The sequence below is a fragment of the Rhinolophus ferrumequinum genome, chromosome 10 (genome assembly GCF_004115265.2).
Source record: "Rhinolophus ferrumequinum isolate MPI-CBG mRhiFer1 chromosome 10, mRhiFer1_v1.p, whole genome shotgun sequence".
In the NCBI taxonomy this organism is placed as follows: Eukaryota; Metazoa; Chordata; class Mammalia; order Chiroptera; family Rhinolophidae; genus Rhinolophus; species Rhinolophus ferrumequinum.
In genome coordinates this window covers 91,629,159-91,773,337 of record NC_046293.1, presented here as the reverse complement: position 1 = coordinate 91,773,337, position 144,179 = coordinate 91,629,159, and the positions used below count along the sequence as shown (strand labels likewise).

General features: G+C 42.8%; 4 protein-coding genes, 1 non-coding gene and 1 pseudogene across 12 annotated transcripts; 3 read left to right on the top strand and 3 right to left on the bottom strand.

Annotated features, from left to right (window-relative positions):
- Positions 1-3,720: 3,720 nt before the first annotated feature.
- On the bottom strand, positions 3,721-19,608 carry PTPN18 (protein tyrosine phosphatase non-receptor type 18). Of its 6 annotated transcripts, none has more exons than XM_033118568.1 (15): positions 19,173-19,608; positions 15,969-16,095; positions 15,637-15,713; positions 15,464-15,559; positions 15,325-15,363; positions 7,666-7,734; positions 6,970-7,053; positions 6,628-6,770; positions 6,207-6,273; positions 6,039-6,116; positions 5,856-5,945; positions 5,518-5,606; positions 4,587-4,789; positions 4,140-4,214; positions 3,721-3,916 (listed from the first exon to the last, which is right to left on the bottom strand). In XM_033118568.1, exons 2-15 carry the CDS (start codon positions 16,054-16,056, stop codon positions 3,849-3,851), a joined length of 1,266 nt encoding a protein of 421 aa, XP_032974459.1. In that variant the 5' UTR covers positions 16,057-16,095; positions 19,173-19,608; the 3' UTR covers positions 3,721-3,848. The 6 variants fall into 6 exon arrangements, with proteins under 6 accessions (XP_032974459.1, XP_032974455.1, XP_032974458.1 ...); XM_033118564.1 differs by having other exon boundaries at positions 6,643-6,770; positions 19,173-19,299; XM_033118567.1 differs by having other exon boundaries at positions 6,991-7,053; positions 19,173-19,299.
- A 6,934-nt stretch (positions 19,609-26,542) lies between these two features.
- IMP4 (IMP U3 small nucleolar ribonucleoprotein 4) lies at positions 26,543-32,992 on the bottom strand. The gene is made up of 9 exons (XM_033117379.1): positions 32,414-32,992; positions 32,165-32,273; positions 30,508-30,591; positions 29,700-29,809; positions 29,497-29,629; positions 29,255-29,409; positions 29,075-29,169; positions 28,883-28,956; positions 26,543-28,799 (listed from the first exon to the last, which is right to left on the bottom strand). The coding sequence occupies exons 1-9, from the start codon at positions 32,414-32,416 to the stop codon at positions 28,687-28,689; spliced, it is 876 nt and encodes a 291-aa protein (XP_032973270.1). The 5' UTR covers positions 32,417-32,992; the 3' UTR covers positions 26,543-28,686.
- A 123-nt stretch (positions 32,993-33,115) lies between these two features.
- Positions 33,116-36,679, top strand: CCDC115 (coiled-coil domain containing 115). Of its 2 annotated transcripts, none has more exons than XM_033117381.1 (5): positions 33,116-33,303; positions 33,389-33,492; positions 33,582-33,664; positions 34,309-34,440; positions 36,150-36,679. In XM_033117381.1, exons 1-5 carry the CDS (start codon positions 33,202-33,204, stop codon positions 36,260-36,262), a joined length of 534 nt encoding a protein of 177 aa, XP_032973272.1. In that variant the 5' UTR covers positions 33,116-33,201; the 3' UTR covers positions 36,263-36,679. The 2 variants fall into 2 exon arrangements, with proteins under 2 accessions (XP_032973272.1, XP_032973271.1); XM_033117380.1 differs by having other exon boundaries at positions 33,147-33,312.
- Positions 36,680-38,312: 1,633 nt separating this feature from the next.
- TRNAE-UUC (transfer RNA glutamic acid (anticodon UUC)) lies at positions 38,313-38,384 on the top strand. The gene has a single exon. It is a non-coding gene; the product is annotated as a tRNA-Glu (tRNA).
- A 41,575-nt stretch (positions 38,385-79,959) lies between these two features.
- LOC117028877 (60 kDa heat shock protein, mitochondrial-like) lies at positions 79,960-81,714 on the top strand (annotated as a pseudogene).
- A 1,462-nt stretch (positions 81,715-83,176) lies between these two features.
- USP18 (ubiquitin specific peptidase 18) lies at positions 83,177-142,454 on the bottom strand. Of its 2 annotated transcripts, XM_033116125.1 has the most exons (11): positions 142,428-142,454; positions 128,434-128,539; positions 127,143-127,239; positions 126,017-126,162; positions 92,579-92,658; positions 92,137-92,286; positions 91,667-91,762; positions 91,025-91,192; positions 87,537-87,668; positions 86,905-86,954; positions 83,177-84,760 (listed from the first exon to the last, which is right to left on the bottom strand). In XM_033116125.1, the coding sequence occupies exons 2-11, from the start codon at positions 128,435-128,437 to the stop codon at positions 84,715-84,717; spliced, it is 969 nt and encodes a 322-aa protein (XP_032972016.1). In that variant the 5' UTR covers positions 128,438-128,539; positions 142,428-142,454; the 3' UTR covers positions 83,177-84,714. The 2 variants fall into 2 exon arrangements, with proteins under 2 accessions (XP_032972016.1, XP_032972015.1); XM_033116124.1 differs by lacking the exon at positions 142,428-142,454 and having other exon boundaries at positions 128,277-128,535.
- Between the last annotated feature and the right edge of the window lie 1,725 nt (positions 142,455-144,179).

The following is a 144,179-nucleotide window of genomic DNA, read 5'->3' as shown; positions in this document are numbered from 1 at the left end:
ATATTTATGTATGTTCATATAAAAATATATTTTAACAGAAGTTAATATACTCTTTAAATTTTATTTTGCCATGTGATTTGGAGATTTGTCCACACCAGTGCATAGAGGTGTTCTCATTCCTTTTTTTTTATAGCCGCATATTCCACTGTAGCATTTATTTCACTAGGACCCTGCCAAGAAAATTTAAAGTGCTTCCCGTCTTCTGTCACTACAGATAGTAATACAGTGAATGGCCAGGTGAAATAGTCATTTGTAGTTCTGTGAGTACCCATGTAAGATAAATGCCTAGAAATGAAAGTTCTGGTTCAAAGAATACATGCATTTTTAATTTTAACAGATACTGTTAAAGTGTTCTCCACAGAGGTAAGAATTTATACCCCCACCTGCCCTATATGAGAACATCTGTTCCTCACATCTCAGTCCACACTGCATTAAATTTTTTGATCTTTGCTAACATAAGTGGAATGACTATCTCAGTATAGCTCTAATTTTCATGGTTTTTTATTACACATGAGATAGGGCATCATTACACATTTTTATTTTGAGGTGTTTTTTTTTTTTTTTTTTTTGGCCTTTATTGGTTCATAGGAGCTCTTACCTCTCAGAAAATTAAGCCTTTTGTTTGATCTCAGTTGTAAATTTTTTTCAAGTTTGTCATTAATTTTCTGTGGACGAAAAAGAGGGGCCACAAACTAAACTGACAAGCTCAGGGGAGGCCAGCATGGCAGGCCCTACAAACTCAGAGACTAAAAGTTACCACATTGGAAGTTTTGAACATAAAAATTCCTAACTAAAAGCGGGTCATTCTAGGCCTGTAGCTTCCTTGACAACTGTCAATCTTTACCTTAAGTGAGCTTGTCCGTTGTTGTCTTTTCAAAGATAACATGCCTTTGAAAGGTCAGAGTAATCTTCTTTTCCAGACTCCTCAGAACACAACCTACCAGCATCAGGACAGGAGACCACAAAACCTCTCCTTGTTATCTTGTTACCCGAATACCACCTCTATGTGCTGTAAATATTAACTATCCTGTACCCACCAATGTAAAAAATGTATGTGTCTGGTTTATTTTTTATCCAATCCCCCGAGATTTCCGTTTTGCTTTTTCCTGCCCTCTTATTACTCTACCATCAATGGATTTCATGTAACCTTCCTTACAGCTCCTACTTTTATTCTAATGTATAAAATAAGATGCAAAACTGCCATTTTCTAGAGCATTTTCTCCATCCATTGAGATTTTGCTTCTGAGCAATTGTAGTCAGTTTGGCTCAAGTAAACTCATAAAAATTCTTTACAGGTTTGGATGTTTCTTACATTGATATTTCTGACTGTGCTTATGATGATTTTTGTGAGGTTGGAATATTTTTATGCATTAAAATTTATTGATATTTCTTTTGGGTTTCTGATTTGTTATTCCATAGTTTGCAAGAACTGTTGCAGTCCAAGATTATAAAGACATTTTCCCATAATTTCTTCTAATACTTTTATGGTTTAATATTTTACATTTAAATCTTTGATGCATTTGGAATTTATTCCACTGTAAGTTATGATGTATGGCTCAAACTTTTTTTCCTAAATGACTACTTATCTCAATAACCTATGTTGACTAAAACATTTTCTGCCCACTGATTTAAAATGCAACTGTTATCAAAGACTAGAGCCACTGGGTTTAAAGCAGGAGAACGCATATTCAAATTTACCTTCATTTACTTAGGTCTTAGGAAGAGCTTTCAATATTATCATTCCAACTATGAGTACATAGAATTTTGTGTTATTGTCGGGATAATCCCTGACAAAATAAGAAATCTTCCTTTCTATGCCTATTGTAAAAATCCAGGTTCACTCTTGCTCTGAACAGTCCCCTATGAGGCAACCCTGGGATAAAGGTAACTCTATTGTCGCCATTTTACAGACTAGGAAACGGAACCAGAGAGAGATGAAGATATTTGCTCAAGATCATACTAGTCAGTGACTGACTCCAAGCTATTAACCATTATGGTACAGGCCTAAAAGTTTAAAGAAACATTAAATGATTGCAGTTGTCACTGGGCTACAGGAAATGGGGATAAAACATTATCTCCTTAAACAAAAATTTTCACAGCCAAAAGCTTTTCTGAAAGAAAGGGCTTATTGAGTCACATGTTAGCGAGGAAAGGACAGGTCCTGGGCCATGCAGGCTAAACCACCAGCAGCAGGGCGAGGTGGAGAAGGCAACCTGTCCTCCCGTCCTGAAGTTGACAGGCTCTTTTATGCATTATGTTTTGGGAAATAAAGGTGTAAGTTGTTTTGAAAGAAACTTACATTGGATACAGATAAGGGGGCAGGAAAAGGTGAAGGTGGGGGACAGTTCTAGGATAGGTGCACAGTCTTTAAGGAAGAAACATTTACTACTTTTGATTGGTGCTGGGCAACAGTCCTGAAAGTTCCTGCTTAAGCGGGATGCTGTGGGGTCCATTACTTCCTTTTAGATAGCCCCCTGGAAGGTGGTTCAAAGCTCCAACTTCCATTCAGGAATGTGAGCAGTCTATTGTTAGTTGGCCCACAGCTATTAACTGGTTAATCATTCTTGTCTCTTTCTCTCCATCTCCTGCCTACTGTAATTTAACTTAGGACCACCTTTACTGTGGGGTTGCTGTGAAGATTAGTAACACAGTCTATGTGTAGACTAAGTCAGTGTTAGCTATTTGTATTCGTTTAATAATTTAGGGCCTCTAAATACACCTTGATCCTCCTGTGTTACCAGCAGCCCCAGGGTCTCCCTCCTGCCTCTTTCCATCAAGGTTAGCTCCCGTTCTTGCCTGAGAGTTTGGTGATGTTTGCTATCTGTTCCCCATTAAACTGGAAAATCCCTAGGTTTCCTTGCAACTCCTGGTTTCTGCTGATTGAGCTGATTTCTGTTTCAGAGACCTTACAGCACTTGACAAATTAAGTCATTGCCACCAAGCATTGCCTGTGCAATCAAGGGTCTATGTGGCTGATGTCTGTCTGGCTGGGAATACATCTAGCTAGTTAGGAGTCCGTCCTCCCACCTGAGAGTGGGTCTGGCTAGCTTAGAGGTTGCCTGTGTGTCTGTGTAGGAGGGATCAGTTTATATCTGTCTGGGAGTCTGTCCAGCTAGTGATCCATGTGGCTTGTGTCTGTCTGGCTACCTCACTGGGAGAGGGGGTCCATCCTTTTGGTGGTCTCTTGTGCTGGGGGTGGTCTGTCAGGCCGTTGGTTCGTCTATCTCTTTGGCTGGAGATCCATCCATCCAGCTGTGGACTGACCCTCTGAAGGTCTGGCTGTGTAGGGGTATGGCTATCTGCCTGTCGAGGTCAGGGTCCATCTGTCTGTCTGCCCATTTTAAAGATCGTTTTACCAGTCTGTCTGAAATCAACCTGCTTGGCTATTGTCATACCTAGCTTGGATCTGTCTGAATGGAGGGAGAGTCCATCAGTCTTTCTCAGGGTCCACACTTCTCCCTGTGTCGTCAGCTGAATGTCTGACTGAGGGAGGCTTGGACAATGAGATGAACTAGTCTATTATGTGGTAATGGGAGCAGTCCCCAGAAGCCCATCTGTCCATCTTCTCCTTCACAATTGGGGGGCCCTTCGGGCTGGGCCCATTCCTGATGTTCATTTTTTAATCTGCTCGGTGTAGCCTCACCAGTCATTATCTCCCACTGCCTCCCCCAGCCTCAAGCCTTGAATTCTATAATCATTGGCACAAAGCCCCCTGAGAAATTCCCACCCTGAGAAATTTTATTTTGATCCAGCCCCAACGTTCCCACGCCCAACACTTCACACAGCAGAGAATGGCCTCAGCAGTCCAGGCAACCACGTGGAGTAGCAGGCAGGCCTGGGCACAGCACTCACACCCGGCTCCACTCGGCAGGCGGGTCCCGAGGCCCTTTAGGCCTTCCGATGCGCAGGTTGAAGCCTGGGAGAGGAAGGGCACGGTGGATCTCATGAAGAAGCGGAGATGTGGACAGGTAGGCAACTTGTGGGTGGCCACCCCCTGCCTCCGGGCTCTCCTGGTTCACTGCAGCGCCACCCACAGGACTCGGAGAGCCTGAGCCCCAGTCCATCGTCCCTAAACCCCATACAGTGGGGATTCAGTGGACGTCGCAGAGTCCCAACCAATCGGGCTTTGTCTGACTTACCTAGCCCGCCGGTCTGAGATCCATCGGCCACATCCTCGTAGGTGCCAGGCCCAGCAGGGCTGGGATCAGCAGAAACTGCGGGCAGGAAACCATCCCCCACGCATCAGCTCGCGCTGCCCGTGGAGTGCCAGAACCAGCCCAGGGCAGACTTCCATCGGGTCGGATAAGGCTGGCTGGGGGCGCGGGGCCAAACCCATCCTGAGGGGTGTACACTCGGGGCGCCACCACGTCCAAGACCGCCGCCCAGACGGGGTGGCATCCCTAGAGAAGCGGACCCAGCCCCGGGCCCACGGTTTGGACCAGGACACTTCCGGACGTGACCAACCAGCGGGCAGCAGCCCCGGGCGGTGGCCAGTCCGGCCTGGTGGGCGGAAGTCCCGCAGGATGGGGTCCCGAGAAGGAGCAGGAGGGAGCTGGGCCTCCCAGCCCCGCGCCTGGCCGACTCACCGCGGCAGGGCAGCGCCCCGTGCGCGTCCTCCGCGGGCGCCTGTGGCCGCCGGGCAGAAGGCATAACCTGGCTGTAGAGCGGCGTCGCCTCAGTGCCTTGCGCCCCGGGGCCCGACCCGGTGCGCGCCGGGGCCCCGCGCTTCTGCACCACTGCGTATGTGTCGGCCATGGCGAGGGCCCGGGGCCCCGGCGCTGAGATGCTCCTACCGGAGGGGAGGCAGGGAGGAAGTGAAACCGCCGAGCTGAGGGGGGGCCGGGTGGGGGAAGAGTGCTCAGCCCGCAAACCCTCCGCTTCCTTCCCACCCCAGGCGGCGCAAGGTTGGGGGCGGGGAGCAGGAGGGTCTGGGGGAGAGGGCGAGGTCTCTGTATAAGAGGCTCTTGTTTCCCTGTCCCCAGCTCCCCGCAAGTAAGTTGGTGAAAGAGGGAAGGGGCCAGCTTGGCAGGGAAATGGGGCAAGGAACTGGTTTTGAGGGACGGTCGTTTCTGTGTAACTGTTTATTGGATAAAAGAATGAGGAAGTAGCATCTAAAGAGGAGGAAAAGATAGCCTCAAACTGAATAGCTAGTCTCAAGGACGAGGGGTGTAATTTTTGCTGCAAAGGAGGGTCAACTCCGTGGCCGCAGCACCGGACCGGAGGCCTGACAAGTGGGTGGCGTCAAAAAATATTTGCTGAATTAATGAATGAATGACTGGGCGAGCGAGTAAAGGGTTAACATTGGACCCCAGGGCTAGCCTTAGAGGCAGAGGCAATAGGATCTCTGGGATTAACGAAGTCTAAAGGGGCAGGTTCCCAGAGCTCAATTCAAAGAAAGGCCGAGTGAATATTTGGTGAAGGGAACTGTAAGGACGGGGCTGGTGTTTCAAGGGTGAGGAAAGGGAGCAGGAGCGTGAGAAATTGCAAAGAGAAGAATGAGGGGCTGGAGCTGGGTACCTGAGGACCTCGCCAGGTGGGCAGGGCATGGCAGAAAGGGCCAGGGAAGTCCGGAGAGAGAGGGCATCGTCATAGAGTGGGGCACAATTCTGAAAAAGACAGGAGGGTAAGGTCATGAGGCTGCAAGAAAACTGGCCCTGATGGAGATCACTGTGGGGGTAAGCTGAAGAGGGGACAGCTTGGTAAGGGAGCCAGAAGGAGGTCAAAGGTAGACATCTAGTGAGTCAGTCCGTGGCCCCCAAAGGAGGCCAGGGCTGGATGTGCGATGGTGGTGGTCCCAGACCTGTGCTCTGGGTCCTGGTCTGAGGGTGCTGCTGGATGGAAGGGGGTCTTGGTACCTTTTTGAGGTGCTGGGACTGGGGACTGGCATTTTGGAGTGCTGAAGAGAACATCTGGGCCACTGTGTGGTGCAGGAACCTGTACTGCTCCTGGAGGAGGAAGAGGGGTCATCAAGGAGGGAAGACAAAGGAGGAGAGATGTGTCCTTGGGGTGGGAGAGGTGGGGGAACCTGAGGCTCACACCTCTGTCTGCACTGCTGTCGGCCGCTGCTTCCGCATCTCAAGGACCAGGTCGAAGAGGCTGAAATTAGGTGAGAGCATCTGGGGCAGAGAGATGGGGCCCATGAGCAGGCAGGCCCTGGTGGGCAGGGGACCACACTACACAGGCACGCATGCTCGGCCTCCTCATACCTGGGTCAGGAACAACTGTCTCACATAATCCACCGCACACAAGACGCCTGTTCGCCCACAGCCCGCGCTGAAATGCAAGAAGAGCAAGTTTGGTAGGGGTCTGCCCACAGCCCCTTTCAGGTGGGCATTTGGGCCTGGGGGCCCTAATGGGGGATCCCCTGCATCACCTTTGGATTCCCAGAATCCCCAGATTATAATTTAAAAGGAAAAACTTTTTAATTGCTTACACTTCTTGAGCATCAACTGTGTGTTTGCTTCCCAGCAAGCAGGCTGCCTTCAATAATGCTAACAATTTCAGGTGATGCAGCATGAGCAAATGTGGCCTTAGGCACTCAAACTGCAGAACAGGTTCCAAGCCTCCCTCCCCCACTCCCTGGCCCCTCTGTCTCAACCAGACCCCAATAAAGCCCGTCTCCTTAACCTGCAGTGGACACACAGGGGGCTGGAGCCAGAACCCTGGAGGTGACGGGCTTCCTCCACCATGGCAAGCACATGGTCAGGATTGCTGGGGACTCCTCTGTCTGGCCAGGACATATACTGCAGTTGGTACACAGAACGAGATTTCTGAAACACAAGAAAAGTGCACAAAGAATATTTAAAAAAGAAAGGAAAGCATTTATTGGGCACCTACCACAAGTCAGGCCCACTTCTAAAGTCTTCCTTTTAAATCCAACAGACAATAAGTGAGGAGATGGATACTACTGTTAATGCCCATTTTACAGATGAGAAAACAGACAGGAAACAGCTCTCCCCATGTGGGCACCTCTTCTTCTCCTTTCAATACCTTCTGGAAGGTGACCAGAAGGGACCGGAGCATGATGTCTTCATTCAGCCATGTCTCCCTGGCCTGAGGATGGGGACAGGAGGAGAAAAAAGATCACTAGTGCCCAAAGACACATTTACAGAAAACAATGCATTTCTGATTAAAAATCAAATACAAAGAACATACTTTAAAAAATTAATTTAGCCCAAACATCCCTCACGGCTTTTGTGAAGGAAACATTTGACAGAGGGTAGAAAGACAAACCATGATTAAAAACCTAAATAAGCTCATTAACAGTGAAAAAAAGATGTCTTTGAATCTAAAACAAGTTTTACTACCAACTGTATGCATCACTTCAGGTGATGAGAACTTTCAGTCATCACTTCAGTGATACAGAGGCTTTCCTGAGTTGTTTTGAAATGGGAAGGGACATAAAGATTTAAGAACCTAACCAGGAACATTTATTATTTACAGACATAACCATGATCATGGTTAAAATGCAAAAGCAATGCATATATTGAGTTATGACAGTTTGCATGTTAATACTAGAATTCCTTGCAGTGTGAGGGGACTGTGGGAAAATTGTTCGTCCTTTTGGGCCCAGCCCAAAAGCTTTCCACTCTGAGAATCTTCCATGAAAGCTTCCATAATACCCAAGACTCCATTAAATGCTTTTTCCACCTGTGCCCAGCTCACCAGGGTGATGCAGAAAAGCCCAATCTGCAGTGGCTCCTGTTCTTGGGCCCAGTAACACTCACACTTTTTCTGTAAAAGGCAAGGAGAAAGGGCAGGGAGTGAAGAGGGGGAGGCTGTTCACAGTTCCAACTCAATACATCTGCACCCCACAGGACTCCAGGCATTGCTGGTGAAACCACAGGCAGCTGCAGCTCTAATAAAGGCCAGAGCCTCCTCAGTTTAAACGCACAGACTCAGTGTTGACTTGAGCTTCTGACTATGCAGGAGGAAGACAGTCCAGAATATTCTCCTACTGTAGCAACAAAAAATCTAATATATATATATATATCTTTTGATATATATATATATAGGTATACATATATGAAAAATTAATATAAGACCCGGTCTTATTTTACTATAAGACTGGGTTTTATATAATATAACATAAGACTAGGTCTTATATTAATTTTTGCTCCAAAAGATGCATTAGAGCTGACTGTCTGGCTTATTTTTGGGGAAACACGATATATAAATATATATACGCCACTATTTTCAGACATTGGACCATAGGCATTATAGGACTGTGATCACTGAACAACGGGAAAGACATGAGTCAAACCCTGTGACCACTCCAGCTTACTGCTGCGAGGCAGTCACCAGGCTGCCAGACACAGAGTCCAATGATCCCACTGAGCTGAGAAGCCAGAGAAGCCAGAGATCATGGCTCAAGAAGGCCAAGGCAGCTAGAATCTTAAGGGCAGAGTCCTGAAAAGAACAGAGTCATGCAAACAAAAGCAAAAAACTCCAGAGGTCGACATAGAATTCACTTTGAGTCTTTAGCTGAATAATAATCTGAGCACATACATATAATGTCAGAGGCAAGTCAAGAATAACTTTGCATCAAGGAATAATAACTGGAGACCAGTAATATGAATACTTCCTATAGTTCACAATGGGACAAAAATAATTTACATTCCCTCCAGCCTGAGTGGAGAGACCTGAGGGGCATTCAGTAGGGGACCCAGAAGGACCACACATTAGAACAAAATTAATTCTAGAATAAAGGCTACTCTAGACCTGCCCTAAAAAGCCTAAAAACAAACCTCAAAATGATCAAACATCCAAAAGTAACTTAGCTGCCTTCCAGAAAAAGGTCCAACACTCTTTAAAGGAAGACAACAAAATCCAACACTTACCTATGTAAAATTAAAAAGTCAAGCATCCAATAAAAATTTACTAGACATACAAAAAAGCAAGAAAATGTGACACATAACCATGAGAGAATTCAGTAGAAAAAGATTCAATAGATATGAGGAAAGAAGCAAAGACCTTAAAATAGCTTTTATAAATATAAATATACTCAGATGAAAAGTAAAACATGAATGTGATGAAAAATGAAATCAAAGACTTTTTAAAAGACCTAAATAGAACTTCTAGAGAGGCAAAATAAAATGCAGAGCTCCAAAAAATGTATACACATTTTAAGAAAGGAAAACTGTATTAAAATTGTAATACTCAATATATATACCAATAACAAAAGATGAATATAATTCACACTTGACTTCTGCAATTACAAGAGGTGCTTAAAGTGGTTACCATCAGCATCCAGACACTTCTGATTACGGCGAACTATTGCTTTATCAACATTGGCCAAAGTGTCCACTTGTATACATTTATTTTGGCACCCCGGGTACATGAAATGAAAAATCCACTGTCTAATAGCAGATGAGATACCAGAAGAAAAGATCAGTGAACATGAAGACATAGCGATAGAAACTACTCAAAGTGGAAAAGAGAGAAAAAAATGACAGAAAAAAATGAACAGAGAATCAGTTACCTGTGGAAATATATCACGTGGTCTAATGCATGTGTCTGGAAGGAGAAGAGAGAGGGGAGAAGAGAAACTATATTTGAAGAAATAATAGCTGGGAAAAATTTTCAAATTTGATGAAACTATGAACCTACAGATCCAAGGTCAATGAACATATAAACATAAAGAAAACCACACCAATGCAGATCATGATCAATTGCTGAAAAAACAATGATAAAGAGAACATCTTAAAAACATCACAGAAAACAAGGCACATTACACACTGAGTATGAACAGGATAAGAATGACAGTAGAATTTTGTCAGACACTCTTCAAGCCAGAGGTCAATGGTGTGATATCCTAAAAATGATGAAATTAAAAAAAAAAGAAAAACCCTTTCAGACAAACAAAAGCTGAGAGAACTTATTACAAGAAAACCTACATTATGAGAACTATTAAAGGAAGCTCTTCACACAAAAGGAACATGATACTAGATGGAGTATGGATCTACACCAAAGAATGAAGAGTAAAAAAAAAAAGGTAAAAAGTGGCTAACCTCATTTTTAAAATCTTTAGGAGATTTTTTAACAACTTTAAAATTCATCTAGTGAATTGTACCAAACAAGGAAAAATTAATAGCAATCTTTCACAAACTTTTCCTAAAAAGTGAAGAAGAGGTAACATTTCCCAACATATTATATGAAACCAGTATTGCTCTGATACCAAAACCAGACATAGTCATCACAAGAAAACTACTGATCAATGTCTCCTGAATATAGACACAAAAATCCTCAACAAAATACTAGCAAAGGATTATACAATATGACCAACTAGGATTAACCCCCGGAATGCAAAATTGGTTCAATATATGAAAATCAATGTCATATACCATGTTAATTTAAAAAAGAAAAAAGAAAAAACCCACATGATCATCTGAATAGATGCAAAAATTTGGGGGACATGTTTTCATAATAAAAACATGAAAGAAACTAGAAATGGAAAGGAAATTCATTATCATAATTTTTGTAAAAGTCTACAAAAGAAAAAAAGAAAAAACTCACAGCCAACCTAATACTTAGTGGTGAGAGACTGAATGTTTTTCCCTTAAGATTAGGAACAAGACAAGGGTGTTTGCACTTTTCACTTCTGTTGAACTTTGTACTGGAAGTTCTAGCCAGTGCAATTAGGAAAAAAAAAAACATTAAGGAAGGAAGGAATGGAGGGAGGAAGAGAGAAAAAGGACGATAGAGAGGGAAGAAAGGGAGGTAAAGAGGGAGGAAGGAAACCCAGACTGAAAAGGAAGAAACAAAACTATCTCAATTTGCAGACAACATAATGTTATATATATAGAAAACCCTAAAGAATACACACACACACACACACACACACACACGCACGCACACACACACACACAATTATAGCTAGTAAGTGAGTTAAGCAAGGTTGCAGGATACAAAGTCAATATGGAAAAAATCAATTATATTTCTATACAGAGAAAACTATTTGGTTTGCAATAAGCAAACTGAAAAATGAAATTAAGAAAACCATTTTATTTACAATAGCATCAAAATATATAAACTACTTAGAAATTTAACAAAAGTGCAAGTCTTCTAGACACTACAAATCATTGCTGAAAGAAATTAAAGAGAATCTAGATAAATGGAAAGACATCCATGTTCGTGGATCGGAAGACAATATTAAGATGGCAATATCTCCGAATTGACAGACAGATTCAATGCAATCCTTATCAAAATCCCAGAAGGCTTTCCAAAGATACTGGCAAATTGACATTAACATTAATATGCTAACGGTAATAGGTGTGTCGTGGGTACCTGAGACCACCTCAGGTCTGATGAGTCATGAGGAGGATTCATAGGACTGAGCATAGAATTGTACTCATGGCTGTGATTTATTACAATGAAAGGATATGATAAAATCAGCAAAGCTAAAAGGCACATGGGGTGAAGTCTGAGGGAAACAAGGTGCCAGCTTCCAAGGATCCTCTTCCAGTGGGTCACACAGGTTGTGCTTAATTCCCCCAGCAATGAGTTTTGACAACATGTGTGAAATGTCCACAGGAAGTTCATTAGGGACTCAGTGCCCAGGGTTTTTATTGGGGCACTTTACATCATATGTAGGCACCCTCTGACTAGCAAAACTTGTACCAAAGCAAGTGTTCACATTAATCATATTGTTTGTACAACCAGTGAGCCACTCTTATTAGAAATCCAATTCCCAGCTACGAGCCAACCTTGCAGGAAGGCCTTTTTAAGCATAAGCACTTCTGCCTGCTTTGTTAACTCTTTTCTATACAGTAAGTAACTGAGAATAGACAAAACAATCTTGAAAAAAAAAGCACAAATTTGGCGGATTTCCTGATTTCAAAACCTGCTACAAAGCTACAATAATCAAAACCATGTGGTACTGGCACAAACACAGACACATCAATCCATGGAATAGAATTGAGAGTCCAGAACTAAATCCTTACATTTACTGTTAATTGATTTTCAACAAAGATACAAAGGCCATTTCAATGGGGAAAGCATAGTCTTTTCAACAAATCATGCTGAAACAACTGGATATCTATGTGCAAAAGAATGAATTTGGACCCCTACCTCACACCATACACAAATATTAACTCGAAATGAATCACAGACCTAAATATAAGACATAAAATTATAAAACACTTAGAAGAAAACATAGGACTAAATTTTTATGACCTTTGGTTAGACAATGACTTCTCAAATACAACACCAAAAGAACAAGCAAAACGATAGATTAGAATTCCTCAAAATTAAAGAGTTCGTGCTTCAAATGATACTCTCAAGAAAATGGAGGGGCGGCAAGTTAGCTCAGTTGGTTAGAGCACCATGAGTTGCCAGTTTGATTCCCGCATGGGCCAGTGTGAGCTGCGCCCTCCAAAACTAGGTTGAAACAACTACTTGACTTAAAGCTGATGGGTCCTGGAAAAACACACTTAAAATAAATAAAAGTTTAAAAAAAAATAAAAGAAAGAAAGGAAGGAAGGAAGGAAGGAAGGAAGGAAGGAAGGAAGGAAGGAAGAAAGAAAAAGGAAAGACAACCCCCAAAATGGGAAAAATATTTATAAATCATATACTGATAAAGGACTTGTATCCAGAAGAACTCTTGCAACTCAAGAATAAAAAAACACAAATAACCCACTTAAAAAATAGGCAAAGATCTGAACAGATATTTTTCCAAAGAAGATATACAAATGGAAAATAAGCACATGAAAGACTACAGTGAGATACCACTTCCCACCCATTAGGATAAAACAAAACCAGAAACTAACAAGTGAAATGGTGCAGTTACTGTGAAAAACAAACAAAAAACCCCAAAAATTAAACATAGAATTGCCATATGATCCAGTAATTCTACTTCTAGGTATATACCCAAATTAATTGATATCAGGGACTCAAAACAGGTATTTACACACCAATGTTCATAGCAGCATTATTCACAACAGCCAAAAGGTAGAAACCACCCAAATGTCCATCAACAGATTAATGGATAAACAACACGTGGTACATATATACAATGGACATATATAAAAAGAATGAAATTCTGATACCTGCTACAACATGGACGAACCTTGAAAATATTATAAGTGCACTAAGCCAGACACAAAAGGACAAGTATTGTCTGACTCCACTTCTATGAGGGACCTAGAACAGGCAAATTCATAGAGACAGAAAGTAGAATAGAGGCTACCAGAAGCTGGGAGATGGGGAAAAGGGAGTAAGTGTTAAATGGGTACAGAGTTTCTGTTTGGGGTAATGAAAAAGGTCTGGAAATGGATAGTTGTGACGGTTATACAACATTGTGAATGTACCTATTGTCTCTGAATTGTACACTTGAAATGGTTAAAATTGCAAATTTTATGTTATGCATATTTTACCACAATTAGAAAAAAGACAAATATCACTTCACACCCAATAGGATGGCTATTATAAAAAAGACAATAAAAGGGTTGGTGAGTATGTAAAGCAGTTGGAACCCTTAGACATTGCTGGTTGAAATATAAAATGATCTACCCACTGTGGAAAATTGTTTGACAGTTCCTCAAAATGTTAAAAATAGTTACCAAATGACCCAGCAATTCCACTTCTAGGTATATACCCAAGAGAAATGAAAACATACTTCTACACAAAAACTTGCACACAAATAGCAGCATTATTCCTAACAGCCAAAAAACAGAAACAGCTCAAATTCCATAACCTGATGAATGGATAAATAAAGGGTGGTAGATCCATTCAATGGAATGTATTATTCAGCAATAACAAGGAGTGAAGTAGACACATGCTACAACGTGCCGGAACTTTGAAAACATTACGCTGAGTCAAAGAAGCCAGTCACAAAGGAGAACAGGAGAACATAGCATATGATTCCATTTATATGAAAAGTCCAGAGTAGGCAAATCTAGAGAGACCAAAACTAGAGTAGGGGTTGCCTAGCGTAGAGGTCGGTGGGAATTGAGGAGTGACTTCTACTGGATACAGGGTTTCCTAATGGGGTGGTGACAATGTTCTAACAGTTATTGTAGTGCTGCTTGCATAACTCAGGAATAGATTAAAAACAACTGAATTGCACTTTAAATGGATGAACTGCATCTCAATAAACCTTTTTTTTAAAAAGATAATCTATAAAAATAATATAGTGTATTGTGGAGTATATTACATGTTTAGAATTAAAACCTATGGTAACAATAGCATAAAGCATGGAAAGGGGAAATTGGAATATGCTATTGTAAAGTTCTCACATTTTTACATGAAATGGTATAATATTATTTGAATGTCGACTGTGGTAAATTAAAGATGTATATTGTAAACCTCTAAAGCCACCACTAAGCACATAACACAAAGAGGTATAACTAATAAGTGAATAATGACTATGAAATGGATTCATAAAAATTCTCAGTCTGAAAGAAGACAGAAAAGAAGAAGAAAGGAACAAAGAACTGATGGAAAAAATAGAAAGCAAATAGCAAGATAGTAGGTAGATTTAGACCCATTACATTAATGAAACATTAATGATAATTACATTAAAGACTAAATACTCCAATTAAAGGCAGAGATTGTCAGGGTGGGTAAAAAAGTAAGTCCCTACAATATGCCACCTACAAGAAATACACTTTAAAAATAAAGATGAACATAGATTAAAAAGTAAAAGAATGGGAAAAGATATATTATGCATACTCTAATCTAAAGAAATTTAAATAGCTATGTATTAAAATCAAAGTACGCTTTAGAAAACGGAATAGTACTACCAATAAAGAAGGACATTATATATTGGAAAAGGGATTGACTCATCAGAAAGATATAACCCTAACTGTGTATTACAGTTACTCAATAATAGAGTTTTAAAATTCCTGAAGCAAAAAATTAGAGAAATGAAAATAGATAAATCTAAAATCAGAGTTGGAGATTCCAACACCCCTCTTTCAGAGGGCAACAGCCAGGGCACAGGCCATGAGGCAGAGCAGTCCAGGGTGCACCTGAAGAACAGCAAGGTGGGAGTGGTTAGAGTGGAGCCAATGAAGGGGAGGGATGGAGAAGAGAGAGCTGTGGCAGGGAAGCCACAGTATAGGGCCTTATGTCTGTGTTGTGGAATGGGATGGGAAGACCAGCAGGAGAGAGTTAGTGAACACTGGGGAGATGAGCCTCACGAATAAAAGGGAAAAGATCAACAAAAAATTAAAGAGAGGAATAGTGGGCTTCCAACAGAGCTACAGTGCGGTCAGGTCACTCCAACAACTGGGCCCTGGAGTCCTGGGATGAGAGGAGCTAGCAAGACTCTTCCTGCCTCCTCCCTGAACAAGGGCATGGATTCTACAGGCTGGGGACACCTACCCTCCCATTCTCCATCTCTCGACATGCCATCAGGATCACCTAGACAAGAGGGGTAACAGCAGAGGGAGATGATTTGGGTTAGGGGATAGGAAAAACAGGGCCAAGGGAAGGCCCCACCTCACCCTCCCACAAACCTGACCTTGACCCCAAACTCCCAGACCAGGCGCCAGAAGTCTAGCAAGGTATGAGGCAAGGGTCCCTGTGTGGCGATGTAGGCCGGGCTTCCATCTGTGCCCTGGTAAAAGCCAAATTCACTACCAAGATCCCGCTGACACCCCACCGATCCGCCCATTCCCTGACTCGCAGCCGGACCCGGATGAAGTTGCCATTGATGTAGTCGCCTTGTCCCTCCTCCTGGAGCAGGGAGAGGATCACTCGTGTCTGATCATCTGCCATCAACAGAGATGAGAAACGTGGAATTTGGGGTTGACAGGGGCATCGAGGCCCTGCCAGCCTTCTGGATGAAAGCTGGTGGAGAAGGGGGCGCGTCCTCCCCCCTCCCCTTCACCATGCGCACCCAGCAGGGACCCCACAAAGGTATCCCACTGGGCTGTGACCCAGTCAGGCTTGGGGAGGAAGTAAGTGCCTGGGGTCCGGTGGTGACAAGGTCTGCGGTGGGGTAGGGGTGCAAAGTGGCTCCCCACCCTGAAGCCCTGATTTACACGGCAGCACGTCTTTGTAGCGGTTCTTCCTCACGTTTCCTGGCTGACTGCCCGCCTCCGTGGAGCACATGTCGCCAGCCTTCCAGGCAGCTGATCTGGCTTGGATGTCCTGGCGGGAGTAAGTGCAGGGAGGGAGGAGAAGAGAGGAGCCAGGTCAGAGTTCTCATAGAGACACAAGGCTGTGGCTTGTGAGAGGGGAGTGCAGGCTCCAGACAGCACAGGGCCCGGCTAATTATAACGATACAATAATAACAGCGACTCAGAGCACCTTCCCTATGCCAGGCTTTGTACTAAGAGCATTAGATCACAAGGTCCCTCCCAAGTGGGTACTATTATTGACGTCGCATTGTGCAGGTGAGAAACCTGAGGCATCACATGGCTGAGCGACTTGCACAAAGTCCCACCCTGGGAAGTGGTACAGTGAGAGTTGAACTCAGACCTCTCAGCATCCACCCTGTATAGACTTAATCCGTGTTACACTGTATACAATGATTGTGATAAATTATGTATTTAATATAACAAAAATATGATATATAATATGCAATGTATATGAATTACAATGTACACCATTACTCATGTAATAAGGTACCATAGGAACATTTTTACTGTGAGATTATTATAATTAGCAAACAGCATATTACCATCATCATCAGGTATTATTCACAATCATGACAATAACTCCTGCTGAGCCACCACTGGGTGCCAGCCACCATTCTAAGTGCTTTACTTATGCCCATCAGGTCATGTAAGCCCTCATGGACACCCTAGTGTCAGTGGGTGCTACTGTTGATATTTCTATTATACAGATGAGGAAACCAAGGCCTAGAGAGGCCCAGAGATTCCTGTGAGTGTAGAGGGCTGGCCTTGCTCATCACCCACCCACCCTAGAGCGGGTCCTCAGCATCACTCACTGCCCCAGACTGGACTGAGACCTGGATGGGCATGACGTCATATACCACCCGGGTGTTATATGCTTACATCTAATATGCACATTTTCATATTGAATAAATTATATAGTTTGTATTATTGTACATTTATCATTAAAGTATCTATTTTATTTGTGTGAATTATTTAGATTTATTTTATACTTTTATCTATTTGTTATATATTTCATATTTACTTAGGAACTTATTGGATAACTGCTTATTTTATAAACTATAATTCTATATGTTGCATTTGTTTATTCTATTGTTTTATGAAGTTATGTTTGTATAAATTATAATCTATATTTATTTTTACATAATCACTATATTTATATTTATTAATACAATTATTTCATAAATTTGTTACCTATTTTTATTGTACTGAATCATTATATAGTTATTAATTATATAAAGTATTTACATACATATATTTATCTAACTTATTTTTATATATTTATTGTATATCTCATATTTCTAAATTTGATATGTCATCATGTTGTGTTTACATATTTGCATGTTTCTATTACATAAATTATATTTAAAACATCTTATTACGTGTAGTAAACGGTGCCTATGAGGCTATACCAGCATTCCTTACACAGGGCTTGCACTACCCCATGTAATGTTTAGAATATTTGTAACTAGTGACAAAGGCTCCTTACAGAGTGAGGGCGCAAGATGTGCGAAGCGCTTTTTACCCACACCAGTTATTTCATCCTCAGGCCAGTTTAGTCTTCAGCATCCGCATTTCACCCAACGAGAAACCGAGGCCAGAGGGACTGGGTAAAGCGCCCCAGGGTCACAGAGGCGATCCGGGCCTGTGTGGCCATCCGTCCACACCCTCGCTGCCGCAGGGCCTCTAGGTTCCTCTTTCCCCAGAAGCTTCCTCCACTGACCACAGGAGTGAGAGACTACCGCCCGGTTGTCAGGAGCAGGTGCGCACCTGCCCCGCCCACCCCGCCCAGCAGCCCGAAGGTTCGGGGAACATGACCCCGGCACAGGGACCTGAGGGTGCGTGCGGCCCCTCCCAGCCAGGCAATGGACTTCGCCCTCTGGGGCCCTGCGGTTAGAGCATGAAGACTTAGACAGGGATAAAGAGCGACAGAGAGAGAGGTGCTACTGAGAGAAAAACAGAGAGACCTCGAGGCGAGGAGACACTCTAGACACCGAAAGAGATCGAGAGAGAGGGAGAGAAAGGGTGAGAGACAGAGGGAGAAGGGGGAGGGAGGGAGAGGGAGGGAGACAGAGAAAGAGAGGGAGAGAGAGGGAGAGGGAGAGGGGGGGGAAGAAGAAGGGAGAGAGGGAGAGAGGGAGAGGGAGGGAGGGGGAGAGGAAGAGGGGAAAGAAGAAGGGAGGGAGAGGGCGAGGGAAACAGGGAGAGAGAGGAAGAGAGGGAGAGGAGGAGGGGGAGGGAGAGGGGAAAGAGGAGAGGGAGAAGAGGGGGAGAGAGAGGAGGGAGGGGGGAGGGGAGAGGGAGGAGGAGGAAGGGGGAAGAGAAGGAGGGGAGGGGAGGGAAACGGGGAAGGAGACAGGGGGGCGAGAGGGAGCGAGGGAGGCGGACGAGGGGGAGAGAGAGGGAGGGAGGGAAAGAGGGGGAAAGAGCGGGAGGGAAGGGAAAGGAGACGCGGGGAGTTGGGGGAGGGAGGGAGGGGAGGGGGAAGAAAGAGGGAGGGAGAGAGAAAGGGAGAGAGAGAGAGGGAGGGAGGGGAGAGAAGGAGGGAGGGGGGAAGAAAGAGGGAGGGAGAGGGAGAGGGAGAGAGGGAAGAGGGAGGGAGGGGAGAGGGAGAAGGAGACAGGGAGAGAGAGAGAGAGGGGAGAGAGGGAGAGGGAGGAGAGAGGGAGAGGGAGAGGGAGAGGGGGAGGGAAGGAGGAAAGGGAGAGGGGGGAGATAGAGCGGGAGAGGGAGAGAAGCAGAGACAGGGAGAGGGAGAGAGACAGAGAGGAGAGGGAGAGGGGGAAGAGAAAGGAGAGGGGGGAGATGGAGGGAGAGGAGAGAGACAGGGAGAGGGAGAGAGAAAGAGAGGGAGAGGGAGAGGGGGAAAGAGAAAACGGAGAGGGGGAGATGGAGGGAGAGGGAGAGAGGGAGAGGGAGAGGGGGAACAGAGAGGAGGAGAGAGGGAGAGGGAGGGAGGGAGGGGAGGACAGAGACGAGACAGAGGGACAGAGGCAAAGCGAGGCAGGACGCACAAGACAGACGACCGGACCGTCCAGGGCGAGGAGCCGCAGCGCGCGCCCGTGCAGCGGTCCACACTCGCGCACTCACACTGAACTCGCCGGCGAGGACCGCCCCCTCCCGGTCGCCCAGCGCCTCCAAGTGCTCCAGGAAGCTCTGCGCCCGTCCAAGCTGCGACTCATAGCGCGGCTGGCCAGCTGGGTCCAGTCGGGCAGCTGCGCCGGGAGTTCGCAGCCCCAGCGGTGCCGCTCGAGGTCGAGGCCCCGCCTCCGATTTCACCAGCCAATGGGAGCGCGCAGCGGCCGGCGCCCCTTGGCCAATGACACTCAGAGCCTTCCCAGCCTCTTTCACAAGCTTCCAGACCCCGGCGGCAACTTCCCGACATGGTCCTGGCGCACTGGCCTGGGGAAGTGAGTCCAGCGCTGGCGCTTCCCTCTTTTGTGGCCGCCGCGCCGGCCCGACTGAGGCCTCACAGTCCACGGACACTTCTTCCCGCTTGGACCCGGGATCCGCGCTCGGGGCGCACCTTCCTCCTGGTGCCCGAGCTGGGTGGATGGCCGCGCGCCCTCACCCGGCTCCCCGGCCCATCACCTGGGGGCTAGGCTGCGTCGGGGAGCGAGCCTGGCTGGGGGTGGGGGTGGAGGGGAGTGGCGGCACGCGGCAGCTGTGAGTGGAGACGGCGCCGAGATGGTGCTGCCTCTTCTGCTTCGGGGACCCCGGGGTGGGGGACATCCCGCTCTGTGAGTTCCGGTGTGGTCCAAGGGAAGTCGGAAAGGTAACCGGGGGCGGGGGGAAAAGGCACACGGGCACCCGTGCTGTGAGAAAGACCGAGTGGAAGCAGATGCTCCTGAATCCGAGTATTTCCTGAGGGTCCTTTTTCTGGGTTGGGCTAGGAGGAGCTGGGACCGCCAAATTCCAGTCCTACCCTGTTTCCCGGAAAATAAGACCTAACTGGAAAATAAGCCCTAGCATGATTTTTCAGGATAACAAAAATCATAAGCTCTAATGCGTCTTCTGGAGCAAAAATTCATATAAGACCCTGTCTTATTTTCCGGGAAACACAGTAGTTTGAGGATCTAAATCTGCATATACCTACGGAGAAACCCAGAACTGAGGCCTGGAAATGGGTTCCAGGGACAAGGTGGTCTCAACACTTTCAAAGAGCATCTTTTTTTCTCTTTCCACACCCTGGGCTTCAGAAAATGTGCAGGGAAAAGCCAGAGGACAGCTGCTGCCCCAGCTTCCGGAGTCACCAAACAGAGGCTGGAAAGAGCAGATAGGAGCCTAGGGGTGTGGCCAAGAACTGGCCTGGGCAGGTAGGCTAGCCCAACCCCTTACCGGGATCACGGGAGGAATTTCGGGAAGGGAGTTGTCAATAGAGAGGGTGTCTGCAGAATCCAGTTTGAGGTCGTTGAGGTGTCGAAGGGGTGACAGTGGGTGAGGTGTACCTTGTCATGAGGGATCAACAGGGTCATGGTTCACGTTGTGGATTTAATTCATTAGGGAGTTACCAGAAAGATGTTTAAGGTAGGGATGGGCAAACCCTTTCTTAAAGGACTTTGTTCTGTGGTCTGTGCCAGCTACTCAACTCCACCAATGCAGTGTGAAAGCAGCCATAGGCAATATATAAAGGGATGAGTGTGGCTGTGTGTCAATAAAACTTTATTTATTTGTGGACACTAAAATTTTACTTTCATGTAATTTTCATGTGTTACAAAACACATGAATTCTTTATTCCCCCCCCCCCCCCCCCCCCCCCCGTGGCCTGCAGGCTGTGGTTTGCTGACGCTGGTTTGTGACTGAAAGGTCAAAGTGGATCAGTGGGGCTGTTTCATTTACTGAGGAGTTACTGGGGGTCACTGTGGACTCCGGTTATCAGTTTCATTTTTAAGGGTTCAAAGGTGGTCAGATCACTGAGGATGGACATTGATAGTGAATTCACTGGAGGCCAGTAGGAGATCTGTGGATGTTTCTGGGGACTGTCATTGGATGTTACAGCAGTCACTGGGAGGTCAGTAAAAGACAGTGAAAGTAACTGAGGGGCCCCTGGAATTTGGAGTCTTAGTTTAAGTAATTGAGGGGTCAAGAGAGTCAGGGAAGGTCACTGAGGGCTCCTACTCAGGACACAATAGTGAATGTTGGTGGAATCACTGAGATTTCGTGGATGGTCATGGCTTAGTCAGGGAGGTGGGATACAGATGTATCTATATACTCTGACAAAATAAGAGATCACTGGAGGAGTCACAGAGACTCCTGCATTTCTGAGTCCTCATGGATACTAATGGCAGTCATTCGGGACTAGTGCATATGAGCAAATGGGAAAGTCACTGAGCGATCATGAAAGCGCTTTGTGGACCCTGGTGGTAGTAGATGTCATTGAAAGTCAATGGTTACTGCAAACTGGTGGTACCTGGGGATAGAGGTGACACTGAGGGAGCAGTGGGCCATCCCTATCATCCATGGTGGTGACTGGAAGGAAGGCTGACCCAGCAACTGGGGTTTGACTAGCTGAGGATGTTCTGTCCACCTAGGGGTGTAGGCTCTGTTGGTCTGACTGGGTGGCGTGTATCTGTCCACCTGGCTTCAGGGTCTGTCTATCCAGCTGGCTTGAGGGGATCTCTCTGTATATCCTTCCAAGAGCCTGGCTTCCACATAGGCTGAGGTCTTTCCTACTGGCAGAGGTTAAGTCTGTCAAGCTAAAGGTCTGGCTGGCTAGTTGACTGGGTAGGTGGGGTATCTCTCCACTGGGATAACATCTCTTTGTCCAGTTGTGTGTGTGGGAGGGGGGCTGTCCTTGAGGGATTCTGTCTTTTGGTTGGCTGGACATGGGGTAGGGGGGACATCCATGTGTCTGGCCACAGGTCTTTCTAGATGTCTGGCTAGGCATCTTACCATCTGTCCAAGAATCTGTCCATTTGTCTGGCTGTCCTGCTGGAGTCTATTCGTCTCCCCAGGACTCTATCTAGAAGTCTGTCTTCCTGGGGATCTTTCTGCCTATCTGGGATCTTATGGCCTATAAACACAAGTGGCCAAGGCTGTGGTCCACCTGTCATGCTTCTTGCTGGTTTGGGTGTCTTTCTGGCTGCATGTTCACCCATGGGGGCACTCCATGCCCCCCTCATTGTTTAACCTGCCTGTCCTCCTGACCATCCCTCCACGTCTCTCCAAACATTCAAACTCTCCTGGCTTGTCTTCCACGCAGGCTGGGTGTGGGGAATGGAAAGATCCTTAAAACCTCCACAGCGGCCTCAGCCGGTCCACCTCTCCCTTCTCCCAGAGGACTACAAGCTGTGTTCTTGCAGTGGGATGTGCTGCTTCTGGTGGCCCCCTTATTCACCCTACTGGTGGCAGTCTTGTGCACTGGGTGCAGATGGCATGGCCCTGCATATGCTGAGCACCCTGATGCCTACATGCCACATGACAGTCTGCCACCTGAGTGCTTGCTGAACTGGCCACTCAACAGAGCCAGGTGGACTGGGTGCTGGAATGTACTCAAGGATGCTTTCGCTGTGCTGAGAGGAATCCAGCCTGCCTTCATGTTGCCAAGGAGAAAATCCTAACTATGGTGGGGAAACCTAGCAGACACCACCTTAATCTGAGAAGTTGTGGGGAGATACTCTGAGACTATTGACATCTCCACTTAACAGTCCTCTCTGCCTTCCTTTGCTAGTAAAGGACAGAAAAAAATTTGAAAAATATTCTCCCACTGCTCCCTTTATTAAGAACCTGCAGCTGGGTCTGGGCTATTGAGCTATGGCCCATCCACAAATCTGGCATTCGGCAAATAGGAAAAATGTCACTCCAGTTACAAAGTGGCAGCTTCCGTGATTGGAGCTAACTGCCTTTGGGAGGGCTTTGGTTTCAGCCTCCTGACTCTCTTCAGGGGTTCTCGGTTTGTGTTCTGAATGGAAGATCCTTCCTGGTCCCTTTCTGGGGAAACGGTCAGCAGCTCAGAGCTGGGGGAACACAACCCACAAAGAAAGCCACCCTACTTTCTGTTGCACTGCCAACCCCCACCACCCCTGCTCTTTGAAGAGGCCAGCTTTCTACCCTCAGGAACTGCCCTGCAGTAGAACTGCAGGGAAGGAAAAAGCACTCTTCCCTATTTTTAAAAAATGACATCCTTAATATGTTCATACCAACTCTTCCCCAGGCTGGCCCCCCTCTTCCAGGGCTGAGCCTGGGCATCACCCAGAATGAGCTCCAGAAGGGAGCATGTGCCTTTGGAGGCAGCCGACTCAGCCCTGACTCTGAGCTGACAGCTCAGGTTCCTGTGACCTCCAGTGTTCTGACAGTCAGCGGGCAGCATCTTGATCAGGGTCAAGCCGCCCTGCATCCTGGCTTGCAGCATCTCTGCCCAACTTTAACCCTGTACTCGGGACAAACAACACTAAGTAGCTGAAATAATATATTTGGAATATATGATACATAAATATATGTATTTGGAATAATTGTTTATTTTTTAGGTGTGATAATGGTATGATTTTTGTTGAGTGCCTATGTTTTAGAGATATATGAAACATTTATGAATGAAATGATGTCTGAGATTTGCTTCAAAATAAGCGAGTGGAGTGGATGTAGGAAGTGGGTAGGCTGTAAAGGAAACCAGATTGGTCAACATACATGGGCTCATGGACTCTTGCACGTCCGTCTGCTATGTTTGAAATTTCCCACAATTAAAAGATTTAAAATAATCAACCAGTAGAGAGGTGAACAATCGTTTTTATAAAAAGAGCAAACACGTCACAGAGAACACACAAATGGCCAATAAGCATTTGAACAGATGCACAACTTTCATCATAATTAAAGAAATGCAAATTCAATTAGGAAACATTTTGCACCTAAAGCTTGGCAAAAATGACAAGTCTGATAGTGCCCAGTGCTGGCAAGGACACAGGAAACAGATCTATTCGTAGTGGCCAGGACAGTCTCGTGAAGGACAATTCAGCAGCATGTATGATCATTTTAAAGACAAAATTCCACTTGTAGGAAGTTATTCATCAGATATACTTGCATGAGAATGCACAAAAGTATGTTCAATGATTTTTATTTCAATTAAATTTATTAGGATAACACTGGTTAATAACGTCATATAAATTTCTGGTGTACAAGCTTATAATATGACGTCTGACACTTGTGTGCTCATGTGCTCACCACCCAAAGTCTATGTCACCACACATTTGACCCTCTTGATCCTACCCCACACCCCGTCCCTCTGGTAACCACCAACCATTCTGTTGTATCTATGAGTTTATTTGTTGCTTTTTATTTTATATCCCATGAGACTGAAATCACATGACATTCTTGAAGCAATGTTTGTGATAGTAAATAAACACAGGAAACAAATGTGCAGCCATTACAAGGAGGTGGAGCCACAAGTACTGGACCTCCTAGACAACCTGGAAGTACGCTCGGTGACCTCGGGCACCCTGAAGAGATCATTAGAGGGAGAGATGGCAAGTCTCAGAATCATGTGCACAGCATGATCCCTTTTGGGTTAAAAAAAATACCATGAATAGAAAATGTCTGGCCGGATTTATAAATAGTAGTCAATATTCTTTGGAAAGTAAGGCTGGATTCTTGGGGGCATGGGGAGGAGAAAGGTGGTTTATTTTTCAATGTATATGCTTCTGTATGTGTTTTTTTTTTTTAACATGAGGGTATGTTACTTTTACAATTTAAAGAAATATCAGTATTTGAGAAGTATTTGCAACATCGTTAAACTCTGGAAAGCCAACAGACAAAACCCAGGTGCCTCCCCTGCATGCCAAAGAAAAGTGGGCAGAAAACCCAGAAGGCAGCTCACAGAAGTGGTCAACAAGAAATGTTTACCCACAGTGGCATTTCAGTGAAGTCTCCCTCCTCCCTGGATCCCCAGTGTGCCACCCAACCCCCAAGGCACCAGCGGCGTGCTTGCCCAGCTGATATCATGCCATCATGGTCCACAAGCACATGCCCTCCCTCTTCTGCACACTGGGAGCGTGTCACACACAGCATTCACAACACGCTTATTCAACTCTATATTGAGTTTCTTCTTAATGGCTGCATCCTGACTCAAGGAACTGCAGTCCTGCCGATGGACATCTAGGCTGCCTCCCTGCATTTGCTGCTACAAACATGGGACAGATCCTTGCACAGGCACCACTGGAGTGTGCGTGTCATGCACATGCCTAAAGGTCCGTCTACTGGATCAAAGAGTGGATGCACATTATTACTTGTAGGGATGTCCCGTTAGGCAATTTCCATCCCAAGCTCTAACTTATTATGAGGTCCTGTCCCCCATACCCTTACCAACCATATTTAATCTTGTCCATCTTTGCCAATCTGATAGATAAAAATGGTCTCTTGCTACAAACTTGCTGGTAGTAAATATCTAAAGGCTTAGACTTGTGCATCCCCTTGGAGCAGAGATTCCAATTCTAGGAATGCACCCTAACGGAAGAATGAAGGATGGCAGGCAGGAGGTTCTGCAACCAGTTTGGTGGACCACAGCCGAAAAGACACTTCCTGTCAGCCTGCATTTTTATTTCTTTTTGTACAAGAAAGAATACATCCTCTCTCCTAAAAGTTTCAGATACAAAGATGTGGAATAAATTTCTCCATTACCCCTTGGCCCTACCTCTCAGTGGCTTCCAACCATTATTAATGGTTGGCATGTCTCCTTCTAGATCTTTCTATTTAAAAACTTAATAATTTAAAGTGAAACAAAAATATGAATTTGTAATTATTTTCCTTTTAATCTTTTACTATGAAAAATTTAAAATGCACATAAAAGCAGAAATACAACAAACCCCATCTACATCACCTCAATTTGTTTTAGCTACTTTTTTTCTCCCTCTGCTGAAGCATTTTCAAGCAAGTACAAGCTCGTATTTCTCCCCCAAATACTTCACCATGTCTGTAAAAACTACAGGCTAAGGACATTTTCTAAAGTAACCCCAATGCCATATCACCCAACATTAACAGTAATTCCTTTAAGACTTCAGTTAACTTTTTGAAATGATGTCGAATTTCAGTACAAAAATAGGGCCAGGATCTCCCATAAGCCCATTCACTTGGATTCCCCATTTGTTACTACTTCTGAGTATTGAGAACCCTAGAACTTGAGACGTCAATTGCAGACATGGTGTGGGGCTTCTGAGCACAAGCGCCACCTGCTCTGGGCCACCACTGGACTCTGGCGAATGCCACACTGGGAACAGAGTCCATGCTTGCTCGGTCTCCTCCCTTGTCCTTTCCATTTCCAAACTACACAAGTACTGATTTCTACCTCGAAAAGTGCAAAAATGGACAGACATCCCTGCATGCACCCCTCAAATCCAAGGCTCCCCGTGAATCCTCAAGACATTACCTATGCCCACACAAGGCACCAGTGGACATTTCCCCCACCTTGTTTCTCTCTTCAGTAACTGTTATTCCATTGCCTCATTTCACAAATGCCCCTACTCAAACATCCAGGCATGGCTGTGCCCAGCAGCACCCCTGTGACCCTAGGATGGTGACTCAAACAGAGCCACATTTTAAATGCTGAAACCACCATGCCAAACTGCCATCCACAAAGCCATTACCCACAGGTTTTTCCACCAGAAGAGTATGAGGGGACCCGTTTCCCCAATGTCACCAGCATCTGATACCACACATCCCCAACGGCTAAACACAACTGCTGAGCACACGTGGACCTGATTACCCTTCATAAAGTCCAACAAGGCTGGTGAGCCTGAGGTGTCGGCTTCTCTGAGGAATTGGAAAGACCTAAACTCAAATGCTTAACACAGTGCAGGCCACAAGAAGTGCATCATAAATAGTTTGCACCTTATTTTCTGTCTGTCCCTGGCCAGCAGCTGGTCCCCAGCACCAAGCCCCGCTCTACATGAGACGTCTATGTTCACGTTAAGAAACAAAACACATGACTAAGGGCCTGCTGTGTGCTGGGGAACCAACCGGCACTCACCTAGGCACTCGTCGGCAGACGCAGTCTTGTCACGGCTCTGTGACATCGGCATGAGGTGCAAGCAAACAGGACAGGAAAGGCAGGAGGCCCACACCTACTGCAGCCCACCTTCAGTATGGGGACAGGCAGTTGGGTGAATGGTGGCCCCCAACATATGCCCACAGCCTAATTCCTAGAGTCAGTGAATGTGGGCTTATTTGGGAAAATAGGTCTTTGCATATGTGAAATGAAGGTCATCCTGGATTTTACGATGGGCTATAAATCCAATGAAAAGTGTCCTTGTAGGAGGCATGCAGAGGAGACTTGACAGACAGTATAGGAAAGCCAAGTGAAGACACAGGCAGACTAGCGATGCAGTGAAAAGCCAAGGAACATCAAGGAGCAGCCACCAGAAGCTGGAAGACGCAACGGAATGGAGGAGCTGGGGGTGGAGCCAACACCTGCATCTTCCACATCTGGCCTCCAGAACTGGGAATAAGTGTGTTGTTTTAAGCCATTCAGTTGGTGGCAATGTTATGGTAGCCCCAGGAAACCAAATCATCATGGTGTCATACTACTCTCCTTTTGTATTTTGGAATTTTCATGACTTTCAAAATATTTTAATGGCATAGTCTTCATTTGTGAAGTGAGGCTGTGGCAAGCTGGGAGAGGCCCTGACTGGACTAGTATTAGCGCAGCCAGATGTCACGGCCATCCCGTTAGGTCCCATCCCGTGCTCTCTGAATGCGGAGCCCACTGGGCACTACATACTCCCCTACTCTCATTGGAGCCCTTAAGAGCACTGTCTACTGCAGGGTCTTTGCCTGGGCCAGCCAGGCAGCCCCTGCTACTCGATGCCATCATGTAGCTCTCAGAGCACCTGCAGAGGCCTTGCTCCTCGTGCCCTGCCTGACTTGTTTCTCCATAGGCCTGTCTCCATCTGGTGTGGATTTCTTTTCAACTTGTGTGCATCCTGTAGGGTCCTGGCACCCACTGTGTGTAAAACCAGGGCCCTTGGGTACAGACAATGGAAGTGGGCAGAGAGGGAGGACAAAGTGGATGAGTGTGACGAGGCAAGAAGGCCCCAGTCTCTCCTGTGCAGCCCTGGCCCTCCTGTATGACCTCAGATAAACCCTTCCCTGACAAGACAGCTGGAGGAATGTATGGCGGGTAGTCCCTAAAGTGTCACTGTATCCCTAGTGAATGGAAAGAAGGTGTGCCTGTGTACTGAGGCAGGCAGAGGGATCCTGCTGAGCACTGAATAGGTCCCGTCCTCTGAGTCAGTCCCAAGTCTCAGGCTTGTTCGCAGCAAACACAACAGGCCCTGCCAACTGCACCCATGCCCCCTCCCAGATGACGAGCCAGCACAGGACCTGCATTCCCAACTGACAGCAGCACCACCTCTCTCAGGGGCAGCACTAACCCTTCCTGGTGGCTCAGGGGCAAGCCAGCACACCAGGCTGCCTTGTCCTAGACACAGTGTTAACAGCAGGCCTGAGTGTCCCTGAGAGTCAGGTCCCCACCTGAGGGGGCGCCATGGACAGTCCTCCACACTCTCCCCGACAGCGGGCCTGTCCAAGCTACTCAGAGGCAAACAAGGGGTTGTGGCAGAGACTTTATTCTGACCTCCCCCACTTCCTGGGTCCAAGTCCACATCCTGACTGAAGAGTGGGCTCACTCAGCACTCAAAAAGACCCTCTTGTGTGCAGTGTTGGTGTAGGGGTGCCAGCGCCACTCCACATCAGCTGTGGCCTCCTGTTCCAGCGTGCCCAGGCGGATCATGTACACTGGTAGAGAAGAACAGGAATGTTGTCACCTATACAGCCAGTATGTTCCCACCACCAGACATGAGATAAAGCCCCCAACTCACACTTCAGCTCAAAGCGAGGCCCAACCTCGGTCAGCTCCACGTTACGGTGGTCAGTCTTCCTGTACACGTGGTGCCTGGGGCATAGGGAGGTGGGTGGGAGCGAGAGGAGGCAGAGAGCAGCTGTGAGTCCACAACAAACAGCACAGGGACACAAAGGGCAGGTCATCACCCCAGAGCCCAGCTCAGACGCACCGGAAGGAGATGTAGTCATCCTGGTTTGCGAAGGTGATGACACGGTGGCTGTCATCTTTGGGCACAGGGAACAGGTAACGAAGGATGTCAGAGACCTGGAGCAGAGGGAAGAAGAGGGGAATGCCCTGCCTGGCAACCCTTGCCCCCAACCTTGTCACATGCCTGCGGCTCAAGACTCACCCGCTTGCCGAGGTGGGAGGAGAAGCCATGCACGATGAGGTGAGGTTTGGCCTCTGACACGGTGCCCAGGTCGGGGACATCATGCCGCATAACCACATTGCACAGTGTGAAGTAAGCAGTGGGGCCGAAGGGCAGGTGGCTGACAATGAGCCCGACTGGTGGAGCCAGGCAGGCCGTCAGAGACCACATCTGCTCTCAGATGCCACCCCAGCAGACAGCCTGCTCCCACCCACCAGCCTCACCAGGTGTGCCGCGATGTTCGTGGATAACCAGCAAGTCGGTGACCCCGTTGGCTTTGCAGGCTCGCACCAGCGCCCCCACCTCATGGCGGCCACGGTTCATGCGCTGGGCGCCTGGGAACACCAACTTCAGCTCCTGCACATGCGCTCTGGTTAGGACCTGGCCCGGTACCTGGGTGTCTCCCACTCACTCCCACTGCTGGTACCTTTGCAAACATCTTGAGGCGGGAACTCGGGTCTCGGGAGGTAGTGATCATGACTTTGGGATCCTCAACCCCTGCCCATCGATACTCGTCATCCACGTGGTTGGTCACACCTGTGAGAAGGATGAGGCGCGAATGTGACAATGTCTTGAGAAGTAAGACACTAACTTGGGGGTGGCCGACTCCATCCATAACAGCACCATCTAAGTACCTCCAGTGATGGAATGTTCCACACCCACGCTGGGCAAGAGGGTGGGCCCAGCCACATTGGCTGCAAGCACAAGTGCGACTGAGGAACCCAATTTTTCAGTGTGACTTAATTTCAGTTATGGAAGCTGCATTAAATCACACAGGGATAGTGGCTATCGTGTCACCGTAAGTCAGATTCTATTAAGATCAAAGGGAACAGACTCCTATCTCTATAATAAATATTTATAACATTTGTGATTCCTTTCGTATTTGTTGAATAATGCAATGAGTGAAACATTTGGATGCCAATGAAGTGCTGGGAGCTAGGGAAATTGCAGTGAACAAAATGTACACCATCCTGCCATGGCAGAACTCACATTCCAGTGAAGGGAACAATTAACAGACAAAGCAAAGCAGAGAGTATGGTGGGTAATATTGTATGTGTCTCTAAATGGAACTGGGAGCTCCCTGAGGTGCCATCGGTGCAGAGCCATGAGGACTCTTGGGGGACAGTTCCAGGATCAGGAATCACAGAGCCTTTTCTCAAGGTGCTTGAGGAAAGACATGGAGGCCAGTGGGCTTAAGTGCAGGAAGGAGGTGGCCCAATGTCGGGGAACGTCACCTTCACCGCCAGCGTCGTCAAATTCCAGGGACCCCTGTAAGGCCAGAGCCTCCCTGCGTAACTCCGTAGGGATCAGGCGGTTCTCTGCAGGGGAAGACAGAGGGGCAAGTGAGACATATACATGGAGCCCTCAGTTAATACAACACTGTAGCTTACAAACTTGCACAAACTTGATGGAAAAAATACCGTTCTAACTCCTCTCTGAGCAGAGAGATGATACATGATTATTGGGGGTGGGGGTGGGGAGACAAAACTATTTTTGTCTACATGCTGTTAACAATGGTTACAGATTTCATTTTCTATGGTTTCTGAGTCTCATGGCTTGAAGGCTTTCTAAAATATTTAATCACAAGCATGTATTGCTTTTGTAGTTAGAAAAAAATTAACAAATTAATTTTTTAAAAAACAAATACATACTGCTCTTTCTGTATGAAGGTGGATCAGAAATCCTGAAACCCTCTAACAAAAACTCCTGCTAATCATGATGCTCTGTGAACTGAAGCTCCAGCCAGCCGAAGGGCGGGCTACCAGCATGTTCACTTTGCAGTATGGAGTTGAACATGAGAATGCCCCTGGACCCAGCCTTCTCTCAAGTGTGCCCCGGAGGAACTCTTGCACATGAAGATACTCACCCGAAAGAAACACCCACTACACTCAACATACTTTAAAAACACTGCTGAACGAAAACATAAAGCTGCAAAAGAATATGTACAATCTATCTTTAAAACTAAAAATCGACCACTATGATTTAGGGATACAAACAAGTATGACACAAGCACAGACAAGGAAGAAAACAGTTTATTTGTAAACAATATTCAATATTGTGGTCATGTAAGTTGTGGAAAATATTCCTGAATTTCTGTATGATGATCATTTTTCATTTTTAAGGTGGGCGGATAGGTCACAGGTGTTTAATATGCTTAATGTAAACATATATACACATAACCAGACACTTTATTTATCTAAAACCTAGGAACATCAAAGTGAATTTAAAATAATCAGAGGCATTGAGTTGATGTACCATCAGGCAGGAAACAAAACTTCACCGACACAAAAACTAACACTATTAGGATAACTAAAAATCAGGCATGTGCGACAGACTCTTCATTTGTATGGCAAATAGAACGTGGGGAAAACATTGCAAAGTTAGATTCCTAATTTACAACGCAAATAAAATTAAGTCCCACGCGGATTAACACTTTAAAAATGCAAGGGAATCATAATACCGCCAAAAGACAGTAAGATATGCTTGTTACCTTGTACTACTGAAAAAGGTAGCAAGATGAAAAACCAAAGGGATGTGGGAAATATCTATAGGGATGTGGGGCGTATCTATAGGACCGTGGTAATAATTTTAAATTTGAGAACTAGACACATTGTAAACAAAATTAATAGGCAAGCTGTAAAATCTGGATACTGCAGCACAAGTAATTCATACCATCCTACGAGGAGTACCTTTGCAAGCCAACAGGAAGACCCAACAGGCAAGGAAAATGGCCAATAAATACTCGAAAAGATGCTCCCGGTCATACTACCACGAAGAAAAGCTAATTAAACGCGTTTTATACCACTTGGTCTTTCTTTCCCTGGGGTTTTTAAAATGCAAACCCAATCTTTCTAAAGACTGGTCTGGCGCCGCCGAGCGGCGGGGCAGTACCTTCGAGAGCGCGCCGCACCTTCTCCTTCCTCTCGTGGGCGACGCGCTGCGCCTCCTCCCGGGCTTTGCGGTACAGGTATTCGCGGCGCAGGCGGGCCTCACGGCGCAGCTGGGGAACAGCAGGTCAGGTCAGCCACTCTTTCGCCAAGCACGCCTGGGCCCTGGGACCATCCACCCCGAGCTCAGGGGCCACGTCCCCAGCCCTCCGCGAACCCCCGACCACCAAAACCAGAGCTCAAACATCCCTACCATCCTGAACGCCGCTTCCACGTGGGTCCAGGAAAATCTGCAGGCGCTGCCTGCGCAACGCAGTCCTCGCTTCCGCCCTCAACCAAGAAGGTCGTTAGAGGCTTCACTAAACGTAGCAGCGGTCGAGAATGCCCAACGTTAAGATGGGGAAACAGTGGCTAGGAGTTGCAAGGCGATTGGTCAGTCAGGAAGCGCACGCTCACTGGACCAACCAATAGGCGGAGAGAGTGTCAAGATGTCACGTGGTCTAGGACAGCCGTTAATGAAGATGTCGGCCAGTGACTTCACCTTTCATCGCCACTATGCCGGATGCCCAACTTTAAGATGACGAACCGCTAAAATAGTATTGGCGGATCCAAATAGTGCGACTGTAAAAGCAGCACATTTGACCGTAGGGTCGCTTACCGGCTCCTTCGGGAATTAAATTTAAAGCCGTTTCTCCCTTAAAATGACTGCTACGCCTCCTTCCAACGCCACAGCGATAGCCCTACTTTTAAAGCCGCTTCCAGAAGCGACTCGGAACCACCCACAGCTCTCGCCGACTGTCTGATTGGCTGATCCGCTTTGGGTGCTAAACAGTAAAAGCGGCTAACCAGTTCCGAAATGCTACTCTACAGACGCTTGCCCTTAAAAGCAGTGACCCGGCGGCTTCCACACAGTGGGCCCACAGCTGGGAACGCCCCCTCGAGGGCGGATCTCGCGCGGCTATTGGCCAAAATTCTCGCACGGTGGGCGGTGACTGGGCGACCTGGAAGGAGGCTGACGCCAGACCAGAGTGTTACGGGCCCATGGCGGCACGGGACCTACGGGCTAAGCTGGACTCGCTGCTCCTGCAGCTGCTGCGGGACTTGGAAGAACTGGAGGCGAAGCGGGCGGCGCTGAACGCCCGGGTGGAGGAGGTGGAAGCCTGGAGTGGGCGGGCGGGCGGGCACACCGAGATAAACTGAGTTTTCACTGCCTCTCCTCTCTCCGCAGGGGTGGCTCTCGCTCTCCAAAGCCCGCTACGCCATGGGTACCAAGTCGGTTGGGCCCCTACAGTATGCCTCTCGCATGGAGCCCCAGGTCTGCGTCTGTACCAGGTGAGGAGGAGCTTTGCACGGCGGAATGGGTGGGCGGGCAGTGTCCCGGACGGGACTACCAACGTCCATTCTCCCTTTTCGTTCTTTAGCGAGACGCAAAACGGTCTCCAGAAATTTCGGGTGGTAAGAGCCAGCGCCCAGACTCCAGAGGAGGTGGGGCCCCGCGAGGCAGGTGAGCCGCCCTCTCCTTTCCGTCTTGGCCCTTTCTGGATGTCAAAGACAAAATGCACAGGGCAATTAAGATGATTTTATTCAGATTGTTGCGATAGAGAGAGCGCCCCAGATCTAAAGATCAGACTGTGTCAGCAGGTGGTTTTGGCTTTGACTTTTGTAGGGAGAAATAGACAAGTTATAGGCGAAGTTCTTTACAGTTGGGGTTGTTTGCCAATCAGGGCAAATCTAAGTTAATGAACAGAAAATGTGTATCTCTGTCTAGTTAGTTTCAGGGGAACAAAGTTTTAATCTTAGCTAATCATTCATGAGACAGAACGCAGAGTTGGAGGGGCCGTCTGGCCTTTCAGCATGTTCAGGCAAAATGGGAAAAGTCAGTGTGTGGCTTTGTCACAGGTAAACAAGGGTGTCATCTGTTGGTTTTATGAGAGTAATGAGCAATTTTGGACAGAAGCCCTCACCTGAATCACAAGGTGGGGAAGGGGGTTCTTTGTGGTAAGCTGGTTTACAGAACATAAAAGGTTGGAAGGATTTTCCAGCCATTAATATTTTCCAGAATCATCAGCTTAGATCAAGTTCAACATTGTGACCTGGAAGACAAGGGCCAGGTAACAAGACCCCAACCTCTACCCTCTCTTTCTGTAGCTCTGCGCAGGCGCAAGGGCCTCACCAGGACCCCAGAGCCAGAACCCTCCCCAGCCCCCCAGGACCCTCTGAACTGGTTTGGAATCCTGGTTCCCCACAGTCTGCGGCAGGCCCAGGCCAGCTTCCGGGAGGGTGAGTGGACTCTGTGTCAGCCGTGCGGCCCTTGGCCAAATTTGGACCTTCTACCTACAGGGAGCACTTGAGTGCTAATGCTAGAGCTGGGGTTAGTCTTCAAAGGGCTTTGCAGGTTTTCTCCATTGCAGACTTTATTGCATACCTGCTATTTTTTCTAAAAGCATTTATCGGGTGTTAGCAATGTTCCAGGCTTATGATACAGGTGCTGGGAATGTAGCAGGAAACAAAAGGGACAAAGATTCCTTATAGCATGTTATACACTTGAGGGGAGAAAGACAACCTGCAGATAAATAATGGGAATTGTTATGAAAAAGGAAGAGGCTGTGGTGGCTGGAGTGGGACAGAAGTGGGCTGAGGGAGCTATTTTAAGAAGGGTGGCCTGGGAAGGCCTCTTTGAAGAAATGAAGGAGGGAGCTTTGTGGGTGACCTGGGGGAACGGTGTTCTAGGTGGAGAGACCAGCCACGGCGAAAGCCTTAAGGTGAGATCATAGGGTCTGGCATGGCAGAGAAGAGGCCTGTGGGCTGGAGTGCAGCAGGGAGTACCCAGAGCTGAGGTCATACGGGGCCGGACACAGGGCTGTGTAGGCCCTGAGGAGGACATTGGGAGTGATGAGGTGGGCTAGCAGGGTGACAGTGCATGCTGGGCTGGAAGCGGCAAGAGGGATGAAGCAGGTGCCAGGGAGCATCCAGGTCTCAGATGCAAGTGGAGTTGGAGGAGGGGCTAAGTAAAGGAACCCGTGTGTTGTGAGAGCAGAAGCCCCAGGGTTTGCTGAGAGATCAGTTTGGGAATAACGAAAGGAGAAGAGTGAAGGATGAGCCCACAGTGTCCAGCCAGAATCCCTGGGATGATGGAGCTGCCCTCACCTGGTGTGCGAAGGCTGCAGAGCAGCAGCCGAGGGGACATAAGCTGGGTGTGGGTGTGTTCCCAGTGCTGTGGGGTGGAGATTCTGAGTGGGCATTTGAGCACGTCATCTGGAATTGGGAAGAGGCCTGAACTGGAGAGAGAAATTCTGGAGCCCACCACATAACACCGATGTTTAAATTCCCCAGTTGCTGACACAGACGCAGCATTAAAGCTGAGGTGGGGTAAGATCGCAGAGAGCCGGGGATGTGGACCGGAAGTGAGGAAGAGGCAGGTGAGAAACCATTAGAGGAGACTGAGAAGCAGTAGTGAGGCAGGAGCAACACCCAGAGGGTGAGGTGTCCGAGAAGCCAGGAGGAGAGTGTGTCCTGGATGGAGGGGATCAGATGTGTGGCCAACTATGCAGGTAGGCTGGACACAGTACTGGCCAGAGGACTGGGCAGCAGAGGCACCAGCCAAAAGCTACCTTGAGGTGGATCTGATGTGTGGAGCAGAGAAAACGGGTAGGGAGTTGAGGGCAAGAGCAGCAAGGGACTGTGACAATGGAAGAAACAAAATAAGGGCATGAGACAGTGTTATGATCTGGATTTTTAGCTGCTGGTGGGTGATAGAAGGGGTCAAGGAAGTTTTCGGAGGCAGTGACATTTTAGCAAAGACCTGAAAGAGGTAAGGGTGTGGGTCCCATGAGCTTCTTAAGCAGCCATGGCCACGCTGCTGGAGTGTTAGGAATCGTGCAGAGGCCAGAGAGGCCTGGCACCTTTCCAGTCCCTGGGGCTCTGCAGAGTCCCCTCCATCGTGTGTCACAGCACAGATACCACAGTGACAATCTCTCCCCTTCCTCTAGGCCTACAGCTGGCTGCAGACATGGCCAGCCTTCAGATCCGCATCAGCTGGGGTCGAAGCCAGCTCCGGGGGCTCCAGGACACACTCAAGCAGCTGGAGTCTGGGGCCGCCTGACCTGTGGCCAGACGCAGGCCGTGAGCACAGCTGTTCTTCCATGTGGTTGCCTTGTCTAGGCCTTCCTGTCCCTGTTCCCCCCACCCGAATTCCCCTCTGTAAAACGTCTCTGGTCTGCGTGTTTCCAACTTTGTTAGGTGTGAAAGTTTGAAGAGGCAAACTGAGGGATATTGAAAGTCACCACTGTGAAACCACTTCTAGTCCTGTGTTCTAGGACAGATGTACAGGGCAGGTGCAAAGCTGTTAGGTTAGCTTACACTAGTGAACAACTAGAACAACCTTAGCATAAATCAGTATAGGTGACATGCTACACAGCTGTGGCGGGAAGGACAAGAAGTAGGTGCTTCGGTTCCACTAGATCAGGGGTGTCCAAACTTTTTTCAACGTTTTCCACCAAGGGCCATATGCAGTAAAATACACAAACAGCCGGGCCACTCACTCGAGATGAAGTACGTATTGCCTCACCTGGTTTATTTAAGTAAACTAAATATATTTTTGGAATTTGCTGCAGGCCAATTAACAATGGATTGTGGGCTGCAGTTGGCCCGCGGGCAGCAGTTTGGACACCCGGAGGAAAAAAAAACATCATGGCTAACAGATCAGCAGAGGATGATTCCACATCAATAAAAAATACAAACATCTGTATAGATGGGCAGTCCTTGGCAGGTTTTAAGCCAGAAAGTGAAACAAATACGATGTAGGTTTTCAAAAGAACTCTAGGAAGAGACCTTTCAGGTTTTAAAAACCTGCCTTTATCTTTCCAGGAGTGAAGCTGAATGTGTTGTAATTTGTTGAAGGGCTAATTATATTTCCGGTTCTGAGAACTCTGTGTCCTTGCTTCATTTTTCTACTGGGTTATTGATATTTTATCAGTTCCTAGGAGCTAATTTTTATACTTGGGGAAATTCGGCCCTTTGTTCATAATATACTAAGTGATGTAAATAGTTTTTCCAGTTTGTCTTTTAACTCTGCTTACAGTTGTTTTTTAAAAAACTTTTTAGATAAAACACAGAACAACAAAAAAACAACTGAATAACAATAATTAAAGTGAAATCTATATTAACCATCACCAAACTCGTGTGTTTCTTTAGTCAATTTTATTAAAGGGGTTGAATTTATCAGCTGTTTTATGATTTCTGGATTTGACGTAAATATAATAGATGATACAGGAATTCTCCAATTTTTCTCAAGAACTTATAGTTTCAGTTCAGGTGTGAAGTGAGTCCTTCGTCCAATTGTCTTTTCTACCATAGGTCCACATATTGTGTTGTTGAATCCACCCTTTCTGCTGATTTGAGATGCCACCTTTTTCTTTCGTCTAATCCCAGTGTATACCCATATCATATTGTTTCATTGATCTTACTGTCAGCTAACACACAGGTATCACACTTTTAATTCTTAAACCTTTAACATATATTATAATCGTAGTAGGACAGGTTTGCGCTTGAAATGGGGGGAATCATTTTTGGTCTTTGGCCATGTTGAGCTCTAGTTGTCAGTGAAAAGCCTAAACGAAGCACTCAAGTGGAAACCCCATGACTGGAGAAAAAGACATCCCTCTCCGCACACACAAAGGTTGAATTTCAGCTACCAACGAAGCGCTAACCAGTGAGATTTAGAAGGCAAAATAAGTACAAGATACCACATTTTTTTGCTTTTCGTGGAACCCGGGTCCCCGGCGGGGCCCTTTGTATAGACTTTTGGTGTCAGTTGATGTCGAAAGTCAAGCAATAGCCTCCCTGCGTTTACAGTTTTAAGTTTCGGGTATGGCCGTGCTCCCGGCGAGGTCTGCAAACACGCATGGTAGTGACAACCTAGGCTCTGCAACTTGCAAGTGCTCCAGCTTGGGAAGACTGCCGGCGCCAGGATTGGCCCGGGTGTATTAACGGATTCCCAATTCTGGAGGAAGCGGTCCAGGAGCTGTGGCTCGCGCAGCCGCAGTCAGCACGAATTTACACAAGGGCGGAGCAAGCCTTTTGGTGTGTTGCTGTTAAACGTGGGCGCCTACTCAAATGATGTAATACATTGAAGAGAGGCCCGCGTTGGCAGTTCCCATATGGTCTAGCGGTTAGGATTCCTGGTTTTCACCCAGGCGGCCCGGGTTCGACTCCCGGTATGGGAACAGAAGGTATAGTTAGAAACTTATTTTCTTGGCTCTCGGCACTAAAACACCTCAGGTCTTTCCATTTAAACCTGGAGAAACTGAAGCCCGGGAAGCTCTGGGCGCTAAGTTCTGTGTTTTGATTGAAATGTCCATTTTCATCACATCATTAGCTAGTTTTTTTCTCTGTCAATAGCTCAATTGTCTTACATACCATATACATTATAGATGTGAACAATGTTATAAATATCTAAATATTAAATAAGAATATTTTAAATATTCAAAAGTCATTGTCAAATTCCCCGTAGAGGCGAGCCCTGCTGGGCCCCTCCCACACACCTGGGGGTGGGCCGCTCCCTAAAGCAGAGGGGATTGGCGGAAAAGAGCTGAGCCAGGTCAGGCGCAGCCTCTGCCTCGAGAGACTGCAGAGAGCAGGTCGGAAGAGGTCCCCGACAATTTAACTCTCTGTAGTATTGCGGGGTTTTATTTCCCGTGTGGTCCAGTGTATAGAGTTCTTTCCACCTGAGCAATCCCAGCTTGCCACTCCCTCATGGAAATAGCTTCAAACTTTTAAATGACCCCTCTCTCTTCACACGTGCACACTGCCCATCCAAAGAAGAGCCAAACCTACAAACAGGAGTCTAGTGCCTCAGCTTTCCACCTCTTCCCCCTGGTCTGCTCAGTTAATCAGGGACGCTGGGTCCTGCTCCCTGGAGTGCACAACAACACTCGTTTATCCGTACAGACTTTCGGGGGTGGGGTGGGGAGGAGGAGACATTACAGTGCGTTCTTAACATAGATGATAAGTTCTTGGAACGGCAGTGAAACATCATATAAGGAAACCAATGTTACCACAGGCTAATTGATACAAACAAAAGTGTCTACAGCATCTCATTACCATTAAATTGAAAGGGACATTAGTTGAAGAACTGCTCTGCTTCTATAATCATGTTAATTTTAAGCGTGAACGGTAAAACAGGACAGAATGGTTTCTGGTCTGGCATGTGTTAAAAATAGAAACAGACCAAAATGGAGTCACTTTTGCTAAGTCACGTCACCAAACCAAAATTTCCTAATTGCAGTTTCAGCTTCTCCCAGGAGTGGAATTTTAAACCTATCAGACCTGATAAGTTCTGCATTATAAGACTCCCCTGACTCCCTGTAATGCAGGGTCTCTCGTCCCACTCCCCACACAAGAACACAGGATATGGTGAGGCCAAAAAGGAACACCCACGGAGCCATAGATGGGGGAGTCATACCACTATAGTCTCGCTGGCGGCTGGGTTGGAGACACAGGAAGCAGGAGCCACACAATCCGCAACCTGCTGTCCACTTCTCTGTTAACCAACCTCACTTACTAACTGCAATCCACTGTGCTAACTGCAATCCGCGCTTGCTAGCTTAGCCATGGCAGTTATATTAGTGGCTAATGGCTAACCGGTAACTGCTCTATGGGACTCTGTCCCCACAGTATCCGTGCTGAAATAATCCACTCTTAACTTCTTAGTCTCACCCTCTCTCTGCCTAGAAAAATCTTCTATTTTGTACAACTCATCAGAGCACCCTTCTAGTTGCTAGAGGGTATGCTGCCCGATTCATGAATCGCTCAATAAAGCCAATTAGATTTCTAAATTGAATTCTTTTCTTTAACACATGCAAAGAGCTTGGAATTCATCATTCCTGTCCTCACAAGAAAAAAACTGAATAAACTAAAATTCAACAACTCTTCTTAGATCCACGAGAAAATTGAGGCCACAGGGCAAACCACTGCCTTGAAAACTGGAAAGAATATTGAGTACTGAGAGTCATAGATTACCAGGTTCAGAAGCTGCTGCTGAGCCAGCACCTGGCAGGAAAACTTAAAAGCTAACTGACACTCACCCTCTTGTGGGTTTTGCCCCGGAAACCTACCAGGTTCTCAGGGTCAAGACTAGAGAAATACCCTTGTGCTTCTGACAATGGGAGGGGAAAAGTGACCACTTTGAAATATGCCCAGAGTACCCAGTTCTCTTTAACAAAGTCCTATCCTTAAGGAAAGTATGTTACCAGAGCCTACCCAACCTGGAGGAAGATAAATACCCAACTTCAACTCCCTCTAGCCTTTCTTTGTCACATAAAGGGAAGGGGAAAAAAAACAAAAAGCTGAGGAGTGCTTGTGAAGGTCACAGACCAGAGGCACGGGCTCACTAAAAGACTGAGACCTAATCACAAGATTATAGAACACTCATCCCCCCACTTCCCACCACACTACTAAGGTTTTGGCTTTATAATAGGGGTTATAGCCTAAAGAACTGCAAGGCTCTGAAGCTATGTAAGAAGTCCTATGGGAAACCCAAAGACAATAGCAGATACCAGAATAAGGAAAAAAAATATGTTCTGGCATGGAATTAACCCCTGGTCGTTTGCAAAAGGTGAAAGCGTTCTCATAAGACTCTACAAAGTGGGAAAGCAAAGAATGGTTTTATTAAAGTTAAGACAGAGAGAAAATGCCCATGGTAGTGTCCAAAGAGGACGGCTGCTACAGGTTGTAATGAAACAGACAGGGGGAGTTGCTGGGGCAAATGCACCTAATAGACAACAGCACCTAATAACTTCCTGTCAGTGTTTTCTTATATAGGAAAAGGGGAGTTGGCCAGGTTTGAGGGCTGACATCACTTCCTGGGGTCTATTCTGTTTGAAAATGATGTTATTTCTGGACTCCAGACTTGGACTCGGCCACCTCGGCCTGGGACTTTATTTGTCACCAGTAAATACTGCAAGGGAGTTAATTGGATTCTGGTGTCCATGTGTGTGAGGATTAAGAAATTGCTCTCTTCAGGTTAGGATTCTGTTAATTAAATGAATTCACAAGATATGGATAGCCTTGAGAAAGGGAACAAAACAGAGTTCTTCAGTTAATCAGTAAGGGGAGAAATAAAGAGGAAACAGCTGAATATCAGGACAGATCAAACTGCAAACAAACTAAGTCTGATTACAGATATCTATAATAGATAGCGAGCTATGTGGTGAGTTAAACTGCAAACTAGCTAATTCTAACTGTGTTATTGATTCCCTGAATTTCAGTCCAGCCACACCCCTAGCCCTATTTCCAGAGCACACTTTCCAACAGTGAATTTTATAATTTTTGCATCCTTAGTAGTCTAGATAGCCTGAGAACCTCACAAATCATCAAGCACTGGCTTCTTTTTGCTTATCTGTCCCTTCCTCAATTTACTTCTTTCCTCTTTCATTTTGCTGTCATACAGGGATTCTGGTCCCACTCCCTGCACAAGAACGCAGGATACGGTGAGGCCAAAAAGGAACTGTGGGGACAGAGCCAGGAGTGCAGTTTCCAGGCTCTCGGCCTCACATAGAAAGGTGCTGGCTCAGGTAGTAAATGGCCATCAACTGTGATTGGATGGCCATCAGCTGTGGCTAGTTGGCCGTCAGCTGTAACCAGTGAGCCGTTGGCCACTAATATAATTGCCATGGCTATGCTGGCAGCAAATGGGGGCTTGGATGAAGATGGTGGCTGAGCTAGCAAGAGTAGATTGCAGTTAGCATGGAGGATTGCAGCTAGCAAGTGAGGTTGGTTGGCAGAGAGAAGTGGACGGTAGGTTGCGGATAGTGTGGCTCCTGCTTCCTGTGTCTCCAACCCAGCCGCCAGCGAGACTATAGTGGTATGACTCCCCTATTTATGTCTCTGTGGGTGTTCCTTTTTGGCCTCATGTGGGGACAGAGCCCCAAAAAGCAGTTTCCAGGCTCTCGACCTCACATAGAAAGGTGCTGGCTCAGGTAGTAAATGGCCGTCGACTGTGATCAAATGGCCATCAGCTGTGGCTAGTTGGCCGTCAGCTGTAACCAGTGAGTCATTGGCCACTAATATAACTGCTGTGGCTACGCTAGCAGAAAAAAGGGGGAGCTAGCAAGAAGGTGGTGGCTGAGCCTGCAAGCGGCGCAGTGAGGGGTGAGAATTGTGTGGCTCCTGTTTCCTGTTTCTCCAACACAGCCGCCAGCGAGACTATAGTGGTGTGACTCCCCTCTCTGTGGCTCCGTGGGTGTTCCTGTTTGGCCTCACCATGTCCTGCGTTCTTATGTGGGGAGCGGGAGCAGAGACCCTGCAGGCCACCCTGCATGACAGTCCTCATTTCCTAAATCCTCAGCAGAAGCGGCTGTGACATTCATATTTCTACTAACATTCTGTTCATGACAGTGTTGTACTCTCTAAGAGGATGGAAGCTTTCGCTACAGTGCTCCTCACTTCCTTCTTAGCTCTTACCACAATTACCTTGAACTCCATATTTATTTCTGCCAACTTTCTCTTCAAGGGGCTCTCGGCTTTTTCTATCAAGTGCCTCAGAATTCTTCCAGCTTCTGTCCATTAATTACCCAATTCCAAAGCCACCTCCACATTTTAAAGTACTTTTGATACAGGGGCACCCTACTTCCTGGTATCAAAATCTGTATTTTTTAATACAGATTTTTAAAAATAATAATTACCACGAACTTGGTAATTTTTTCTCTTACATTTCTGGAGTCCAGAAGTCTGAAATTGAGTTGTTGGCAGGGCCATGCTTCCTCTTTGGCTCCAGGAAAAACTCCTTCCTTGCCTCTTCCTAGCTTCTGGAGGCTCCTGGCCAGGCTTGTCATCCCTTAGGTTGTGGGTACACCACTCAATCTCTGTCTCCATCTTCACATGGCTTGGTTTCTCTGTGTGCCTCTGTGTCTTCTCCTCTGGCTGTAAGGACAATGGTCACTGGATATAGGGCCCACTCTAATCCAACATGACATCATGTTAACTCAATTGTGTCTTCAAAGAACTTATTTCCAAATAAGATTATACTTTGAGTTGCAGGTGGACATGAATTTGGGGGAGAACACTATTCAACTCACTACAGAGCACATAGTGGAACAAATTGCAAGACCAGTTGATTCTTGTAATATAGTTTTTATAAATGCTGTCTTGACTTGGTTAGAGGCCCTGGTTAGAGGCCAGTTAGTCCCCCTTCTTGAGCAGCCAATTAAGGCCACACCTCCAACCACCTCCTTCATGGGCTCTCACACTCTGGGCCACCATCCACCTGCCCTAATCACCTCGCGACCAGGTACCAGTCAACTAGGGACGGCTCCTATGTCCTTGAGCCCTCTGAAATTATTTAGACTAGCCAATCCTAAACCTGGTTACCCTGCTTTATCTATTCCTTCCCGAGGGAAAAATCATAAAGGCTTTGCCCACAGTTCACCCTCTCCGTTTGCCTCCTGACCTCACCTTCAGTCATTCTCTGTGTACCACCCCACCCCCTACCCCCACACGAAGTGTATTCCCTCTATTGGGAACTTTGAGTAAAACAGGCAGTTTTCCCCTGATCTGTTGGTCTTACCATGCCTAAATAATACAATAAAACCTATTGAAACAATTGTCCCAGCAAGCAGGGTGGTTTGGTCCAGACCAAATGACATGTTACTAGACTGCTCTTGACTTCTTAACAGGTTCTTCCAGACGGCAGCGGCAACCAGGGCAGGTTCACTGCTAGCTGGCCTGTGACTACTGTGGCCGCAGCTGCTTTGTATTGCCTCCCAGATGTTGCTGTGAATCCCCTCCACAAATTGTGGAACTTGCACACTGAGTCTTCCCATAGTTCCTATCTGAGCCAAGTTGTCAATTGTCTAGGACAGAGCACCTGGGGTCAGCTCAAATGAATTGGCTGCTTCTGACTGTTGAAAGGCTCCTCCGAATAGAGTGAAGCATGGCTCCTTCCAGGTACCACAGCGTGGGTCTGAGCAGCCTCACAGGCAACACTGACAGGTGGTGGGGCCAACAGAGTCTTTACATTCTGTAATAGAGTTGTTTTCTTTGGCCTGTTCCACAGTATACTGGGAGTCTACTCTGTCTCCAGCCATTCACAGGGCCAACATGAGGGCATCCCAGCGACCAAGGCACCCAGGGTCCTGTGGTAAGGGTCATGATCGTTATGTTGTTGTATGTCTAGCTACCTAGCTCAGTAGTGTAGAAGAAATCCCACGGATGGAGACCAGTGGAACAAAGCTTAACGAAAAAGGAAAGTGGGGGACACCATCCCTATCCTTCCTAAGACCCCTGAGGAAGTCATGCCATTGATTTAGGAATGTAGAACTTGAACAATGTTCATGGGCCTTTAAATAAAAACTGGCCAATGCTCACATCCTTTTCTGAGCTCTGCTGCTTACCAGCACACCATGGGCCTTATGCTCAAAAGCTGGAGCCTCCAAATACTGATGAGGCCACTGTGGCTCTGTGAGAAGTAGATCTAGACCCCTCAGAGGTCAATTAGGACACCCTGGAAAGAGAGGCCACCACCTATAGACGGCCACTTGGGACCACCAGGAATTTACCTGGTAAACACTCAAAGGGTCAAAACAATTTGGGACAGAGTCTACAACAGAAACTAAAATTTTATCTCCCTAGAAATAGAAGCCATTCTAAAACATTTTATCCAAAAAGGCAGTGCAAAGGGACTGTACTTCAGAGCAGAGGCTAACTGCTCTGCCAAAGAAGAGGCTGTTACAGCTCTCCATGTGCAAATCCCAATCCTTGGGAAGTAGATGGGGAGATTTGGAAAGGGAAATGGCTATGTACGAGGGTGCCTAGAAGGTCCACGCATAGAGTTATTAATCAGAGACAGAAACTAGAAATCATAGACTCAGGCAGCTAAAAGCCTAAAATGAACAAACAAAGGAGAAAAAAATGAAAAAAAAATTCAAACATAGATACAGGATAGAAAATAAAAAGTAAACAGATAAATAAATTTTATATACATATGTGTGCGTGTGTTTATAAAGATCCATAATTTGACTCAATTGTAAATGAAAAATTTACTAAAAGAATATATATGCAAAAAAATAAAAGGGTCACTGATTGGCTTTTGTGCCTCAACAGCACAGGTTCTAAATTATCTTTAACATCTGCTAAGATGTACCAATTGATAAAGCTTCATGGTCTTAATCAATGTTGTAGTTCAAATTACAGTTCTACCAGGAGATCCCACTAAATTTAAACATTGTACCCCCTATAATCTTAGGAAAGTCACTACATTTAAAACAGAGAAAAATAAGTATGCTTCACTTTAGCTATAGCCTTGCCTAAATTTTCCATAGTCATAGTACCTATTGCCCTAAAATATCCTATATTAGACATCAATCCTCTAATGCAATGAGTAATAAATTAAAATAAGTCTTTGGTATTTATAAATTAGGTTGATGACATGGACCTCCAGTTAAAATAGTTAACATGGCCCAATGTAAGTTAAAACAGGTCCTTTAAGGTGTAGAACTTATATAAGACCTAATGAAGGGGTGATTGTCCCCACTGCTTCTCCATGTAACAGCCCAGTCTTGCTTTATTTTAAACAAAAAGCAACCCATGAGCTCAGCACAGCTACTAAGTCCTTCTTAAGACAGGATGGAAGCAATCCTGGGCCTTCTGGCATATTCCACTTGCAGGAGCAGTTGGACTCCCCTGTCCTCTGTCCCTTGCCAGATGCCACAGTGCCAGAGGAGGTCACCCCTCCTCCAAGCCCCTTGAATAGCTGGGGCATCCCTTGAAATGAATTGAGTGAACATTAATGAAATTTACAGCATTGCCACCATGACAAATGGAGCTCAGTGGAATGTTGCTTCCTTCTAGTCCTTAGCCAAAATATCCCTGACAAAGGACGGGACCAGGGATCAAAATAAATGACCAAACTTAAGACAGTCATCTTAGCACTGGCCAACAAATGGCCCCATCTACACACTTATTACAAAGTTTTGGGCCATTGCCTGAGAGTTGTCCTCTTCAGGGTAAAGTACTTTGGAATCTCCTGCCTCACAGACACCAAAATATAAATCAAAATTTACATATGCTAAGGCCATGATACAAGGCCTTGCCAGGATGCTCCTTATTCCCTTCAGAGTTACAGACATCACTGGTAGTAAACAAAGCACAAATTTCACTTCTCAGAACACACAGTGCTGAACTCTTTAAAAAGGTATTGAGTAGAACCTTTATGTTCCTCATAGTTCCCAGGGAGCTGGTTTAATGGAGAGATATATGGTCTCCCCAAATAGCTCTTTTTCAAATTCCAGTCTGATTAATGGGTCTCTTCCCACCCCAGGCCTTAAATACCTCTTAATTCAAGTCCCCTTGAGTAACTCACAGCAACTGTGATTGTTCATTGTATGTATCAACTTGGCTGGCCAGGAGGGGCCCAGATATTTGGGCAAACATTATTCTGGGTGATTCTGTGTAAGTGTGTTTTTGGATGTGATTCACTTTTAAATCAATGGACTTTGAGTACAGCAGATTGCCCTCCCTCATGTCAGTGGGCCTCATCCAATCAGTTGAAGGCCTGAGTAGAACAAAAAGACCAGCCTCCCCCAGCAAGAGACAGCCTCCCCCAGCAGACAGCCTTCAGATTTCATCTGTAAAATTGGCCCTTCCTGGCTGTACAGCATACTCCCTTTAGACTGGAATACAGCACTCTTTCCCCTGGTTTACAGCCTGCTAGCCCCCGCTGTAACTTTTGGATTTGCTAGCCTGCTTCTCTGGAAAATGTTGACTAATAACCCAACTTTAAAAAAATTTTCACATCACCCTTTCCTATATTTAAAGGGGGTTATGTTTTGCCTCCATGTAAATAAAGAGCGATTTAATATGGTTCCCCCTATCTTTATAAATTTTCGAAGTTGTCCCCATCCCATAACAGCTGGAGGTCAGATCAAGGGTGAATACTCTCCTGGGACCTATTAACTCTGTAGATTGTCCTATGTGCCAGGTAGTGGTCTTATGTGGGACTAATTTGAGCCTAAACTTACACTACCCAAGAAAACCCCAGACCCTAAAAACAACAACAATAAAACACCTTCCTGAATAATTAATATTAATATTGAATTATAATAGGTCAATAATTAATCTGGACTCTCCCTCTGATCCCCTCCAGGAAATTAAAATTAGTTGTCCAGATCCATTCTCATAGACTGTGGAATACAAAAAAAGGGAGATAAAAAACTTCACTTTGTAAATAAAAATCACTGTCAGACATAATAATTAAATCAACACCATATCCCATAATGATAAAAACGACAACCCTTCCTTGGTAAGAATACATGCCACAGGAAAACGAGCTCAGGCAACAAAATCTTGTCAAGTGCAGCTGCACCCCATTCTGTTGGCTGCGGCCTTGGTGCTATTGTTCCAGGTGCTTTCATTGGTCTGCAATCCAGAGGCCAAACTCTCTAAGTAAGACATTGTTTCAGTTAAACATGGCAGATGCTGAGGCCTACATGCCACTGAGTTTGGCTAACATAAACCCTATAACCCAAAGACCTCACAAACTTGCCCATCACTTACCAAGGCAACAACTGAGGCAAAGGGCAATGGTAACTGGCCACATTGGAGGGCCTGCCTACAAGTTAATGCTGGAGCTCCAAACTAAGCCACAGATATTTTAATAGGCAAATAACCTCATGTCCTATTAGCAACACCCAAATCAGTCCATATGATTTAAAACCTATTTGTAACAGTACTCTTCTCATTAGCCATCTGGGCAAAACCTTGGACTATTGAAAACTTTCAGATTTAGTCACACTTAGGGGATGTCTTCATTGTGGCACTTGGCTTCTGGTGCTTTGGTCCATTATGACAGTATGATAGATGGGAACCACACCTTTAGCTATGCATCCACAGCCCCTTGGCATAAAAGATATTCACAAGTCAAGCTCCTAGAACCGACATTGCATTCAAATTACACAAGTGGTTCAGCCTCATTATGTTACCACAGAGCCACCTGACCAGGACCCACATCAACCCAAGTGTTCTAGAAAGAACATCCTACTTCCACATCCCAGAAGACATCATCCCAGACCAAGACCTGGCCCTGGGAGATGATTTTACCCCTACACCAGAGATGACTATATTTCAGACACTAAAGTTAGAGATAAAATTAAGGGTCCAGGGTTCAGCTATGATGCACTTCAAATCTTAAACCGGATCAAAATGGCGACATGAGGTGAGCCTCTGTAAGGCTCCCCTGGAATTTACAACTAATCGAACAACAATAACTCCACAAAGGAATCCCTGCACAGCAGACAGGCAAGACGAAGAGGCCCACTACTAAATTCACCTAAAGGTGGGCGAATCGCGCTAGCAGGGGAGGTGGGAAGGGAGAAGTGCGGAGACAGCGCCGCTTGGGAGCAGGACGCAGAACTAGCTCAGTGCTCTGAGCATCCCGGAACTACCGTAGCAGCGGGAGAGGGAAGAACTCGGATGGCTAGGGCTCCACTTATGGCCCACAGGGCTGAGGGGGCAGCATATAACATGGCTGAACCCAACGCTCACGGCAGAGACCTCGGAGAAAAGATTGAGGGAAGAAGACTGAAAATGGTGGTTTAGCCCTCACTGCCGAGCAGAGAACGGAAGCCTTAGGCACTGAGACTAGCTGCCCGCTCCCTACCCTCCCAGAGATCGCCTTGCCCCCACCTGCCCGGTGCTAGAAGCGGAAGAGTAGCAGTGTCAGATCAAAAGAAGAGAATAGTTGCCGTTCTGAGAACTGTGGACCGCAGACACAGATTCTCAGCCCAACAAGTTCCGGCAAAGGGGAGGGAGCTGTGGAAGCAGGACTGGCTGTGGTGGTGGTCACCACCATTGCTCTAGGCCACCTCTCACAACTCACCCCGCCCCTGGCCCCACCTATCTGGGCGGATCCCTGCAGGAGTAAACAGAACTGCTGAAACACACAGGTTCTGAATCTGGTGCAGAAAGAGCTTTGGAACTTCAAAAGCTCTCCGCATATCCACACAGACACTGCGCCCGGTGACCCAGGCGAACTATTGACAGAGGAGAAGCCCGTCTCCCAGGGAACCCACCCATTGTGTGAGAAGCTGGAATAGTGCCAAGAAAACATAGCACTACCGTGTGAGAGAGAAAAAGAAGGCTGCAGTCGGAGAGAAAATAAAACATTCTACCAACAAGTACTGGAAAACAAAAGAAAGACCTCTTCCTATCAACCTGTTGCAGAAGACACTCCTGTAGATGTCTAGGAAGAGAAATAATAAATAAGTAATTGCCATGAATAACCAAAGCAACAAGACAGCTCAGAAAGACAGTGAAAAGTCTCCAGAAAAGGAACTTAAAGATATGGAAATATGTGACTTAAATGACAGAATTCAAGATTGCAGATCTGAAAAAACTCAACGAGATGCAAGAAAACACAGAAAGGCAGTTTAATGAACTTAGAAACACAATCAAAGAACAACATGAGTATTTTACGAAAGAGATTGAAATTTTAAAAAAGAACCAAATAGAATTTCTGGAGATTAAGACCTCAATAGAGGAAATTAAGAATGAAATAACCAGCTTAGGTAGTAGAGTTGACTAGATGGAGGAAAGAATCATTGACATCGAAGACAGAAACCTGGAAATTACACAGATGGAAGAAGAAAGAGACTTGAGACTTAAAAGAAAAGAAAGAACTCTACAAGAACTTTCTGACTCCATCAGAAAGAGCAATATAAGAATAATGGGCATACCAGAAGGAGAAGAAAGAGAGAAGGGAACAGAGAATGTATTCCAAGAAATCGTTGTTGAGAACTTCCCAAACTTGTGGACAGAACTGGATCCTCGAATACAAGAAGCAAATAGAACACCTAATTACCTCAATCCCAACAGGCCTTCTGCAAGGCACATTGTATTGAAGCTGTCTAAAATCAACGACAAAGAAAGACTCCTCAAGGAAGCCAAGGAAGAGAAGACGGTAACCTACAAAGGAAAGCCCATTAGATTATCATCAGATTTTTCAGCAGAAACTCTACAAGCCAGGAGGGAGTGGAACCAAATATTCAAACTATTAAAAGAGAGAAATTATGAGCCAAGAATAATATATCCAGCAAAGATATCCTTTAGATATGAAGGAGGAATAAAGACCTTTTCAGAAGCTGAAGGAAAGGTCTGAGTGACATACAGAAGCTGAGGGGATTTTCTAATACACGACCTGCACTACACGAAATACTAAAGGAGGCTATTCGACCACCATCAACAGGGACAATTTGTGGCAACCGAAACACAAAAAGGGGGAGAGTAAAGGCCTGAACCAGAATATGGGAATGGAGAAAGTAAGCATGCTGAAGAAAATGGAATACTCTACATATCAAACTTTCCTTTACATAAACTTAACGGTAACCACTGAAAAAAAATCCAGAACTGAAATATATACTGTAATAAAAGAAGAAACAGAGGGAAACATCATAGAATACCACCACACAGAAATAATAGACAACAACAAAAAGGCAAAGAAACAATGGAGACACAGCCTTACCAGAAAACTAAAGATAGAATGACAGGAAATCCTCACATATCAATAATCACCCTAAATGTAAATGGACTGAACTCACCAATAAAAAGGCACAGAGTAGCAGACTGGATCAAAAAACTAAACCCAACCATATGCTGTCTCCAAGAGACGCATCTCAGCTACAAGGACAAGCATAGACTCAAAGTGAAAGGGTAGAAATTGACACTCCAAACAAATGGTACCCAGAGAAAATCAGGTGTAGCCATAATGATATGAGATGAAACAGACTTCAGGGTGAAAAAGATAACAAGAGACAAAGATGGACGTTTCATAATCGTAAAGGGGACTATACAACAAGAAGACATAACAGTCATCAATATTTATGCCCCCAATCAGGGAGCACCGAAATACACCAAGCAACTACTAACAGAACTAAAGGGAGAAATTGACCAAAACACAATTATACTAGGGGACTTAAATACATCACTGACAGCTATGGATAAATCATCAAAATAGAAAATAAATACTGAAATAGCAGCCCTAAATGACACATTAGATGAAATGGACATAATTGACATATAGAGCACTTCATCCTAAAACATTAGTCTATACATTCTTTTCTGGTGTGCATGGAACATTCTTAAGGATAGACCATATATTGGGACATAAAATCAGCCTCAGCAAATAAAAGAAGATTGAAATCATACCAAGCATGTTCTCTGATCACAAGGCTTTGAAACTGGATATCAACTGCAAACAGAAAGCAGGAAAGAACACAAATACATGGAGATTAAACAACATACTTTTAAAGAATGACTGTGTCAAAGAAGAAATTAGAGGAGAGATCAAAAGATACATAGAAACAAATGACAATGAAAATACATCCTACCAAAATTTTTGTGATGGAGCAAAAGCAGTTTTAAGAGGGAAATTTATGTCATTACAGGCCTATCTCAAGAAACAAGAAACAAGAAAAATCCCAAATAAATAACCTCATATTACACCTTAAAGAACTAGAAAGAGAAGAACAAGTGAAACCCAAGGTCAGCAGAAGAAAGGAAATAACAAAAATCAGAGCAGAACTAAATGAAATAGAGAACAAAATGACAATAGAAAAAATTAATGTGACAAAGAGCTGGTTCTTTGAAAAGATTAACAAAATTGACAAACCCTTGGCTAGACTCACTAAGATAAAAAGAGAGAAGACACTAATTAACAAAATCAGAAATGAAAAAGGGGAAGTTATCACGGACACCACAGAAATACAAAGGATCATCCAAGAATACTATGAAGAACTATATGCCACCAAATTCAATAACCTAGAAGAAATGGACAAGTTCTTAGAAACATATAGCCTTCCAAGGCTGAACCATGAAGAACTGGAAAATCAAAAGAGAACGATCACCAGTAACGAAATTGAATCAGTCATCCAAAACCTTCTCAAAAGCAAAAGTCCGGGACCAGATGGCTTCACTAGTGAATTCTACCAAACCTTCAAAGAGGATCTAATACCAATCCTGCTCAAACTCTTCCAAAACATTGAAGAAGAGACAGTACTCCCTAACTCATTTTATGAGGCCAACATTACCGTGATACTAAAACCTGGTAAGGACAAAACAAAAAAAGAAAACTACAGACCAATATCTCTGATGAATACAGATGCAAAAACCCTAAACAAAATTCTAGCAAATCGAATACAACAATGCATTAAAAAGATTATTCATCACGACCAAGTGGGGTTCATCCCCAGGGCACAAGGATGGTTCAACATCCATAAATCCATCAATGTGATACATCACATAAACAAAATAAAGGACAAAAATCATATGATTATATCAATTGATGCAGAAAAAGCATCTGACAAGATACAACATCCATTTATGATTAAAACACTTAATAAAATAGGTATAGAAGGAAAATACCTTAACATAATAAAGGCCATATATGACAAGCCCTCAGCTAATCTCATAATTAATGGTGAAAAACTGAAGCCCTTTGCTGTACGTTCAGGAACACGACAGGGCTGTCCCCTATCACCTCTGCTTTTCAACATAGTGTTGGAAGTCCTTGCCAGAGCAATCAGGCAAGAGAAAGAAATAAAAGGCATCCAAATTGCGAATGAAGAAGTTATAATGTCACTCTTTGCAGATGACATGATGCTATATATAGAAAACCCTAAAGACTCCACCAAAAAGCTATTAGAAACAATCAAGGAATATAGTAAAGTTGCTGGCTACAAAATCAACATACAGAAGTCCATTGCATTCCTGTATACTAACAATGAAATCTCAGAAAAAGAAATACAAAAAACAATTCCTTTTGCAATTGCAGCAAAAAGAATAAAATACCTAGGAATAAACTTAACCAAGGATGTGAAGGACCTATATGCTGAAAACTATAAGACATTTTTAAAAGAAATTGAAGAAGACAAACAAATGGAAAGACATTCCGTGCTCATGGATTGGAAGAATCAACATAGTTAAAATGGCCATTTTACCCAAAGCAATATACAGATTTAATGCAATCCCCATCAAAATCCCAATGGCATTTTTTAAAGAAATAGAACAAAAAATCATCAGATTTGTTTGGAACCACAAAACACCCTGAATAGCCAAAGCAATCTTAAGAAAAAAGAACAATACTGGAGGTATCACACTCCCTGACTTTAGCTTGTACTACAGGGCTACAATAATCAAAACAGCATGGTATTGGCAGAAAAACAGACACATAGACCAATGGAATAGAATTGAGAACCCAGAAATAAAACCACATAAATATGGACAGATAATTTTTGACAAAGAAGCTAAAAACATACAATGGAGGAATGACAGCCTCTTTGATAAATGGTACTGGGAGAATTGGATAGCCACGTGCAAAAGAGTGAAACTGGACTGCTATCTGTTACCAAGTACCAAAATTAATTCAAAATGGATCAAAGACTTAAGCATAAGACTTGACACAATAAACTGCATAGAAGAAAACATAGGTACTAAACTTACGGACATTGGGTTCAAAGAGCATTCTATGAATGTGACTCAAAGGCAAGGGAAGTAAAAGCTAAAATAAACGAATGGGACTATATCAAACTTAAAAGCTTCTGCACCGCAAAAGAAACCATTGACAAAATAAAGAGGCAACCAACTGAATGGGAGAAGATTTTTGCAAACAGTGCCTCCGATAAGGGGCTAATAACCAAAATATACAAGGAACTCATGAAACTCAACAACAAACAAACAAACAACCCAGTTGAAAACTGGGCAGAGAATCTGAAGAGACATTTCTCCAAAGAGGACATACAAATGGCAAATAGACATATGAAAAAATGCTCAACGTCACTAATCAGCAGAGAAATGCAAATAAAAACCACAAAGAGATATCACCTCACCCCAGTCAGAATGGCTATCATCAACAAGACAAATAGTAACAAGTGTTGGAGAGGCTGTGGAGAAAAAGGAACCCTCATACACTGTTGGTGGGAATGCAGACTGGTGTAGCCCTTATGGAAGGCAGTGTGGAGGTTCCTCAAAAATTTACGAGTAGAATTACCATATGACCCAGCAATCCCTCTCCTGGGTATCTACCCAAAAAATCTGAAAACATCTACACATAAAGACACGTGTGCTCCAATGTTCATTGCAGCTTTGTTTACGGTGGCCAAGACATGGAAACAACCAAAATGTCCTTCGATAGATGAATGGATAAAGAAGTTGTGGTGTATATACACAATGGAATACTATTCGGTGGTAAGAAAAGATGATATAGGAACATTTGTGACAGCATGGATGGATCTTGAGAGTATAATGCTAAGTGAAATAAGCCAGACAGAAAAAGCAGAGAACCATATGATTTCACTGATATGTGGTATATAAACCAAAAACGACAAAAGAATAAGACAAACAAATGAGAAACAAAAACTCATAGACACAGACAATAGTTTAGTGGTTACCAGAGGGTAAGGGGGGAGGGGGGTAGGAGATGAGGGTAAGGGGGATCAAATATATGGTGATGGAAGGAGAACTGACTCTGGGTGGTGAACACAGAATGGGATTTATAGATGATGTAATACAGAATTGTACACCTGAAATCTATGTAATTTCACTAACAATTGTCACTGCAATAAATTAAAAAAAAAACAGAGTGGATAGAATGGAAACTGATTTTGTCTAGTCTAGGGAGCTAAAGGCCTCGTGGACAAAGTCTCTGGTACATGTTTATAATCCATGTTAAGTGAGCAAAACTGTCACAGAATGATATAAGCTGTCATTTTGACTAGATAAAAAAAGAATTTAAACCTAGAAGTAAACATGCAAAAATAATACAGCAATTACCTCCAGGTGGTGGGACTGCAGATGATTTTTACTTGCTTTTTTATGCTTTTCTGTATTTCTCCACACAGGGAAAACAATAAAGGTGATTTCAGAATCTGAATTTGTAACTGTCACAGTGCTTAGCTGCACAGAAATCACCCTTTCTGTTTTGAGCAGAGGGGGATTTATTTATTCCACGGTGTTCAAACTGAGATTCCAGGAGTCCCAGGGCACCAAGCTGATGCCCCATAGCCAGGGACAACACAGTCCGCAAAATCACCTAACTCAATCCGAAATGTCGCCATGGAAACCCCACTGCCTGTGCAACTCAGGCCTGGACACCGGAGCCTGCTACTAGGGGAGAAGCAAATCCGTCTGCCCTGGCCCGGAGTCCCATCCCTCTGCCACCCTGTGTTAGATTTCAGGCAGGTATCTGTCCAGAGGAGCGGAGGCCACTGGCAGAACCCTAGCTACAAGGAAATGTCGATTTCAGTTTTCCAGAGATTAACTTACAAGCAAGGCATGGAAGGAGGGGCTGGCACACATGTGGAATGAGTCCATCTGCAGGATTCACCAGAGAAGTGAACCAAGAGTGACAAAAATGATCCTTTGACCTTTTGAAGGCCACATGAAAGCTCAGTCACCTATTCTGTTACAAGAAGGCTCTTTCTTTGTCTGGGGAGCGCCGGCTGTCTGAGCCCCTAGTCTTAGTCCCCTGAGTACACACCAGCCCGATTCAGCTGCCAGCCCTGCTGCCTTGGGGCCTTTCCTTACTGCTGGAGACCATTGGCCGCTTGTGCTGAAGTGTGGAGGCTTCTGGTCCCCCTGACAGCTGCCTCGCCCCTTGGGTGGGAGAGCTCTGCACTGGCTCGCAGGGCCCTGGTACCACGCGCCTGTGGCCACAGTGGCAGGCTCCCCTTGTGACAGGTGCCACTGCAGTGGGCAGGCCTTCTCTCCTTCCTCTCACCTCCCTCTCTCCTGTCTTCACCTCCCAGATAAACTCCTTGCACCAGGAGTGTCTGGGGCAGCCCAGACTAAGGCATGGGGGCCTAAGCATGCACTCACATAAAGCCTTGCCCTGGCTCTGGAAGACCTGCTGGGGACAGTGCCCTGGGCATGGGTTAGGAGTGGGGATGCTTCTGTGACCTCACATCTGTTCACACCAGTTCAGAGAGCCATCCTGTTTCTGGTTCATGTGCTCACTGGCAGGAAAACAGAGGTCTCCAGGATGCTCCCAGATGCCTGCTACCTCGTCCACACTGACCTCCTGACGATGGGCACACACAGGCGTCCTCCACCCCAGAGTTCTGCCAATACTTCTCTGCTTGTCCCTGCGTCGTTCATTCTGTTTCCACCCCCCGACCAGTGACGACCCGCCATGGGATATAAGGGCATCCCCTGAATGTGCCATCCTTGTATAAAAGTGGACGCTGCTGTGTGCTGCTGTTGGCACGTGAGGTTTGCACCAAGTCTGTCATGGGTTCCCCGGGGCCTGCTCGGGCCAGGCCTCATGCCGGCAGACGCAGGGGTGCAGCGTCAGCTCCGGAAGTCAGCCTTCTGCCGGTGCCACAACTCTGCCCAGTAGCAGCCCGGCCACTCAGTGGCGGGAAGCTCACATCCTCAAATTACACCTTCAGGCAGGGGTGAGAGAGGCAGCTTTACTGACCCATTTACACTGTGCCAGGTGTGTGCCTTGTCTCCTTCCAGCATTCTTGGGGACTGTTACTATCATTCCCAAGCCACAGATGAGGAAACTGAGGTTCACAGAGATTGAGTGACATTCTAAGGCCACTTGATGGGCCATAAGGATCAGGGCTGGGCTGGGACCAGAATGGTCTGGCTCAGGGTCCGTGCTTGTTCCTGGTGTGGCATCTCAGATAAGGGACATACCAGAATGATGGGGTTCCTGGCATGGCTGCACTGCTTCAGCCACTTAACAAGGAGCCTCTACATGGTCTCAGCCCTGGGGACCCTGCAGTGAACCTAAAAATTCCCTTGTCCTCATTGCTTTTCCTTCTCATGAAGGAGACACAGACAGTAAACAGGCATCCATAAGACCACTTCAAAGTGGTACCAAGAAAGGGCTACCATGCAGGGAGGCGTGATGGGAAGGCATTGAGCAGGAGTTATAGGTTGGTCATCTATCACTGCGTAACAAACGACCCCAACAGTAAGCAGCTTACAGAAGCAAATGTTTATTGTCTGGGTCTCTGTGGGTCAGGAACCTGGGAGCAACGTGGCTGGGTGGTTCTGGCGCAGGGTTTCCCAGGAGGTCAAGAGGTTGGCTGAGGCCACCTCATCTGAGGAGCTCGGAAGTCTATTTCTGAGCTGACTCACGTGGCTGGTGGCAGGAGATGTCAGGTCCTCACCATGTGGGCCTCTCCACAGGGCTGCTCATGGGACATGGCAGCTGGCTTCCCTGGGGTGAGACACTGAGACATGCACTGAGACACACACACATGCAGGGCCCCTGTCTACTGTCCTTTCTGTCATGGCTATGATAAATGGAACAAGGACAAGAACTCTATTACTGCTCACCCGGCTCTGGCGGGCTTTGGCTGCAGGCTTCCTGAGAATGGCTTTGCAGTCTCTCAGCTGACAGGGGGCTCATCTGTCCCTTGTACCTGTCCCCTGGGCAGGGAGATAGGACAGGTTTCTGTGGCCATTCTGGTCTTCCATCAGTGAGGCCCGTGTTGGCATGCGCTGATGCCTGCTTGGGACAGCTGGACAGGGCATCCAGTGTCCTTCTAGGGCAGGGGTGCCAACTGCGGCCCATGATCCATTGTTAATCGTCCCGCAGCAAATTCCAAAAACATATTTAGTTTACTTAAATAAACCAGGTGAGGCAATACGTACTTCACCTCGAGTGAGTGGCCCGGCTGTTTGTGTATTTTACCGCATATGGCCCTTGGTGAAAAACGCTGAAAAAAGTTTGGACACCCCTGCTCTAGGGCAAGGGATTTACTTTTAGGCAGTGGAAACGTGGTACTGAGAACTACCTCCTTTTCCACTCATTCGCTACTGGCGAGAGCATGGGGGAGGTTGGGTGCTGCCAGGAGAGATCCGGGTTCGTCTGTGACAATGGTCCTGGATGTTTGAGGAGCAAAGTGGGGATTCTGTCCCATCTTTTAAAATAATTTGTTACTTTGTTGAACAATTGCTCATTTTTTCCATATTAAAACCGTGACTTATACTCACAGAAGACACATGCAAAATATATATACATACATATGTGTATGTATGTGTATGTACACAATTTAATAAAAATAAAAACAATTTAAAGGTTTGCTATCTTGTTTCCCTGAAAATAAGACCTAGCCAGACAATCAGCTCTAATGCATCTTTTAGAGCAAAAGTTATAAAAGACTGGGTCTTATAGTAAAATAAGACCAGGTCTTATAAAGATGCATTAGAGCTGATTGTCTGGCTAGCTCTTATTTTCAGGGAAACACGGTATAAGATAGACCCCTGTATTCACGACTCAAGTCCGCACATGGGACATTCCCAGCAGCCCAGAGCCACTGGTGTCCCTCCTGACAACAACACTCGCCCCAGGGTGACCAGTGCCCTCACTTTTGGGACAGGTCTTCATAGTTTAACCCCCAAGTGGGCACCTCTCAGCTGAAGCATTGAGTTTCTGTTTTTACTGTTTTTAGATGGATTGTAATGTGTGCCCTCTTTGGGGACTGGCTGCCTGGGCGGCTCACCCTGCTGCTAGGGGTTGCTGGGGCTCGTGTTGCCATGGCTGGTTAGTGTTCTTTGCGTGGGTGGGCCACATTCATCCACACTCCTGTTAGACACACTGGGCCCATCCCAGCTCTGGCTTTAGGGGCACACAGCCCCAGGCTGTGTCACATACTTCACACGTTTACACCGAGGAGCAGAACTTTTGGGTGAAAAGGCATCACATTCATGTTTTGCCTGTTGGAACTTTAGATGAATTTCCAGGTGGCTGTTTCTGTAGATTATCTTAGCCAGGTCCCATCTAACTCCAGGAGCCTCTACTTTTTGTCTGCATGGGGGCGTTCCGGACTGCTTCCCCAGCCAATCCACAGGAGCGTACATTTGTTTACACGGATTCTGTGCCCATCCCAGAGCTGGCCCCACTTCCCCTTCTCCCACCCCTGGCCCGTAGCTCATGTAAATTCTTTCAGACCACCACTTTCTCCCTCCACCCCCACTTGATGTATAAAAATGCTTGGAGCATGGAGTCTAAGCATGGAGTATGGGTGGCCGGTCAGCTTGATTGGAGCGTGGTGCTAATAACACCAAAGTTGCCAGTTCGATCCCCGCATGGACCACTGTAAGCTGCGCCCTCCTTAAAATATAAAAATAAAAATAATTAATTAAAAAATAAATAAACAAAAAAGATAAAAATAAAAACGCTTGCAAAACTCTGGGGCAATGGACATGTTGTCTTTTCTACCTAGCCATCCTGTTAGTGGTTTAGACTCCATGCCCCAAGACCCATCTTCTTTTTGGCTAGCATTTTTGGCTCGATATAAACTTTATTTACAAAAAGTCTTTCAGCCATGAAAGTTAAATTTTTTTGTGTGTTTAACAAATAAAACCATTAATCAAAGAAAAATAAGGGGCAGACTGGGGAACGGGCAGGCTGCTTTGAGAGGGATGACTTGGTGGGCAGCCTAGCTGATTTTGCAGAGGGTGGTCAGAGACCCCCTCTAGTTAGGCACACAGTTGCTGAGAGTGACTGATGGTCTGGGAGATGTGAATCCAGAGCACGTGTCCATCTGCCCCATGACTTCAGGGGGCTCACACCCACTGCATGCCTCCCACCGCTTGCATGCCTCCTCTTAGCCAGGCTCTGAACAGGGTTAGCGATCCAGGCCCAAGTTTGAGTTTATGGGAGCACAGCTCCAGCCACTATTGGAAACACAACTGTGTAAGATGAAGGGTCCTGAGTGCCTGGACCCCCATCATGCAGACAGCAGGTTAGAGAGCATGGACCACCTATCCATGATGCTGCTTTTGCATGATGACAGCAGAGTTCCCTAGTTGTGACAGAAACCATAGTCCTTCAAAGCCTATTTACTCTTGGGCCTTTATAGACAAAGTGTGCTGACCCAGCCCTGGAAGGCAGGAACCACAGCAGTGGCCACAGTGGGCATGGTGCGGGGCTCAGCCCATGCCGGCTTCCTGATCTTCCTGTTAGTTATTTAATCCCACTATCCCCTCCCCAATGAGGAGCAATTTCAATATGCCCATTTTACAGATGAGAAAACTGAGGCTTATTTTGCTCTTAGTAACTAAGCAGGTGGGGGAGCCAGCTTTGAAACCCGGTGTTCTGATTTCAAAGCCCTCACATCTCAACCCCTGCTTTCCGGATAGAGGGGCCCGGGAACCTGGGGCCCTCCATCGTTCACACAGCCATGCTCCAAGGTCCACCATCCCAGAGGTGGCTGGAGGAACACATTTAATCCATTTGTTCACTGGGCCCTTGACTGCAGCTCTCTTTGCTGCCCCACACTTCAGCAGCTGAGGTGTTATAGGTGGGTCTTCACCACATGCTTGCCCTCCCGTGTGGGCCCGGCCCCTCCAAGCTTCGTCATTCTAAACCTTAAGCTCCTAAATCTGCAGCACTGCATTAAAAGAGCCTGCTGACAGGATCTGCATGCACGGACAGTGGGAAGGGAGGGAAAGTTGGAGTGGCCTCTTACACTGAAGTTGACACATGAAAAGGACAGCATTTATGTCCATATGGGACTTGATTCGAAGCTAAGAATTTGGTCCCTGAGAGAAATACAAGCTGAGAGGCTGAGGGCTACAAGGGAGTGGGGGAAGGGACTTGACTATTGGGTTGGAAATGTATCATTTAATTTTTAAAAATCAGCCTGCTGGATGGTAACAGTTTGCCATTTAAGGCTGGAATTGGCCAACCTGACCCTCAGGTCCCCCTCAGTTCCAGGATGTGATTGGGCATGGGGGCCTTAACCGGGAGTGCCACCTGGTGAGGCATTACGTACTTAGCCTGTCCATCATGGGCAGGGCTGTGGGGGCCTCACTAGCTGCTCACCTGCCCACGTGTGCACCCCATGGACGGGGGTGCAGGGCACTCCTTGTGCCTGGCCCAGGAGGCCTCAGGTCATAGGCAATGAATGACATGTCTGTGGGGTCACGTGTGTGTCCCTCTCCATGAGCAGCTCGTAGGGAAGAGCCCTTCCCCTCCCCTAGCTCACCCCTGGGGGAGTGCTGGAGACAGCAGGAGTTTTGAGCCCCCTTGGGTTTAGCAAACATCCTGGCTGGGGCTTTGGAGTGGTGCCCGCTCTGGAGTCATAAAGCAGCATGGTGGATTGGGAAAGACAGGCTCTGGGTTCAAATCCCACCCCCACGGCTCACTGGCAAGCCCCTTAGCCACTTCCAGCCTCTCTTTTCTCCTCTGTAAACCAGGACACAGTCATCCCCACCCTCAGAGGTGGGGCCATCCTGTGTAAATTACAGCACAAAGTACTGGGCTGTTTTGGGTGCTCTGGGAGTGTGGGGGCGCAAAGGCCAGGCCCAGGGCAGGGGGAGAGGTGAAGTACAGGCATCACAAATGCGACAGCATGGCTGTCTAAAGAACTGGGTTGAGTGTGTGTGTTCTGATATCCAGAAACAGGTAGCTGCCATCAGCAAATTCCTGTTTCCTCTCCCTAGTCAATTATAATCATCTCTTTGAACAGAAGCCTCCAGAGTTTATTAGCAGCTGTGCTCAGTTTCTAACACACAGGGGACATCCACACACCTGCTCTATTCCATCTGCTCCTGCACACGCGTCTCATGGAATGTGAGGCTCTGCCCACCTTTCCCCACCTGTGTTGCATTCGTGCAGGAATGAACCACCAGTAACCCAGAGCGTTGGGGTGTCTGCCACACCTCTGCACCTTTGCATGTGTTGCTCTTCCTGCTCTTCTGTTCCCTTGGCTTTGAACCCTCAGCTACCGTAGCTTGTCCATTTCTCCTTTATGGCAGGATAGTGTTGGTTGCTCACACCGCAGCCTTTGCCTACCCCACCATTTTCCTGCTCAATTTGGAGGAATCATGGTTGGTCCAAGCCAGGCACAGCAACGACCCCCCCCCTCCCCCAGTGATGGCTTGGAGCAAGGACTTGTGATCCCGTTCTGGACAATGAGATATTAGAAGATGTCTACAGGGGTTTCTGTGAGAGATTTTTCTTCTTGAAAAGAAAGAGACGGCAGGGAAGAAGGTGCCCCCTTGCTTCCGGCTTGAGGCTAACTATGCAAATGTGATGCTGGAGTGGAGGCAGCCATAGTGCAACCAAGAGGGGATAACACCAACATTCTGTTAATGATGAAGTAGAGAGGTGGATGGCATGTGAGTCACTGATGACCACCTCTGGACCTCTTCTGTCTCACATTGTCTTTAAATGTTAAGCATCAGATGCAGTAATGTAGGCCTCTTTTAGTAGAGTTTTCTGTTACTTCAGCCAAACACCTATCTAATTGATTCAGCCTTCAAGTCTCAGTTGAAAATTCTCTGTCCTTAACTAGTGCCCCAGCCAACTTGGGTCTCTCCCTCTGTCCTCTTGCCCTTCACCCATGAAAGACGCTCATGAGCTATGGTGCTCTGTCTGACTGACTTGTCTATATTTGGTCTGTGAACACCCCTAGGCCAGGCCTCTGACTTTTCTGCTGCATGTCCTCTAAGCCTACACACAGTGGGTCTTCAGGACACCTCAGGGACCTCACCACACCTCCCCTCCATGGCCAGAAGCCTCCAGCCGTCAAAAAGCCTTCAGATTCACTTTGGCCCAAACACTGCTTCTGGACCCTGGGGGTTTCTGCAGCCTCTTCAGCATGCAGTGAGAGGTGGGAGGGCCCAGCTGTCAGATTCCACCTCACACGTGCCTTCAAGTGCTGAGCTGTTTGTTTATTGTCAGTTCTTTCTCCTGCCACAGACACAGGAGGCCACGATACAGGGAAGGAGTACCTGAGCTGAGTTTCAAGGGAGATGTGGGAAGGGCAGTGACAGATACACCCCATTCCAAACTGAGTGAGGTTCTCTGAATGTCTGGAAAAGACTGCTAGTGAGCAAGTGAGGAGAAGGGTCTCCCAAGGCCCAAAGGAAGAAGGTGTTCCCAGGTATGGTGGGGGTGAAGGCTCTTCCCCGGTACGAACTCCAGATGCCAGCCTGTGAATGGGGGACTGCCCCTGTGGTCACATGAGCATGACTCTGTAATTGCCAAGCAAAGCAAGAGAAAGGGATGCTGGGTGTGGGGAAGCTGGAAGCATGTGGTGGTGCCGATGAAGACAGGTCCCCTTCTTCCCTTCAGTGCGAATTGCTTTTGGGGGTCACCTAAGGGCCACATGTCAGTTACCAAGTCTCAGGCTCCCACAGCAATCTGGGCGTGGGCCTGGGTGCCTTAGCTCCTATCACATGGACAAGCCACATCACGTGGCTCCCAGAGTATGAGCAGCAGAATCTGGGGATGCAGTCGGCTTCACACTTCCTCACCATGGCCCAGTTATGTCCCTTCTCTGAACCTTAGTCTTGTCCTCTAAAAGGGGGACATCAATTGCTACCTAACAGGGTTAATCCCATGAGGATTAATTTGGGTAATATGAGTGGCCCACCCTGTAGCCGACACTCAACAGACCCTGCTGAAATCCATTTGGATTGCCAGATTAGATTGGAGACTGGCAGTGTTATCTGTAAGTTCTTCCTAGAATCTGGCCTGTATCCATACTTTTGTAATTCCAGTGTGCTCCATTTAGCCAGCTGGAAGGAATAGCCAAAAGTTTTTTGATAGCCAGTGACAGAAAACCCAAAGTGGCTTAAACAAGTAAACAATCAAAGCAGGAGGAAATAATTTACAAAACTAAGAAGTTTAAAAGGCAGATGGCTTCAGGTAAAGCTGTACCTGGTGTCTATAATGTCAGCAGGAACCACCTCTCCTCACCTCTTGGCTTTGCTTCCTTCCCTCTGTGCTGGTGTCATTCTCAGGCGGGCTCCCCCTTTATGAAAGCAAGATGGCCAACCAACAGACACAGGGTGATGTCATACCCCCTCAACTCCCCAAGAGAAAAAGAGCTTCTCTTCCCCCATGATTTTAGCAGTAAGGCCTGACCCTTGAGACCTGATTAGTCACGTGTCCAGCCCTGAACCAATCACTGTGGCCATGGAATATACTGATTGGCCAGCTCAAGGTCATGTGACCACCCTGTCCAAGGAAGCCTGTGAGCTGTTCACCCTATTTCTAGGGTGGGGGATAGTGTGATGCCTGAGAGAACGGTGCTAAGTGTCCAGCTGCTGCATTTTTCTGGGCTTAATTTCCTGGATGAACTTGGTCACATCCTCTTCCCACACCCCACTCACTGTCTTGTTTACAAAAGAATTAATGGTGGCACCTCTTCCCTTCCCAAGCCCCATTTCACCCAGAGCAATAAGGAGCAAAACCTCCTGTTTGAAGATAGGATTTGGGGTCCCTTCCCAGCTTCAAGGTCTGCTTTTTAAAGTGTCCAGTTGTAATCATTTGTTCAGTCAACAAACATCCACTGAGATCTTCTATATGCTACTATGAGTTTTCAGGACTGGTAATTATCCTGAGTGGGCATCACCCAGGAGTCTTCCAAAGAAAATGATTTTCATCTGAGCAAATATCAGGAGGTACTTCCAGTCCCATCTGCCACTGCTCGTGTGCCCCTGAAAGAATTCCTCCCCCTCTCTGGGCTTCTGCATTCTGATTTGCAAAGCAAGGCACTGGGAAAATGAGATCTTGGAACCCCCTCAGCTCTGACACACTGTGGTTTGATCTTAGAACAGCTCTCCAGCTGGAACTCAGCCCAGGGCCGAGGAGGAGCTGGGGCTTTCCGGGTCTGGGAGGACCCCAGGTTCCAAGTTCCTGTGAGGTTGCCAATGCTGCTGCTGCTACCCAAAATCTCTTTTGGGGGTGTTTTGTGAATCCCAAGGCCTCCTACTACTGAAAGTCAAGTTTGGGACTCTGAAAGGGAGGTGTAGGGAGGCCTCATGGAGGGGAGGAGAGGACAGTGCAGAGCTTCCATGGGCCCATCCGTCAAGCGCCTCCCTTTGTCCCCTCTTCCTCTACCCCAGCCCTCTTTCTCACTGGCACCTGAAAGTGGTCCTGGCTCCCCAAAGAGTAGTGATCCCTGATGTGTTGGTAGGGTAAGGAGGGATCCCTTTGAGGCATGCCCAGTGGGAGGCCTTTCCTTTTTTTCTGGTTGAGTCTAATTTCTCTTCACTCTTTCAATATTTGGGGACATGAATTAATTCCCCTGGTCACTCTGTCACTCATTTGTCAGTTCACTTAGCCCCGCGTCACCTCATTAATTCATTTAGCTCCTTTACTTAGCTCATGGTTTTTTTTTATTAAAGTTTATTGGGATGACAATTGTTAGTAAAGTTACATAGCTTTCAGGTACACAATTCTGTAATACATTATCTGTATCTCACATTGTGTGTTCCCCACCCAGAGTCAGTTCTCCTTCCATCACCATATAATAGACCCCATTTACCTTCTTCTAGAGCCCCTCCCCCCCTTTACCCTCTGGTAACTCCTAACTATTGTCCATGTCTATGAATTTTTGTTCCTTCATTTGTTTGTTTTGTTCTTTTGTTGTTTTTGGTTTATATACCACGTATCGGTGAAATCATACGGTTCTCTACTTTTTCTGTCTGACTTATTTCACTTAGCATTATAATCTCAAGATCCATCCATGTTGTCACAAATGTTCCTATATCATCTTTTCTTACCGCCAAATAGTATTCCATTGTGTATATATACCACAACTTCTTTATCCATTCATCTATCGAAGGACATTTTGGTTGTTTCCATGTCTTGGCCACCATAAATAAAGCTGCAATGAACATTGGAGGATACATGTCTTTATGGATAAATGTTTTCGGATTTTTTTGGGTAGATACCCAGGAGAGGGATTGTTGGGTGATATGGTAATTCTATTCATAATTTTTTGGGGAACCTCCACACTGCCTTCCATAGTGGCTGCATCAATCTGCATTCCCACCAACAATGTATGAGGGTTCCTTTTTCTCCACAACTTCTCCAACACTTGTTCCTATTTGTCTTGTTGATGATAGCCATTCTGACTGGGGTGAGGTGATATCTCATTGTGGTTTTTATTTGCATTTCTCTGATGATTAGTGATGTTGAGCATTTTTTCATATGTCTATTTGCCATTTGTATGTCCTCTTTGGAGAAATGTCTCTTCAGGTCCTCTGCCCATTTTTCAATTGGGTTGTTGGTTTTTTGTTACTGAGTTGTATGAGTTCCTTATATATTTTGGATATTAGCCCCTTATCGGAGACATTGTTTGCAAATATCTTCTCCCATTCAGTTGGTTGCCTCTTTATTTTGTCAATGGTTTCTTTTGCGGTGCAGAAGCTTTTAAGTTTGTTATAGTCCCATTCATTTATTTTAGTTTTTACTTCCCTTGCCTTTGGAGTCAAATTCATAAAATGCTCTTTGAACCCAAGGTCTACAAGATAAGTACCTATGTTTTCCTCTATGTAGTTTATTGTTTCAGGTCTTATGCTTATGAAAAATGGTCTTTGATCCATTTTGAATTAATTTTGGTATGTGGTGACAGATAGCAGTCCGGTTTCATTCTTTTAAACATGGCTTTCCAATTCTGCCAGCACCATTTATTGAAGAGGCTGTCTTTTCTCCATTGAATGTTTTTGCTTCTTTGTCAAAAATTATCTGTCCATCGCACTGAGCCATCCCATTTCCCCTATCTCCACTCCCAATGCTGTACTCTGCCTCTTGTAAATGTATACATACATACATATATATATATATATATATATATATATATATATATATATATATATAATATTATAGTTGGCATTCATTATTGTTCAGCTTCAGGTGTACAGTGCAATGATCAGGCATCTCCAATAATTTAAAAAAAAAATTATCTGTCCGTATATATGTGGGTTTATTTCTGGGTTCTCAATTCTCTTCCATTGGTCTGTGCGTCTGTTTTTCTGCCAATGTCTTGCTGTTTTGATTATTATTGCCCTGTAGTACAAGCTAAAGTCAGGGAGTGTGATACCTCCAGTATTGTTCTTTTTTCTTAAGATTGCTTTGGCTATTCGGTGTCTTTTGTGGTTCCAAACAAATCTGATGATTTTTTTTTCTATTTCTTTAAAAAATGCCATTGGGATTTTGATGGGGATTGCATTAAATCTGTATATTGCTTTCGGTTATATGGCCATTTTAACTATGTTGATTCTTCCAATCCATGAGCACGGAATGTCTTTCCATTTCTTTGTGTCTTCTTCAATTTCTTTCAAAAATGTCTTATAGTTTTCAGCATATAGGTCTTTCACATCCTTGCTTAAGTTTATCCCTAGGTATTTTATTCTTTTTGTTGCAATTGCAAAAGTAATTGTTTTTTGTATTTCTTTTTCTGAGATTTCATTGTTAGTATACAGGAATGCAATGGACTTCTGTATGTTGATTTTGTAGCCAGCAACTTTACTATATTCCTTGATTGTTTCTAATAGCTTTTTGGTGGAGTCTTTAGGGTTTTCTATATATAGCATCATGTCATCTGCAAAGAGTGACAATTTAACTTCTTCATTCACAATTTGGATGCCTTTTATTGCTTTCTCTTGCCTGATTGCTCTGGAAAGGACTTCCAACACTATGTTGAAAAGCAGAGGTGATAGGGGACAGCCCTGTCGTGTTCCTGAACGTACAGCAAAGGGCTTCAGTTTTTCACCATTAATTATGAGATCAGCTGAGGGCTTGTCATATATGTCCTTTATTATGTTAAGGTATTTCCTTCTATTTTATTAAGTGCTTTAATCATAAATGGATGCTGTATCTTGTCAAATGCTTTTTCTGCATCAATTGATATAATCATATGATTTTTGTCCTTTATTTTGTTTATGTGATGTATCACATTGATGGATTTGTGTACGTTGAACCATCCCTGTGCCCCGGGGATGACCCCCAGTTGGTCGTGATGAATAATCTTTTTAATGCTTTGTTCAATTCAATTTGCTAAAATTTTGTTTAGGATTTTTGCATCTGTATTCATCAAAGATATTGGTCTGCAGTTTTCTTTGTTTGTGTTGCCCTTACCAGGCTTCAGTATCAGGATAATGTTGGCCTTATAAAATGAGTTTGGGAGTATTGTCTCTTCTTCAATTTTTTGGAAGAGTTTGAGCAGGATTGGTATTAGATCTTCTTTGAAGGTTTGGTAGAATTCACTAGTGAAGCCATCTGGTCCCGGACTTTTGCTTTTGGGAAGGTTTTGGATGACTGATTCAATTTCGTTACTGGTGATCGTTCTCTTTTGATTTTCCAGTTCTTCATGGTTCAGCCTTGGAAGGCTATATGTTTCTAAGAACTTGTCCATTTCTTCTAGGTTGTTGAATTTGGTGGCATATAGTTCTTCATAGTATTCTTGGATGATCCTTTGTATTTCTGTGGTGTCCGTGATAACTTCCCCTTTTTCATTTCTGATTTTGTTAATTAGTGTCTTCTCTCTTTTTATCTTAGTGAGTCTAGCCAAGGGTTTGCCAATTTTGTTAATCTTTTCAAAGAACCAGCTCTTTGTCACATTAATTTTTTCTATTGTCATTTTGTTCTCCATTTCATTTAGTTCTGCTCTGATTTTTATCATTTACTTTCTTCTGCTGACCTTGAGTTTTATTTGTTCTTCTATTTTCTAGTTCTTTAAGGTGTAATGTAAGGTTATTTATCTGGGATTTTTCTTGTTTCTTGAGATAGATCTGTAATGATATAAATTTCCATCTTAAAACTACTTTCGCTACATCCCAAAAATTTTGGTAGGACGTATTTTGATTCTCATTTGTTTCTATGTATCTTTTTATCTCTCCTCTTATTTTTTCTTTGACTCGGTCGTTCTTTAAAAGTATGTTGTTTAATCTCCACATATTTGTGGTTTTTCCTCCTGTCTTTTTGCAGTTGATATCCAATATCAAAGCCTTGTCATCAGAGAATATGCTTGGTGTGATTTCAGTCTTCTTAAATTTGCTGAGGCTAATTTTATATCCCAATAATAGTCTATCCTTGAGAATGTTCCATATACACTAGAAAAAAATGTATAGTCTGATGTTCTAGGATGAAGTGCTCTATAAATGTCAATTATGTCCATTTCATCTAATGTGTCATTTGGGGCTGCTATTTGGTTATTTATTTTCTGTTTGGATGATCTATCCATAGCTGTCAATGACATATTTAGGTACCCTACTGTAATTGTGTTTTGGTCAATTTCTCCCTTTAGTTCTGTTAGTAGTTGCTTGGTATATTCCCTGATTGGGGGCATAAATATTGATGACTGTTATGTGTTCTTGTTGTACAGTCCACTTTATCATTATGAAATGTCCATCTTTGTCTCTTGTTACCTTTTTTATCTTGAAGTTTGTTTCATCTGATATCATTATGGCTACACCTGATTTTCTCTGGATACCATTTGCTTGGAGTGTCAATTTCCACCCTTTCACTTTGAGTCTATGCTTGTCCTTGTAGCTGAGATGCATCTCTTGGAGACAGCATATGGTTGGGTTTAGTTTTTTGATCCAGTCTGCTACTCTGTGCCTTTTTATTGGTGAGTTCAGTCCATTTACATTTAGGGTGATTATTGATATGTGAGGATTTCCTATCATTTTTTCTTTGGTTTTCTGGTAAGGCTGTGTCTCCATTGATTCTTTGCCTCTTTGTTTTTGTCTATAATTTCTGTGTGGTGGTATTCTATGATTTTTCCCTCTGTTTCTTCTTTTATTATTTTATATTATTTCAGTTCTGGAATTTTTTTGTGTGGTTACCACTAAGTTTATTTGAAAGAAAGTTTCATATTTAGAGTATTCCATTTTCTTCAGCATGCTTACTTTCTCCATTCCTATATTCCAGTTCAGGCCTTTACTCTTCCCCCTTTTATGCTTTGGTTGTCACAAATTATCCCTATTTATGCTAGTCAAATAGCCTCCTTCAGTATTTCTTGTAGTACAGGTCATGTGTTAGAAAATTCCCTCAGATTCTGTATGTCAGGAAAGATCTTTATTCCTCTTTCATGTCTAAAGGATATCTTTGCAGGATATATTATTCTTGGCTCATAATTTCTCTTTTTCAATAGTGGGAATATTTGATTCCACTCCCTCCTCGCTTGTAGAGTTTCCGCTGAAAAATCTGATGGTAATCTAATGGGTTTTCCTTTGTAGGTTACCGTCTTCTTTTCCCAGGTTGCCTTGAGGATTCTTCCTTTGTCGTTAATTCAATACGATGTGCCTTGGAGATGGCCTGTTGGGATTGAGGTAATTAGGTGTTCTATTTGCTTCTTGGATTCTAGGATCCAGTTCTGTCCACAAGTTTGGCAAGTTGTCATCGACAATTTGTTTGAATATATTCTCTTTTCCCTTCTCTCTTTCTTCTCCTTCTGGTATGCCCATTATTCTTATATTGCTCTTTCTGATGGAGTCAGAAAGTTCTTGTAGAGTTCTTTCATTTCTTTTAAGTCTCAAGTCTCTTTCTTCTTCCATCTGTGTCATTTCCAGGTTTCTATCTTCGATGTCACTGATTCTTTCCTCCATCTGGTCAACTCTACTACCTAAGCTGGCTATTTCATTCTTCATTTCTTTTATTGAATTTTTAATCTCCAGAAATCCTATTTGGTTCTTTTTTAAAATTTCAGTACCTTTGGTAAAATGTTCATTTTGTTCTTTGATTGTGTTTTTAGTTCATAAAAACTGTGTTTTCTTGCATCTTGTTGAGTTTTTTAAGAATTGCAATCTTCAATTCTCTGTCATTTAAGTCACATATTTCCATGTCTTTAAGTTCATTTTCTGGAGACTTCATTTTCTTTCTGAACTGTCTTGCTACCTTGGTTATTCATGGCAATTGATGATTTATTATTTCTCTTCCTAGACATCTATAGGAATGGGTTCTGCAACAGGTTGATAGAAAGAGGTCCTTCTTTTGTTTTCCAGTAGGTGTTGGTAGAGTGTTTTATTTTCTCTCCGTCTGCAGCCCCTCATTCTCTCTCACACTGTAGTGTTATATTTTTCTGCACTATTCTGCCTTCTCACACAATGGAAGGTGGGCTTGTCCTTGTGAACAGTTCACCTGGGTTATAGGGCGCCGCCTCTGTGGGGGGATGTGGAGAACTTTTGAAGCTCTTCCTACACCAATTCAGTACCCGTGTATTTCAGCAGCTCTGTTTACTCCTGCAGGGATTTGCCCAGATAGGTGGGGAGAGATGCGGGGTGGGTCGTGAGTGGTGGCCCAGAGCAATGGTGGTGACCACCACCACAGCCAGTCCTGCTTCCACAACTCCCTCCCCCTTGCCAGAAGTAGTTGGGCTGCAACTCCGTGTCTATGGACCACAGTTCTCAAAACTGCAAATATTCTGTTCTTTTGATCTGACACTGCTACTGTTGCACATTTAGCACTGAGCAGGTGGGGGCGGGGCGAGCTCTGGGAGGGTAGGGAGGGGTCGGCTAGGCTCAGTGCATAAGGCTTCCATTCTCTGCTCAGCAATGAGGGCTTAAACCACTGTTTTCAGCCTTCTTCCCTCAGTCTTTGCTCCGAGGTCTCTGCCACGAGCATTGGGTTCAGCCGTGTGATATGCTGTCCCCTCAGCCCTGTGGGCCAAAAGCGGAGCCCTAGCAGTCCGAGTTCTTCCCTCTCCCGAAACTGCGGTAGTTGGGAATGCAGTGAGCTTGGAGCTCCCAGCTAAGTTTGCATCCTGAGCCCCCGCACCTCTGTCTCCACATTTCCCACTACCCTCCTCCCCCACTGGCCCAATTTGCCCACCTTTAGATGATTTCATTTGCATGTCTCTTAGTCTTGCCTGTCTGCTGTGCAGGGAGTCCTTTGTGGAATTATAGCTATTCAATTTGTTATAAATTCCAGGGGAGATTTCAAGAGGCTCACCTCACGCTGCCATTTTTATGACGTCCCTTTGTTTTTTTTTTAAATGGGGGGGTGAGATTTATTAGGAAACAGAGGGGACCAAAAAGCAGAGACTAGAGTAGCTGGACTTCTCAAAACACTGAAGCCAGCAACTCGTAAGACATGACACACCAAGTCTGCTGCCTTTCTTCATCAGCCAGTGCCACAGAGTCGCTGTTTGCTTCTCTGCACACCACCACTATATCCTCCTGTCCTTTAAATCTATTGGTTTCTCTCAGTTTCTCTGTTTTCCTGCCTAGAAAACTGAAATGGCCTCTTGCCCATTTCTAATCTGTTCTCCTCACTACGACCAGAGTGATTTATTGAAAATGGAAATTGTACTCAATGGTTTTCCGTTGCTCTGAGGGTGAACATCCAAATCTTAAGTGTGACAGAAATGTGAGCACACACTTTAAGAACCAGTGTGTGATTTACTACCTTTTCCTTCTTCCCGGGCAATGGCAGTAGTCCAGATAGAGATGGCTCTGGCAAGCTGAGTCCAGAGGGAAGTGACATGAGGCAGAGCCATGTGGACAGGAAACATGAGGGATAAATAAGGCTCACTGTAGACCACTGAGCTTTGGGGAGTCCCCTGTTACTCAGCACGACCAGTCTGTCCTTCGATACACATGGCCCACGCTCTGTCACTCATCTTCCATGTCTTGGCTGAGCCCACTGCCTTTCAGGACTTCACAAGTTACTCCCTCCCACCTCAGAACGTGAGTCTCTTAGTCTGTCTCCTAGGGAAGTTCTTTACACCCTCTTTTGCCCAGTTCATATTTACTCACCAGTGAGATCTCAGCTTAAATGTGAAGTACTCAGGAAAGGATTGCCTGACCTGTGTTCAAGTACGTCGAATTCACCCTCTTTGTCATTAGCTCTCTTTCACTAAACTGTGAGTTCCATGAAGGCAGAGCCTAGGAATTTAGCCCTTGCTCTTTTTGAGGCCCTGCTCCATCCCCACTATGTCAGCGCACTGCTCCACAAACCAGCCCTATGGTAAGGCAGAGAGACAGGCAAACAGCAGCATTTGAACCCACTGTGATTGTTCTAGCAGGAAGTTAGTATAAAAGAGGCTGGAGGGAGGGCCAGGGAGACTGCCTCGAGGAGGCGGCGGTGTCAGAGTGGGTTTTGAGGAAGAGCTGGAGTTGTTCAAGTGGGGAGCTTGTTGGGGGAAAGTGGTGGGGGGATTATAGAGCAAGAAGCAGTGTGTCCAAAATTGCCAAGGCTTGAAAAAGGATGAGCTCAGGAGCAGTGGGACCAGAGTGAACATCTGGCATCTGTATTCCTGTGAACATAAGTGTTTTTGTTTCAGCACCTTTGCAGTGAAAAGTGGCTCGTGGTGTTTGGTTCTCAGGGTCTGTAGACAGTGATGATAATAGCAGGTCCCAGGCCTTCCACACAACGGGTGTCAGTGACAGACTGTGATCTGGGAGTCTGGTGGGCCACCTCTGAGTGCCTGCTGGAGCTTTGTTCCGGCAGGAAGCAGCGAGACAGCTTTGTCTGCACTCTGCTCATTGAAGATGTCTCGTGCCTTAAGTTCCTGTCCTTGTTTTCAAGAGCCCACCATAGTCAGTTCTTTCTAGTAAATCAAGACTTCCTGCTCACACAGCCCCAGCAGTCATTTAAAATTTGCATAAGATAAATAAAATGAAAGAAAGATGAATCAGCAAAAACACCATGTCCCTGGATACAATCTCTCAGTATTATTTTGTTATTAAAATGATCTGCAGGTAGCAGGATAAGGCTAAATGAGTTCTGCTGCTCGGTGATGAAGGACTGTGGTCACTCAGCAGTCTCCTGCTTTGGGGAAGAAGGCATGTCCACACAGGACTGGGGTTTCAGGGTTGTGATGGAACGTCGCAGAAGATCCTCCAGTCTCCCAGAAGGTGGGAAAGTGGGCAGTGATGCTAAAAAGTCACTGTCCTTTGTGGCCCTTGATTTTCTCATTGTGATAGTGGGGAGTGAAGCCCTATCCTCACTGCCAACTTTACTGGAGAGTGCTTGGAAAAGTCTATTTATTCCAAGGAATTGTTGTTTCTGATGGTATTATTATTTTCGTGCCAGTTGAGAGGTAGTCTCTGAGGGCTCCCTGAAGTGGGGAACACCCACAGAACCTGCACCCTGACCCAGTGCATAAGTTCTCTATGACGAAGCTGACCTCTGTGTCATGGACACCTAGAGGAGGGGTCCTGAACTCCTGCTGGGGAGGAAAGGGCTAGGACACTGCAGCCTCGGAGGATGGGGTCATAAAGAAAGGACAGGGGGGCCCTCCAGGCAGCGGGTGTCCCAAGAGCAAAGGCCTGCAGGCCTGAGTAGACAAAGGTGGTGAAGGAATGCTGTCCTTCTGCCTCGGGGAGGCGGGTCTGATGAGGCTCAAGGGGCCATTTCCCAGCTGCCCTCTGCGTTAGTGACGATGAGCTCCTGCCTGGCCCTCTGTGCTCGTCTGGCTGTTCTTCAGTCCTAAGCTCACCAGCATAGGGTAGTCACAAGCCTGCCCCCAGACAGGTGGGAGAACGGAGCCCCGGAAGGAAGATGGGTGGGCAGTGAGAGGCTCCAGGACACTGGCTGCCACAGGGGTGGCACTGTAGAAGTTGAGGTCTCATGCTGCCAGGGTCTGGCCAGGGCCAGCTCCAAAGCCAGTGGGCTGCTCCCTGAGAGGCACTGCCTTACAGAGTATCTAGTGCCTGCTAGCTGGCTTCAAAACTCCCAGGCCAGAGCTGAATGGGCTCTCCAGGTCAGCAAGTAGGTCTCATAGTGTCAGCAAGTAGGTCTCATAGTGTCAGCAAGTAGGTCTCATAGTGTGCTACCTCTGACCAACTGTCCCTGGCAGTCTGCAGTGCCAAGCTGAGGAGTCCAAAGCTGTATACTGTGTGCTCAGCGTGGAAGAGTGTTGCAATCCACTAGTAATGTCTGAAGTGGGCGAGGCAGGGGTCATTTTGTTATGCATGCCAGCCATGTCTTATTCCTGGGACACCCTTATTTTGCATTTGGAGAAACAGGCCTAGGAGGAGGAATGCCCTGATCCAATTTTTAGTTCTTTCACTTCCTGGTCTGGCCTCTCCAGATCACTAGGTACCCACTGTGACACAAAGTGAAAGCAGTGAACTGTGTGACAGGGAAGTCATGGTGGGTCTGTCTGGATTCACACACTGTTCCTCTTCTTTTTTTCTACTTTGCTTATATCTTTTTAATATTTAATGTGTTTTATACATTATATAGGATAATAAGATAATGAGCATCTGTGAACCCACCACTCAACTCCCGAACTAGAACCTTCTCAATAACTTGAATCTGTGTGTTTGCATCTTGTCCTACCCTGGAGGTCACCACAATTCTAAATTTTGTGTTTGTTTGTAATTCTCTTGATCATAGGTTTCCTATGTATGTCTAAACAATATATTGTTTTGTTTGTTCTTGAGCTTTATAAAAATGCTATAATATGTGTGGGCTTCTAAGATTTGAAATTTTTACTCAGCATTTTACTGTTCTAAGCTTTATTCATGTTGCCATATGTAGCTGTAGTTTATTTTCACTAGTGTGATAAGATTTGTGTGACTATTCCACAATTTATTTTTATTTATTTATTTTTTTAATTTCATGAGTTTTCTCATGAAATTCTCTAAACTGCTTTTTTTTTTTTAATTTTATTGGGGAATATTGGGGAACAGTGTGTTTCTCCAGGGCCCATCAGCTCCAAGTCCAGTTGCCATTTTCAATCTTTAGTTGCAGGGGGCGCAGCCCACCATCCCATGCAAGAATTGAACCGGCAACCTTGCTGAGAGCTCGCTCATGCTCTAACCAACTGAGTCGACTGGCCGCCCTCTCCATAATTTATTTTTGCACTCTTCTGCAATGAGTATTTGGATGATTTCTGTTTTGGGTTGTTTTTTTCCCCCGATTATTAACAATGCTGCTATGAGACCTTCTTGTATGTGCCTTGTGTGGACTTGCAGGGTTATAAGGTATGTGAACAGTCAACCTAACAAGAAAATGCCAGTGATTTATAAAGTGGTGGTACCAGTTAACACTGTCACCAACAGTACTGATGTATTCCAGTTGATTTGTACCGTACTGTCAGATGTCTTCCTTTTTCCAGTCTAGTGGGCATAAAATGACATCTCATTGGGATCTTAGTTTGCATTTCCCTGTGTACTACTGAAGTTAAGCATCTTTTGCTACCTTGTTTCCCCGAAAATAAGACCTAGCCAGACCATCATCTCTAGTGCGTCTTTTGGAACAAAAGTTAATATAAGATCCTGTACTATATATATATATATATATATATATATATATATATATATATATATATATCATACCATATCAGACCCAGTCTTATATTAAAATAAGACTGTGTCTTATATTAATTTTTGCTCCAAAAGATGCATTAGAGCTGATGGTCCAGCTAGGTCTTATTTTCGGGGAAACATGGTATGTTCATCTGTGTACCTGCCTCCTCCTCTAAGAAATGCGTGCTGCAGTCTTTTTGCTCATTGCTTCTCTTTTTTCCTATAGATTTGTAGATCTTTATGTATTCTGGATACTAATCCTTTGCTGGTTCTGCATATTCCAAATGTCTTCTTGCTGTTTGTAGTTTGTCTTTTCACCTGTCTTTTGGTAAAAAGTAATTATTTGTTTTACTGAAGTTAAATCTACCAACTTTTTTATGTTTAGTGAGCTTTTTGTTGCTTATTTAAGACATTGTTCCCAGGCCAGAACTCTGCGCCCCCACACAGGGTGGAGCCTTACTGGCAAGGACACAGCGCCCTGTTCCAGGCTTGAAGGTGATGGACTGCTGTTGAAAGGCTGTCAGAGTCTTTTAGATCCCTACTGTGGCTCTGACTCGTACTCTGTCATGATGATAATGATGATGGCAATTTGGACAGATAGTCCCTTATAAAAATTCTTTTTAAAGTTTTCCCTTTCAAATGTAGGTTTTAGCGTGCCTGCAGTAGGTTTGGGATGTAGTGTGCGGTAGGGGTCCAACTTCATTTTTCCATATGGATACCCAATTGTCCTAGCTCCATTCACTAAACGAGCCTCCTTTTCTAAGTCACATATTTAGAAGCCTTTTTAAAAATCGTAAGTATTGAGGCTTTAGCTCTTTGGTATTTGTGAGTACCCTGCAGTCATGCCTTTTGTCTGTCTTCTGCCCTTCTCCCTCTTTTTACCATTGTGACGTCTGGTATGTGCAAGTGCCTCAGGAGACCTGGGTAGCAATCCAAGGACGGTTTTGGGAGGACAAGGAAATGCAAGCACAGAGGAGGGGCTGTCTGTAATCATCATGCTGGTGTGACCCCGACATGGAGTCTGGCTGGGACTCACTGAGGGCAACGTCTGTGATCCTTCCTGTCAGTGTCTGACTATGCACAGTAGGGCCCTGGAGCTGGTGGTGGAGAGATCAGACCTGATAGCCTGCGTTCCATTTCCCTCCTGTGGGCTCTGCTGAGACATCATGAAGACCATTCTGGCACGTTTCTCCTCAAGGCTCAAAAGGCATTTATTTACTTCTGCTTTTCATTCCCTGGCCTCATCCCTCCTGGTGTCATTTCAATGATGAAGTACCTGTGGTTTAATATACTCCTTCTCTCATTCCCCACCAGCTCCTCGCCTGGTAGTGAGGAGAACTGTGAAAGCAGCACACCATCACCCTCAGGCCCAAAACAGAGAGCCGGGTCTTTGCCAATAAAGCTCCACCCCTGCTGTGGGGCTGCAGAGTTATGGGCTCTGATTACACACCTCAGCTCATCCCTACCTCCTGGGCCCTTGACCTAGGCCCCACTCTGAGGTCTTGAGCCTAGAAGTGAGCTAGCCGCCCCTCCCTGACCCACAACCAGTAGTAGCAGGTACTTGCTCCAGCTCCCCCCACCGCCTGATCCCTGTCTGGCTCCCAGGCTCCTTCAGGGTCAGCGAGGGCAGACCCTGTACAATCTTGCCCAGGGAAAGGCTGTTGGACCCTTTGAGGCTCCTGCTGTGGCTCTGACCCATGCCCTATGATGATGGTAGTGATGATGACAACAGTTCACTTCCACAGTCTTGTGATGCGCCAGGTGCTGGTCTAAGCGTTTCATTGAGGGTACTCACAACCCCATAAGGAGATGCTGTTTCTATGCCCATTTTAAGAGAAAGCCAAGCTTTAGGACTATTGTGTGACTTGCTTCAGGGTCACTCAGCAGGTCGATCAATGACCTGAGATTTGAGCCCAGATGGGAGGGCCCCTTTCAGTCTCCCATTCCTCAACAGTGCCCTGAGGCTGGGGCAGTTCCAGAGGATTGCGCTCTGCTGTACACACCCGGCTCCTGAGGCAGCCCCTGCTCTGTCCCCTCAGTGTGGGAGCCTGCAGTTCAGCAGGCCGGGCCCAGGGCCCAGCCCTGGCAGGTGCTCCACTGATTCAGCATTCGTGGGGTGGAGCATCTCCTTCCTGTGGGCTGGGCACTGCTAGCTCCATTCTTGTCCTTCACTGTAGTTGGCACTGCCCAAAACCAGGCCCTCAAGCCTATCATCTTCCAGGGACAAAAAGAGCTTGTTTTGCACCTGCCTTCCTCCCCCGGTTGTGCATCAATGATATGTAAATGAGTGGGTGTGGCTGTTTCAATAAAAACTTACAAAACCAGATGGTGGGCCTGACAAGGCCTGTGGGCCATGGCTCACTGACTCAAGTGTAGAGGGCCTGAGACAGGGCAGACTAAGGGGAAGCTGCCACTGTAATGGATGATGTGATGGATGATGATGACGCCATCCTCCTCCAGGATAAATCAGCTTCATCTGAAAACTCAGTCTGTTGATTTCTTTTCCTTCTCCTTCCATCCAGTATATTAAAAAATATCTATTATTATTCTTCCTCTTTAACTTGGAATCTCTATGTAACATTTCCCATCTTCAGTTCTCTTCTGTCTCTGTCTCCTATTCCTTGCTCCCATCTCTTCCTAGATAATTACTCCCACAGGTGCTTTAACTACTTTTCTTCCTGTCCTCTCCAAGTCCCTTGTTCCAAAAACTAGTGTCCATTTTCTTCCTTCTTTTCCTTTCTAAGGAGTCCTTACCTTGCTACAGACTCTCACTCCCCCTACTATAAATTATTCCTTTGATGCTATTTCCATTGAGTGTAATAAAGATAACAGGATGCTATTGAAACATAAAGAGTGATATTTTGATGGTATCTGACCAGGGACTCTTGAATACCTGGATCCAGCCACCTCTCAAGGACCCCAAAAGAAATTTATGCAAAATGAACAACGCAAAGTAACATTTCACTATTAGCTGGAGCTTTGGTCCCAAACACCAATATGGGACTCCAGTGAATGAAGCCAAGCTACGTGGAGGACTCATTTTTCCACAGTCAGGTCTCCATATCCACTGTTCAAAGAAAGTCAAAGTCTGCTCTGTTATGTCCACCCTGATGTCCAATCTCAGCTGTCCCTATAACTAGGGAAAATTTTCATTTCTGCACCTCAAAGTAATAATAATAGTGAAGTTAAAGCAAGCAACAGCCTGTGAGGAAATATTCACCACATATGTGATAAAATTATCCAAAATATATAAAAACTTCTACAAACCAATAAGAAAAAGTCAAATACCATAACAAGAACAAAGGACAAGATAGGAAATTCATAGATGAAATAGTCATAGTCAAAACTGGAAAGATGTTCAACTGTATTAATAACCTGTAAAGATCAAGTTTAATCAATAATGACATATTTTTATCTATCAAACTTACCAAAGTTAAAACTTGGAAAGTAATTGGTGCTAACTGAAGCCAATTTAGCAGTATCTACCACAATTTTTAGACACCCAATAATTTTGTTTCCTAGTACCTACAGAAATATTTGCTCATGCACAAAAATATGTCTAGCGGTGTTCATTCACTCTGCATTTTTAAAATAGTAAAAAAAGGAAATGCTCTAAATATTTGCCCATATCAGAAAATAAAAATATAGTCTAACTATCTATGGAATTAAATGCCACAATTTAAAAGAATACTATCCACCTGGGGGGTCACGAGTTCATTGATGTGTGCGCCCTGCGCTCTGCCCCTTGCTCGGAATGGCCTGCCTCACCACCTGCACACCTGTAGCTGACCCACAGAAATGCTTTAATTACCTGAAGTCTTTCACCAGATGAGGCCAGTATCCAGGGCACTGGCTCCTCATCTCATGCGGGCTTATGCCAAAGATGTAAAATTTGGTGCAGATGCCCAAGTCTTAATGCTTTAAGGTTAAGCCGTGACCTTTTAGCCGATGCTGTAGCCATTACTATGGGGCCTAAGGGAAGGACAGTGATTATTGAACAGAGCGGGGAAGTCCCCAAGTAACAAAAGGTGATATGACTGTTGCAAAGTCCATTGACTTAAAACATAAATACAAAACTATTGGCACTAAACTTGTTCAAGATGTTGCCAAGAATACAAAAGAAGAATGGGGGTGTCAGCACTACTGCGACAGTGCTGCATGCTCTACTGCCAAGGCAGGCTTCAAGAAGATTAGCAAAGATGCTAATCCAATGGACATCAGGAGGGGTGTACATCAGCTGCTGATGCTGTAACCAAACTTGAGAAACAGTCCACACCTATGACAACCCCTGAAGAAAATGCTCAGGTTGCTATGATCTGCAAATGGAGACAAAGAAATTGTCGACATCATTTGTGATGCAATGAAAAAGGTTGTAAGAAAGGACATCATCACGGTAAAGGATAGAAAAACCCTGTATCATGAATTAGAAATTACTGAGGACATAAAGTTTGATCAAGGTTATATTTCTCCATACTTTATTAATACATCAAAACGTTGGAAATGTGAATTCCAAGATTCCTGTGTTCTACTGAGTGAAAAGAAAATTTCAAGTGTCCAGTCCATTGTACCTGCCCTTGAAATTTCCCGGGCTCCCACAAGTCCTTGGTCATAATTGGGGGAAATGTTAAAGGAGAGGGGCTAAGTACACTCGTTTTGGACAGGCTACAAGTTGGTCTTTAGGTTGTAGCAGTCAAAGCTCCAGGTTTTGTTAACAATAGAAATAACCAGTTTAAAGAAATGGCTATTGCTACTGGTGGTGCAGTGCTTGGAGAAGGATTGATTCTAAATCTTGAGGACATTCAGCCTCATGACTTACAAAAAGTTGGAGAGGTCACTGTGACCAAAGATGATGCCATGCTCTTGAAAGGAAAAGGAGACAAGGCTCAGACTGAAAAATGTATTCAAGAAATCATCGAGCAGTTAGATATCACAACTGCTAGTGAATATGAAAAGGAAAAAACTAAATGAACATCTGGCAAAACTTTCAGATGAAGTAGCTGTGCTGAAGGTTGCTGGGACAAGTGATGCTGAAGTGAATGAAAAGAAAGAGTAACAATTGCCCTCAATGCTACACAAGCTGCTGTTCAGGAAGGTGTTCTTCTGGGAGGGGGTCATGCCCTGCTTCGGTGCATTCCAGCCTTGGACTCATTAACTCCAGCTAATGAAAATAAAAAATATCGGTATAGAAATTATTTTTTAAAACCACTCAAAATTCCTGCAATGACCATTGCTTAAGAATGCAGGGGTTGAGGGATCATTGATAGCTGAGAAAAGCTATGCAAAGTTCCTCAGAACTTGGTTATAATGATGTGTTTGGTGAATATAGGGGAAAAAGGAACCATTGAACCAACTAACGTTGTAAGAATTGCTTTATTGGACACTGCTGGAGTGGCCTCTCTGTTAACTGCAGCAGAAGTTGTAGTCACAGAAATTCCTAAAGAGAAAGACCCTGGAATTGATGGAATGGATGGAATGGGAGGCGGGATGCATGGGAGGTGGCGTGTGTGGGAAGCAGCGTGTTCAATTCCTAGAGCAGCACTTGACCATCACTAATGGGAACTGTGAGAGGGAGCTCAAGGCGGTGCTCCTCACCTGCAACTTCAGAGAAGTCAGCTGACGGAAATGACTGGAGAAAAGGCTGATGTTTAAGAAAATCACTACGACCATCAGTTACTGGTTTCAGTTGACAACATACAATGGTTTACTGCTGTCCATGCCTACAGATAATTTATTTTGTATTTTTGAATAAAGACATTTGTACATTCCTGATAACCAAGTGCAAGAGCCACGTACCAATGTACTGTTTGCAACTTAAATCACTGAGGCATTTTTACTATTTCACTATTCTATTGAAACAGAATTTTAGTACTTGCCATCACCTGATGAGAAGTTGAGAATCAGCCTATATGTGGATAGTAAGAATTGTGTACAAAGTAGAAATATCCAATTATATGACAACCTTTGTGTAATAAAAATTTGTTTAAAGTTTAAAAAATTTGTTAAATAAATGAATACTATCTACCTATATACAAACTTGGAAATTTTTCTAAGACATTTTAAAGTGAAAAACACAATGAGCAGAATTGATACAATATAATTTATGATATGAGGAAACAGTGAAGATAAGAAATATATAAAATGGGGTCACTTTAACCAAGCTGCTAAAATTATTAACATTTTGAAGTTTGAGGCATGAGGAAAGACTCCATTCTTGTTCTAACTAGCCCAGTAACTTAAATTTTTTGAACTCTCTAGTCCTGCGTCAATGCCTGGATATATACATCTGGACCTCCAGGTAACACTCAAATTACCCCTGAAGGATTCACACATACATCCACCTGACATCCATTATCCAGACTGCTGGATGTGACCAGATCTTCTGGCGTCCATCTTCTGGACCACCTGGCATTCATCATCCTGACTGATAAACGTCCTGGACCTATCCTAGGGCTAAGAATGCAGGACTGATAATTCTCAGGAATGCACATTTTACTATTAGAACTTTTAACTTTTTTCTCTTCTTTGGACACTTCTGGGTTTTTGCCTAGCTGTTTCCAGTTTGCAAACTCTAAAATCTTTGAAAATGAGTAAGTCTCAATCATTTATTTCTGGCAAGTTTCCAGACTCCTTTTGAGTTCATATGATAGATGTAAAAATTGTGTCTGTGACAGATGTGCATGCACATACATACAAAAAGGCCTAGAGGGTACACATCTTTTACTGCATTGAATAGTGTGCCCCCCAAATTCACGTCTACCTGGAACTTCAGAATGTGACCTTATTTGGAGTCTTTGCAGATGTGATTAGCCAAGTGAAAACAGGTCATATTGGATTAGGATGGGCCCTAAATGCAATGACTGGTGTTCCTTATACAAAGGCCATGTGAAGACATATAGGGAAGAAGGTCACATGAAGATGGAAGCCCAGGCTGCAGTGACACAGCTCCATGCCAAGGAATGACAAGGATTGCTGGCAACCACCAGAAACTAGGAGAGAGGCATGGGACAGATTCTCCACAGACACTCTAGAAAGAACCAACACTGCTGACACCTCAATTTCAGACTTCCCACCTCCTGAATTGTGAGAAAATAAATCGCTGTTGTTTTAAGTCGCTCATTTTGTGATAATTTGTTACAATAGCTGTAGAAAACTAATAAACACCTGTTTAACAATGGTAAGCTCTAAGGAAGATATTCTATATACTTCTAAATTGTTTGACTATTTTACAGTAAGAATTTATTCTTTCTTGGCTAATTTTTTGCCAAATAAATTGATAAAGAAATTACCCACAATTATTTTGGAAGTTTTGGCTTTTATCAAGTATGAAATCTTGAATAAGTCATTAAATATATGAAGGTTTCAATCGCCTCATCTGTGAAATGGGGATGTTAACATCCACCCTGCTCACTTCCCAGGTTGGTACTGGAGTCTCCCTGGACTCCCTTCTTTCGCTGTCCCCATCTGTTCTACCTCCAAAATGGCTCTAGTGACTGAACGCCTTTCTATTCACCCTTTCATGTCTCCAATCCATGTCCCCAGCCGCCAGCAGATTCATTTTACCAAAATACCACTACATGTTCCTTTTCTTTTTGAAGCCCCTCAACAGCTCCTCATCCATCACCTCTTAAATTAGATCCAAATTCTTTAGCTTAGTTCAAGACTCTCTACATTCAGAGCCCCCACTACCTGCCATCACTGTCACTCAGCACTTTCTTCCTCAGTAGAGGGAAGCCAGGTTTGTAGGCAATCTTCGAACCTTGAGCCTTGCCTTTTTCAACCAAGTCACTGAATGTGCTTTTCCCTGTAAGTGCATTGTCTTCCACCCTAAGCCCCTTTCCAGTCTGAAGGCTGCTCCCATGGCCACACAATGGAAGTGCTTTCACTTTCCTTTGAATTCCTGTTAACACAAACCCTCTGTATCTTATGTATTTTAATTACTCATTAAACTGCAAACACCTTTTGAGAGAATTTTATTCATCATTGTGCCTAGCAAATTATCTTAAGGAGAGTAGGTGATCAATACATATTCGTCAAATAAATGAATAACAATGATAAAACACTTGAGTTTTATGGAATTAATATGGGTTCTAAAAATAAAATAAAATAATTATTGACAGAAATGATATTCAGCCAGTACATACCAGTATGGTCATACTAGTTGTAAAATACTGAAGTACTTCCTTCCCTACCACTGCCCCTTGCCACCCGAATGCTTCCCGCTACCATTGCTGACCAGCTCTCTCCTCCTCTGAAAGCATCTGGATTCCCACAATCTCCCAACTGAAGGATCAATGGCTTGTATAGCAAGGAGCACTCAGGACCCTGCTCCAACCCTGTGGCTGGGGTCCACTGGTGCAAGTGTCCATTCTGACTGATCAAGACCTATGCAGTGTCTCACTGTTCAGTATTTTGATAATCACCCCTGATTATAAGTTAAATTATACAATTTGAAAATAGTACTTCTCTTAACTGCAAAATCTCTTAAAGAGCAGATTCAGGAATAGAAAAAGAAAATGATACTTTGTCAGTCTCTGAAGATTTGGGGTATATCCATTAGGATTCAGTCTTCATGTACACCAGAAGATATGCAGTTTCCCGCCTACAAAGAAAAAAATGCAACATGACAGCATACAGGAAACATTCATAGCTAACTGACACATCATTAATTCATGATAGGACAAACATCAGCAAACTTTCCAATTTGTTGGCTCAAGTGTTCATCTCCCCATCATCTCCGAGGAGAACAAGACAGGTAACCTGGGAAAATAATCACTAAGCTGCTGTTAGTTAACATCTAAATCAGAGGACGACAAACTACAAACCTATGAGCCAAATCCAAACCTGCTTTTGCAAACACATTTAACTGGAGCACTGCCACGCTCCTTCACTCATGTGTGAGTGGCTGCTTTTGGCTACAAGGGCACAGTTGCAGCACAGACTGTGTCCCAAAGCCCAATGTATCTATTCCCTGGCCCTTTACAGAAAACGTTTGCCAGCCCCGACCTAAATAATGGGGGAAATCACTGACAACCAGAAAGTGACAAAGGGAGATGCTTAGAAGAAAGAGAAGAGAAAAAGTAGGTTAGAGGAAAATTTCAAACACAAATTTTACCTAATTCATTATTTTTTCAAATTATCAGGCCTACTTCTGCAGCTGAAATCGTCTCAAATATCACTGTGATATACAATGTCACCCCTAACCCAGAAACTGAGCTGGGACAATTGTCATGCAGGGACAATTGTCATGCAGTCTCTGGTCCTGCTCCCCACATAAGAATGCAGGACATGGTGAGGCCAAAATGGAACACCCACTGTCGTGCGAGGGACTCTGCTCGCTGTACCAGTTGTCACGCGGGGCGGCCTGCGGGGTCTCAGCTCCCGCTCCCCACACAAGAATGCAGGATATGACTAGGCCAAAAAGGAACACGCACGGAGCCATAGGTAGGGAAGTCATACCACTATGGTCTCGCTGGAGGCTGGGTTTACACAACGTGCGACCTGCTGTCCGCTTTGCTGCCAACCGACCGACTCTCCTCGACTCTCCTCCACTCTCCTTCAGTCTCCTCCTCTCTCTTCCTCTCTCCTCAACTTCCCTCCGTAGCCGTGGCAGTTATATTAGTGGCCAATGGCTCAATGGTTACAGCTGACGGCCAACCAGCCACAGCTGATGGCCATCTACTACCTGAGCCAGCACATTTCCACATGAGGCCGAGAGCCTGGAAACTGCTTTCTGGGGCTCTGTCCCCACACCCACAGAGCTGTAGATAGGGGAGTCATACCACTATAGTCTCGCTGGCGGCTGGGTTGGAAACACAGGAAGCAGGAGCCACATGATCTGCAACCTGCCATCCACTTCTCTCTGGCATCCAACCTCACCTGCTGGCTGCAATCTGCCGTGCTAACTGCAATCCGCTCTTGCTAGCTCAGCCACCATCTTCTTGCTAGCCCCCCATTTGCTGCTAGCGTAGCCACAGCAGTTATATTAGTGGCCAATGGCTCACTGGTTACAGCTGACGGCCAACTAGCCACAGCTGATGGCCATCCAATCACAGTTGATGGCCATTTACTACCTGAGCCAGCACCTTTCCACGTGAGGCCGAGAGCCTGGAAACTGCACTCCTGGCTCTGTCCCCACAACAACTTACAAAATCTGTGATTTAACTTCACCCAGCCTTTTTCTTTCCAGCTTTCCCTCTGTACTGATTTTTAAAAATACAGTTATAGATATTTACTAAATACAAGCCACTCTACCAGACAAAGAAAGAGGAAAAGAGTGATTCTTGACCCAAAAGACTTCATGGTCTAACGATTACAAAACAGTGTGATCCTTTCTATAAAAAAGGTATGCTCAAAATGCAGTGAAAGCACATGAGAAGCCACTACAGGTGCACCTGGGTGCATCAGTGAGGCTTTACAGAGCAGGAAAAGGCCCTGAGCAGAGATACTGGAGTATGATGGGACTTCGCCTTGATTATAAATTAAGAGGGGGTAACACCAGCCAGGGACTGCATGTGCAAAGCCTCAGAGAGGACCTAATGTTTGGGGAGCTACTTACACTTAGTACTGTTGGAGTATAAAGTGTGAGAAAATCATGATGCAGTGGGATGGGTACTAAAAGATGAGGATGAACAATCAGTCACAGGGGAGCTATGCAAATATAAGTGGCAGCTGAATCCATTTCATATAGCAATAAAACCCCTGTGCCAGCTGATAGGGTTTCTGTCACTCAAACACTTCTCTTACCAGCGGCAGTTATGATTTCCATAGGTACACCGGATGTCTTCCCAGGATACCTAGAAATACATAAACATATAAAGTGAAGCAGCCAGCTGACCTTTGTTAAGCATCCAGAGAGAATCCAGGCTGCTAATTGGCCCTCCCTCACTCCACAGAAAAACCCACCCCTAGGAATCCTCAAGACCTGCAGCATCTAGTGATAGATGCCATGTACATTGAATCTTATTCAGTATCCTTGTCCCTCTGTTTAAACTTGGCTATGCTCAGCCCAGAGTTCTAACTTATGTATTTCTAACTCTTCTTGCTTTCCATAAGTTTCCCATAAAGCATTGCTTCTGGGTCTTTTGGATAAGATCAAGTATAGTTTCCCATAAAGCATGAAGCTGCAGGGCACTGAGCCTAGAACACCAAAAACCTAGACACTGAGCTATGTGGTCTTATAGAATTGTAAACCAGATGGGGACGTCATACAGAAAACAGCTTTAAACCTCATAAAAGTCTCACACACACCCCCCCCTCCCCCCAGAGAACAGGACCATAATGTGGATTGACCTTGAGGACTCAGCCGGGCCTGGGCTCAGAATATATTAGAGGTAGCTAATCCAGGGCAAGAGGCAATTTTGGATGATGTTCCTCACCCAACAAACACTGGAGTCATTGAAGCAGAACCACTTTCCATCCACAGAATTCCGGACATAGGCACAGTAATGGCCAAAGTCAGCCAGCCCCAGGTGGGCAATCACGGCAAAGAGTTCATACTGTCCCCCGAGCTGGAAGAACACAAGGCATAGCATGATTCGCCCATCATCCCTCCTTTCCAAAGCCTAGTTTAGAAAAAGGAAACATCTCACCACCTTTATTCAGTGCCTACTCCATGCCAGGCACTGGTGCTTCGATGGGACCAGCAAACAGTCCCTGACTTCAAGAATTTCACAGCAAGGTAAGCCAGAATTAGAATGCCAAATTTTATTCCAGGTGAATTTACAGGTAAATTTGGGAAGACCTAACTTTTGCCTCCAAAAAGGAGAAGGAGCAACCAGCTGAGGAATGGCTGAGGAGCCAGGAAAGCTCCCCAGAGAAGACATGCTTGAATTGCTCCTGCAGAATGAACAAGATTGGCAGACAAGCTGTGGAAAAGGTGTATACTTGAATGTGGACCCCGAAACTGCAAAGGCTCGGCAGCATAACAGAGCAGAGCACATGGAGGAAATGAAGTCAGGGAGCATGCTGAGAAGTCATTAGCGATCAGGCTCCGAGGGCAAGTGAGGAATTAGAACTCTGTCTCATGAGTAGTGCGCAGCCCTCAGAAAGTTTTCAGCAGAGGAACATCATCAGATTTGTGTTTGAGAAACACACTGAAATAATGTGGCTTGAAAACTGGATGGAGAGTTCAATTGAGACAGAAGCCAGTGTGATAAATTAGGTACCACAATAATGCAAGGAAGAAGTGGTGGTAACTTGAATAATTACTATCAGTAGTAATCACTAAAATGATAATTATCATTATTAATGTAATTATTAGTTAACTTTTAGCATTCACTATGCATTTGGCCAAGACTTTATATGCAATGTGTCACTTAAGATTCACACAAACCTGGAAGCTGGGTGCAAGTATAAATCCTACTTTACAGAGATTGAATCTGAGGTCAGGGAGGTAAAGTAATCTATGCATGGGTCAGGGTTTATAAATGGGTCAGCCTGTCTGGCTTCAAAACTCAAGCTCTTAACCCCTCTACACTGTACTGAGGAAGCGAGGGTGAATGTAAGGTGAGAGGACAGATTTGTGCAAAATTAGGGAGAAATAATGAAAGGCACATACGTTGTAACTATTGGATGCAGAGGTGGGAGAGTAAGTAGAGGGCACTACAAGGATGAATCCCAGGTTTCTGGCTTGGAGATTTAGGAAGATGTTGGTACTATAAAGTTAATATTGAGCAGAGCTGCTGGGAATGAAGATAATGAATTTGGGACTGTGACAACATTCACTAGGAGATGAGTATACTGGTTTGGAGGTCAAGAGAAAGACCTGGACAGGAGATACGTATTTGCAAGTCTTTGAGATGATCGTTGAAACCATGAGTATTAATAAGACGACATATGAAAAAAGCAGAGAAGAAAGAATGGCATTAAAACTATACAAACGAAAAGATAGGCAGGAAAGGATCCAGCAAAAGAGAATCCAAGGGTAGATCAATTTTGAAGGAGAGTAGAATCAATAGCACAGAAAGATCAAGTAAGAGAGAAAGCCCAAAAAGTATCCATTAGATTTGGCAGTAAGTTATTCTACTCCCTAAAATCTTAGAAAGTGAAGATAAGAAATCATTCTCTTATCTATTCACTATTCTTAAAAAGAATAGTGAAGGGAGAGACAGAGCTCTGATTGACGGTGAGCAGGATCTCCACATTAGTCCGGAATATACTATTTCCCCAACACAGTGAAATAATGTTCTAACCTGAGACTTTGAGACAGGACCAATGCGGCAGGACTGCGGTGAGGGCAGTGCAAATAAAGCTAAGTCACCCAAAGGGGAGGGCTCACAGCATTTTCTATTTTCATTTGTGGACTTTACACTGGATTTTAAAAATGCAGTGCAATACCTAGATCTAATTATCTAATTTAGAAGAAATACAAGGGCTTCGAAGAACAACATGTTAAGTAACACCAACCAGCCAATTCTGAATATACGAGTATATTAAAAAAAAAAAAAAAACGAAAAAAATAACCTTCAACCAAATGAATTGCAAGGAAAAGAAAAAGAGAAGAAACATAAAAGACACTTGACCTAAGCAAAGAAGAAAGAAAGAGAGGGAGGAGGGAGGAAGGGAGTGAACTTAAGCAAATGCAAGTGTAGACCTTGTTTGGATCAGATTCAAGACAAACAGATTATGGGCCAGTCGGGGACTCTGAACACTGACTGGCTGTTAGATGATGCTCAGGAAGGATGAGATAGAATGCATTACATTTAGAAAAAGAGTGCTTTTTCTTTAGAGTGACATGATGAAATGGTTTGATGTCTGGATTTGCTCCCAAGTAATTCAGCAGAGGGTCAAGGAAAGAAGAGAAGGTGCTGTAGATAAAGCAAGACTGGCCAGGAGTTTTGATAATGGTTTAAGCTGCTTGATGGATGTGGGGATTTATTGCTTAATCCCTCACTACTTTGGTATATATTCAAAATTTTCCATAACAAAGTCATTTTTAAGTAGAAAAAAATTAAGATATACTTCATCAGGTAGACTGTGCAAGTAGAAATAAGGAAAACCAGGAGAGAAAAATGAGACTCTTATGAGTGTATATGCCCTGAACTGGTAAAGAAACTACATTATAATAGGAGCTATTCTAACATATTATCAGGCCTCAATATTTAAAATACTAGAGCATGAACAGTAAATAGACCAAAGAAACAAAACAGTTCAAAAATGGATATATATATATATGTAGAATTTCTAGTACGTGGAGAAAAAATATGTATGTCACTTTTTCTCAGAAACTTCCAATAAGTTATTAACTCAGGACAACTGAATGCAACTTTGATTAAATTTGGCCCAATGAACTGGTTACTTCCTTATTATCCTCAAAGTGGGCATAAGCTGTTTTAAGAAGGTTTGGTTGATATTATATTTAGAACCCAAGATGTTGTGTTTATCTATGTACAAGTAAGTAAAGGAAGGTCCTGAATTATGGGTTCCTTTCCTCAGTGCTGTGAGGCATACGAGTACAGACCCAATATTTAGAAATACAGTCTTTTGAATCTTAAAAGGGTAGATAAGCAGCTACAAAGAGCAAATGGTGGTGTAGGTAACAACTCATCATTATTATTCAGGAACACACAGGTTTCCATCATTAAAACACTGTTTTTTAAAAAAATGAATGTTTCTTGAATACACGAAAATGTTTCTATGAACCACACCCAGCTGCTGGTGAGTTTTCCTCCCTTTGTATATCCTAAGTGTAGCTAGCAGAGGACATAATTTATGAGATGAGAGAATGATACAAACAAGGCATCCCAAACATGCCTCCTTTGATGACCGAGTGACTTCAAGTAGCTTAGGGGGAAAGGGAGGCAAAACTCGAAAGGACATGGTGTCCCAAGAGGTAAGGAGGGACGGAAGGTGAGGCATGTCTCACCTGGTCCTCAGCATTGCAGAGGTCGTTCTCAGTCAGAAGGACCTGGCTTAAATCCAAGCTCTGGGGGAAATACAGTGGGTGGCAGATTTTTTCTGTCCGTGAATTCCTCATGGAGAACCGCATTAGGTGGATTGTCAAGGTCTGGGGCAAATCGGTCAGCTTCAAGACCTACAAAAGCAAAATCACTGTGGAGATGAAGTCCTAAGGCACTTCAAATGGGCAGATTCGGAGCAATACCAGGGCCAGCGATATGTGTTTCTTCCCACAAAGGGAACAGAATGATGCAACACACAGTGGACAGCCCCTATCTGCTGCATCTACTGAGCCCTCCTACCCAAGGCCTGAGCAGCCCTGGTCCTACACAGGCCCTGGAACCCAGGTGAGCAATGGAATCTGCTCTAGGGAGCTGGTGTAGCCTTGAGGGGAAAAACTCTGGCCCCTGATCTTGGACCTCCTCTTCGTACCATTAAAAGGCTCTGCCCTTCTCTTGATGTGATCTGAGGAGTCCCAGGATCCCATCAGATCAAGAGCTAGCCTGATCAGGATCCCTCCATCAATAGTCATGAGCTGCCCTGGGGGCTCTGGGAAGAGTCAACCAGGAAACTCACAAGGGGCAAGATTCTGGTTTGGGGGACTGTGTACCTGTTTCCCACAGGTCTTCTTGCCACAGTTCTCACAGAAGCACTTGCTCTTGCCTGACAACTCCCTGGGCTGGAAGAAACAGTGCAGGGCGTCCTCCTGTGCAGGAGAACAAGGAAGAAGCAGGGTTGGCACTTCCCACCTAGAGGATAGCCCGTCACCCTGTAGACAGGGATTGCAACTTCTCTTCTGCTTCTCTCTATGACCTCCTGAATAAGTCTTGCCCAGAGTGGTGCACAGGGCAGGATCTCAAAAAGTGCCTGCTGATTGGAGGAAAAAACAGGAGGGGGCACCTGAAAGAGGAAATAGAAGGAAAAACATTTGTTTGCCAAAACATAGGAGAACTTAGCCAGAGCCACGTAAAGGAGATAGAAATAATATTTTAAAAGCCCAGGGTGGACTAAAGAAGCAAGGGGGCACTGGAGGTACTGAGTTGTGTAGGAACAGAAAATTCACCAAGAGAAATCCCTCACCAGTGTTTTTAGGGGCTTTGAGTCCATATCAAAAAGAGGAAGAGAGAGAGTCAGCATGCTACTATTGTTTCTGCTACTTTCCGTGGTGCATTCAAGGCAAATCAAGGACTCCTTCATCCGGATAACGTACAGGGCCTGTAGCCTCTCTACCTGCAAGAGGAAGAGGTGGGGAGAGGTAAAAAGGGTGCCAAGCCACAAATAGATCAGGCCAGGACAATTTCCAGAAATTGGAGCCACTGGAGAGAAGCTCCAGAAATGGCAGCACTAAAGTTCTTTGCCTACTCAACAAGGTACAAAACAACAATAATAGTATGGAATAGTATGAGAAGCATTTTATGTGATTTTCTCTTTTCATCTTCTCTACATACTACATTAACAATCGCTGAACGAGTTACATGAGCAGCATCTTAAACTTCTGAGTTCTCTAGTGCTCGAATCTTACCAAGTCCACATCAGTGATTTGGTCCTTAATTAGGTTCCAGACTGTAAGGTAGAGCTGAGCAGCGTCATGCTGGATAAACACTGGCCAAAGAGAAAAGTAACAGCCCAATTAGTGAGGTCACCAGGGACACTTGTCATGCCCTGGTGCCCTAGTTACCTACATGCACATGAACACTCACCACTCTGCATTTTCCTGGCCTTCGCCTCATTTCCAGGCTAAGTTTCCACTAGATGCTGGGTGTCAGAAATGGAAAATAAGCTTGGTATTGACTTTTGTGCGCTCCTCTTAAAACTTCAAATCCAGTCCCACTGCATCTCACAAGTTTTCTGTCCTCTGACTTGCCACCCACCCCTTCTGGCCTCCACTGGGAGACACAGTTAGACAAAACCAACAGTCAATAGGGGATTCTCTTCCATGTCTATACCAAGACAACACTCTAATGAACTCCTATGGCCACTCATTTCTCTGTGTCTTTATGTTAATTTTCTTTATTCACTCCCCTAAAATTTGAGCAGTTTCCCAACACTCACATCTGACTCAGGTCTTCCCCAAAGGGGTCTGCGAGAACAAGAGGGAAAGGACCATCGCAGTAATAGATGATGCTAACTAAGAGGCAAGAATTAAGCAGTGAATTCTACATATGTTATATGAGTAGATGTACGGCTAAAATGGTGTGTACAGATCCGGAAAGAAACCTAGAAGACAAAGAAAATGAAAACACACTGAGGACTATTCTACAAAAGGACAGATGTCTGCCTACATGCAAAGACATTGCAAAAAAGGCTGGTTATTGTAAATGTACTAAATATTCATATCTGCTATCTCAATATCATTTTATTCCCTTCATGATACTTACCATCTTTTTACTTAGTGTTTTGGGGTTTTATTTTGTTTTATTTTTGTTTTGGCCTGTTCTCCCCTCTGAACTGTAAGCTCCACAGAGGCAAAGCTTCTTATTACTCTTATTCCCTCATCTACGGCACCAGCACAATATCTGGCACATAATAGGTGAATATTTTATGTTAGTTATATGGATTAAATATTCTAAGATAATAACCCCAAAACATAAAGACAAACAGCAGTGTTAAACTGATGTTGTCTCCAGGGAATTGTTTAAAGATGGCTGCCTGCTACCGAGCCAACACTGGACATAAAGGAAGCTGGATCACCTTGCCATGTAGAGATATTTTGCCTAATCTGACCATACCAGAACCAAAGTCCCAATTCATCTAAGGAATACAGGGATATTTGCCCAGCCCATAATTGACTTAATACCTGCTATGTGCAAAGCCTTGCACATGCCAGAGAAAGCTCCTGTCCCAAAGAAACCTATATTCTAGTGGAGGACAAGTATCCATATAATCATAATTCAAAGAAGAATAAGGAAATTTCATACAGGTGTACAAACTGCTATGGAAAGTTAAAGGAAGGTGAGAATACAACCAGAATGATAGGTTGAAGGTCTCCATTAATCTATTCCTCCATAAAAGCAATAGAAATACTGGCAAAAATTGTCAAAATAAATTTTTTCAGAACTCTGGAAATTAACCAAAAGTTGACAAAAATCTTAGGAATGTTTATTTAAGAAAAACTGTAGAATCTAAGTAAGAAGAGCAGGATTTAAGGCTATTTCAACTTGGCCTATTCCCATTTCCTTCTTCCCAGCTCTGCAGTAGCCTTCACAACCAGAAACCTTGCAACCATAGAAGTTATGAGAACCAGAAGCCTTGCCGTAGCAAGAGGAGTGGACTAGGACTGGGGATGTTCAGAAAGTTCCATCAGGAGGGCATTTTCATTGTTTGATCTGTCTTGCAGCTCTGTGCAAAAGCCCCATTTGAAGAACACCATTATTTGACCTGACTCAGAGCTCAAAGCCCTCTCCCCAGGGCATTTGTGGAAAACAATCAGTGACAGTTACGATTGCAGTTACCTCTGGCGGCACTACCAGCTGAGGCAAAAAAGAGCCAGACCAAAAACTTAAAAGAAAGATCTGAGGAAAGAGTCGTCCGAAAGAGACTTTTAAAAGCTGCAACATACTCCTGATGATCTAGAAGACCATTTGCATGTCCAGGTAAGACCTGAGAGGTCCCCAGTCTCTTAGATCTGGCTGACTTTGAGGCCCTGTGCAAGCAAGAAATGAAGGCTAAAAATGTCATAAACTGCCTGATCTTTCAAGGTGTGTCCCAATAAGTACAGAGCCACTCAGCAAAGACTGGAAAACATATTGGTTCAAAGCATTTAAAGAAATCTCTGACCAGTCATTAGCTGACACAAAGTTAACCAAACGAACTTCAGTGGCCACACACTGCGGGGAATATAGACTTTACAGAATTAATCCAAACAGCAACAACAAAAACAACAGCAGCAACAACAAACCCTGCTGTAGGGTTTTCTGATTTTCACTGTTGTCACGTTGTTTTATCTAAAATATTTAGTTTTTTACAGAAAAATTACCAGACACACAATGAAACACAGAAGTATGGTCCACAAACAGGAAAAAAGCAATTAGTAGAAATTGTCACTGAGCGCCCCACATGTTAGCATTAGTAGACAAAGAGTTCAGATTAGTTAATATAATATCTTCAAAGAACTAAAGAAAACCATGTTAAAAATAACTGAAGTATGAAAACAATGTCTCACCAAATAAAGAATATCGATAAAGAGAAAATTATTTAGGAGGACCAAATAGAAATTCTTGAGTTGAGTACAATGACAGAAATGAAGAAGCCAACAGCAGATTTAAGCTGGCAGAAGACAGAATCATCAAATTTGAAAATAGGTCAATTGAGATTATACAATCTGGAAATGAAAGGAAAAATGAATAGAGTATCCAATGGGTTCAGTAATAAATTCTACCAAACATTTATGGAAGAAATATACCAATTCTCAGAAATATCTTCACAAGATAGAAGCAAAAGGAATACTTCTTAACTCATTCTATAAGGCCAGCATTACCCTAATACCAAAATCAGACAAAGACATCTCTCATGAACAACATAGATTCAAAATCCACAAGAAAATATTAGCAAATAGAATCCAACAAAATATAAAAGAAGTATACACCACAACCAAGTGAGATTTATCCCAGGTATGCAAGGCTAGTTCAACATTTGAAAATAAATTAATATAATCTATCTCATCAACAGGCTAAAAAGAAAATTCACATGATCATTTTAATAGACACAGAAAAAGCATTTGACAAAACCCAACACTCATTTTTGATAATAACTTTCAGTCAAGGAACTGAGAGGAACTTCTGAAGTTTGATAAGGAACATTTTCAAAAAAACCTACAGCTATCATCACAGTTAATGGTGAGAAATTAGAAGCTTTCCCACTAAGATCAGGAAAAAGACAAGAAAGTCCCTCTCAACACTCCTTTTCAACATCGTATTAGAAGTCCTGGCTAATGCACTATGACCAGAAGAGGAAATAAAATCATCCTGATTGGAATAGAAGAACTAAGCGTGTCCTTGTGTGCGGACAACATGATCATTCATGTAGAGAATCCAAAAGAGTCAACAAAAAGCTCTTGGAACTAATAGGCGATTATAACAAGGTCGCAGAATACAAGGTAAATATATAAAAGTCAGTCACTTTCCTGTATATCAGCAATGAACAAGTAATATTTTAAATTAAAAACACAACACCATTTACATTAGAACCCAGGAAAATGAAATACTTAGGTATAGATCTAACCAAATATGTACAAGATCTATATGAGGAAAGCTACAAATTCTGATGAAGGAAATCAGAATAACTATATAAATGGAGAGATCCCCCATGTTCATGGATAGAAAGACTCAGTATTTTCAAGATGTCAGCTCTTCCCAACTTGATCCATAGACTCAATGCAATTCCAATCAAGAACACACCAAGTTATTTTGTGGATATTGACAAATTGATTCTAAAGTTTATTTAGAGAAGCAAAAGACCCAGAATAGCCAAAACAATATTGAAAGAAAAGCACAAAGTCAGAGGACTAATTTCAAATTTATTATAAAGCTTCGGTAATCAAGACAATGTGGTATTGCAGCAGAACAGAAAAATAGACCAACGGAACAGAACAGAGAGCCCAGAAATACACCAAAATAAACATTAAAAAGCAAAGGCAATACAATTTAGCAAAGACAGTCTTCACCAAATTGTGTTGGAAAACCTAAACATCCACATGCAAAAAATAAATAAATAAATAAAGGAATCTAGGCATAGACCTTACATTCTTAAAAAAAAAAAAAACTAATTAGGGACGGCCCGGTGGCTCAGGCGGTTGGAGCTCCCTGCTCCTAACGTCAAAGGCTGCCGGTTCAATTCCCACATGGGTCAGTGGGCTCTCAACCACAAGGTTGCCGGTTCGACTCCTCGACTCCCACAAGGGATGGAGGGCTGTGCCCCCTGCAACTACCAACAGCAACCGGAACTGGAACTCAGCTGTGCCCTCCACAACTAAGATTGAAATGACAACAACTTGACTTGGAAAAAGTCCTGGAAGTATACACTGTTCCCCAATAAAGTCCTGTTCCCCTTCCCCAATAAAATCTTTAAAATAATAATAATAATTAAAAATAGGTAATAGACCTAAATGTAAAATGCAAAACCACAAAACTCCTAAAAATAATACAGGAGAAAATCTAGATGACCTTGGGTTTGGTGAATACTTTTTAGATATAACACTAATGTGCAATAAATGAAAGAAAGAATTGATAAGCCAAAATTCATTAAAATTAAAAATCTCTGCTCTGTGAAAGACACCGTCAAGAGCATGAAAAGACAAGCCACATACTGACAGAAAATATTTATAAAAGACATATCTGATAAATGACTGTTATCCAAAATATACCAAAAACTCTTCAAACTTAACAATAAGAAAACAAACAACTTGATTAAAAAGTGAGTAAGAAACCTGAACAGACACCTCACCAAAGAAGATATACAGATGGCCAATAGGCATATGAAAAGATGATCAGCATCATATGTCAATTAGGGAACGGCAAACTAAAACAACAATGAAATACCTCTACACACCGATCAGAATGGCCAAAATTCAAAACACTGACAACATCAAATACTGCTGAGAACAGGAGTATGGAGAACAGGAACTCTCATTCATAGCTGTTGGGAAAGCAAAATGGTACAGCTGATTTGGAAGACAGTTTGGTGGTTTCTTACAAAACTAAACACATTCTTAAATAACATCCAGCAATTGCATAACTTAGCATTTACTAAACGGAGTTGAAGACTTATGTCCACATGAAAACCTGCGCACACATGCTTATAGCAGCTTTATTCATAATTGCCAAAACTTGGAAGCAACCAAGATGTCCTTTAGTAGGTGGATGGATAAATGAACTATGGTACATCCAGACAATGGAATATTATTCAGTGTTACAAAAAAATTAGCTGGAGACAACTCTAGAAATATGGAAGAGTAAGAAACACCAAAAACCCCCATGTAGACAACAATTTTGCTGACATAATCTGTCTGATATAACTATTTTGGAACTTTAGAGTCTATTGAAGGCTTACAACTTCCAGTGGAAGATTTAGAAGATAAATTGTGGTTAATTTCAGTCAATTTCAGTTCTTAGCATAGTAGCAGCTACACATTTTCCACCACCAGCCACGTGACAGCCAGCTGTGCACATGTTCCTGGGGCAGTTTGCATATAGCATGTCAAAGCTGGGCTGGGCAAAAATGACTATCCTCCAAATATTGAAGATCTGTGCTCTGATTGTTCATTGATGCTTCTGATCACAGGGTGCAGACAAAGAGGTGGGCAGCCACTGTCGTTGAACCACCCCCCTTGTTGCATGCCCCTACCCCTCTGGCTCAAGTGATTTCCAGAGGCTTAAAAGGCCAACATCCTAATATCCACCCCTTAATTTTTCACTTTTCCCCTTTCAGGAGTCAGTCATTAAAGACTACGACATCCCAAAACAACTGCATACACAGGGAAAATTAGAAAATAACCATGCATGCAAAGGGAAAAGCTCAAAAAAGTCCTGATAAGAAATTAAGTTAACACCTTCAGCTGATTCTGGACACAGCCTCCAACAATCAAAAAAAGCAAGGAGGACCCAAGATGGCAAAATAGATAAACACTGTGATTGCCTTCTCCTATGACCATATTAAAATTACAATTAAATTATAAAACAATCAACCTGGAGAACTAGCTGAACAGAAGTCCTATAACTGGAGATATAAAGAAGAAACCGTGTCAAGACTGGTAGGAGGGGCGGTCCATGAAACAGCTGGTCCCACACCTGCATGTGGCAGTTGAGAATCAGGAGGGATATCTCAGCCATAGAGTCACCCCATCCCCCGAGGAGTGAGGGACCCCAACCCCACACCAGGCTCCTCAGCCAGGAGTACCGGGGCCAGGAAGAGGAGACCCCACAACATCTGGCTGTGAAAAATAGTGGGGATTCTGACTGTTCGGGTGGGATGGAAGGCTGTGGGAAACACAGGTGTTCTCTTAAAGGGCCCACGTACAGACTCACTCACTCACAGGCACTCACCCTGGACTCTAGTAAAGGCACAGTAAGTCAGAAGGCGTCAGAGACATACAGGGAAACAGAGTTGTGTGGCCTCAGGGAGAGGACCAGAGGGGCAGTTGCCATTTTCCCTGTGTAAAACCCTCCTCCTGTGCAGCCAGCAGGGGGGCACCATCTTTCCTGTGTTGAGCCCCCCACCCCCACAGGCCAAATCTGAATCAGCATTGGTCTGGTGAGCTCCACTTGCTCCACTCTGGTGACTTCCCCACCCAACTCAGGCAACACGAAGGCTATTTTTCAGCCAGCAGCCAGCCCACCCCCAGCGTTGCACTTTCATGAACAATTCTCAGGCATTCACAGGCCCCAGGCAGAGATGGCTAGCCTCAGTGTGCTACAAGATTTTTGCAAAGTAGCTTCAGGCTCAGCACTGGCACCAAACCAGAATCTACATTATCATGGTGAATACCACTTGTCCCACCCTAGTGACTCTCTGGGACCCTGCCTCACCCAACTCACATACCACACAAGGCTCTATCAGCAGCTAAGCCTAACAGGAGCCAGCAGGTGGCAGAAGGCCTTGGGGTGCCTTGGCTTTTTGTGAAGCTACTCCAGGCCTGATACTGGTGGCAGCCATTCTCAGTTTGTGTGGCCACTCCCATGTGCCTCCAGGTCCAGCACAGGAATCAACCAATTGTGTACTGCTATGTAGTTCCTACCAGGTGATCACAGGCAATGGCTGACCTGGGCCTGCACCAGAACCTCTCCCAGGAAGCTCTGGAAACAATATACTTGAAGATAGGCTCTGAACCACAGCAAAGGACCAACACAATTAGCCCAATAAGTGGCATACTCAAAGGGCAGTCTCAGCAGGCACCAGAGCCCAATGGAGCAAATCCTGCTCCATGGAGTCAGCCTCAACACAGCAGCTCTAGGCCAATCCTCACAACCAGCCAGCCTGCAGGTCAACCCCATTCACAGGAGGGCCAACAGCAATAAAGGCTCAACTATAACAGGAGAGCTGAATCAAGAAGAAACAGAATATCTGAACAGACTGATTACTATCAATGAAATCGAATCAGTAATAAACAAGTTCCCAACAAACAAAACTCCTGGACCAGATGGCTTCACAGGTGAATTTTACCAAACATTCAAATAAGAATTTACACCTATTCTTCTCAAACTATTCCAAAATTTCCAATAAGACGGAAGGCTCCCAAGCTCATTTTACGAGGCCACCATTACCCTGATTCCAAAACCAAAGACATTACAAAAAAGAAAACTATAGGCCAATATCCCTAATGAATATAGATGCAAAAATCCCCAACAAAATATTAGCAAACCAAATTCAGAAATACATTAAAAAGATCATACACCTTGATCAAGTGGAGTTCATTCCTGGTATGCAACATTGGTTCAATATCCTCAAATCAATTAATGTGATACACTACATAAACAAAATTAAAATTAAAAATCTTATGGTCATATCAGTAGATGCAGAAAAAGCATTTGACCAAATCTAGTATACATTTATGATAAAAATTCTCAGCAAAGTAGGAATAGAGGGAACATAATTCAACATAATAAAGCCCATATATGACAAACCCACAGCTAATATCATATTCAATGGGGAAAAGCTAAAAGCATTCCCCTTAAGATCAGAAACAAGACAAGGATGTCCACTTTCAACTACTTTTATTCAACACAATACTTGAAGTTCTAGTCATAGCAATCAGAAAACAGAAAGAAATAAAATGTATCCAAATAGAAAAGAAAGAAGTAAAATTGTCATTATTTGCAGATGACATGATACTATATATAGAAAACCCCAAAGATTTCACAAAAAAACTATAGAACTGATAAATGAGCTTTGTAAAGTGGCAGAATACAAAATTGATATTCAGGAATCAGTTGCATTTTTATACACCAATATCAAACTATCAAAATGAGAAACTAAGAAAAGAATCCTATTGACAATTGCATCAAAAAAATAAAAAATAAAATACTTAGGAATAAATTTAACCTAGGAAATAAAAAACCTATACTCAGAAAATTGTAAGACATTGAAGAGAGAAATTAAAGAGGATACAAATACCATGCTCATGGATAAGAATTAATATAAACTGTCCATACTTCCCAAAGCAATCTGTAGGTCTGATAATTAAATTCGTGAACTTGTTGCAACGATGTTGCTAACCTTTTTTGATACCAGAGGAATTATTCATTATGAATTTGTACCAACTGGACAAAGAGTTAACTAAGTTGACTATTTGGAAATGCTGAAAAGGCTGCATTAAGAAGTTAAACGACCTGAACGTTTCGCCAACAATTCACGGCTCTTGCATCACGACAATGCACCAGCTCACACGGCACTGTGTGTGAGGGAGTACTTTGCCAGTAAACAAATAACTGTATTGGAACACCCTCCCTAGTCACCTGATCTGGCCCCCAGTGACTTCTTTCTTTACCCGAAGGTAAAGGAAACATTGAAAGAAAGACATTTTGATGACATTCAGGACATCAAGGGTAATACAACAACAGCTCCGATGGCCATTCCAGAAAAAGAGTTCCATAATTGCTTTGAAGGGTGGATTAGGCACTGGCATCGGTACATAGCTTCCCAAGGGGAGTACTTCAAATGTGACCATAATGATATTCAGCAATGAGGTATGTAGCACTTTTTCTAGGATAAGTTCACAAACTTAATTGTCCAATCTCGTAGATTCAATGCAATCCCTATCAAAATACCAATGGCATTTTCATAGAACTAGCACAAATAAGCCTAAAATTTATATGGAACCATAAAAGACATGAATAGCCACGGCAATCCTGAGAAAGAACAAAGCTGGAGGTACCATGCTACCTGATATCAAATTATACTGCAAGGCTATAGAAATCAAAACAGCACAGTACTGACATAAAAACAGACACATAGATCAATGGAACATAACAGAGAGCCAAGAAAGAAATGCATGCCTATATGATCATTTAATCTATGACAAAAGAAGCAAAGATTTACATTGGGGTAAAGACAGTCTATTTAATAAATTGTGCTGGGAAAACTCTACAGATACATGCAAAAAAGTGAAACTGGACCACTGTTATGGATTATACAAGGTCGGACAATTAAGTTCATGAACTCATTCTAGAAAAAGTGCTACACACCTCATTGCTGAATATCACTATGTTCAGCTTCAAAGTACTCCCCTTGGGAAGGTATGCACCGATGCTAGAGCCTACTCCACCCTTCAAAGCAATTTTGGAACTCTTTTTCTGGAATGGCCATCGGAGCTATTGTTGTATTTCCTTTGATGTCCTGAATGTCATCAAAATGTCTTCCTTTCAATGTTTCCTTTACCTTCAGGTAAAGAAAGAAGTCACTGGGGGCCAGATCAGGTGACTAGGGAGGGTGTTCTAATACAGTTATTTGTTTACTGGCTACAAACTCCCTCACACACAGTGCCGTGTGAGCTGGTGCATTGTCGTGATGCAAGAGCCGTGATTTGTTAGCGAAACGTTGAGGTCGTCTCACTTTTTCACGCAGCCTTTTCAGCACTTCCAAATAGTCAACTTGGTTAACTGTTTGTCCAGTTGGTACAAATTCATAATGAATAATTCCTCTGGTATCAAAAAAGGTTAGCAACATTGCTGCAACAAGTTCACGAACTTAACTGTCAGACCTCATACAACAATAAACTCAAAATGTATTAAAGACTTAAATGTAAGACCAGAAACCATTAAGCTCCTAGACAAAAATATAGGCAGTAAACTCTCTGACATTATCCTTAGTAATATTTTTACTGATATATCTGTCTCCTTGGGCAAGGGAAACAAAAGAAAAAATAAACAAATAAGACTACATCAAACTAAAAAGGCTTTGCACAGCAAAAGAAACCATCAACAAATGAAAAGACAGGCTACTGAATGGGAAAAGATATTCTCCAATAGTACATCAGATAACGGGTTAATACCCAAAATTTATGAAGAACTCATATAATGCAACACCAAAAAAAGTCCAATCTAATTAAAAAATAGGGAGAGGACCTGAAGAGACATTTCTCCAAAGAGAACATACATGTGGCCAATAGACATATGAAAAGATGCTCAATGCCACTAATCATCAGATAAATGCAAATTAACACCACAATCAGATGGCTATCATCAATAAATTAACAAACAACAAGTGTTGGTTAGGATGTGAAAAGAGATCTTTCGGGCACTGTTGGTAGGATTGCAGACTGATGTAGCCACTAAGGGAAATAGTTTGGAGGTTCTTCAAAAAATTAAAAATAGAAGTACCTTATGACCCAGCAATCCCATTTCTGGGCATTTATCTGAAGACATCCAAAACACTAATTGGAAAAGATATATGCACCCCTATGTTCATTGCAGTATTATTTACAACAGCCATGATATGGTAGCAACCCAAGTGCCCAACAACAGACAACTGAATAAAGGAGTGGTACATCTATACAATGGAGTATTACTCAGCCATAAAGAAGAATTAAATCTTACCATTTGCAACAACATGGATGGAACTGGAGGGTATTGCTGTAAGTGACATATGTCAGACTGAGAAAGAAAATACCATATGATCTCAATTATATGTGGAATCTAGAGAACAAAACAAACAAAAGAGAAACAGAATCATAGATACAGAGAACTGATAGTTGCCAGAGGGAAAGTGGGTTGGGGAGCTGGGTGAAAAAGATGAAGGGATTTATAAATACAAATTGGTAGTTACAAAATAGTCACAAGGATGTAAAGTAAAGCATAGAGAATATAGTCAATAATGTTGTAATATCTGTATAGTGCCAAGTGGGTGCTAATCTAATTAAGAGGATCACTGCATAAATTATAGAAATGTCTAAACATTATGCTGTACACATAAAAATAATATTGAATGTCAATTGTAACTGAGAAAAATAAATAATTCAAAAAGCATTTTTAAATGATTTTTTTAAAAACAATGAACAACAACAAACAGCAAATCCTAGGGAAGCGAAAGAATTTACTTTCAGAGTTACCATATTATTATATTCAAATACCAGTGTTCAACAAAACTATCACAAGGCATTCAAAAAAACAGGAAAATATGTCCCATTCAAAGGTAAAATAAAATAATCAGAAATTGCCTCTGAAAAACACCTAATGGCAGATATTCTAGACAAAGACTTTAAAACAACTATCTTAAAGTTGCTCAAGAAACTAAAGGAAGTTGTTTAGAACGTCAATAAATCGATATTTGAACAAAATGAAAATATCAATAAAGGTATAGAAAACTTAAAAAGAAGCAAAAAGAACTTTTGGAGCTGAAAAGTACAATAACTGAAATCAATTTTCACTAAAAGGAGATACAGCAAAAAAGATGTAACAATTATAAACATTTATGCACCTATGACAGACCATGAAAATATATGAGGCAAAAGCTGACATAATTGAAGGGAGAAAAGACTTTCCTACAATTAAAGTTAGACACTTCAAAACCCCATTCACAATAATGGATAGAACAACCACACAAAACATAAGGGAAAAAAAACAGAGGACTTAAACAACGCAATAAACCAACTACATATAACAGAAATATATAAAACACTCTACCCAACAACAGCATATACATTCTTCTCAAGTGCATATGGGACATTTTCCAGGATACCTAACCATATGTTAGTCCACATAGTAAGTCTCAATAGATTTTAAAGATAAATGTCATCCTGACCACAAGATGAAGTTAAATATCAATAACAAAGGTAAAACTGGAAAATTCACAAACTTGTGGAAGTTAAACAATACGCCTTTAACAACCAATAGATCAAAGAAATAACAAGGGAATTTAGAAAATACTTAGAGATGAATACAAATGAAAACATAACATATCAAAACTTATGGGATGCAGTCAAAGCAAAGCTGAGGGGGAAATTCACAGCGATAAGTGCCTACAGAGGAAAACAAGAAAGATCTCAAATTAACAACCTAACTTATGACTTAAGGAAATAAAAAAGAACAAACTAACCCAAAGTTAGCAGGAAAAAAAGAAATAATAAACGTTAGGACAGAGGTAAACTAAACAGAGACTACAAAAACAATAGAGAAAATGAAACGAAAAGTTGGTTCTTTGAAAAGATCAACAAACTGACAAGTCTTTAGCCAGATGGACTAAAAGAGAAAGAAGACTCAAATTGGACATGAAAGTGGGACATTACTATCACTTCCACAGAAATAAAAAGGATTATAAGAGACTACTATGAACAATTGGATAAACCTAGATGAAATGGACAAATTTCCTAGGGGAAAAGAACCTACCAAGACTAACTCATGAAGAAATAGAAAATGTGATAGAACTATAACTAGTAAGGAGATGAATCAGAAATCCAAAATGTCCCAAGAAAGAAAAGTCATGGTGCTGATGACTTCACTGGTGAATTCTACCAAACATTTCAAATGAGCTAATACCAATCCTGCTCAGTTTTCCCAAAAACTTAATAGGAGAAAAAACTTCCTAACTCATTTTATAAAGTCAGCATACACCTGATACCAAAGTCTGACAAAGATACTATGCAGTAAGACAACTACAAATCAATATCCCTTATCAACATTTATGAAAAAATCCTCAACAAAATATTAGGAAACAGGGCCGGCCCGGTGGCTCAAGTGGTTAGAGCTCCATGCTCCTAACTCCGAAGGCTGCCGGTTAGATTCCCACATGGGCCAGTGGGCTCTCAACCACAAGGTTGCCAGTTCAATTCCTCGAGTCCCGCAAGGGATGGTGGGCTCCGGCCCCTGCAACTAAGATTGAACACGGCACCTTGAGGTGAGCTGCCTCCCAGATGGCTCAATTGGTTGGAGCACGGGCTCTCAACCACAAGGTTGCCAGTTCGATTCCTCGACTCCCTCAAGGGATGGTGGGCTCCGCCCCCTGCAACTAAGACTGAACACGGCACCTTAAGCTGAGCTGCCGCTGAGCTCCCGGTTGGCTCAGTTGGTTGGAGTGCATCCTCTCAACCACAAGGTTGCCGGTTCAACTCCCGCAAGGGATGGTGGGCTGTGCCCCCTGCAACTAGCAACGGCAACTGGACCTGGAGCTGAGCTGCGCCTGACACAACTAAGACTGAAAGGACAACAACTTGAAGCTGAACGGCACCCTCCACAACTAATATTGAAAGGACAACAAGTTGACTTGGAAAACAGGCCTGGAAGTACACACTGTTCTCCAATAAAGTCCTGTTCCCCTTCCCCAATAAAATCTTTAAAAAAAAAAAATTAGGAAACAGAATTGAGTAGCATATTAAAAGGATTGTATACCATGATCAAGTGAGATTTATTCCTGCAAAGGAGGGTCACACACAAAAATCAATAATTGTAATATGTTACATCAACAAAAAATAAAAACACATGATCATCACAATTGACAGAGAAAAAAAATACTTGACAAAATTCAACACTTTTTCATGATTAAAAACACTCAACAAATAGGAATAGAAGGAAATTACAACATATAAAAGCCACATATGACAAACCCACAGCAGACAGCATACTCAATTGTGAAAGACAGAAAGCTCTTCTTCTACGATCAGTAATAAGGCAAGAATGCCTGCTTTGACCACTTCTATTCAATATACTACTGGAAGTTCTAGACAGAGCAATTAGACAGAAAAAAAAAAGAAAGAAAGAAAAGGTATCCAAATTGGGAAGGAAGGTAAAAATGTCTGTTTTCAGATGACATAATCTTATATGTTAAAAAAAAAAAAAGAAAAACCTAAAGACTCCACAAATAGATCTAATAAAGGAAATCAAAAAAAGCAGGACATAAAGTCAACACACAAAAATCAATTGTATTTGTATACATATGAACAGTAAACAATCTGAAAAAGAAAAATCACAAAAATCTATTTACAATATCATCAAAATGAATGAAATACTTAGGAATTAACAAGTGAAAGACTTGTACAATGAAAACTAAGAAACATTGATAAAAGAAGTACAGAAGACATAAATAAATGGAAATACGTTACATGTTTATGAACTGAACGACTTAATATTGTGTCAATGTAAATTCTACCCAAAGCACATTCTACACATTCAATGCAATCCCTATCGAAATCCCAATAAAACATTTGCAGAAGTAAAAATCCCCATCCTAAAATTCATAAGGATACTCAAGGGTCCCCAAATAGCCAAAAGAGTTCTGGAAAAAAAAAAACTTCAAGACTCACACTTCTTCATTTCAAAATGTACTACAAAGATACAGTAATCAAAACGGTGTATAATTGGCAAAAAGACAGGGATATAGAATAGAATAGAATAGAATAGAATAGAATAGAATAGAATAGAATAGAATAGAATAGAATAGAAGGACCCAGAAATAAACCCTTAGGTATATGATCAAATGATTTTTGACAAGGGAGCCAAGAACACTCAGTGAGGAAAGGATAGTCTCTTTAATAAATGACGCTGGAAAACATTTCTATCCACATTCAAAGGGAGAAAATTGGACCCTTACATAACTCCATATACAAAAATTACACAAAATGGATCAAAGACCTAAATGTAAGACCTAAATCAAACTCTTAAAAGAAAACATAGGACAAAAGCACAAGACAATAGATTTGGCAATGACACCAAAGGCACAGGTAACCAAAGAAAAACATAAACAAATTAGACTTCAAACAAATTTTTTTTAATTTTGTGTATCAGAAGACACTATCCACAGAATAAAAGACAACCCACAGGATTGGCAGCGTGGCAGAATGGCGGCGTGAGGTGAGCCTGTTGAAATCTCCCCTAGAATTCACAACAAATTGAACAGCTATAATTCCACAAAAGACTCCCTGCGCAGCAGACAGGCAAGACTAAGAGACACACAATTAGAATCATCTAAAGGAGGGCAATTTGGGCGAGTGGGAGAGGAGGGAATGGGGAAATGCGAAGACGCGGGCCACGCAGGCGCAGAATGCAGACCGGAGATCCCAGTTCCCTGCATTCAGGAGCTACCACAGTCGCTGGAGAGGAAAGAATTAGGACTGCTAGTGCTCCCCTAATGGCCCACAGTCCCGCCTGAGGGATCAGCATATAATACAGCTGAACCCAATGCTCAAGGCAGAGACCTCGGAGCAAAGACTGAGAGCAGAAGGGTGAAAATGGTAGTTAAAGTTCTCACTGCCAAGCAGAGGACAGAAGACATAGGCACAGAGCCTAGCTGACCCCTTCCCACCGTCCCTGAGCTCGCCCTAACCCACCATCTCAGCACTAGAAGCAGAACGGTAGCAGTGTCAGATTAAAAGAACAGAATATTTGCAGTTCTGAGAACTGCAGCCAGCAGCCATGGACTCACACCCCAACTAGTTCGGGCGAAGAGGAGGGAGCCTTGGGTGCAGGACTGGCTGTGGTGGTGGTCGCCGCCATTGCTCTGGGCCACCTCTCACAACCCAATCCACGCGAGCCTCCACCAATCTGGGCGGATCCATGCAGGGATAAACGAGCTGTTGCAACACACAGGCTCTGAAACTGGTGCAGGACAAGCTTTGGAACTTCAAAAGCTCTCCGCACCCCCCAGGGAGGCGGTGACTTGTGACCCAGGCAACCTGTTCACAGAGGAGAAGCCCGCCTTCCAGGGAATCCCTCCATTGTGTGAGAAGCTGGAACAGTGCAGAGAAAATATCACTACAGCATGAGAGAGAATAGAAGGCTGTAATCGGAGTAAAAATAAAACATTCCACCAACACCTACTGGAAAGAAAAGAAAGACCTCTTCCTATCAACATGTTGCAGAACCCACTCCTCTAGATGCCTAGGAAGAGAAATAATAATTCATCAATTGCCATGAATAACCAAGAAACAAGTCAGCTCAGAAAGAAAATGAAAATTCTCCAGGAAATGAACTTAAAGACATGGAAATATGTGACTTAAATGACAGAGAATTCAAAATTGCAGTTAATAAAGAACTCAATGAGATGAAAGAAAACACAGACAAGCAGTTTAAGGAACTCAGAAACACAAAGACCTTACCAAAGAGATTGAAATTTAAAAAAAGAACCAAACAGAATTTCTGGAGATTAAGAACTCAATAAAAGAAATGAAGAATGAAATAGCCAGCTTCGGTAATAGAGCTGACCACATGGAGGAAAGAATCAGTGACATCGAAGATAGAAATCTGGAAGTGAGATAGATGGAAGAAGAGAGTTGAGACTTAAAAGAAATAAAAGAACTCAACAAGAACTTTCTGACTCCATCAGAAAGAGCAATAAAAGAATAATGGGCATACCAGAAGCAGAAGAAAGGGAGAAGGAAACACAGAGGATATTCAAACAAATAGTCGATGAGAACTTCCCAAACTTGTGGAAAGAACTGGATCCTCGAATCCAAGAAGCAAATAGAACACCTAATTACCTCAATCCCAACAGGCCTTCTCCGGGCACATTGTGTTGAACTGTCAAAAATTAATGGGAAAAAAAAAATCTTCAAGGAAGCCAGGGAAAAGAAGACGGTAATTTACAAAGGAAAGTCCATTGGATTACCATCAGATTTTTCTCCAGAAACTCTACAAGCCAGGAGAGAGTGGAATCAAATATTCAAACTGTTGAAAGAGAGAAATTATGAGCCAAAAATAATATATCCAGCAAAGATATCCTTTAGATATGAATGAGGAAAAAAGACCTTTCCAGATACACAGAAGTTGAGGGAATTTTCTAACACGCGACCTGCACTACAAGAAATACAAAAGCAGGCTATTTGACCTGAAACGAAAGAATACAAAACCATGGGTAGTATTACAAACAGACAGACAGAAGCAGGAAATGGCAACCCCTATACCAAATAGGTCACTGTACACGTAAACATAACATACAGGGTGAAAAAAGAAAATTTAAAAAAAAAGCTTTAAAAAAAGGAAAAAGACAACTTCTTACTACAGTGCAGAAATCAACTCACAACGTAAATAGAGATAACTTGTGACAAAAATATACATATAAGGGGAGAGGGTAAAAGATCTGAACCAGCAAAAGGGAATGGAGAAAGGAAGCATGCTGAAGAAAATGGAATGCTCTAAATATCAAACTTTCTTACACATAAACTTAATGGCAAGCACCCAAAAAAAAAAATCCAAAACTGAAATATATAACATAAAAAAAGAAGAAACAGAGGGAAAAGTCATAGAATACCACCATACTGAAATATCAGACAGCAACAAAAATGCAAAGAAACAATGGCGACTCCGTCCTACCAGAAAACCAAAGATAGAATGATAGGAAATCCTCATGTATCAATAATCACCCTAAATGTAAATGGACTGAACTCACCAATAAAAAGGCACAGAGTAGCAGATTGGATAAAAAAACTAAACCCAACCATATGCTGCCTCCAAGAGACACATCTCAGCTACAAGGACAACCATAGACTCAAAGTGAAAGGGTGGAAATTGACACTCCAAGCAAATGGTATCCAGAGAAAATCACGTGTAGCCATAATGATATCAGATGATACAGACTTCAGGGTGAAAAAGGTAACAAGAGACAAAGATGGACATTTCATAATGGTAAAGGGAACTATACAACAAGAAGACATAACGGTCATCAATATTTATGCCCCCGATCAGGGAGCAGCGAAATATACCAAGCAACTACTAACAGAACTAAAGGGAGAAATTGACCAAAACACAGTTATACTAGGGGACCTAAATACATCATTGACAGCTATGGATAGATCATCCAAGAAGAAAATAAATAAAGAAATGTCAGCCCTAAATGACACATTAGATGAAATAGACAAATTGACATTTATACAGCACTTCATCCTAGAACATTAGACTATACATTCTTTTCTAGTGTACATGGAACATTCTCAAGGATAGACCATTATATTGGGACATAAAACTAGCCTCAGCAAATTTAAGAAGACTGAAATCATGCCAAACATATTCTCTGATCACAAGGCTTTGAAATTGGATATCAACTACAAAAAGAAGGCAGGAAAAACCACAAATATGTGAAGATTAAACAACATACCTTTCAAGAACAACTGGGTCAAAGAATTGGAAAATCTAAATAGACTGATCAACAGTCATCCAAAACCTCCCAAAAGCAAAAGTCCTGGACCAGATGGCTTCACTAGTGAATTCTACCAAACATTCAAAGAGGATCTAATACCTGTCCTATTCAAACTCTTCCAAAAAATTGAAAAAGAGGTAATACTCCCTAACTCATTTTATGAAACCAACATCACCCTGATACTAAAACCTGGTAAGGATAACACACAAAAAAGAAAATTATAGACTAATATGTCTGATGAACACAGATGCAAAAATCCTAAACAAAATTCTAGCAAATCGAATGCAACAATGTATCAAAAAGATTATACATCATGACCAAGTGGGGTTCATTCTTGGAAATCAATCAGCATGATACATCTCATAAACAAAATACAGGACAAAACTCATATGATTATATCAATAGATGCAGAAAAAGCATTTGGCAAGATACGACATCCATTTATGATTAAAACACTTAATAAAATGGGTATAGAAGGAAAATACCTTCATATAATGAAGGCCATATATGACAAACCCTCAGCTAATATCATAATTAATGATGAAAAACTGAGCCCTCTGCTTTATGTTCAGGACCACGACAGGGCTGTCTCCTATCACCTCTGCTTTTCTTTTCTTTTCTTTTCTTTTCTTTTCTTTTTAATTAAAGTTTACTGGGATGACAATTGTTAGTAAAGTTACATAGATTTCAGGTGAACAATTCTGTATTACATCATCGATAAATCCCATTGTGTGTTCACCACCCAGAGTCAATTCTCCTTCCATCCATATATTTGATCCCCTTTCCCTCATCTATCATCCCCCTCCCTCGCTTACCCTCCGGTAACCACTAAACTACTGTCTGTGTCTATGAGTTTTAGTTTCTCATTTGATTGTCTTGTTCTTTTGTTGTTTTTGGTTTATATACCACATATCAGTGAAATCATACGGTTCTCTGCTTTTTCTGTCTGACTTATTTCACTTAGCATTATACTCTCAAGATCCATCCATGTTGTCACAAATGTTCCTATATCATCTTTTCTTACCGCCGGATAGTATTCCATTGTGTATATATACCACAACTTCTTTATCCATTCACCTAGCGAAGGACGTTTTGATTGTTTCCATGTCTTGGCCACCGTAAATAAAGCTGCAATGAACATAGGAGCACATACATCTTTACACATAAATGCTTTCAGATTTCTGGGGTAGATACCCAGGAGAGAGATTGCTCGGTCATACGGTAATTCTATTCTTAATTTTTTGAGGAACCTCCACACTGCCTTCCATAATGGCTGCACCAATCTGTATTCCCAGCACCAGTGTATGAGGGTTCCTTTTTCTCTACAGCCTCTACAACACTTGTTAGTATTTGTCTTGTTGATGACAGCCATTCTAACTGAGGTGATATCTCATTGTGGTTTTTATTTGCATTTCTCTGAGATTAGTGATATTGAGCACTTTTTCATATGTCTATTTACCATTTCTATGTCCTCTTTAGAGAAATAGCTCTTCAGGACCTCTGCCCATTTTTCAATTGCGTTGTTTGTTTTTTTGTTGTTGAGTTTCATGAGTTCCTTGTATATTTTGGATATTAGCCCCTTATCGGAGGCGCTGTTTGCGAAAATCTTCTCCCATTCAGTTGGTTGCCTCTTTGTTTTGTCGATGGTTTCTTTTGCTATGCAGAAGCTTTTAAGTTTCATATAGTCCCATTCATTTATTTTAGCTTTTACTTCCCTTACCTTTGGAGTCAAATTCATAAAATGTTCTTTGAACCCAAGATTCATAAGTTTAGTACCTATGTTTTCTTCTATGCAGTTTATTGTTTCAGGTCTCATGCTTAAGTCTTTGATCCGTTTTGAATTAATTTTGGTACATGGTGACAGATAGCAGTCCAGTTTCATTCTTTTGCACGTGGCTATCCAATTCTCCCAGCACCATTTATTGAAGAGGCTGTCTTTTCTCCATTGAATGTTTTTTGCTTCTTTGTCAAAAATTATCTGTCCATATTTATGTGGTTTTATTTCTGGGTTCTCAATTCTATTCCACTGGTCTACGTGTCTGTTTTTCTGACCATACCATGCTGTTTGGATTATTGTAGCCCTGTAGTACAAGCTAAAGTCAGGGAGTGCGATACCTCCAGCATTGTTCTTTTTTCTTAAGATTGCTTTGGCTATACGGGGTCTTTTGTGGTGCCAAACAAATCTGATAATTTTTTTGTTCTATTTCTTTAAAAAACGACATTGGGATTTTGATGGGAATTGCATTAAATCTGTATATTGCTTTGGGTTACATGGCCATTTAAACTATGTTGATTCTTCCAATCCATGAGCATGGAATGTTTTTCCATTTCTTTGTATCTTCTTCAATTTCTTTTAAAAATGTCTTATAGTTTTCAGCATATAGGTACATTGCTTTTGTAGCCAGCAGTTTTACTGTATTCGTTGATTGTTTCTAATAGCTTTTTGGTGGAGTCTTTAGGGTTTTCTATATGTAGCATCATGTCATCTGCAAAGAGTGACAATTTAACTTCTTCATTCCCAATTTGGATGCCTTTTATTTCTTTATCTTGCCTGATTGCTCTGGCAAGGACTTCCAACACTATGTTGAAAAGCAGAGGTCATAGGGGACAGCTCTGTCATGTTCCTGAATGTAGAGCAAAGGGCTTCAGTTTTTCACCATTAATTATGAGATTAGCTGAGGGTTTGTCATATATGGCCTTTATTATGTTAAGGTATTTTGTTTCTATACCTATTTTATTAAGTGTTTTAATCATAAATGGATGTTGTATCTTGTCAAATGCTTTTTATGCATCAATTAATATAATCATATGATTTGTGTCCTTTATTTGTTTTATGTGATGTATCACATTGATGAATTTGCATATGTTGAACCATCCCTGTGCCCCTGGGATGAACCCTTCTTGGTCGTGATGAATAATCTTTTTAATGCATTGTTGTATTCGATTTGCTACAATTTTGTTTATGATTTTTGCATCTGTATTCATCAAAGATATTGGTCTGTAGTTTTCTTTTTTTGTGTTGTCCTTCCCAGATTTTAGTATCATGGTAATGTTGGCCTCATAAAATGAGTTAGGGAGTACTGTCTTTTCTTCAATTTTTTGGAAGAGTTTGAGCAGGATTGGTATTAGATCCTCTTTGAAGGTTTGGTAGAACTCACTATTGAAGCCATCTGTTCCCAGACTTTTGCTTTTGGGAAGGTGTTTATTGATTGATTCAATTCCATTACTGGTGATCGGTCTGTTTAGATTTTCCAATTCTTCACGTTTCAGTCTAGGAAAGCTATACGTTTCTAAGAACTTGTCCATTTCTTCTAGGTTATTGAATTTGGTGGCATATAGTCCTTCATAGTATTCTTGGATGATTCTTTGTATTTCTGTGGCATCCGTTATCACTTCCCCTTTTTCATTTCTGATTTTGTTAATTAGTGTCTTCTCTCTTTTTATCTTAGTGAGTCTAGCCAAGGGTTTGTCAATTTTGTTAATCTTTTCAAAGAACTAGCTCTTTGTCACATTAATTTTTTTCTATTGTCTTTTTGTACTCTATTTCATTTAATTCTGCTCTGATTTTTGTTATTTCCTTTCTTCTGCTGACTTTGAGTTTCATTTGTTGTTCTTTTTATAGTTCTTTAAGACGTAACATGAGGTTATTTGGGATGTTTCTTTTTTCTTGACATAGATCTGTAATGATATAAATTTCCCTCTTAAAACTGCTTTTGCTGGATCCCAAAAATTTTGGTAGGATTATTTTCATTCTCATTTGTTTCTATGTATCTTTTGATCTCTCCTCTAATTTCTTCTTTGACCCAGTTCTTGAAAAGTATGTTGTTTAATCTCCACATATTTGTGGTTTTTCCTGCTTTCTTTTTCAGTTGATATCCAATTTCAAAGCCTTGTGATCAGAGAATATGCTTGGTATGATTTCAATCTTTTTAAATTTGCTGAGGCTGATTTTATGTCCCAATATATGGTCTATCCTTGAGAATGTTCCATGTACATAGAAAAAAATGTATAGTCTGATGTTTTAGGAAGACGTGCTCTATAAATGTCAATTATGTCCATTTCATCTAATGTGTCATTTAGGGCTGCTATTTCGTTATTTATTTTCTGTTTGGATGATATATCCATAGCTGTGAATGATGTATTTAGGTCCCCTACTATAATTGTGTTTTGGTCAATTTCTCCCTTTAGTTCTGTTAGTAGTTGCTTGGTATATTTCAGTGCTACCTGATTGGGGGCATAAATATTGATGACTGTTATGTCTTCTTGTTGTATAGTCCCCTTTACCATTATGTACTGTCCATCTTTGTCTCTTGTTACCTTTTTCACCCTGAAGTCTGTTTCATCTCATATCAGTATGGCTACACCTGAATTTCTCTGGATACCATTTGCTTGGAGTGTCAATTTCCACCCTTTCACTTTGAGTCTATGCTTGTCCTTGTAGCTTAGATGTGTCTCTTGGAGACAGTATTCGGTTGGGTTTAGGTTTTTTATCCAATCTGCTACTCTGTGCCTTTTTATTGGTGAGTTCAGTCCATTTACATTTAGGATGATTATTGATATGTGACAATTCCCTATCATTCTATCTTAGTTTTCTGATAAGACTGTGTCTCCATTGTTTCTTTGCCTTTTTGTTGTTGTCTATTATTTCTGTGTGGTGGTATTCTATGATGTTTCCATCTGTTTCTTCTTTTATTACAGTATATATTTCAGTTATGGATTTTTTTTTTGAGTGGTTACCCTTAAGTTTATGTAAAAGAAAGTTTGATATGTAGAGTATTCCATTTTCTTCAGCACGCTTACTTTCTCCATTCCCATATTCCAGTTCAAGCCTTTATTCTTCCTCTTTTTATGTTTTGGTTGCCACAAATTGTCCCTGTTGATGGTGGTCGAATAGCCTCCTTTAGTGTTTCCTGTAGTGCAGGTCATGTGTTAGAAAATTCCCTAGCTTCTGTATGTCTGGAAAGGTCTTTATTCCTCCTTCATATCTAAAGGATATCTTTGCTGGGTATATTATTCTTGGCTCATAATTTCTTTCAATAGTTTGAATATTTGCTTCCACTTCTTCCTGGCTTGTAGAGTTTCTGCTGAAAAATCAGACGATAATCTAACGGGCTTTCCTTTGTAGATTATGGTCTTCTTTTCCTGGCTGCCTTGAGGATTCTATCTTTGTCGTTGATTTTTGACAGTTCTTCAATACAATGTGCCTGGAAAAGGCCTGTGGGGATTGAGTTAACTAGGTGTTCCATTTGCTTCTTGGATACAAGGATCCGGTTCTTTCCACAAGTTTGGGAAGTTCTCATCGAATATTTGTTTGAACATACTCTCTGTTCCCTTCTCTCCTTCTTCTCCTTCTGGTATGCCCATTATTCTTATATTGCTCTTTCTGAGGGAGTCAGAAAGTTCTTGTAGAGTTCTTTCATTTCTTTCAAGTCTCAAGTCTCTTTCTTCTTCCATCCGTGTCATTTCTAGGTTTCTATCTTCGATGTCACCGATTCTTTCCTCCATCTGGTCAACTCTATTACCTAAGCTGGCTATTTCATTTTTCATTTCTTCTATTGAGTTCTTAACCTCCAGAAATTCTATTTGGTTCTTCTTTAAAATTTCAATCACTTTGGTAAAATGTTCATTTTGTTCTTTGATTGTGTTTTTAGTTCAAAAAATGGGTTTCCTGCATCTTGTTGAGTTTTTTAACAATTGCAGTCTTGAATTCTCTGTCATTTACGTCACATATTTCCGTATCTTTAAGTCGATTTTCTGGAGAGTTTTCACTTTCTTTCTGGGCTGTCTTGTTGCCTTGGTTATTGGTTATTCATGGCAAATAATGATTTATTGTTTCTCTTCCTAGACATCTACAGGAGTGGGTTCTGCAACAGGTTGATAGGAAGAAGTCCTTCTTTTGTTTTCCAGTACGTATTGGTAGAATGTTTTATTTTCTCTCCAACTGTAGCCTTTTATTCTCTGTCACACTGCAGTGTTATGTTTTCTCTGCACTATTCCAGCTTCTCACACAATGGGGGGATTCCCTTGGAGACGGGCTTCTCCTCTGTTAATAGTTCACCTGGGTCATACAGCGCTGCATCTGTGTGGGGATGTGGAGAACTTTTGAAGTTCCAAAGCTCTTCCTGTACCAGATTCAGAGCCTGTGTGTTTCAGCAGTTCTGTTTACTCCTGCAGGGATCCGCCCAGATAGGTGGGGACAGGGGTGGTGTGGGTTGTGAGAGGTGGCCCAGAGCAATGGCAGCGACCACCACCACAGCCAGTCCTGCTTCCACAGATCCCTCCCCTTTGCTGAAACGAGTTGGGCTGCGAATCTTTGTCTGCAGATCACAGTTCTCAGAACTGCAAATTCTGTTCTTTTGATCTGTTCTTTTGATCATACACTGCTACTGTTCCACTTCTAGCACGGGGCTGGTGGGTGTGGAGAGAGCTCTGGGAGGGTAGAGAGGGGGCGGCTAGTCTCAGTGCCTAAGGCTTCCAGTCTCTGCTCGGCAGTGAAGGCTTAAACCACCATTTTCAGCCTTCTTCCCTCAGTCTTTGCTCCGAGGTCTCTGCCGTGAGTGTTGGGTTCAGCCCGGTTATGTGCTATCCCCTCAGCCCTGTGGGCCATAAACAGAGCCCTAGCAGTCTGAGTTCTTCCCTCTCCCACAGCTGCGGTAGTTCTGGGATGCAGCGAGCTCGAGACACTGAGCTAGGTCTGCGTCCTGCGCCTGCACGGCCTCGTCTCCACATTTCTCCCCTGCTCATGCAATTTGCCCACCTTTAGGTGAATTCAGCAGTGAGCCTCTTCATGTTGCTGTCTGCTGTGCAAGGGTCCTTTGTGGAGTTATAGTTGTTCAATTTGTTGTAAATTCCAGGGGAGATTTCCAGAGGCTTACCTCACACCACCATTTTAATGACGTCACTCCCACCTCTGCTTTTCAACATAGTGTTGGAAGTCCTAGCCAGAGCAATCAAGCAAGAGAAAGAAATAACAGGCATCCGATTTGGGAATGAAGAAGTAAAATTGTCAATTTTTGTAGATGACATGATGCTATATATAGAAAACCCTAAAGACTCCACCAAAAAGCAATCAGAAACAATCAACAAATACAGTAAAGTTGTTGGCTACAAAATCAACGTACAAAAGTCCATTGCATTTCTATATACTATACACTAATAATGAAATCTCAGAAAAAAGAAATAAAAAAAACAATTCCTTTTGCAATTGCGACAAAAAGAATAAACTACTTAGGAATAAACTTAACCAAGGATGAGAAAGACCAATACACTAAAAACTGTAAGACATTTTTCAAAAGAAATTGAAGAAGACACAAAGAAATGGAAAGACATTTCATGTTCATGGATTGGAAGAATCATAGTTAAAATGGCCATATTGCCCAAAGCAATACACAGATTTGATGCAATCCCCATCAAAATCCCAATGGCATTTTTTAAAGAAATAGAACAAAAAATCATCAGATTTCTTTGGAACAACAAAGTATACCCCAAATAGCCAAAGTAATCCTAAGAAAAAAGAACAATGCTGGAGGTATCACACTCCCTGACTTCAGCTTGTACTACAGGGCAACAATAATCAAAACAGTGTGGTATTGACAGAGAAACAGACACACAGACCAATGGAATAGAATTGAGAATCCAGAAATAAACCCACATAAGTATGGACAGATAATTTCTGACAAAGAAGCCAAAACATTCAATGGAGAGAAGACAGCCTCTTCAATAAATGGTACTGGGAGAATCGGAAAGCCACGTGCAAAAGAATGAAACTAGACTGCTGTCACCGTGTACCAAAATTAACTCAAAATAAATCAAAGACCTAAACATAGGACCTGCAACAATAAACTGCATAGAAGAAAACAGGTACTAAAGTTACGGTCCTTGGGTTCAAAGAGGATTTTATGAATTTGACTTCAAAGGCAAGGGAAGTATTCATGAAAGCTAAAATAAATGAATGGGACTATATCAAACTAAAAAGCTGCTACACAGAAAAAGAAACCACCGACAAAATAAAGAGGCAACCAACCAAATGGAAGACGATTTTTGCAAACAATGCCTCCTTTAAGGGGCTAATATCCACGATATATAAGGAACTCATACAACTCAACAGCGAAAACAAAAAAGTCCAATTAAAAAATGGGCAGAGGAAAAAGACATATGAAGAAATGCTCAACCTCACTAACCATCAGAGAAATGCAAATAAACACCACAATGAGATACCACCTCACCCCAGTCAAAATGGCTATCATCAATAAATCAACAAACAACAAGTGCTGGCGCGGATGTGGAGAAAAGGGAACGCTTGTGCACTGTTGGTGGGATTGCAGATTGGTGCAGCCACTATGGAAAACAGTATGGAGGTATCTCAAAAATCTGAAAATGGAACTACCCTATGATCTAGTAATTCCACTCCTAGGTATCTATCCGGAGAAATCAAAAACTTCAATTCAAAAATCTTTATGCACTCCTATGTTTATTGCAGCACTATACACAATAGCTAAGACATGGAAACAACCAAAATGCCCATCGGTAGACGACTGGATTAAGAAACTGTGGTACATTTATACAATGGAGTATTATGCAGCCATAAAGAAGAAAGAAATCTTACCATTTGCAACAACATGGATGGACCTAGAGAACATTATGTTAAGTGAAATAAGTCAGACAGAGAAAGATAAGTACCATATGATCTCACTTATTTGCGGATTCTAAAGAAAAGAATAAGTGAATGAACTAATCAGAAACAGTTTTGGAGACAAAGAGGAAAAACTGAGGGTTGCCAGATGGGCGGGAGGGGTGGGGGGTGGGGGGAGGGTGAGGGGATTGGAGGGCAGTCGGTGACCACAGGATGGCCACGGGTTTGAAAATTAATCTGGGGAACGTAATTTGGTGGTTACCAGAGGGTAAGGGGGTTGGGGGGTGGGGGATGAGGGTGAGGGGGATCAAATGTATGGTGATGGAAGGGGAGCTGACTCTGGGTGGTGAACACACAGTATGATTTATGGATGACGTGATACAGAATTGCACACCTGAAATCTATGTAATTTTACTAACAATTGTCACCCCAATAAATTAAAAAATAAAAAAATTAAAAAATGGGCAGAGGATACGTGCAAAAGAATGAAACTGGACTGCTATCTGTCACCATGTACCAAAATTAATTCAAAATGGATCAAAGACTTAAGCATGAGACCTGACACAATAAACTGCATAGAAGAAAACATAGGTACTAAACTTATGAATCTTGGGTTCAAAGAGCATTTTATGAATTTGACTCCAAAGGCAAGGGAAGTAAAAGCCAAAATAAACAAATGGGACTATATGAAACTTAAAAGCTTCTGCACAGCAAAAGAAACCATCGACAAAATAAAGAGGCAACCAACTGAATGGGAGAAGACTTTTGCAAACAGTGCCTCCGATAAGGGGCTAATATCCAAAATATTCAAGGAAGTCATGAAACTCAACAACAAAAAAACCAACAACCCAATTGAAAAATGGGCAGAGGACTTGAAGAGACATTTCTCCAAAGAGGACACACAAATGGCACATAGACACATGATCAGAGAAATGCAAATAAAAACCACAATGATATATCACCTCACCCCAGTCAGAATGGCTATCATCAACAAGACAATAGTAACAAGTGTTGGAGAGGCTGTGGAGAAAAAGGAACCCTCATACACTGTTGATGGGAATGCAGACTGGTGCAGCCATTATGGAAGGCAGTGTGGAGGTTCCTCAAAAAATTACGAATAGAATTACCATATGACCCAGTAATCCCTCTCCTGGGTATCTACCCAAAAAAATCTGAAAACATTTATTCGTAAAGATGTATTTGCTCCTATGTTCATTGTAGCTTTATTTATGGTGGCTAAGACATGGAAACAACCAAAGTGTCCTTCAATAGATGATTGGATAAAGAAGATGTGGTATATATACCCAATGGAATACTATTCTGCCATAAGAAAAGATGAAAGAAATAATGACGTTTGTAACAACATGGATGGATCTTGAGATTATTATGTGAAGCGAAATAAGTCAGACAGAAAAAGTAGAGAACCACATGATTTCACTGATATGTGGTATATAAAATTGAAAACAACAAAGTAACAAGACAAATGAAGAAACAAAACTCGTAGACACAGACAATAGTTTAGTGGTTATCAGCGGGTAAGGAGGGAGGGGGGTGGTAGATGGGGGTAAAAGGGATCAAATACATGGTCCCTTTATATTTGATCAAATATATGGATGGAAGGAGAACTGACTCTGGGTGGTGAACACATAATGTGATATATAGATGATGTATTACAGAATTGTACACCTGAAAGCTATGTAACTGTCTCAACATTGTCACCCCAATAAACTTTAATTAAAAAAAGAAAGAAAATGTAATGCGCATGAAAACAGAAACAAAACACACCCCACAGAATGGGAGGATATTTTTCCAAATCATATATGTATCTGAAAAAGGATTAACATCCAGAATATACAGAACTTTAACTCAACAACAAAAATCAAATAACCTGATTCAAAAATGGGCAAAGGACTGGAAGAGACATTTTTGCAAAGAAGACATACAAATGGCCAATAAGCATGTGAAAAGATGCTCAACATCACTATTCATTAGGAAAATGCAAATCAAAACTACCTCACACCCATTAGGACAGCTACTATCAAATAAAGCAGAAAACAGTAAGTGTTGACAACTATGTGGAGAAACTGAAAGCCTTGCACACTGTTTGTGGGAATATAATATGGTACAGCTGCTGTGTAAAATAGTACCATGGTTTCTTAATAAATTAAAAATAGAATTACCATATGATCCAGCAATTCTGCTTCTGGTTATATACCCAAAATAAATGAAAGCAGGATCAAAGAGATATGTGTACACATGATCATAACAGCATTATTCACAACAGCTAAAACATGGAAGCAACCCTAGTGTCCATCAATGGATGAATGAATAGGCAAAATGTAACACACACACACACACACACACACACACACACACACACACACACATTATGCAGCCTTACAAAGGAAGGTAATTCTGCAATATGCTACAACATGAATGAATCTTGGGGACATTGTGCTAAGTGAACTAAGCCAGTCACAAAAAGATAAATACTGATGATTCCACCTATATGAGGTACTTAGAATAGTCAAAGTCATAAATGCAGAAAGTGTAATAATGGTGGTTGCCAGGGGCTGGGGAGACGGGAGAATATGGAGTTGCTGTTTAATGGTGTAGCGTTTCAGATTTACACGATGGAGAGTTACGGGGATGGACGGTTGTGATGGTTGCACAACTATGTGAATTATTTCATACCACTGAACAGTACACTTAAAACTGGTTAAGGTGGCAAATTTTATAGTAGGTATATTTTGCCACAATAAAAAAAGAAAGAAAGAAATGAGCTTTCAAGCCATTGAAAACACTTGGAGGAAACTTAAGTGCCTGTTACTAAGTGAAAGTAGCCAACCTGAACAGGCTCTGTACTGCATGATCCAACTGTATGACATTCTGTAAAAGGCAAAACTATGGAGACAGTAAAAGGATAAGGTTGCCAGTGGTTAGCGAGGGAAGGAGGGATGAATAGGCAGAATGCAGAGGATTTTTAGGGCAATGAAACTACTCTGTATGATAATAATAATGGTAAATCCATGTCATTATATGTTTGTCAAAATCCATAGAATGTACAATACCAAGAAGAGCAGAATCTAACAGAGAGCAAGGATTTGGGTGAAAATGATGTATAAATTCAAGTTCATCTATTTTAACAAATGTACCACTCTGGTGCAGGCTACTGATAGGGAGGAGGCTGCATGTGTGGCGGTACAAGAAATGTCTGGACTTTCTGCTGAGTTTTACTGTGAAACTAAAACTGCTTTAAAAAATAATCTATTAAAAAATGAACCACTGTTGGTGGGAATGCAGACTGGTGCAGCCTTTATGGAAGGCAGTGTGGAGGTTCCTCAAAAAATTACGAATAGAATTACCATATGATCCAGCAATCCCTCTCCTGGGTATCTACCCAAAAAATCTGAAAACATTTATACATAAAGACACGTGTGCTCCAGTGTTCATTGCAGCTTTGTTTACGGTGGCCAAGACATGGAAACAATCAAACCGTCCTTCGATAGATAAATGGATAAAGAAGTTGTGGTATATATACACAATGGAATAGTATTCAGTGGTAAGAAAAGATGAAATACGATCATTTGTGACAACATGGATGGATCCTGCAATTATAATGCTAAGCGAAATAAGTCAGACAGAAAAAGCAGAGAACCATATGATTTCACTGATATGTTGTATATAAACCAAAAACAACAAAAGAACAAGACAAACAAATGAGAAACAAAAACTCACAGACACAGACAATAGTTTAGTGGTTACCAGAGGGTAAGGGGGGAGGGAGTGGTAGATGAGGTAAAGGGGATCAAATATATGGTGATGGAAGGCGAACTGACTCTGGGTGGTGAACACACAATGGCATTTACAGATGATGTAATACAGAGTTGTACACCTGAAATCTATGTAACTTTACTAACAATTGTCACCCCAATAAACTTTAATTAAAAAAAAATAAAGAAAGAAACAGCTAATTAATCTGGGGGAAAAAAATGAATAGAGCTTCGGGATCTGTGGGATACCATCAGATACACCAGCATACACAAAATGGGAGTTTCAGAAGGAGCAGAGAAAGACAAACGCCAGGAAAAAATTTTTGAAGAAATAATGACCAAAACCTCCCCAATTTGTTGAAAGACATTAATCTGCACATTTAAAAAGCTCAACAAATTCCAAGTGCAATAAACTCCAAACACCTTGACACATCATAGTCAAACTGTCAAAAGTCAAATAAAAGAGAAAACCTTGAAATCTGCAAGAGAAAATGACTCACCATATAAAAGTGTCTTAGTCTGCTCAGGCTGCTTTAACAAAAATACCATAAACTGGGTATCTTATTAAAAATCAGAAATTTATTTCTCACAGCTCTGGAGGCTGGGGAGTCCATGTTCAAGATGTCGGTAGATTCTGGTGGCGAGAGCCCACTTTCATGTTCGTAGACAACACCCCATTGTGTGCTCCCACTGCAGAAGGGCAAAGGAGCTTTTTCGGGCCACTTTTATAAGAACATTAATCCCATTCATGAGGACCCCACCTTTGTGATCTAATCAACTCCCTAAGGAGTTTTAGTACTCCCTACTACGACCGTCACCTTGGGGATTACATTGCAATGGATGAATTTTGAGGAGACACGAGTATCCAGATGATAGTACAAAGGATCCTCAATAAGACACCTTACTTCTCGTTAAAAACCATGGAGAACAGAAGGTGATGGGATGACATATTCAAAGTGCTGGGGTGGGGGATGCTGTCAACCAAGAAATATATCCAGCAAAACTCCACTTCTAAAGTGTAAGGAGAAATTTAGACATTGACTGGCCCTACAAGAAATACTGTAGGAAGTCCTTCCAGCTGAAATGAAATTAGATGGTAACTGCATGGTAACTCAAATCCACACGAAGAAATAAAAGGCATTGGGATCGAGAGACTCACATCACCAAGAGTAGGAGACCTCAGCCTCTGAGCCCCCACAACGATCAACAATTAGAAAGCTATCCATGAATGAAAATAGCTCTTGGAAAGCCTAGTAAGTTCACTTAAGAAACTTCAGCAATACAGTGGAACAAAAATCTGAGACTAAACACACAAAAAGTGTAGTAAGAGCAGCTTCATTTTGCCTGCATCATCCCATCCCCCAGGCCAACACTGCTCAGTCCCAAGAGGGAACTCCCCAGCTCAAAAGAGTTCCCTTCACCAGGAAAGAGAAGCAGGATGAGTGACCAGCTTCCCCACCCTGTCAGGGCACTGTATGAAGGGCCCACTTTGCTTTCACCCCACAGACTGGCAAAGCTGGGTGGTTACAGATGGCTGGGAACAAGGAAGAAGAGAAGGTGGGCCCAGTATCCTCCATGCAGCAGGAGCAGCCATGGTTCCCAGTGGCCTGCTCTACTGAGGACCCCATCAGCTTTTGCCACTGAAGAAACCAATGGCCAGCACAGCCACCAGACACCCTGCAGATTTCACTGCTGAGGGGTTTGTGTTTGCAGACACCAGTACCTACGTCCCTCTGCATGATACTCCCATCTCCCAGAGCCGAAGATCCACATTGGAAGCATGCCTTGGCCTCTGCAGCTGCACAGTGCATGGTGCCAGCGGGCCCCCACCACCAATCGCACACTCGAGGCTATCCCCTGAAGTTGTGCTCCTGCACCAGCTAGTCTGAATCCTGTCACCTCTTCCACTGCATGTGTGTGCTCACAGCAAGCCCCTACCGTCGCAAGAGTGCTTGCCAACAGCCAAGCCCCACAGCTGCCAGTGGGACTGAATCCAACCTGACATCTGTCACTGACCTGCACTCTGTGAATATACTAAAACCCTCTGAATTGTACATTTTTAAGTGGGTCAATTTTATGGTTATGTGATGTAGATCTCAATAAAACAGGTTTTTTTAAACTAACTAATTTTCTTATGCAGAATATGGTTTCTCCTTATTAATCCTTTATTCTGTTTTCCTGGAATTCTTTATCTGTAGCTGAATTAGCTCTGAGGACTCTTAGGCTTACTTATTCTGAGAGACAGAAAAACAGTGAGTGTGAAAATAACATATGCATAAATAATACCAATTCTGTGCCTGTAAAAATGTAGGCTTTTAAAAATATTTCAGATCTACATAAATGCTTCTCATATAAGGGGTCCACAGTCTACCTAACGTCCTTGTTCACTCATGACATTAATCCCTCCCCTGGCCCTCTCCTCTCACCTTCCTCCCCCCTCTTCCAACCTCCCACCTCCTTAAGAGAACTGGATCAGGAGCCAGCGCTAGGAGGACTGTCTTACATGGTACATCGTACTTCTGGAGACAGGAGACAAGCTCCATGGGTCGCACTGCTTTCTGCCGGCTGTCCTGCATCTTCTCCAGCAGCAAGAGCAGCTGGAAGGGGACACTTCTCCTCTGCTCTTCTACTCCCCTTGGCACTGTTATCCTGCCAAATAAGAACAACCACGAACCTCCTTATTCTTCTCAATGTTAAGTGCATACGGGAATCAACTCGAGGGAACTTTCAAAATCTCCATGTGCAGGCCACTCTTCACACTAAATCAGAATTTCTGAGGGTGGGACAGAATTTTTAAGTTTCCTGGATGATTTAACTGCACGGACAAGGTGGAGAAACACCATATAAGCAAATCAGCTACAGAGAGAACCCTGCTGAGAGGGGGTCAGCACAACCGCTGCCTCGCCTCTCTCCCCACCCTGCCCGACAGTCACACTAAAATGAAGAGCAGATGCAGTAGGTCCTGGGCCCACAGCAAAGTGGCCAAGCAGCACCATGCCCACTCTGAAGCTCTCCAAAATGAAAAAGCAGCACTCATCCAGGTCTTGGGAACAAAGGGGAACAGGGAGGGATGTCAGTGCCTTTTGGCAATGATTTATTTAATTACAGGCATCTTTCAATTGCCCATGCCAGTGGAAGGGAAAAAACAGAAAGCACAGGGCAGAAAAGAATGTATGATAAAATACATACATGCACACACACACCAGTGATTTTTAAGTGTGTGCGTGGGTGTGGGTGTGTGTGTTTTGTTTGAGAAAAATCAATAGACTCATGCACCTACACACTGGTTTACTCCTCCTTTGACATTGGTCTAGTCCCAACTTCCTTTTAATCAAATCAGTGGCTGTCAATCCTGACTGCAGTTTTCAATCACTTCGGGCATCTTTTAAAAAATACCAATGCCTGGAGCGCACCCTAAACCAACTGAAACCAAATATCTGGGTGTAGGACCAGGCAATTTTTAAAACTTCTTAGATGATTAGAATGTGTAGTCCAGATTGTGTAGACAGGACTTTTCTCTGGCAACTTTTGAAAGAACTGTGACTAACTGAACCAAGTCACTGTGACTAACTGAACATTCAAAAATGTAAAGTAATATACATGTTTACTAGCCTGCATGATAGTCTTACCTCTTCAGTATCTGGGTGAAGCCCACATTCATAATGAATACCTGGATTAGGGAGTTAAGGCAGCAGGTCTGTCCAATGTTGTGTAAACCAACTGGGCCTATAAAGGAAGAGAAAAAAACACTGAGGGAAGGCCGAGCTAAGGGATTTAACAAAAATCATGTTTTTGTAGCCTCTACAAAGGACATGAAACCCTGTAAAGTACTCTCAGACGTACAAAGAATTCACTAAGGAGCTTGCAACAAATTCAGGAGGAGACATAAAGCATGAACCTTTGAAAAGTGAAATAGCAACACAAGTTTTAGTAGTCCATTAGGCAAAGAGATGTCACAAGAAATTGCGTTACTCATTGTTAAATGAATAGTACAAGCAATTGTTTTAAGAACAAAGGAAAAGAGGAACATTACAGAAAGTGGAACTGGGAGAATTACGAGTTCCTTAGAGACTGCAGTCAGAATGGGCAACTAAGGGCTCAGGGGTAAAAGGAATTTCAGACTCCAGTGCAGTGGAAAGTCCCTACTCAGTTCCTACCATACGGCTGGAGAAATCAAACGAAAGCTTTAGGGAAGATCCACTAATCTAAACTCGCCTTGAGAGGCTGTAAGCCAGAAGGAACTTATGACGAGGTGAGAAAACCAAAGGATAGCATCTCTCTGACCCATTAGCAACCAACCTCTCCTTTTCCAACCCAGACTTAGCTCTGCAGACCCCATGAGGTGAGTTATTTAAGTGGAGGAGGGGGAAGATTAACACTAATCTTAGGGTTCCTGGGAAAAGGTTTTGGTGTACAAGAGATAGGGTAATAAGAAGGTGCAAATCCAGGTATGGCAGGTAATCACAGATTTCCACTTGCCTCTAGATATACTAGCACACAGATATAACAACAAAAAAAGAAACTAATGCTGAGTGCTACTATATGCCGAACACTGGTTTAAAGCAGTTCCCACAGATTATCTCATATATTCTTCCCAACAATCCTATGTGCTCAGTACTATGATTATTCCCATTTAAAGGAGACGAAATGGAGACACAAAGATCAGGAGTCATTAGCCACAAAGCTCTACAGCTTCAGAGTATAGTGGGTGAGCAAAACGTCTCCACACAGTCAAGGAGAGAAGGTGGGAGGGAGGTAACGACCCTGAGAGCGGTCCCAAGCTGCGAGGCGCTCTGGGAGCTGACTCCTCTTCTTCTTCATGTTGCTGTTTTCTTCCTTCTTCTCAACAGGGTCTGTGGAGAACGGCTGAGACTCAGTCAGGACTGACTAGCAAATTTTCTCAGGAACCCAAACACTTGCCCATTAGGGATCACTCCAAAATTTCCAGACAGTTGGCTGACCAGTCTTCAGGACTGCAGATCCCACTTCCGGGAAGAGCTCTCATGAGACAGCCTTGGTAGGACTTCTGTGAAAACACACCATAGGCAGTTAAGCATAAGAGAAGGAGAACAAGTATTCGTGTGATCAGTTCTACTTCCAAACAGCCAAGTCTGTGAGGGAGATGAATGCTTGGAGAGACTGACTCAAAAAGCTCTGGGGCTAGAAAAGAGAACTAGGCTAGACACCCCCTCTCCTTCGTCCCACATGCCTCCATTTTTATTTTATCAGAGTAGTCTGCCATATCTTCTTCCCTCCAAGTTCTCTGTTCTAGTAAATGGCACAGCATTCACCAATAGGTTCAGACCAGAAGCCTAGTGTGTCCTTGCTCCCAGACCCAAACAACCATTGAAGGCTGTTAAATTCTACTGCCTAAAGGCTGCTCACAAGAACTTTCCTTGCTATGCATGCCCTAACTTCCTGGTGGAAACAAATAACATAAATGGAGCCACTTTAAAATGGAGTCAGTGCTGCAACCCCAGAGGAACTGCTTTGCATGTTTTAAGCGTCAAAACTTTGGAATGTTAAAACTGGGCAAAATAACCTTCAGACTGGGCCTAAAGCAACATTGTATCTCAAAGAACTATTGGCAAAGAAACAAGAAAGCAGATATTACAACTAACCGACTGCCGGACTGCCGATTACCTGGACTACAAATTAAAAACATAGTTTAAATTTAGCCCCACTGTGTTAGCTTAAACGCACCAATAGAAATGTCCTCCTTCTCCCATTAATATCAACGAATAGATCATTCAGGCCAAAAATGAACAAGGAAACAATGGCCTTAAATGATAATTAGACTAGATGGATTTAATTAATATTATTAGAGCACTTCACTCCAAAGCAGCAGAATATACTTTCTTTTCAAGCACACATGGAACACCTTCCAGGATAGACCACATATTAAGCTACAAAACAAGTTTCAATAAATTTAAAAAGACTGAAATCATATCAAGCATCTTCTCCCACTACAATGGTATGAAATCAAAAATCAATTACAAGAAAAAAACTGAAAAACACACAAACACATGGAGGCTAAGTATCATTCTGCTAAAAAAATGAATGGGTTAACGATGAGATAAAGGAAGAAATCACAAAATACTTTGAGAAAATGACCCAAAATTGACGGGGTACAACCAAAGCAGTTCTAAGAAGGAAATTCATAGCAATACAGCCCTACTCCAAAAAACAAGACAAATTTCAAGTAAATAATCTAACCTAACACATAAAGAAACTAGTAAAAAAACAACAAACAAGCCCAAAGTGAGTAGAACTAAAGGTATAATGAAGATGAGAGTGGCAATAAATGAAATAGAGCCTAAACAAAAATACAAAAGATCAATGAAAACAAGAGCTGGTTCTTTGAAAAGATAAACAAAATTGATAAACCTTTAACCAGACTTATGAAGAAAAAAAAGAGAGAGCATGCAAATAAATAAAATCTGAAATGAAAGAAGTGACAACTGACCACATAAAAATGCAAAAGATTATAAGAAAATACTATAAACAATTATATGCCATCAAATTGACAATCTGGAAGAAATGGATAAAATCCTACAAGAAAAGAATCTTCCAAGATGAGTAAAGAAAAACAGAAAATCTGAACAGACTGATAACCAAAAACAAAATCAAATCAGTAGTCAAAAAACTCCCAACAAGCAAATGTCCTGGACCAGATGGCTTCAAAGTAAATTTTACCAATCATTCAAAGAAGAACTAACACCTATCCTCCTCAAACTATTCCAAAAAATTCAAGAGAGGGGAAGGCTCCTAAGCTCATTGTATGAAGCCAGCATTATCCTGGTTCCAAAACCAGACAAAGACACTACAAAAAAAGAAAATTATAGGCCAATATCCCTGATGAACATAGACGCAAAAATCCTCAACAAAATATCAATAAACCAAATTCAACAATACATTAAAAAGATCATACACCATGATCAAGCGGGATTTATTCCCAGGATGCAAGGTTGATTTGATATCTGTACATCAATTAACGTGATATACGACATAAACACAATGAAGGATAAAAAATTACATGATCATATCAGTAGATACAGAAAAGGCATTTGACAAAATCTAGTATACATTTACGATTAAAAAATCTCAGCCGGAAGCCTTAGGCACTGAGACTAGCCGCCCCCTCCCTACCCTCCCAGAGCTCACCCCGCCCCCACCTACCCGGTGCTAGAAGTGGAACGGTAGCAGTAGTCAGATCAAAAGAACAGAACATTTGCTGTTCTGAGAACTGTGGACCGCAGACACAGATTCACAGGCAGTCTCCAAGGCACATTGTATTCACAGGCCTTCTCCAAGGCACATTGTATTGAAGCTGTCTAAAATCAACGACAAATAAAGAATCCTCAAGGTGGCCAGGGAAAAGAAGACGGTAACCTACAAAGGAAAGCCCAGTAGACTATCATCAGATGTTTCAGCAGACACTTTACAAGCCAGGAGGGAGTGCAATCAAATATTCAAACTATTGAAAGAGAGAAATTATAAGCCAAGAATAATAAATCCAGCAAAGATATCCTTTAGATATGAAAAAGGAATAAAGACCTTTCCAGACATACAGAAGCTGAGGGAATTTTCTAATACACAACCTGCACTACAAGAAATACTAAAGGAGGCTATTCGACCACCATCAACAGGGACAATTTGTGGCAACCAAAACATAAAAAGGGGGAGAGTAAAGGCCTGAACTGGAACATGGCAATGGAGAAAGTAAGTGTGCTGAAGAAAATGGAATACTCTAAATATCAAACTTTCTGTTACATAAACTTAAGGGTAACCACTGAAAAAAAATCCGAAACTGAAATATATACTGTAATAAAAGAAGAAACAGAGGGAAACATCATAGAATACCACCACACAGAAATAATAGACAACAACAAAAAAGCAAAGAAACCATGGAGACACAGCCTTACCAGAAAACTAAAGATAGAATGACAGGAAATCCTCACATATCAATAATCACCCTAAATGTAAATGGACTGAACTCACCAATAAAAAGGCACAGAGTAGCAGACTGGATCAAAAAACTAAACCCAACCATATGCTGTCTCCAAGAGACGCATCTCAGCTACAAGGACAACCATAGACTCAAAGTGAAAGGGTGGAAATTGACACTCCAAGCAAATGGTACCCAGAGAAATTCAGGTGTAGCCATAATGATATCAGATGAAACAGACTTCAGGGTGAAAAAAATAACAAGAGACAAAGATGGACAGTACATAATGGTAAAGGGGACTATACAACAAGAAGACATAACAGTCATCAATATTTATGCCCCCAATCAGGGAGCACCAAAATATACCAAGCAACTACTAACAGAACTAAAGGGAGAAATTGACCAAAACACAATTATACTAGGGGACCTAAATACATCACTGACAGCTATGGATAGATCATCCAAACAGAAAATAAATAACCAAATAGCAGCCCTAAATGACACATTAGATGAAATGGACATAATTGACATATATAGAGCACTTCATCCTAAAACATCAGACTATACATTCTTTTCTGGTGTGCATGGAACATTCTTAAGGATAGACCATATATTGGGACATAAAATCAGCCTCAGCAAATAAAAGAAGATTGAAATCATACCAAGCATATTCTCTGATCACAAGGCTTTGAAATTGGATATCAATTGCAAAAAGAAAGCAGGAAAAAACACAAATACGTGGCGATTAAACAACATACATTTAAAGAACGACTGTGTCAAAGAAGAAATTAGAGGAGAGATCAAAAGATACATAGAAACAAATGACAATGAAAAGACATCCTACCCAAATTTTTGGGATGCAGCAAAAGCAGTTTTAAGAGGGAAATTTATATCATTACAGGCCTATCACAAGAAACAAGAAAAATCACAAATAAATAACCCATGTTACACCTTAAAGAACTAGAAAAAGAAGAACGAGTGAAACCCAAGGTCAGCAGAAGAAAGGAAATAACAAAAATCAGAGCAGAACTAAATGAAATAGAGAACAAAAAGACAATAGAAAAAAATTAATGTGACAAAGAGCTAGTTCTTTGAAAAGATTAACAAAATTGACAAACCCTTGGCTAGACTCACTAAGATAAAAAGAGAGAAGACACTAATTAACAAAATCAGAAATGAAAAAGGGGAAGTTATCACGGACACCACAGAAATACAAAGGATCATCCAAGAATACTATGAAGGACTATATGCCACCAAATTCAACAACCTAGAAGAAATGGACAAGTTCTTAGAAACATATAGCCTTCCAAGGCTGAACCATGAAGAACTGGAAAATCTAAAGAGACCGATCACCAGTAACGAAATTGAATCAGTCATCCAAAACCTTCCCTAAAGCAAAAGTCCGGAACCAGATGGCTTCACTAGTGAATTCTATCAAACCTTCAAAGAGGATCTAATACCAATCCTGCTCAAACTCTTCCAAAAAATTGAAGAAGAGACAGTACTCCCTAACTCATTTTATGAGGCCAACATTACCCTGATACCAAAACCTGGTAAGGACAACACAAAAAAAGAAAACTACAGACCAATATCTCTGATGAATACAGATGCAAAAATCCTAAACAAAATTCTAGCAAATCGAATACAACAATGCATTAAAAAGATTATTCATCACGACCAAGTGGGGTTCATCCCCAGGGCACAAGGATGGTTCGACATATGCAAATCCATTAATGTGATACATCACATAAACAAAATAAAAGACAAAAATCATATGATTATATCAATTGATGCAGAAAAAGCATTTGACAAGATACAACATTCATTTATAAATAAAACACTTAACAAAATAGGCATAGAAAGAAAATACCTTAACATAATAAAGGCCATGTATGACAAGCCCTCAGCTAATCTCATAATTAATGGTGAAAAACTGAAGCCCTTTGCTCTACGTTCAGGAACACGACAGGGCTGTCCCCTACTAGACTAGTCAGAGGGATCACTTCTTAAATTATATAAATGTCTAACCACTATGCTGTATACCGGAAACTAATATAAAATCATACTGAATGTCAAAAATATGCACTTTGTAAATTTCAAAACACACTACAAATATTAGCCGAAAAATAAATATCTTCCTTCTATCGATGTAATTGGAAGGGAAATGAAAGACCTCACCCCACCCCCACCCCCAAGTGTTCAATCCCTTTCTACACTCTCCTTCCTTCAGGGCTGGCCTCGCAGCCTCCGCTTAAACACCTCCATGCGGGACACGTTACTGCTGCGGGAGCTGGCTCACGGGAGCTGCCCCTCCCCTGCCTCATACATATCCCTTATCTTTGTCTCCTAATCAGAACACTAGCTGGGTTTCTGCCTGAATCAGTGCTTCCTCAATAGCTGTTCTTTTGGATCACAAAGAAATGCTATTATCTCTCACTTTGGCCTTTTATTTTAGGTTAATACTGGGGAAGCCTGTCGTGTCTCACAGGCAGGCCTGAGTGTTGTCTACGCCCCAGGCACTTTGTACACAGAGCTATTAAAGTATTTGGCTCATTACATGCTTGTGTGGCAACTAAATGAGTGCCACTCAGATTCCTGCAGGACAGATCCTATTCCCCAGGCTGAAGGGAGAGTTAGTGGTAACAGCTCCCAACTGAGTCCATCCAGGAATTTATCCCAGTGAAGAAAGTTGGCCCAATCCTTAGCCAGTGACCATACAATGAGAGGGTATAAAGGCGTTACCGCCTTCCTCAAGGTGAAAGAACTCTGATGGGTCATCCAGCCCCAGAGCTCCCCTGGAGAGTGGCTGAGGCCTCTCCTGCAATTGTCTGGCAGGTCACCTCCTCCCTCTACCATCCCTGCTTTGCCCACCCCTCCCAGTTGTTATTCCCAAGGGTAATGCCCAATAAACGTCCTGCATGCATATCTCAGAGTCTTATTGTCTGACCTAAGACCCTAAACAGTGAGCACTGTATTTTCACCTGCTTCTGTTACACCTTGCACAGTGTATAGCAAGCATTCAATGAATGAATGAAAGAATAAATGAATGAATAAGGTCTTATGGGGAACAAAACAATTGTCTCCAAATAACTAAAAGGCTATCATGTGGGAGAGACATAATTAGACTTCTTGTCTTTGGGACCTGGGGAGTAGGGGGATCAAACTACCAAATGTGTGAAATTTACAAAGAAGCAGGTTTCATTATAAAACAAAAACTTTCTCATAGCCAGTGAGCCAGCTCCCGCAGCAGTAACGTGTCCCGCATGGTAGTGTTTAAGCAGAGGCTGTGAGGCCAGCCCTGAAGGAAGGTGAGTGTAGAAAGGGATTGAACAAGTTGGGGTGCGGGTGGGGGAAGTGTGAGATCTTTCGTTTCCCTTCCAACCCTGAAGCCTCTGATTGATTCTTCCATCTTGACAGTCATTTTAATTCAACTAGAAGCATTCAAATGTGTCCCACCGAAATTCATATTCTGGAGAATTACTGTGGCAGTTGGAAAGATAAGTCACTGCTAGTCCTAGAGTAAACAGGACAGGACCCTTGCACACACACTCCCCCAGATGAAAATATATTTTTTAAAGATTATTTTAATATTAGTTTTCAAATGACTCTAAGTTATGAAGAAAATTTGCAAAGTGCACAAATGTATAATGCAGAAAGTATAAATTAATCTCAGCACCTAGGGATAACCATCATTGGTATGTATCTCCTCAATCTTTTCTCCTACGTATTTTTGACGTGGTTGATATTATATTGTGTTTTGCACTATTGCCCATTTTGTACTATAACAAGAATTTTCCAAAGTCATTACAAGCTCTTTCTAAGTATTTTTTGATACCGAATATAGCAACAAAACATTGTGGAATATTCTGGTTCTTTTTCAATTTTTTACAATTATAAAAAATACAATCATGAACATATTTAGGCAAAATTTTTTCTCTACCTATTTGATTTTTCCTCATGCAAACCAAAGGCCCACGGACACAACACTGTAGATATAAATGAGGTCATGTTAGCCACAATGCCCAACTTCCCCAGTCTTTTACTTCTCCCTGACAATATAGACTTTAGCTGCCTAAAATTTCTCCCCAAGTGTGTTCTGAAATCTCAGGAGTTTCTCATGTGTTTTGGAACAAGGTCACAACCACTGTACCCTGCCATTCTCCACTCAGAGTGTCTGCAGGGCACAGCCAGACACAGCAATCAGCCACCAAGGTTCCCTCACATCTCCAAGTGGAAGTGGGAAACAAGCCCAGCTCCTCCCACTGCATTGTGCCTTTTGATTTCACCAGGTTCCTTCTGAAAGTGCTCTAACTTCTGCCTGCAGCTGTGCTCTCTCCAGAGTTCTCAGTCCTGTCCCCAGGTCTAAGCTGGAGAGCATAAACCATACTATCTTCTCAATGTCTCTGTTCTCTCCACTCAGGGGCATATAAGCAAGATTTCCTCAATTGTCCCCCTGTCCACATGCAAATAAATTTGCAGCCCTCTAACTTACCCAACCATCAGATATAACCAGACACCAAATCAAGGTACAGGAGATATTCTTAGAATTATAATTACAAAGTCAAAGTGTAAAAAGTTTAAGGTTCTTAATATACTCGTATGTTGTTAAATGCCTTGCACCGGTTTATACTCTGACCACTAGGATGTGAGAGGCCTGTCAGGACTCAGTGGTTAAATGAAGTAGCGTAAGTTCATTGATGTTTACAAGGACAGATTTTATGGAACAGGTGAGTTTGGAACTAAGTTTATTAAAGAGGAAAGGGCATGGTTTGAAATAAGGGGCATCTTGAGGGAAGGCAGGTGAAGGGCAAGAAAAGATTAGTGGCTGGGGGAGGAGGACGCACGGAAGAGTGTGCGTAAGACTACAAGCAGATTTCCACAGGTGAATAATAGCACTGGAATAAAATGTGAAAGTTCCAGAATTTTAATTTTTGTAAGAAGTAACTGGCCACTAGTGTCAGGGAAATGCAAGTCATGACCACAATGAGATACCATTTTACACTATTCAATTGGCAACAATTAAGAATTCTGATTGAACCAAGTGTTGGAGGATATGTGGGCAACCACTTCGGAAAACAATTTGGCATCATCTTGTAAGTTAAAGATTAACTTAACTTCAACCCAAAAATCCCAAGAGAAATTCTTACACATGTACTTGGAGACATATACAAGAATGTTCAGAGTGGCACGGTTTGTAATAGCAACAACATGGAAACAATCCAACTGATGGAAGAATGGGTGCATAAGCTGTAATAAATTTATACAAAAAAATAATATTCAGCAGCAGCATGTGAGTGAACTATATACAGCATATGTCACAGTATGGTGAATCTTAGAAACAAAATGTTGAGTCAAAAAGCAATTCTTAGAAGACAATATAGAATATTTCTTTGTGTATATTCAAACTCAAAAATAAAACCTTATCTTGTTTAGGCATCAATGCGTGTGTGTGAGAGAGAGAGAGAGAGAGAGAGAGAGAGAGAGAGAGAGAGAGAGAGAGAGAGAGAAATAAAGCTTAAATCAATCGTGAAAATCACAAAGATCAGGTGATTACCTTTTATGGGGAGACAGAGGTATGAGACAAGTGGAGAACATATAGTTGCTAGTAATGTTCCAGTCTGGGGGCGAAGGGGTTTGATAAGTGTATATTTTGTGAGTAACTAGTTAATCAATGAATTGGAACTTGGAGTCAAGGCCAATGGTCTGAGGAAAACAGACATGGGCTAACACAGGAATCATTCTTCTCTCTGAGCAGAGCACATGCTCAACTCAAGCAGTTAAGGCAGAGCTCACACAATTGATGACATCTCAATTACAAATCGCGTTGTGGATTTTCCCGAAACAACAGTTTAAACTGAAGGTGGGGAGGAGTCCTTAAAGATAGAAGTCCTTCACAAAGCTCTCGCTGTAGTGTCTCCTAGTGGAGAAAAGCAGCAGCCAAACCAAATTGGACATGGCGGCACTGTCCCCTAGTGGGATATATGAAGAACATCCAGGTCGAAATGAGTTTAAGAAAGACTGCCAAGCACTGTACCAAGTAAATAAAAATGAGTACACATTAAACAACAAATAACAAAAGACACAGTATGAAAACCTTGAATCATGTGGAAGGCCCATAATGTGAGTGGTGCTGCCCCCGAATGCATTCTACACCTTGTGTGAAGATTTAAATTTTTCAGATAAAGCAGGAAAGCCCCCAAGTGTGGCTTTGACATCATTGTTTAGCCAAGACCTGCTCCTTGGCTTCAACTCTGCCTTAGCCCTTGAAAGGCCAAGTAAGCAAATGCCCACTTCAGTGGCAATCCCTCTGTCCCTGCACTTGGGCATGACTGAGTGATCACTTTGGTTACCACCATACATGATCACTGTAACAAAAGGGGAGGTCACTCGGGTTAACTGTGATTATCTCAATAGCCAGTTACAAATATTCCACGTATAACTTAGGGTAGAAAATCTCATATACTTTATATGTTGATATAAAAGCATAATTTTACTGCAAAAGTAAGATCCTGAAATAATGAATGGTTTGGGCCTTTAATTTTACATATAAAACTATTATTTTAAAATCTTATTTAAAAAATTGAAAATTAATATATATATTAAAGAGAGAATAAATTTTCTAAATAGTTTATGAAGAATATTATATCTCTTTGGGGCTTATGACTATTTATTAAATTTACTGAATTTGAAAAGTAATTTAGAATAACAGAGTTAAGATTGTATCAGTTCTATGCTTTTTAATATTGTTTGGTACACCAGCATTCATAATATTAAACAAAATAATCTTTAAGAATTGCATTTAAGTTTTAATTATTTAGTCCCAATTAAGCCATGAGTCTTTGAGGAAAAAAAAATCCTATTTATGAATTCTTCACATCTTGTGAAGATGAATTAAAGTAAAACTTTAACTTCATCACCTCAAATTATCATGAGGAGGGAAAACTCCAAACATATATATTAACAATAAAATAATAAATATCATTCAAGTGTAATAAAGAATATAAAAAATCTGAAAAAAAATGTTTAGAGAAAAACAAAGTACCCAAAACACAGTTTGTTCCCAGCCAGACTTCAAAAATCACAAACTGCACAAATGGATCAAGAATACAGCTTTGTAGTGTTTAGTCTATTTCTGGAGGCTGAAAATGGTTGTCCAAATGATGGCTTTAGATTGTCACTCAATTCAATAGTTGGAAACGAAAGGCTCAGCTTTCTAGAGCTGCCCAAACTATGAATCCTAGGGACAACATTGCTCTGGAAAATATGTTCCTAAAAATAATTTTCCTGAGTTATATTCTACTGTGCGCACATGCACACACACCCACAGTGATAATTCTAGATGTGCTACTTCTATATCATGTACATCAGGCATCTGAACAGCAGAAACAACCAGAGTCTCTTTTAAACTTAACAGCATGATGGATTAATGATGAATTTAGCAGGATTCTCTCCTTGCAAATCTGATTGAGGAAATATTTACAGACTGGAAAACCAGTTTTTAAAACGGCAATACCATACAATTTTCATCAACAGTGGAACAAACAAGACAAAGGCTATGAGTGGTTTAGGAATCACAAACCTACAGTCAGGGCTGGTTTCATGAGTGTTCGACTTGTGTAGTTACAGAAACAGGCACTTAGAAGTGTGTCCAGGCTTGGTTTAATGTTCTCCTGCTACAGTCTTGAATTCTTCATTTTTTAACAAGGAGCCCCATGTTAATTATTTTACCACAGCACCCGCAAATTACGTAGCCTGTCTTGCATGAAGTGTTTTGTTCACATCCTTACAGTATGTGCTCAGGGAGCATCTTCAATTAGTTTCGGGAAGACTGTTTTCAGTGTTAGTCCCCCTAAAGGTGCATGATTTCCCGGGAGCTTTATTTCCATTTAATGGAGTTGTTAGTGCAAACTCATGTTCTTATTTGGAAGGTAGAAATCTCTTGGTCCAGGTCTAGCAGGAATAGCCAGATTTTCACATTATAAGAAAATACTATGAACAATTATATGCCAACAAATTGGACAATCTGGAAGAAATGGATAAATTCCAACAAACATACAATCTTCCAACACTGAAATTGAATCAGTAATCAAAAACCTCTCATCAAATAAAAGTCCTGGACCAATGCTTTCACAAGTGAAGCTTACCAAACATTCAAAGAAGAATTAACACTGATTCTTCTCAAACTATTCCAAAAAATTCAAGAGAAGGGAAGGATCCCAAGCTCGTTTTACGAGGCCAGCATTGCCCTGATTCCAAAACCAGACAAATACTACAAAAAGGAAGGAAGGAAGAAAGGGAGGGAGGGAGGGAGGGAGGGAGGGAGGAAGGAAGGAAGGAAGGAAGGAAGGAAGGAAGGAAGGAAGGAAGGAAGGAAGGAAGGAAGGAAGGAAAAAAGAAGGAAAGAAAAAAGAAAGAACAGAAAAGAAAATTATAGGCCAATATCCCTGATGACATAGATGCAAAAATCCTTAACAAAATATTAGCAAACCAAATTCAGCAATATGTTAGAAAGGTCAAGACACCATGATCAAATGGGATTTATTCCCAGGATTCAAGGTTGGCTCAACATCCACAAAACAATTAACATGATACACCACATATACAAAATGAAGGATAAAAATCATATGATCATATCAATAGACACAGAAAAAGCATTTGACAGAGTAGAAAGGGACCAGTATGTGTTTTCTAGAGACACTGTTCTACAGTCTGCCAAGACCTTGAAAATATTTACCAGTCAAACAGGACAGCAAAACCCACTGAAGTGTATCATTTGGGCAGGCTGGCAGGCCAGATCGCAAAGGGCAACAGAAAAAGGCAGCAACCTTCAGAGCTGATCACAGAAGGGAGAAAGGTAGGTGGGGCAACAAAAGGAAGGAAAGTGACACTCAGAGATCTAAGATGGATGGGGAAAGGCAGAGTAGGCAGACAGCATGCAGTTGAGCTAAGCAGATGGTGACAAGCACCCTCCAGAGAAAAGAGGATGGATATATTCCAAGGAAGTTGAATTTTTAAACTCAATCCTTGACCCAATAAATTGGCTCCAACAGAGCATGTTTTAGGGCAATGAAACTAATAGTGTATACATGGCATTATACATTTGTCAAAACTCATAGAATGTATAACACCAAGAGTGACCCTAATGTAAAGTATGAACTTGGAATGATAATGATGTGTCCATGTAGATTCATCAATTGTAAGGAATGCACCATCTGGTGCGGACTGTCAGTAATGAGGCTGGGCAGGCGGGAGTATAAGGGAAGTCTCTGTACTTCCCACACAATTTTGCTGTGAACCTAAATTTCTCTAAAAAATAAAGTCTATTATTTAAATATATATATTTCAAAGAACTAAAACAACTTAGCTCCCACTCTTTCTGAAATTTTTATCCTTAAATTAAGTAGGAGATGTGAATGATAGAAGCAGCTGGCTTAGGCCCACCATCACTGTAGCCACAGAACCAATCAGAGTCTTAGAGAAATAATAAAAGTCATGATGCAGGAAACCCAGTGTGGTTCCGGCCTCTAACTCGGCTGTTCACTCACAACTAGACTCTCCGCAAGAAAAACTGACTCTGTCTTTAAATGCCCTAAGGAAAAAAATTAACATGCCTGTAACATGATATGAGCTGCCTCACAGTCTTCCAAATCCAATTCCAATTCCAAATAATGGCAAAAGCATGTCATTCTTAACCATTTGCTAAGTGCTTCTTGAAGAATGGTTATGTGCTGGGCAGGCAGATTAGAACACACCATATAAAACCCAAAGTAAGAGGGAATCTTGGGGCTATTCAAAAACAAACAAACAAAAAAAAAACAGCCCGTGCGAAAAGCATTCGGACTTACCTTCTTGGAGCCTGTGTACGTGTTAAACATTTTCCCCTTTGCAAGCCCCTCATTGTGCAAAAGTGCCAAAACTGGGCAACACATTTTTAATGGTGAAAAAAGCCTTTCCTGTAGTTCTTTGATAGAACACCATAAATCAACATGGAACTGTATACCTGTTTTAGTTTCCTATGCACTTTCTCCAATGAACACAGATAACCTAGATATCCAGATTTAACTCTCTGCCTCACTCTGTACAATATAACACTGAAATGTTTTAAATATCTGCCTGGTTTTCTGGAACAATTCAAAGTGTAACTACCTCAGTGCTGTAAAGTATGCCTCTGATTTAATTTTCAAATGCTTTGAACTCAAATTTTCAGGGGTCATAAATGGAGTTTTATGTTTAAAGATCTAAACTTATCTTTCTTCCAGGAAAAAGGGGGATCAAGACTAAAATACCCTAATTTGCACAATTTGACAAAATCTTTCAAATTTCTCAGTAAGTATGCCCGACCAAGCAATCCACTTCTAGGAATTTCCAGAAGAGATACCCCATGGGGCTCTGCACAAATACATTTGTATATTCACATGAAATGACAGTCATCGCTGTATCATCTACAGCAATAAAAACTGGAAACAACCGAAATGTCCTGGAGTTGTTTAAACAAATTATATTCTTCTCATATTATGTACAAATCTTGAAAAATTAGGTGGGGATATCTATATGTTTTGCCATGAAAAGATGTCCCTAGCATACTGTTAAGAGGGAAAAACCAAATTATAAAACAATTTTAAAGACTTGCACATAGGAAAATTTCTGGTAAGGTATATACATAAAAATGATACTGAGTTGAGACGTTAAGAGAAACTTTTGTTTCTACATTACACATTTGTCTGCATGGTCTGAATTTTTTACAAGCTTGTGTTTTTAATTAAACACAGTCATGCAAAAAGTCAAAATAAATATATCAGTTTGGAAAAAAAAAAACATTGGTCCAATATATTTGTGTAATGACTACAGACCATATTGAAATTTGCAGAGCCCCAGTAAATTCCTAAATTATCCAGATGGCATACGAGCAGAGCCCCATGAGATATCTCTCCTGGAAAGAAAACTTCCAAATTAGCACCGAACTTGCCTTAACCGGCGCGCCAGCGTCAAATCTCGACTGCTGAGTTGTAAACTCCGACGAGGCTTTCTGTGCTGCAGTCGCTGAGCTTTGCGGAGGACGCGCCAGGGAGATGCAGCCGGGCCGCGTCCTCCACTCCTCTGGCTGCGCTCGCCGCGCTGCCCGCTCCTGGCCCCGCCCGCCGCGCCCCGCCCGCCGCCGGCTTTCGTTTCCCACCGAAAGGAAAGTGAAACTCAGCGGGCGGCCGGGCGCGAAGTTCTGCGCTGGAGAAGGTGAGCCTGACTATGGCAATGGCAGCCGCTCCGCGGAGCTCGTGCATCTGCACTGTGCATTTTCGCATTTCAGATGTATGTTATGTTTTCAATATGGGCATTTTGTCCACGATTCCAAGAAGACACGCTTCTTTTATTTGACATTTTAAGATCCCTGCAATTAGGATGACTCGTACAATCTCTTGGCCTTTCGTAGGAGACATGACAGCATTTTTTTTTCTTTCTTAATACCATAATACAATTTCTCAAAGTGTGTATCTTAATCTCGATGGTTTGTAGATTCGATGAAATATGGCACATAGGTATAATAAAGCCATTATTCTTTTGTCCAGCTGCTCTGCAGAGCCCCAGAATAGGATCCACGTGGCGAATGGTAGAGCAGAACGGGAAAAGAAAAGTGAACTGTCTATTCCTCAGTAGAACTTATAATGCAAGGTCTAACTTTTAGACCTAATATTCACTGATCCCTGAGATATGCCAGGCTCTCTTCTAAACTCTAAACCTAATTTAATCTAGACAACAGCTTCTTAATATAAACCCTATTTTTATCCCAATTTTATAGGTGGGAATATTAAATTTCAAAAAGGTTAAGTGCTGTCTAATCCCTTCCCCTTCTAAATTCGTAACTACAATATTGCCAAGGGGAAATGAAAGACAATTTGGGGAATATAATCAATAATGTTGTAAAGACTTTGTAGGGTGTCAAATGGGCACGTGTCTTATTAGGGAGACCACTTCATGGACAGTGTAGATGCCTGACCACTGCAGTGTACACCTGAAGCTGAATAATAATGAATGTCAACTATAATTTAATATATCCATAGTCATGGGATGTGGAGTACAACATAGTGAATAGAGTCAGTGGAATTGTAACAGCTATATACGATGCAAGAGGGGCAATAGATTGGGGTTATCACTTTGTGAGAGGTGAAATGTCTAAATAGTACATTGTTTTGTACACCTGAAACTAATAATAAAAAATAAACAAAAATAAATAAAATAAAGGTTAAGTGACCTGCCCAAAGTCAGAAGATTACAAGTGGCAGAGCCAGGATTCCAAAGGGGTCTGACTTCAGAACTTTTGGTCTTACCCACCACTGCCACCAGCTAAATTTAATTTCACCCTTCATGTAAAATACAAGCTCAGTGAAATTAGGGGCTCACCAGGTGGGCATCAGATATATATAAGGTTAAAGGGTCTGTAACACGCATGTGTGAAATGCTTATTACCTCATGTATGGAGACTTCTGGGCGGCAGGAGGGGGGACAGAGGGTTACCTGCTTCAGGTTCTAGCTGCTGGGCAGGGGTAAATTCGTGCAGGGAAGCAGAATGAGATCTCACAAGGCTCATTCCTTCTGCCATCCACTTTCGAGCCATCCACTGGCCAGATGTGAGGGTGAGAGGCTCCAGAAACCCAAAGCTGCCAGGACTTCGTGATGTGCTGGTAGGGCCTGCAGTAAGGTATGCATTCTGTTGAGACTCTCACGG

Excerpts from the sequence above, each read along its gene's own strand:
- USP18 (XM_033116124.1), bottom strand. The coding sequence starts at position 128,334 with ATGAAGAAGAAGAGGAGTCAGCTCCCAGAGCGCCTCGCAGCTTGGGAC. Across the intron at positions 126,163-127,142 it reads TTCACCCAGATACTGAAGAG|GATAACAGTGCCAAGGGGAG; the intron begins GTAAGACTATCA and ends CTTATTTGGCAG. Across the intron at positions 92,287-92,578 it reads AAATCACTGATGTGGACTTG|GTAGAGAGGCTACAGGCCCT; the intron begins GTAAGATTCGAG and ends TTCCTCTTGCAG.
- CCDC115 (XM_033117380.1), top strand. The coding sequence starts at position 33,202 with ATGGCGGCACGGGACCTACGGGCTAAGCTGGACTCGCTGCTCCTGCAG. Across the intron at positions 33,493-33,581 it reads CAGGTCTGCGTCTGTACCAG|CGAGACGCAAAACGGTCTCC; the intron begins GTGAGGAGGAGC and ends TTCGTTCTTTAG. Across the intron at positions 34,441-36,149 it reads CCAGGCCAGCTTCCGGGAGG|GCCTACAGCTGGCTGCAGAC; the intron begins GTGAGTGGACTC and ends CCCTTCCTCTAG.
- PTPN18 (XM_033118568.1), bottom strand. The coding sequence starts at position 16,056 with ATGTGCTCCACGGAGGCGGGCAGTCAGCCAGGAAACGTGAGGAAGAAC. Across the intron at positions 15,560-15,636 it reads TCAATGGCAACTTCATCCGG|GGCACAGATGGAAGCCCGGC; the intron begins GTCCGGCTGCGA and ends GGCTTTTACCAG. Across the intron at positions 5,607-5,855 it reads AGTCCCAGCACCTCAAAAAG|AATTGTGCCCCACTCTATGA; the intron begins GTACCAAGACCC and ends TGTCTTTTTCAG.
- IMP4 (XM_033117379.1), bottom strand. Across the intron at positions 29,410-29,496 it reads CGAACATCGCGGCACACCTG|TCGGGCTCATTGTCAGCCAC; the intron begins GTGAGGCTGGTG and ends TGGCTCCACCAG. Across the intron at positions 28,957-29,074 it reads GATGACTACATCTCCTTCCG|GCACCACGTGTACAGGAAGA; the intron begins GTGCGTCTGAGC and ends CCTATGCCCCAG.